Source organism: Mytilus edulis, chromosome 8 (assembly GCF_963676685.1).
Source record: "Mytilus edulis chromosome 8, xbMytEdul2.2, whole genome shotgun sequence".
In the NCBI taxonomy this organism is placed as follows: Eukaryota; Metazoa; Mollusca; class Bivalvia; order Mytilida; family Mytilidae; genus Mytilus; species Mytilus edulis.
The window spans coordinates 18,926,142-19,036,068 of NC_092351.1; the positions used below are offsets into that span (position 1 = coordinate 18,926,142).

At 32.6% G+C, this 109,927-nt stretch overlaps 3 protein-coding genes across 3 annotated transcripts in view; all 3 read right to left on the minus strand.

The window, feature by feature from the left end:
- The window catches only part of LOC139485003 (uncharacterized), a 7,155-nt gene extending 565 nt beyond the window's left edge, over positions 1–6,590 (minus strand). The window contains exons 1-5 of the mRNA XM_071269089.1: positions 6,477–6,590; positions 4,922–5,134; positions 2,453–2,599; positions 1,561–1,651; positions 1–31 (exon numbers count right to left, since the gene is read on the minus strand). The exon at positions 1–31 is cut by the window's left edge and continues 565 nt beyond it. Coding sequence (XP_071125190.1) covers positions 1–31; positions 1,561–1,651; positions 2,453–2,599; positions 4,922–5,134; positions 6,477–6,522 — 528 coding nt within the window. The 5' untranslated portion in view covers positions 6,523–6,590. The remainder of the gene's footprint in view (positions 32–1,560; positions 1,652–2,452; positions 2,600–4,921; positions 5,135–6,476) is intronic.
- Positions 6,591–32,847: 26,257 nt separating this feature from the next.
- LOC139485004 (uncharacterized) lies at positions 32,848–52,908 on the minus strand. The gene is made up of 9 exons (XM_071269090.1): positions 52,772–52,908; positions 49,999–50,160; positions 49,164–49,291; positions 48,775–48,964; positions 46,133–46,252; positions 38,051–38,263; positions 35,977–36,129; positions 34,830–34,918; positions 32,848–33,485 (listed from the first exon to the last, which is right to left on the minus strand). Exons 1-9 carry the CDS (start codon positions 52,818–52,820, stop codon positions 33,459–33,461), a joined length of 1,131 nt encoding a protein of 376 aa, XP_071125191.1. The 5' UTR covers positions 52,821–52,908; the 3' UTR covers positions 32,848–33,458.
- Positions 52,909–61,432: 8,524 nt separating this feature from the next.
- Positions 61,433–91,724, minus strand: LOC139486924 (uncharacterized). Its single transcript, XM_071271971.1, has 9 exons — positions 91,582–91,724; positions 83,797–83,927; positions 83,153–83,348; positions 79,256–79,372; positions 68,231–68,428; positions 67,507–67,643; positions 66,059–66,236; positions 63,710–63,806; positions 61,433–63,359 (listed from the first exon to the last, which is right to left on the minus strand). Exons 1-9 carry the CDS (start codon positions 91,712–91,714, stop codon positions 63,284–63,286), a joined length of 1,263 nt encoding a protein of 420 aa, XP_071128072.1. The 5' UTR covers positions 91,715–91,724; the 3' UTR covers positions 61,433–63,283.
- Between the last annotated feature and the right edge of the window lie 18,203 nt (positions 91,725–109,927).

The following is a 109,927-nucleotide window of genomic DNA, read 5'->3' on the forward strand; positions in this document are numbered from 1 at the left end:
GTCGTTCTCTGCTTTCATCCCTTTTCGTCGCCTGAAAATTATTGTGATGCATTACTCATTTTATTCATGCGTAACAAATATTTTAGTTACGGAAGTATTGGCAAACATGATAAATGAAGCATTGTCAATACCAAAGGTGGTTTCGGTGGATGATTGATCTAAGTAGTTCAACTACAGTATCGTTAGTATGTCAACACACAGTTTGATAGCTGTGCTGCACCTCTAATCGAAGTTGTATGGCCGAATTTTAAAGGTACTTTTCGGGTACTTCGCCAATAAAAACTAACTGAAACGAGATTAGTGCCGACCGTGGCTTTGAACAACAGTCAATTAATGAATGTCAATATTATGTTGACTATCATTTTAATAGCTATGAATCGAAACAACATGTAAAAAGTAAAATTATAAAAATACTGAACTTTAAGGAAAATTCAAAACGGAAAGCCCTTTATCAAAAGCTCAAACACATCAAAGGAATGGATAACAACTTACGTATACCTAACATGGTACAGGCATTTTCTTATGTTGAAAATGACGGATTAAACCTGGTTTTATAGCTAGCTAAACCTTTCACGTGTATGGCAGTCGCATCCAATTACACTATATTGACAACGATGTGTGAACAAAACAAACAGACATAATACGTAAAAATGTCAAAAATAGTGGTCAGGATCGTGTAATAATCTTAATCACTGTAAAACAAACAAATATGTTACAAAAATGCACTAAAATGCATAGAGACAAAGCACATTAAAAAAAATAAAGACAAGAATACAAACTTACCATAGAACAATAACACAATGCCGGGATGTATAAGTATTTATTTTACCTACTATACATTTCTAGGAATGTGATTGGTTATAAGCGCCCTTGTGGAGACCGTGTATATTTGATATTAGGTTAGTAGGGAGGCGGGGCTTATCTCATACACGGTTAGTAGTAGTGTTACGTCCCTTTATATTCCATATAAGGTAGTAAGCAGGCGGGGCTTATTTCATTCACGGATAGTAGTGGTGTTACGTCCCTTTATTAAACCAAAACTGCACTGATTATTAAGATTTAAATAAATTAAAAAAACAATAAAAACATTTCAACCTAACAAGTTGTTATTGTTTGTTGGTATCTGATTTTGTAAGATCAATGGAGTAGTTTCTTAATGCTAACAGTATTGAAGACTTGCTCATTTAGATAGGTCTAAATTTCACACGCTAAGATAGTCGGTAAGATAAATTCGTTACATAGTGTGATAGTGACCTACTACGGTATATATGGGATCAGTAAATTCCATATGGATTTTACTGATCCCATATACACCGTATTAGGTCACTAGCACACTATGTAACAAATAATATTCTTCGTTCCTCTATTAAAATTGATTTGTTTTATTTTACATTTTCCTAATGTTTATTGGTTGTAGTTTTTGGGGATTTTTTGTTGTTTTTTATTGGGGGAGGGGTGTATGTGACTGACCAAAATGTGTATAGAATAGTTGAAACATATTCATCACGAGTTTTATCATTGACGTAAATTAATGAATTGCTAGAAGGATACACATAATACCTGATGTAGCATACTGCTAACGTTACCAAGCTTATGACAATAAAACATCCGATTAGAGGAAGGATAATTTCTATGGTGTTAGTCTTGGTATCTAAAAATAATATAGAAATTGTAAATAAACATTAATATATTGTGCAGTAGATACACAATTATTCGTTAATCGTTGTCCTTAAATGTAAATGATAAACACATACTAGAATGTCAGTTACTACCAGTTTAAAAAGCGATTTATATTCAAATTCATAAATTATTGTTTTAGCTTGTCGTTCGACATACAAACTTAGGTTCGATCGGATATCAAAATGTTGTTTGAAAACGTGTATAGTGACTTGAATTCAGAAGTTAACTCATATCCAAAGCTAAATTGTAAGACACAGACGTGTATTACTCTGTAAAATACCTGCTGTTTTCATTGTTGTTGTTCTTCGGTTTGCATGTTTTGTCGACTTTTATATTACATTTGTATTTGTTTGTGCGTTCCGTTTGTGTTTTTGTTGTATTGCTGTCATGTAGTGTAATCATATAAACGATTGTTTTTAACATTGTCATAAAAGCGGGAGGTTTGACTACATAAAACCAGTTTCATCTCATCATTTTTTTTTCTAAAAATGTCCTTTTTCAAGACAGGAATATAGCAGTTGTTACCAAAAAGATCGATTCTATATATGTTGGCGTTTGTTTTTGTGGCAGTTAAGTCTTCCTGTTATTCCTTTGTTTTCGTCTTTTAATTGATGTGTTTCTCTGGGTTTTAGTTTGTGACCCGGATTCGTTTACTCCCAAATCGATTAATGACTTTTGAACAGCGGTATACTTTATTTATGCATCTGGTTCTAGCAACCTTCCTTAAAGTAGCATACGTTTCTATACAACAAGGGTTTGTAAACACTCCTACCATCTTTGGTGGGTTTTGGTTGACGCTGATCACTGCTACATACAGCCAATAGTTGTTCATTCTGATTATCACAATCAGACGTAAAATAACAACGTGACCCGTGACACTTCTTACACTGAATTACCGACTTGGTGGCAATAGATATTCCTGTCACAGATTGAAAAGAATAATCATGTAATTCGTCTGGGTATTTTTCAATATTGTGAAAATGAACAAAAAGTACATGCATATTTGTATCAAAAATTTGACTAAAGGTTAGCCTTATGAAATGATGAGTTAAACTTTCTTGTTTTTTGTTTTTTGTTTTTGTTTTTTTATTGTTATTATTTTATGCTTAAATCACCTTAGTACCAGTCACCTTGAATATGATTAGATAATATGTCTACAATCATTTGACAAAGAGCAAGGCCCATACCGCATAGTCAGCTATAAAAGGCCCCGATAAGACAATGTAAAACAATTCAAACGAGAAAAATAACGGCCTTATTTATATGAAAAAATGAACGAAAAACAAATATGTAACACATAAACAAACGACAACCACTGAACTACAAGCTCCAGACTGACTTGGGACAGGCACATACATAAATAATTTGGCGGGGTTAAACATGTTAGCGGAATCCCAACCCACCCCTAACCTGGGACAGTGGTATAACAGTACAACACAAGTTTTTATTTGGATTTTGATAAATTTTCCCTCTCTCCATCCCGTTTTTTACATTTTTTCTTAAATAAGTAATTTTATTATGTTATTTTTAATATACTGGGTGATTTGTTTTGACTAACAAGGGTATTTTGTGCTTAGCTTAGTTGACTCCTTTTCTAGGCCAAGCTATTGTATTATGTTATATGTTATGTAATATGGTATTATAGTGTTTATGTATTTCATTCATTATTATCGTGTTGTACAGATGTATAATATATATTGTGTATTTTGAAATGAAAGATTTTGTAAAAATAAGTAAAAATTCTGAAATTTACTTTCTAGGTTCTCCGTTCATATATACATTGCACATACGATATAAAAAAGAACTACCAGTTGGATTCTGACACTTACAACATATCAGATGGTTTGTTACGGTTGTAGGAAGATTGCATAAATATTTATATTTCAATTGTTATTCAATAGATCTATTTATTATGACAGAAGTGCCATCATCAGGGGTCCAACCATCAATTTTATGTTAAAGTCTTTAACATGTTTAACTTTGATCTATTAAGCATTCTAGTATCTTCAATACTCTTATGTTGGCTATACGCAGATATTAGTTCTGTATTGAATATTTTGAAAATGGACGTCGTACTAAATGTCAAATCATATAATTAAACTAAAGAGTTGATATCACACACAAAAAATTAGAACTAGGATTGGTCGTAAGTCATGAACAATTCAGTATACTTAGTAAGTTTTTTTGTGAAACCGACTCCAGTTCGTTTACATAGTTTTTTTTTAAATCGTGTCAATATATTCCGATAAGATTGTAAAAGGATAGTCTTACTTTTTGTTTTGCAACTGAAAAATAGGCCTAAAAAATACGACTGCAACGACTATTTGAAATGATATCAATACATAACCCATTAAGGTGAAGCATTAAACTTCTTAATGTACTGTTTATTAAAACTATCAATCATATCCTTAATTGGACAGGCATATTGTCTACAAAATAAGTTTTCAGCATGCCACATTTGGTATGAAAAAGCTTATTTCAGACTTTATTTTGTTCTCGTCTTGAATTTGTATGAAATATTCATCACTAGACGTACCATCATACGAATCATTCAAAAAACAATTCCAATGGTCCATCATGCAATTCCAAAACCATTAACTGGTATTCAATGAAAATAGTAACGATAATAGAGGCGGTAATTAGCAAAACAGAATTTGTAGCGAAAAGGTCGATTTAAGTGCCATATAAAAAAGGTAAAAATAAACGACGGAAATTCCAAAACTGACAGATGGCAAATTCATATCTCACACACATTCGACAGATTGAAAACAACAGTCATATTTCTGACTTGGTACCAGCATTTCCTTATGAAGACAATGGTGGATGGAAATTGTAGTTTGTAAATTATTGGTTTATATAGGGGGCATGTTATGGCATCTACCTTAACTAAAGCTCCAGTTGTGGTAAGCAACCATCTGTCGCAGTAAATCAAGTCGTACGGTAACCTATAGTTGTTTATTTCTGTGTCATTTGGTCTCTTGTGGAGAGTTGTCTCATAGGCAATCATACCACATCTTCTTGTTTTACATTTGTCAGATAGCTATTCTTCTGCATTTAATAATCCTATCAATTGCTATTTTGTTTTATTGTTATTCGTTTAAAATCAACTTTTAATTGTTTGATATGTTATTGAAAAACCAAAGATTTAAAGGTGCAACCACGCAAATAAGTAAACTCTCAGTAAAGCAAATTTTCATCGGTATTTTAAGGTACCTGTAACTGATTGTAAATAAATTAATACCTGTGTCTGATGATAGATAAATTTGTCTTGCTATACCAATCCAATGCCAGAGGCCGGTTTTCCCTTCAAATGCAGATCTATTGATCATTTCCTTGGCTTCTATTAAAGTAGAAATGTTTCCATACAGGTAAGAGTCTATATCTTTTTTGCAACTATCCAGTGAATCCCTCCATGTGCCATATTCTTTTAATTTGAAGAATTGATTCTTGTCTTCTTAAAAAAGATAAACATTCTTTATCATTATACTAATTATAAGTTTTAGCGTTCTTGCCTACTAATATTCTAATTAGTATAAATGTAATCATAGTTCAGTATAATGTCAAAAGTGTTTCACCTATTTAAAATTTCTCCAATATTTTTAAATAAAAACAAAACACTCACGTTTTGTCCAAATGTTGCATTGGAAAAAAAGGTGCAATCAAAGCAGGAATGTATGTGGACTTCGTGCAATCCTATCGAGTACGTGCATGAATCTGTTGGATCTTTTATATTTTAAAATTAAGAATTTGTAAATACAAATTGGAGCAGTCGATTGTAATATAACAAAATTTTATTATTTCGAGTTCTTGAAAAACAAATGTCGTTAGAAATTATCGTCAATAGTACAGCTTCTGTACGGTATCTAATTAGTTATCAAAGGTACCATAATTATAATTCAGTACGCCAGACGCGCGTTTCAAGAAATACAATTACAAAGTTGAAGAGCATTGAGGATCCAAAGTTGTGCCAGATACGGCTAAGGTAATCTATACCTGTGATAAGAAAATCCTGAGTTTTTCGAAAAATTCAAAGTTTTTTAAACAGGAAATTTATAAAAATGACCACAATATTAATATTCATGGAGTGCTGAATACTTGGCTGGTAATATCCTCGGGGACGAAACGTCCATCAGCAGTGGCATCGACCCAGTAATGTAAATAGTCAAAGGTACCAGGATTATAATTTAATTATAAAATGACTTAGTGCATGTGGTATGTATGGCGTATTTTCTTTGTTCTTACTTTCCATTTGATAAAAAGATATTTGTCAGTCCTAATATCTGCAATGAAACTTATGAACAACTGCTGACTTGTCTGTACAATGTATTTCATTTCTCATAATTAGTTACTCTACCATGACTTCCTCGGTCTGCGATGCACCCAATCCAGGTGATCTGAATTGTACTACCACTAATAAATTGTGAAACATGTTAAACATATTATTTGTAAACCAATTTATCACCCAGCAATGTTATCGAAATTGAAAAAGAGTTTTACTATTTACACTTAATACACACACTCCAATATACTCCCAAATAAGGATAAAATGAAATTAAATACACGGTGTTGTGTTCAAAATGAACAATCTTCATGGAATGAATTATTCATAAACATTTTTTGGCGACGATATGTAAGCTTGTATAATGATATGATAGGAATATATGTTATCGATAAAGAAATTAAGGCAACAGTAGTTAATGATCTATCCTTGTGTAGATATATTCACAATCGATTTGGCGAAAACGAATGCGAGTAAGAAAACAAAAAACGAGGGAAACATATCATAGAATACATACTTTTCTCTTGACAAAATCCTCCAGCTACAACTTGATCACAATTCATAGGAATAAATTCGTATTTGTCAGGAGAATCGGTAGTGCATAGGAAAACACATAATTTACTTGTATTGTAGTTACCTAAAACAGTAAGGTGTTCGTCAATAATAAATTCAAGGCTGACACACAGCTCAAATTTTCAGTTTGTAACACAATATAACAAGATAAGAAGCGTAAATGTATGCTATTCGTTAAATCTAACTTTAAGAATTAATTTTAACATGTAAATCACCTTTTACATTAAAACCAATAAGTTCTCTTCTAATCTGAAGTCATACAATGCAATGAGTATTTCCAAGACAGTATCGATTATATTGGACATACATCGCAAAAATATATCGTTCCTTGTATTTCAAAGTCAATGGTCAATATTATGAAAACAATAACTTATCGTATTATATGGTGAAATATAATTTCTTTTTGGTGAAGACATGGCAACAATCTGCATTTATTTAATACACGATATTTCATTAAGTGGGTAAAAATGTCAAACAGTTTCGTCCAATTGAGAATTTCAAGTCATTAAAGTGATAAAATTTCTGACACCTTAGACATGTATCTATTGAGAGGTCCAAACGAATCATACATTTCTGCTCCTTTTTTCATCAAATTGAATTGAAAAAATCGAGGGCTAAATCTTTTTGAAAAACACTACAAGAATTTCTGGACCCATGGACTTGAACATGTGGACAGTCAAATAGAAAAATGTCATATACAACACGAACAAAACCATATTGATGTCGATATAACCCACTTGGAAGGCTATATTATTCTTTCACTATCAAGAATTAAAATCATATGAAACCTCAAATTAAAAAAACAATATACATATGGGTTTTTTTTTATAACAAAATGGATAGTTTTCATTATTAAACGTATGTACATATACATTTTCTGAAGAAAATTCGTTAATTTGTCCACATTTAGAAGAAGTTTACTTTTTTGTAATTTCTTGCTTCCAGGAAGCAATTCGTCGACATATTTTCCGTATGCAAAGTGACCTTAGCGTGAACCTTCTCGTAAAAATGCGGTGATCGCAATACGCATGGGTCTGTAACTGAAATAAACTATTATCTGATCGTACATGTTAAACACGTGCTAACTATCCATACTTTTTTGTTGATTGTTTACTTTAAGGTGACAACCGGTAAACCTCGGAATCAAAACACGGCATTTAATGAGCTGCCATATTTGTTAAAACATAACAGACAGAGAGAAAAAAATTGACGATTATATGATATATTTGCGTAAAAATGATAAAATCGTGCACAGAAGACCAATTTTATTATATATACATGCATAGGTTCAAGAATTGGATAAATATTATTTTCCAATAGTCACTCATTTCATATGACCTTAAAATGTATTGGACAAAGACTTTCATATTTAAAAAATCTTTTTAATAAATTTCTGTGTTCTAGCTGGAATGAGCAAATTGGCCTGCTAATTTTGAAAATTTGTTCATAATAAACATTTTATGAAAGGTTCATCAGTAAGATATAAAATTATTCTTTTCTTGACATGTGGTATTGAAACTGAATTTATAATCTTGCTCGTTATACAAATTATCACGAATCAATGCGCTGGAAACTGTTTTCAATATTGATGTTTGGAAGGAGGAATACATTTCTTAAAACTGTAATAGTCCTAGGCCTGCACTGAAGACTGAATCACTGGAAACAAATGATGGTAGGTACCAATTCTATTTTTTTCATAAAAGCTCTCAGAGGAAACTTTCCTTAACCCTCTTATCCAAAACTTTACAGAGCAAATCTCTTACATACCCCTTTACCAACCCTTGTTGGGGTCTATAATAGTGATAGTAAGTTTTTTGCCCGGGGGATCTCAAATGACGACTTACGAGGATTCGTGCTTGCATGTGTAGTCACTTCAATAACCATGCATGCGTTTTTTTGTTTAAATTGAGGCTCTCATTTACAAAAAAAAACTGTATATAATTCGTCTTGATATCAGCGCAACAATGTTAGATCTGTAAATTCTACCATTTTGTACTTCCCTGGCCTGGACTCGAACTCGTGCTACTGATATATCGTGGCACCAAATCGCTATGCACTATGGCCGACTCGCCAATTACAATAAAAATACGTGTATAATTCGACGTGATATCAGCCCAACAATGTTAAGGGACCAGTTGAACGACGCCTCCGGGTGCGGGAATTTCTCGCTACATTGAAGACCTGTTGGTGACCTTCTGCTGTTGTTTTTTCTATGGTCGGGTTGTTGTCTCTTTGGCACATTCCTCATTTTCATTCTCAATTTTATTAATCTGTAAATGTGCAGAAGCAAATTGTTTTGTTCTTGTGTGGCCGAGACTCGCACTGATGCTAATGATATATCGTGGCATCAAATCCTCTGCACTTTGCCCGACGCGGGCGAAAACCAAGGTTATACAATAATAAAGCTTTCAATGCCCGGGTGGTACCTTTCCTCGTCAGGTATAATCTAGCGTCGTTACACAATATATGATATGTTTAATATATATATAAATTAAACAGCTTAAAGGGAAACCACACTATTGTTTATACGCATCGCTCTCGGCGCGGCCATATTGTCGTAACTATATTATGACGTCACCTTTTTCGATTCCGCTGTAAAGGTTGCTAATTTATGAAAAAGCGAACGCTCGAAGGGATGTTCCACTAAAGCAGGAGAAATGATAATGGACATATCATATTTTTTACAACTGATATGTTGTACTAGCGAGTTTCTAGATTGTATTGGGGTTTAATTGCGGAATACAAAATAATGGGCAAATACTTCAGAATAAAAGGCAGAAAAAAAAAAAGATTAAATGATGAGGTGCTTAAATATAAAGAATAAAATGTATTGGAAACACAAAATAAACATTTATAAATGAATGACCCACTATCCAGACCATTATGATAAAAAGGATCTACAAAACACATAATCACCATGCATAATCAACACTAAGAACGTTGGAATTTCATCCTCTCCGACCATTTTCTCGATAAAAAGTCGGTGACATATAATCGTTTTTTAAATTTTCTGATGTATATGTTCAATATCTAGTTGAATTCTAAATTTCCAAAAAATTATGGACTCATCTTGACCTTAAGTGCTAAAATGAAAATGCTACTCGAAATGGACAAAATGTATGGCAAAAAAATAGCCGAAAGTGGTCATGAAATCGCCGCGATTCGGTATGTAGGGTTCAGCGTATATTTTCGGGGGGGGGGGGGGGGGGTGTACATATAGACCAAGAGTACCAACATGTTAGCGTATAGCTATCGGAATCTGTAGTTTTCTGTTCAAAAGAGGATTGTAAATAAGAACAATGAGTTTCAACTTACAGTTTTCTCATATCACATGCATGCAACGTCATAACTATTATACATGTTATAGTCTTCTATACTACATGTATAAATAATTCATCAAACATCTCATTTCATATAAGTATTTATCCGGCTCATCCTGTCGGGTATTTACAAAGCAGAGTCAAATTCATATGTTCTAGTTCTGAATATGCATTAAACTTGCCACTGGACGTAAATGTGTGAAGTCCTATTTGAAATCGTTATTTATTTCACACGTGACGACAGAAATGATGATCTAAGTGTCGTCCATCTTTCCCAAATGTTCCTTTGATATCTAACGCCTCTGAACCCTGAACAGTTTGGATACAATATTAAAGCTTGATACGGTCTAAATTTGGATTGTGATAAAAATTTTGACATAATATAGGTTTCTGACACAAAATAAATGTGGTCAAAGGTATTAAAAATCTATTGTGCAATACTGTGCAATTGGAGATTTCTTTTTGAGATATTTCGAAAACTTTTCAAAAAAATATATGAAACGCCACCCCTCCCCTCTTGGAGTAATTACCACCAAACTCAATCCCAGCCTTCCCTGTGTGGTATGGAACCTTGTAGTACAATTTTAGATAGATCCATAACACAAATGATTGTAAAATAGTAATTTTAGTAAAATGCTTGTTTGTGGCCCCTAATTTCTGAACGTTTTGAGCAATTACATGTACCCCTTAAATCAATTTCAGCCTTTCATTTGTGATATGAAACCTTGTGGTACAATTTCAGAAAGATTCATTACTTCTCAATGTCATATTAGAAATTTATGAAAATCAAAAGGGTATTTACATCAACAGATATAAACAATTTATCAAAGTTGTATGAAAATTGACGAAAGCGATATTGAGTTATAATTGTCCGAAAACTGGAAAATCCCCCTTTTTTAATGGATAACTCGGAAACGTAAAATCAAAATTTATAAAAAAAAGAAAGGGAGCTCACGTCAATAGATATAAACAATTCTTAAAGTTTTATGCCAATTGGTTAAAGCGTTTTTGAGTTAATGTCCGACATGTTGACGACGGACGGACGGACAGATGTATACCATAATACGTCCCGTAACCGGGCGTATAATAATTCAACACGTTTGGCTGTACCAGTCTCCAACAAGAGAAATATTTAACACACACACATGTATTTATGTAGAGATATACACATGTCTCACAGAGTACTGCTAAACTGTAACAAACACATTAATGGTCCGTCTGGTGAAAGAATATTCCACTCATATAGACAAATGTTTAGTGCTGATGTTCATGTAATATTTGCCACTAAAAGTTTTGCAAAAAGCAAGAAAACAATGGTAAAAAAATTAATAAATAGTAATAAAAGTTCAGATGTAGGTTCGAGTTTAGATCATTCAATGTGATCACTGTCGACAGTGATAAAGGGATATTGTCGGAGACCGTGACTGAAAAGGACATCCAGTTTTTTTACTCTTTATTCTTTGGTTCTTTAAACAAAAATAGCCAACATGATATATCAGAGAGTGCTTAAATATTGGCACACAAATTAAATTAATTATTTTCAAATTAACTATCATTAATGGGGGGGGGGGGGGGGGGTCTAGATATCTTACTGGAAAAAATATTCGAAATCAAAATAAAACTGAAACTCGAACTTAACTTGTGTCGATTATGGAGCGTTGTGTAATAACAGAAATGTTAGCCAATTTTAAATTTCTTCCGAAAACGGTGTCATTGAGGGTTTTTTTTTTTTTTTTAAAGTGCCGAGTTTGTGGCTTTTTAAACACGGCATTTCGGGTTTTATCTTCCCGGTGCAATGGACAAGTTAGTGAATTTATTCTGTTTGTAGTCTAAATTGAACGTGTTACTTTTCAGCCCAGATACCCTCAATCTTCCGAATTGGAAGATTCTAAATCTGCAAGCCGTAAATTAATTCTTTAATACGGCATGAGGCACACTCCAACTTTGACAATTACTTTTTAATGAACTGTTACTGTATGTTTAAAAATGAATAATCAAAATACCTTAACAAAAAATTATAATATAAAAAAAAAGATATATATAGTTTTAACCAAATAGTTCCAAGCATTGCAATAAATGCTGCTATGCTAGCGAACGTCTATAACGTTAAGAGAAAAAGTTAAAATTCCCGCCAAAAATTGATAATAAGATTATTTCCACTGTAGCGGATTAAAAACATCGGTGACCCCCCTTTTTTATTAGTGCTTTTAAACTCTCCCCTGAAGCTGCAACAAATGCAGAAGTTTGAAGGAAAAAACATTAGTAGATTTTTTTTTATTTCAAGAAAAATCTTTTATAAACGGCAATCAAAAATGGCGGGAAATGTAAAAAATCCTTAAAAAATAAGGAAACTGAGAAAAATAAATGTGTATAAGATAAAAGTTACAATTGACTGTTTTAGTTAAACCAGTTAAACATCGTTTTTCAATAATTTTGCCTTCTTTTAGCATTTTTGAGCGCTATTTTTATATTACGGTATAACGCAATTCTTTACTTTTTGATGACGTCATATCTCGAAAACAACATCGGTGACCCCAATTTTTTTTTCGCCTTAAATATTGAAATAAGTATGATCTGTCTAAATGCAAAATTTCAATGAATTATTTTTAGTAGTTTAAATAGTGTGATTTCCCTTTAATGCCAACTGCTAGAAAAAAAAATAACATCTGAATTATCTGTACGTACCATTTTCATTTTCTATTCTAATTGGCGATGTGGCATACACATTGAAAATATTTGTATGTTTGGTACTTCCACAATCATTTGGGAACGAATCGATATCATGCCGTTTTATTTTTCGACATTTTCCATCACATTGCTTTGGTGACAAACCAATTTTTCCCGGAATTTTACCCAAACACAAACACATATTATTCTACAATAAGAGAGGATAAATATAATGTGGGTCATTATTATATTTTTTTAGTTATTAAGTTACGACTATACATTTCGATAGAACAATTTGTTTATTGTCGTCATTGACACGAAGTATAAAACTTTTTTTTTTTTTTTAAAAACATGCAAATATTGGCATTCATTTAATAGTAATTAACAGTTCTGTTATGAAAAACATTTATGTAGTGACAATTACCTGGATGGAAAATGCAAACACATGGACTGGTAAACAAATTTCTTGGCATAATCCTAATGAAGGCGTCGACAAAGGAAGCCTACGCCGTATGTCTGAATTATTCTTCAAGTAATTAAAACTGTAACATCCTTTAAAAAACAATTCATGAAATGAAAAAAAATAATTGTTTGCTGTTGTCGTAAGAGATAAATATTTCATGCAACTTCCGTATGAAAAGTCTTCACAATCCGATGGTAAACCTTATTTAAATTGTTACGGTTCTTGAGAAACAAACTAAAGAAAGGCATATCAAACTCATTTGTGCTAACAATAGTGTTCTTTTCCGAAGCTTGTCTTAATGAATATTTACTGTTTAATATATTTATTGTTATGTCAATTTGACGTGGCTCGATACTTCTCTTCCCGTCATTGAGTTGTTTTGCTATAGTGAATTTTCGTAATCTTGTATTTTGTTTTTGCTGGTGTGATGTGCCTTTTATGGGTTTCTTTGTTGACATATTTGATGGGTTTTTTTTATTAAGATTATAACACAATGTAGACTACTGTACCCCATTGTTTACATTTTTACCTTTTATGTCTGTAGGTTTTCTTCATACAACTAACAGGTTTAGCTAGCTTAAAAACCAGGTTTTATCCACCGTTTTCTACATTAGAAAATTTTTATACCTAGTCAGGAGTATGATAGTTGTTAGCCATTCTTTTGATGTGTTTTAGATTTAGATTTTGTCATTTGATTAGAAATATGGTGGACTTTCCGGTTTGAATTTTCCTTAAAGTTCGGTATTTTTATTTTTTTACTTTTCAAATATTTTGATCGTTAATGTATATAAAAAGAATATAACATGACCTATAATATGTATCCAGGGAGACAACCTCTGATATTCTCCTGTCCAGTACTTCCCGCGAACATATTGTGATTGTCCTTGAATTAGGGAACTGTTTCTTTCACTGCAAAACAATTGTGCGTCCATCCATGTCAGCTTAGATTCTGATGTAAATTCACTTACTCCTAATAGTAGAAAATAATAAGCAATGTTAATAACCTTTTGTCATCCATTGTTAACTATTTAGACATGTTGTGTTGACTTCGACAGACATGATTCATTCAAAGACATTGATAATCCATGAATAAGACAGACGTGTGTATCAATTGTTAATTGGTGTGGTTTTTATTTATTTTAAGTAGATTTGTTACAATAATCTCTTCAAAACACAATTTTTGTATACAGTAAAAGCAGGTTTAATGGAATTTTGTTAGATGATGTTAATACATGTAGCACTGATTTTAGTCTTATCGTATGCAGAAATACTTGATTACAGAACTTTAAATTAAATGTACGAGGTGTTTTATCTATTATTACATTTTCAATTCGTTGCTGTTTCCATTGGAACGTCGTCCGTTTCATGGATTTTCTCTACAACACGATTGTTTGCCGACCCATATAAAATGGGAGTCAAATGTTAAATCACTTAAATATACTTTTTTGTAAAGACCATAAAGTTGTACTCAACAATTGTCATCACCTGATGGCATCATCTTACTATTCTTGTATTCCCTTTCTATGTTCAGAAAGTAAATAAATGTATTCATATGTCAAAAATGCACTAGAGATGCAAATACTATGATGACCTTTAATTCCGTAGACTTAAAGTTCAGACTTTAAAGATTATCGTATGTGAATCAAAGAAGCAGGCAAACCAGTGAGTGACGGTACTGATATTTGTTTTGTATTCATAATCACTGTAACATAATACTAAAGGGCACATAAAATTACTAAATATATGTCTTTCTTTTTAACATTTTTAAAAGACTTGGAGATATTAGGAGACAAGCCGAATTGATTATTTACAATAAACATAAACTTTGAATTCCTATGTTTTTAAGATGATAAGTAATAGACAAATAGTGATTGTTTTGCTTTTTTAAAACCTGGATAATATTACCATAAACACAAATTTTAATGTTTCTTTGAAAATCAAGACACGTAATCAAATCATTGTTTTTAGCATGATAAAGTTTTAATCAATGTGAGTACTCACCTTCTTTAGCAATTAAAAGTATACAAATGCATATTTGAAAACTTCCCATTGTTTAGAAATACATGTCGTCTTTATATACAGCAAAACTTCCAATTGTATTTTGATAAAGTGCGGATAATAATAGTCAAATGAATGACATATCAAATTTAAGAGTTAACTGTGCACATGATGAGTGCTCTCTTGATAACCAAAATTGTTTTCTCATTTTATCTAAATGATTTAACGTATCACCAATTAACCTAGTATCCATATGGTGCATAAAAAGTACAATGCAATAACCGGAAACCAATTCACTGACAGGAAATTAATTCGACACCAAAATAACCTTTGCAACTAGAATTCTACCCAATCGAAAAATAAATTCTTCGATCATTTACTAATAAACTGTGGTATTATTGCATAATTTATAAACTTATATGAACATACAGCTTAGTGTTGTTTAAATAATGATAGGAAACAATACAAGGTATTAAACATGTTCAATGTTGGATATCAACAGACTTCGTGTTCACCTTTTGGTCATTTTGTAATATTTGTTTTTCCGTAGTGATACTAGATTTCCGTTAATTGTAGGATTGGTGTTACATAAAAGTTCAGTTTTTATTTTCATCTGGTTTTAAGTCACTGCGTTATTTTGGCTTCAACTTATCTTATGCTCTTGACTATCTTTTTTAACAACAATATAAACAAAAGAAATATTCGTTTGCCAAATAAGTCAAATTTTCGAAATTTTTCCAAACAGGTAGAACATTTGACCTACTCAAAATTTTCCATCGAGATAGAACATTTGTCCGTTGCAAAACATTCAAATTATAAGTTACACCCCTCAATTCAAGAATCGACTAAGTTCTCCATCAGGATATTTATACTTGGCGGAAACCTGGTGACGAGGGAAGTTTAACAGAAAGATTATATGCTTCACAAAAAAAAGTAAGGCGGATGGTAGTAGGAACTACCCCATGTTCACCCTGAAATTACAAGGGCGGGAACCAGACGAAGGGGATAGGAAACAAGCGATAGTTGACCCAAATTTCATAATTTTATTGATAGTAGTACTTTTAACTCTCAACCAAACATCGCACAAACTATTATTGAGTATATTGCATGATTAAAGATTTCAGCTATATACATTGTATACGCCAGTGTTTTAAGACGGATCAAATTATGGTATACTGTTGTCTGATCGTCTGTCTGACATCATGAGGTGGTACACTAACTACATCCTGCTGTCACCATTTCACAAGAAACTTTGATGAACATTTTATAAATAAATTGTTTATCAATATCTATTGATGTAAGCTCCCTCTCGATTTTGAGGAATTTTGGGTTTAATGTATTGGATAAAAAAAAGGTAGTGTTGCAGTTTTCAGACTATAGCTCAAAAACACTTTCATCAATACCTATGAAACTTTGGTGAAAGTGTTTAAGGTTCATCATAACAAATGGACAAATATGGCCGTATTTTTACCTCAAAAACTACTCTGTGTACAGACGTACCTGTACTGTTTGGAAAGTTTAACTGCCTATCATCCACTACATATATAAAAGTTAAATGCATTTTGTGTTTAAGAAAGATAAAATCTTTCTTGGTTTTTGCTGGGCATTTTTTTTCCTTTCTGCAGAAGGTGTAAAATAAACAAACATCTGAACTACTTTGATACTGTCCACTCACTGACTCAGATAAACTCTTTAACTCACATATAGTTGTGAAGATACCTCTTGTCCATGTCAATTAAGGACAATCAAAACAATACAAACCGGTTTTTTACCTGAGGTATCATCTCATAGTTGTACCACAACTTAGTTAATTTTTACATCTTTTGCATAAAGGAAAAAAATGCCTATCAAAATCCAAAAGAGATTTTATCTTTCTGAAACACAAAATGCATTTAACTCAATTATATCTAGTGGATGCCAGGCATTAAAACTTTTCCAACTTCACAGGTAAGTCTGTACTGAGAGTAGTTTTTGGCTTGTAAATACAGCCATACTTGTCCGCTTGTTATGATGAACCTTAAGTCTGCTGGTGTAAGGTCCCTTCTTATTTATTTTAACTTCAAATTGTACGTGTGGATAATTTATTGGACTTTATATAGATTCACAAAAAAGGGGTGATTTTACCAATTTGACATAAAGCTCAGTTCCTTTTTAACCTTACTATGATTTTCTGTTTCCTACCATATGTCCCTTTCAAATGTATAAGTTGAAATCATCCCTTCGTAAATTTTACGAACGCCATCACGAGTTGGTTGACCGTTGTACGGTCTTTTGTTAAGTCAAGTACAAAAGTAACTTAGTTTGGATCAACGAAATTTATACTATATATTTGGTTTACAGTTTGATTCAGAAGAAACACCGACAAAGCAAGATAACGAATTAATTATCTAATTGCTACCACAATTTGATATTAATAAGTATTGTAATTTTCATTGTTATAAAATAAATGTTTTATCAGTCTTACAAATATAATCTTGAATTCTATCCTAAGTCTATCTTTTTTTGGGGAAAATCTTTTTAGAAATTCAAATGTGACGTCACCAAGTGCGTTGATGGCTTTGGCTAATTGGGCTGTGTATTTTTAATGTGCTGAGTTAAGTTGTTTTATGTGATGTATTCGTTTTTATTCTGTATATCAATTATATAGTCATTTCATAAAAGTTTTCAAAAGTATGAATTATTCTTAATAATAAGGATGTTCTTATCCCAGGCAGAAAGCCTTAGCCGTATTGATCACAGCTTTTTGGAAATTTTGGTCTCCAGTGCACTTCAAATTTGTACTTGTTTTGGCCTTTGAACTTTTTTCATCTGAGAGTCACTGCTAAGTCTTGTTTTGATGAAACGCACGTCTAGCGTATTAACTTTTAAACCTGATACCTTTTGTTAGCTATTATTCGTGCGTTTCTCTGTCCTATGTTTTCTTCCATTTATTTGTATTGTAGTCCTGTCATGTAATGTTGTCATTTTAATTTTATATTTAACATTGTCATTAAAGCGGGAGGTTTGTCATGCCACAAAACTAGGTTCTACCCACCATTTTTTTCTTAAAATGTCCTGTAACAAGTCAGGGAAATGGCCATTGTTATATTATATATAAAAGGAAGATGTGGTATGATTGCCAATGAAACAATTGTCCACAAGAGACCAAGGTGACACAGAAATTAACAACTATAGGTCACGATACGGCCTTCAACAATGAGCAAAGCCCATACCGCATAGTCAGCTATAAAAGTCTCCGAAATGGCAATGTAAAACAATTCAAACGAGAAAACTAACGGCCGCATTTATATATAAAAATATAAAAAAAAAATGAACGAAAATTATAGTTCGTTTCTGGGTGTGTTACATTTTAATGTTGTGTTTTTGTTGTGTCGTAGTTTTCCTCTTGTCAATGTTCCTGATTAGGAAGTAAAAGGTGTGTTTGATTCAACAACAGTAAAGAAAGAGACAAGCCAGCATAGTCTACACTTGGGGTGAAGTCCCTTTGCTTACAATGTTTCCACATGCTGAAGATGTTATTAAAATAATAAAATAATGACAATGTTCATTTTGATATGAGTTCATTGCCTTAACACAACTTTTAAAAGTCTGTATATGGTCAATTTCATGAGAATTTAGTGATTTATGAAACTATTTATAAAGAACTGTGTACATGTATCTTGAAATGTTTAGTAGTGTTGTAAAGTAATTAAGGAATACTATTTAATTAAACAGATATTTTTGTTTTGAGTATTGGGAATACTATTCCTTAAGGGAAAGCCTTGCTAGTGGTGTAATTTGAGATTGGCCTGCAAATATGCTGTATTGACTATAGAGTTTTCTATGCCCATAACTTAACATGAACTGGATGCAAGATTATATCAATCACTGAGGATATGTGTATAACCTCATTGGTTGATATCTTTGGCGGAAGTACATGTGATACATCCTTATTCTTTCAATATCCAAGTGGCGGTTGGTTTAAGGGCTATGTTTGGTCAGACAATACATATTGCCTGTTTGGGTTGATGAGGTTCTTGATAAGTTCCCCCCTCTCCCACCTATAAGTACCAAAATGTGGATATGTTTTTATATTAATATTTAAATATTGGTATTACATGTATGCATTTTGGGTTGATGAGCACGAGACAACATTAGAAAAACATAAGGATTACCATGAGATCATGTTGACTAAACAAACCTTCCCTTTATCGATTTTCAAGGGAAAGGTCAATTAGGGCAAGTGTATTCGTATGTTTGTGCTTGCTATTTCATTACAATGATAAAAATAAGATTATATATCTCGGATGACAATAGTGTTGATTATAATTAATGATTCATTCTATGAGCTCTAGAGTAGTTATATATAAGAAACAACTGCGCACTATATCCAGTCAGCTCTAGTTTATTGCATTGTGCAAAGTAGTCCACATTTTGGTTTCTGAAACGTATAGATATTATCTTGTATTCGGTTCTTTCCTCTAGAGTTTTCTATGCCCATAAATTAACATGAACTGGATGCAAGATTATATCAATCACTGAGGATATGTGTATGACCGAAGTACATGTTGTATGAAGCGCAGAAGCGCTTCATTCTAAAAATGTGTGCACGGTCAACGCTTTTACAAACCTATGAAGTTAAAAAAAAAGGAAAATATTAACACAAGTGTCTATAACCCAACATAAAATAGTGGGTGGTCCCAGGTAACTTCAGATGGTAACCAGACCCGGGGCAACATGTGGTACCCGTTATCTTGTTCATTTAAGTACTAACTCGTTGATAAGTCTAGTTGGTGCTGTCATAGTCGGGTGTATTGTTTTGGTAATAAGGTTTTCCCTAATTAATTGTATTAATTGTATTGGGTAGAATAGGGAAAACCTTATTACAAAAACTATCTCCCCCTCCATAGGAATAGTGGTTTTGGCAATATAAACATATCGTTAAGTATATTATATGGGATTTTATATTTTGAACATTTAAATCCGAGGTGACGATGTTTGACGATGCAACATCATATATTATGTGCATCACTTTAATAGCAATATACGCGTACGTACACACACTTTGAAACATATTAAAAGCTTATTTACATTTCTTATAAAAATTTACACTTTAATTGTTCAGTTTTTGTACAATGTGATATATGTGTATGTAATCATCATACTTGTTAAGCACAATACTTCAGTAGTGTATTCTGTATCAACATGATGTTTCGACGTTACTTTAGGAAGAACTTATGTGAGGTTTTGGAATAAATGCTAAATGTTCGGACTCCTTGGTGTTTTCCATACGATACAAGGTAAAATATTTTGCCCCATAACACCTATCTATCTTTTAACATAAGACTTAATAGCTTATAAAAGGCCATTTGACAAAATTTAAGGAGAATCTTGATTTTCTTTTTTTTTAATTTGAGACCAAAATAATACCAATGCAAATATAAGGTAAAAGTCCGAGTCAGCCAAATATCTCGAAAAGAAGACCCATGACCTATCAATATTTTAGCTTATTTTGATCCTTAACTAATACTCTTCCAGCTTTAAGTATAAATTTTGGTTTCTTGATTTATTTAATTTTACCTTAGATCACCTAAGTACATCCTTAATAACTTTACATTGAATGTTACCAGTGTAATAGTTATAAATAAGATACAAAATATTAACTTAAATCGGATGTTGGTCGCACTCCAGACCTCAATTAAACTGATATATATATTAGACAAAAAACATCAATAATATTTTGAAAAAAAAATATTTTAATATTTATTTCTGTTCTATACATATTTTGATTACGACTTAAGTACAAATTAAAATACACAATAAAAATAACAACAATATTAATCTAAAGCTACATTTTGTACAAGGTAAACTGTACATTCAAAACACGTTCAAAACATGATAGAGTTGTTAATTTGTTCAACCTCAAAGTGACATTGTATGAGCGGATATGAAAGGAACTGTTTACTTACTTTATCCTTGTTTCGTTTATATAACCTTTTTATTGATAAAACATCGCTTATATTGGTTCTTTTATTGTAGGAGAAGAACAAAGAAAAACACAGAGACAGGAAGGAGTGTCAAAGATATCTTCTCTTGAACTGAATTTTAATGTGCGTATTGTTATGCGTTTACTTTTCTACATTGGCTAATGATATAGGGGAGGGTTGATATCTCGTAAACATGTTTAACCCCGCTGCAAATTTGCGCCTGTCCCAAGTAAGGAGCACCTGGCCCATGTTAGTCTTGTATGATTTTTAATTATAGTTTCTTGTGTATAATTCGGAGTTAAGTATGACGTCCATTATCACTGTACTAGTATGCATATTTTGTATGGGGCCAGCTGAAGGACGCCTACGGGTGCGGGAGTTTCTCGCTACATTGAAGACCCATTGGTGGCCTTCGGCTGATGTCTGCTCTATGATTGGGTTGTTGTCGCTTTGACACATTCCCCATTTCCTTTCTCAATTTTAATTTTAGTATAATCAAATTACCTGAAACAACATGCTGCTAACGGTATTATAATAATTGCACATCCACAGAGAGAAGGCGGGATAACCTTTAAGAGTAATGCATTTGTAGATTTTTAATTAGTTCATAAAAACCTTTCATTTGTTTCTACAATTTCAAAGCAAAAAACATTGATAAACTTTTATGTTAAGTAAAAAATGAGGTATATCAGAAATCGTCAATAATAATGCAAAGTATGACAAAACACATTTAAAACCATCATTCAAATCCTGCGGGAAATATAACAAATAAACAAGAACGAACAACGTATGGTACCTATAGCCTGTCTTTGAGAGGTAGAGTATGTTATGAGATTAAACCAGATATATGTGTACTCCATCCCTTTCCTCTTTTGATTTTGTGGCCCCATATGTCAGAAAACTAACACAAGCAATAACAAAGCACTTCAGTATAACGATCAAATTAATGCCTACTAACTTCAGCACGATCATCACAATTCGGCACAGAATTCTAAAATCGGTGCCCATATCAGCTCGCAACAACAATTTTTGCTTGGAAAGATAGCTACAGTTATTGATTTGAAAAAATAGATACAAAATCAACGAGTCCATAACGCTAGCTGCAGTCCCTGCCGTTCAAATAGTTTCATAGTTTCCCTAAATCAATTAAAGTTAAGTAGCAGATACTATGAAAGTTGACAAAAACATAGTTTTTTATTTAAAAAATTATTCAAATAAATTTATCATAGATATCAGGATTAACATTTTATATTTACGCCAGACGCGCTTTTTGTACACAAAAGACTCATCAGTGATGCTCGATTAAAAAAAGGTTGAAAAGGCCAAATAAAGTACGAAGGTCGAGTAGGATCGAGGACCAAAAATAACTCTCTTAGAGTTTTCTTTTAATTATCAATAGACTTTTTCATATTGCCGACTTTTGACTTCCGATTATATGATCGACAGGCTACATTTATGTTGTAGAACATCTTGGTACTCAGTAACCCAAGCATATAATCAGTGTATTTTAAGGGGAAAGTGATTTTTTCCTGTGAATTTGTCGTGTAAAGATTATTAAACGCAATTATTTTTCCCAAAAAATTGTACCGATTTAAAGCTTCAATTTACTTCTTTACGTTGCTCGTACGTGACATGGTACCATAATGTCTTATTGCAGAGTTGGTAACTTGTCGAAGTCGAAAGTCGCTTATATGAAAAAAGTATAATGTGAGTTTATCAGATATCAAAATGCCATAGTAATACTTTTTAATTGTTTTCGTAGGTCCAGCAAGCTTGAGCGATTCAAATATTAATAACATTCTCTAAGTTATTGTCCAGATTCGACTATACCTAAAGTCCATTTTGTGTTATTTACATTGAATATTTTATTAAAACATATTTTTCTCATCATGCTCATTATAATATTCAAAATCTCTGAAAAGAAAAAATATCTGGTGTTTATAAAAAAGTTTTAAATTCTGATTATCTTTTTTTTAATGTTATGTCAAAATCATGTTTCTATATTTCATGTTTGAAGAATTATGTTTTAAATTATTAATGTCATTGGCTTTATTTATATCATACCATTAGAATGTGTTTGAGGTGCTGGATTGCTAGATAAAATGTTGTTGTGGATCTTATTGGTAGTCATTGTTTTTGTAGAAATTGGTTTTTGTGGGGAAATGAAAGCCTGAGTGTATTGTCCTGTCCGGATTGTAGTTGTGTAGAAACTGGTTGACGTCTGGTTTTGTGAATGCACACTGTTTAACAATGGCTTGATTGTATTAATTTATTCAACTGAACTTAAACAGTTTTATTGTATTTTATAAAAAGAAATAAATCTTCGCTTAATGATTCAGTACAAGCGTTAACGTTATTTGTTATAATTTATTCGGCGGATTTTTAAACATTTTGATACATATCCGTATAGTTATCTAATAAATATATATACAAGTTTTGTCCTGTTTTCTCCCGTGACTTTTTGACATTATCTATATGAAATAACAGGATGAGGTTGTAATGTCGAATCGGTTTCGATTCGTTTGGTGTTTTTGCTTGTTCCTAATTTCAGAATTGATTTAAGAGATTTTGATGTCGGTAAAACTATATGCCTCTTATAAAGTCAGCTATACATATTTTGTTTTATTACACTTCAATCCAATGACTTTCTAAACTTTGATTTTAACTTCATTCAACTGCAATGCTGATAAGCTGTTCCTTTGACATCAATTACCTCTATTTGTGAACACTCTGACTTTTATCAATAGAAACACATGAATGTTTTCATAGTACACGGATGCTCCACTCGCACTATCATTTTCCATGTTCAGTGGCCCATGAAATTGGGGTCATAACTTCAATTTGGAATTAAAATTAGAAAGATCATATCACAGGGAAAATGTGTACTAAGTCTCAAATTGATGTGACTTCAACTTTATTAAAAACTACCTTGAACAAAAACTTAAACCAAAACTTCAACATGAACTTCGCACTATCATTTGCTATGTTCAGTGGACCTTAAAATTGGGGTCAAAAAAAAATTCATGTCCTGATTATGTTATATCAGAAAACTTTGAATTGGTTTTCGTACTAACCTCATATCCTGAAACTTTAAATACAAAAGAATAATCTCTTTCAAAGAATACATTTAATTTTACTATTCATTCTACTCGACAAAGAATAATAACATAACACAGTATATTTTCTAATTCTAAGAAAAAGACCTAAATTATTCAGTTACGGTAATATATGTATGGATTCTCAATAAAAGAGGGACGAAAGATACCAAAGGGACAGCCAAACTCATAAATCTAAAACAAACTGACAACGCCATGGTTAAAAATGAAAAAAAAAAAAACAAACAACAGCACACACGACACAACATAGAAAACTAAAGAATAAACAACACGAACCCCACCAAAAAACTAGGGGTGATCTCAGGTGCTCCGGAAGGGTAAGCAGATCCTGCTCCACATGCGGCACCCGTCGTGTTGCTTATGCGATAACAAATCCGGTAAATAGTCTAATTCGGTAGGTCACATTCAGGAAAGAGAAGGGGATTGTAGTTACGACGTAAGGAACATATCCGATATCATTTGTGATACGGTTATTCCATAACGGTCAACCAACTCGTGATGGCGTCCGTAAAATTTACGAAGGGATGATTTCAACTTCACCATTTGGAACTCTTGGTTTAATAGCTTCCTTGTGAGCAGCAACCCTCTATCAAGAAAATCATGATAGGAAATGCAAGCACGGGAATATCGTATCAATTGGGAGATATATACCCCGTATGCAGGTGCTGCTGGAATGTTGCTACTTAGAAATGGAAAGTTCACAATTGGAAAGCTGAAATCATATCTTTTGTCGTAAAGTTTTGTTTTCAACCGACCCTCATTGTCAATTTCTAGATGTAAGTCAAGATATGAGGCCGACTTAACTGTATCTGTAGTATCCTTTATCTCTAGCTCGATTGGATAGATGCGTTCCACATAGTCACCAAATTTTGAATTATTTAGTGAAAGAACATCATCTATATAGCGAAAAGTAGAGTTAAAGGATAGTGCTAACTTCCTATCTTTCTATCTAAGAAGTTCCTGCATGAAGTCAGCCTCATAATAATAAAGAAACAAGTCGGCAAATAGAGGGGTACAATTTGTTCCCATTGGAATGCCGACAGTCTGTTGAAAAACACGTCTTCCGAACGTAACAAATATGTTGTCAATCAAGAAATCAAGCATCTTGATAATATCAGTTTCAGAGAATTTTTTGTTCGAATCAGAGTGATCCTTTACAAAGTAGGATTTATCCCTCCCTACGACAAGATACTTGTATCTACGTTGGCCATTCTTTTTTACGAAGCAAATCAATACCAACTCTTTCAATTTGTCTTTTAGTTTGGAATGTGGAATACTAGTGTACAGAGAAGAAAAGTCAAATGTTTTAATACTGTTACAAGATGAAAGAGAGTTAGATTGTATGTACTCTAAAAGATCTTTGGAATTTTTAAGTATCCACATCTGATTCACGCCCCCTCTAGAATAGGCAGTTTCACAATAACTTTGAAACCCGTCTTTGATTGCTGATAAAATAGATGTTAATAATTTAGAAAGAGGTTTCGTGGAGCACTTGGAAGACCCAGCAATATACCGTTGTTTGTAAGGACACTTATGTAGTTTAGGTATCCAATACAGTGATGGCAGATCCAGTTCTTCATCTTTGGTTGAAATTCCAAAGGAACACAGAACAGACCTATGATTATCCAGGATTTCCTCTTTGGTAAGTGTCGTGAGGGTATATGTTGAGTTTCCAAGTGAATTGTCAATACCTAATTCGTTTATCAAGCAGTTAATGTAATGAGTTTTATATACAAAAACGAAGTTGTTTGGGGCTTTATCTGCGGGGACAACAACATATTTGTCATGAAGGTAGGATAGGTGTTTTGCAACATTTTGGTCTTTAAAGATTGACGTAGCATGGGCATTGACAGACCCATTCAGTTTCTTAATTCTGATTTGTATCAACGACCTCACTGCCTTAATCCATTCGGAAAGAGTGTCTACGTCTTCCTTCTTGCGCTTAGCCCATTGCCTGGCATAATCCTCAACTGAATCCATCAAAATTTTAAAGTTGAATTTCCAATTGATGGATTTAGGCTCACGATATTTCGGACCTTTAGATAACACATTTCGTAGAGAAGTGTTATTAACAATGTTGAGGTCACCGGTAATAACGTGGCCAGCGGGATTATATGTGAATTGGGAACTAGCACAAGTGCAATCGGGAGGTTTAGACTAGAAGTCGTCAATATCGAGATCCTGTAAAACGTGTTTGCAATTGAAAATTTTAGTTGCAATAGGTTTGGTATAGGTATACGAAATGATTGGTACAGACTGGTCTTTGAAATAAGGAGGTATTTTCGATTGAACTAATTTATGATGAAGGATATTGCCTAAGTTGACGCCATCGATACCTTTGTTGGCAAAGGAAAGATTAAGGTAAGATCTTTTCTCTTTTTCATCTTTGCCAATGCGGACTGACTTGAAAAGTCTGTGACTTGCAATATGCGAAATTATAGCTGTAATTTTGTATATGTTTGAATGAGGGTTTGTAACAGTGGATTCCAAACATAAATTGAACAGAGAATGAAGTTTTGAAAGGGGTAATGAATAAAGTTTCGTGCGAATGTGATGAATACCTAACGGCTTTTGTATAAATGGCAGCAAGTCATTAATAGATACATCATGCAGAGAAGGTGTTGTATAATGACGATGACCATGACTGCGTCTACGTCGAGGAGTCGAGTTGAAAATATTCATCACGTTCACCGAGTTACACGAAGGACTAGATAGAATACATATACCATCAATTTTGTCATTGCAACCATAAGGTGTCGCAGTTCCCAATTGTCTAATCCAGTAGTCCTCTTTTTGTCTACGGAGAGTTGTTGAAATTAGGATTGTTAGAACTATGGTATATCTTTTCGATAATGCGAACTGTCATGGAAACGATGGAATGATCGGGCTGATTGAAATGCTGGTATAGAATATCGTTAGCATTGAGGTTAATGTCTGATCTATGACCGCACATACGTTTCTTAAGCCTTCCTGTCGTTTCACCGACGTATACCAATCCGCAAATCCGTCAGGGAAATGGTCATTATTATATTATAGTTCGTTTCTGTGTGTGTTACGTTTTAATGTTGTGTTTCTGTTGTATCGTAGTTCTCTTATATTTGATGCGTTACCCTCAGTTTTAGTTTGTAACCCGGATTTGTTTTGTCGCTGTCGATTTATGAATTTCGAACAGCGGTATACTACTGCTGCCCATTCAAGTGAAATAAATGAAGTAATAGCTGTTTTTATAATGCCCGCGTCACACTGTCCCGATTTTTATATACGATGGACACCCGAATGTGAAAATTGTAAGTTCGTGCGAAGTTGGTCCCGATCTCGTTAAAATACCAAAAAGTGACCAAAGCAAGTACGATGAATAACGAAGTCTATACGATGGTGCCAAAATTATATACGATAGTAAAAGATGGACATACGAAGGTTAACCGAAGACGGGTATTTTAGCTTCATATATCAGCCGAAGCCTACACGATGGATCACAAAGGCTACACGATGGATTACGAAGGCTACACGATGGATTACGATGATGGCGCGTTGGCCATACGATGTCTAAAAGACGTCTTGTACAGCTTACGTTGCATTTAAATTATCTACCTGTTTTGAACTTTTTTATGATACGAACAGAATTTCGACAACATATTGTTTCTGTACAAGTCTGCCATGCATGGCGGGAAATCGATTTGTTTGTCTAATTCTTATAAAACTTAGTTTATTATCCCCTCGCCTACTGCATGTAAGTTGCGTGTAGATAAAATTGTTATGGACACTCTAGAACCAAAATGCTCAAAACTTGGTATGGTGTTACTCGTTAAGAATATCTTAAGCGCAATTGACTTTTAAGTTCAAAGGTCAAGGTCACAGTGGCAGTTGTAATACAAGGCAATATCACCTTTGTGGACACTCTTAAACCAATATGCTTTAAAAGATTTTAACCACATTTGGTATATTGTTCCTCCTTGTAATGATCTGACAATTTTCAAGGTCAAAGGTCAAGGTCATGCAGATGGACTTTTTTTTCTCCTTGAAATAGCATAATACACAGGAAATTGGTTGCTCATTTTTTAACCTGCTGGTTCTAAAGACAATAATAAAGGTATTTCCAGTTACTGAATGTTTTGGTTGATTTCTAAAAAAACAGTTTCAGGGGTTAAAAAATCCACTAGCCCGACGCCCGGGACTAGATCATATATGCCTCGGGCAATTAAAATGTGTAACCCGATATGCCCGACGGACTAGTAACAAAAATATCTTGACGTTTCCAAAAGTGGAAAATTCCTTCATTACTATTCCATGTTAGCCAATCCGATTCAATTAATAAGTCATCAGGGATTCCAAGAATTTGAACTGGTTTGTACAGGTCCTGTTGTACATATTTTAAAAACAGAACAAATATAAACTCTGGTTGGCCCAGTATCATGTGTTGATTGCAATTCTCGTACTTTAAATATCGATTTCTCATACCATGGCCTGGGGTATTGTACATTGCTTATGCCGAGATTTTCAATTAACGGTATTTGGGGATATGATGTATTGATCGGTACTGACCTGTCTTGTCGCAAAGCTCTTGAGCACGAAACCATGCAACAAATTATTTCTTAATATTTTAGTACGGGAACCCCAGGAACTTCGTCAGTTTCAAAACGAAAAACGGTAGATGAAGGGAGTAACGAGGCTGAAAATTCATCCCCAAAAAATGCTAAATACGATAGGGAAAAGACGCGGGAAAACATAGAGTGTCCAGGACAGCAGGGCTGCCAAGTCGCACACACCCTATGAACTTCATCAGTTTCAAAACAAAAAATGGTAGATGGAGGCCTAGGGGGTAACGAGACTGAAAATTCATCCCCCCAAAATGCAAAATACGACCGGGAAAAGTGGGAAAAAAAATTATAGTGTCCAAGACAGCAAACCTGCCAAGTCTTTAGGGCGAGACTCACACATTTTCATGCTTATTTGGCGGCTTTTTCCTTTGTTTTTTCTCTTTGATCTTTACAATTTGGCCAAAAAATCACGCATTTACTTCCTGAGAATCTGGCAGAACTGGGATACAATGATTCCCCTCGAAGGTTGGCTGTTGCTGATGGAAAAAAACAGACGATGCTCTGTGAATATTACCGTTAGTTGCCCAAAGCATGCCAATAAAAAGTCTGCTTTGAATGTGGAAACAACTAATTTAGGTTAAGCACCAACAATAAATAGCAATTCAACAAAAAATATTAAATACAGTGTATAATGTCTCCTTCAAAACAAAGGACACCCACTTTGTATTATGCAGCAAACTCTTGATTTTTAAGGCATACTAGGGCTAGCAGGTCAGTTTTGATGGACTAGCAGTTCTTCCAACAGGGCTAGTAAAAACCTGCTGACATAAGTCCTGGGCTAGTTAGCTGTAACAATTTTTTTTAACCCCTGAGTTTATGTATCAAATATACATATTCAATTTACCATTTTCTGCATGTGTCATATACAAATATAGTGTCCATATTTGTCCCCAATATGTTACATACGAGGGGATGCCACGCTCGGCATTGCCTTTTTTGAACTCTAAAATGTGTGCACTAGTTTGAATAATCACCCATAATTATGCCCATGTTTACTGATCTATCTTAAAGGTAAGGTAATGGGTTCGTTGATCCCTTTTATTCAAAAAGAGCTCTTTCCTGGAGAATATCATAATAATATAGACAAAAGGAAGGATGTGGGGAAAGCAACAAATGCGGCAAAATATGACATATAGAAAACAAAATGGTTATGGAGTAAACATTCGTGTGACAACAACTCAGACGATACATAAAAAATCAGAATAATGAAGAAAAAGTTGGTTTCCCTATATACGTGTACCTGCAGTGTTGGTGTACGAGGCGCGTTTATGATTTTCATTATGTTACTTGAAATGAAAAATTGACAAAAAATAATATTTTACTTGTAAAAGTAAACCTGAGATTGTAATAGCTGCTCTTCTTGTTCCATTTGAATGACCAGTGCAAATCGCGCATGGCACTTTAAATGTATTTTAGCTCGAAAATTAACTTACATTTAGCTGGAGGTATTGCCGTCGTAATTCCCTCTTGTCGCCTTCGTAGTTTTATTCGATGGTAACACGACGGGATTACGAGGTCTTCACAAAGTCGTGTTACCATCGTAAGAACTTCGGGTAGCTTCGTGATTAATTCTTGTAGACATCGTAATGTCAAAACTGCCCGATGGAATCGATGGAAACACGAATGCAATATGATGCTCAAAGATGCATTCCCGGTGACATTACGATGGTGAGGATGGTGATACGAACTCAATACAAACCCTCAACATCGGATGCACCTTCGGGGACTGTTTAACATGTTAAAAAATTTAGAACTCTTCCCGAAGTTGTCCCCGAAGGCTAGAAAAAGTGGCCGATGGTTCTACGATGGTTAAAGATGGCACTATGAATAGCCCGATCTGGATACGATCAGTCCCGATTCAGAAAATTTCCATAATCGTGTTGCCATCGGCGTAAAAATCGGGACAGTGTGACGCGGGCATAAAGTACTTCTTAAATCTTTGAAATGATATTGTCATACAAATTATGTAGTTTAATTAAGAGAAATTATATGAAAAAACATAAACATTTACCAATCAACGGTTTTATTTCCAATTCGCTGTAATAATGCCGACGTGTTCGCAATTTCATCCTGTTCATACACTATACACAAATCAGACAAAACAACCGTGTTTACATCTATGCATTTTGCATACACAAAATCGACATAGCTCTGGAATCTTGTTACACAGTATGATATGCTAATGTTTTCCCTCCGAGTAATGTGAGAGAAAAAATCACATAGTTTACCTACTTTAAATTACCTTTTTTTCACATTCTAGTAACCAACGTTCATTTTGAGACAATCACATAACATTTTAGCTTTTACATGAAAACATTCATCATAAATAGAATTGATAGAATAATAGTTCAAAACTTGTTTTGTAGGTCAATATTTTATAGCTTTGTTTTCTAAGATGACGTATTAAAGTATCTGTGATTTGGATAAAATTTTCTATAAGACTTACTGATCTGCTGGAATTAAGTGGGAATACTTTTTATTGAGTCCTTGTATATCAACAAAATAATGAATATATACAGGCGTATGATTTTGCTTTCAAAAGATTCATCAAAACGACTTGAATAAAACAAAATGAACTGCAAATTAGTACAAAGTTTTACAGCATTGAGAACAAAAAAAAATAAGAAAGGTTTTGCCAAATAATGCTTTTACTTGTTAAATAATTCTGGGTAGTAGAAACTCATAAGGAGTAAATTGAATAATTCAAAGTTTTGCAAAACAGTTAGTCTATAATTTTACCATACCAATAAAATTACATGTCAATATAGAATTTGTGACTTTAGGCAGAACAATACATACTTAATTATTTAAGAAGGAATTTCAAAGATTCATAGAACTTTTAATGTGTTCCACAAAATAATTTAAGCAGTTTTGTTTTCCAAATTTTAACCATGTAAACAACAAATTATAGTGTTATTTTATGAAGTTGAAATCATCCCTTCGTTAATTTTACGGACGCCATCACGAGTTGGTTGACCGTTATGGAATAACCGTTTCACAAATGATATCGGATATGTTCCTTACGTCGTAACTACAATCCCCTTCCCTTTCATGAATATGACCTACCGAATTAGACTATTTACCGGATTTGTAACACATAAGCAACACGACGGGTGCCACATGTGGAGCAGGATCTGCTTACCCTTCCGGAGCACCTGAGATCACCCCTAGTTTTTGGTGGGGTTCGTGTTGTTAATTCTTTAGTTTTCTATGTTGTGTCGTGTGTACTATTGTTTTTCTGTTCGTCTTTTTTCATTTTTAGCCATGGCGTTGTCAGTTTGTTTTAGATTTATGAGTTTGACTGTCCCTTTGGTATCTTTCGTCCCTCTTTTAAGAACAAAGGATAATAGCTAGTTTAATAATCAGGGAAATAATGTAACAAACAAATTACTTATAAAATGACAAAAGTTGATATTTGTTAGATAGAACAATATTTTGCTGATTAAATGGTAATTTGAATTGTTCCCCTTTATTAGTAGCATATTTAAAATAAAATGCTTTTAAAAAAATGTTCAAATGACAATTACGCAAAACTTGCTGTTGGAAACGGAGCTATAAATTATAGACTTACAAAACAACGTTTAAACTAATTATCTATTTGATCTATTTATGATAGAAGTTTACATGTCACAGTTAGACCTTCTAAATCAGCGACTCATATTATGGTAAGTCATCATTTGGTTTGAAATTCATGACAAAGACATCATCTAACTTGATCTGGATGCTAAGTATTAGTTCTTATTTCATAGCACTCACTTCATACTAACAACCTTTAACTTGAGCAATCTGCTAAAATAATTTACCAGTTGATTAGTTAGTTGGAGAAGAAATCTAACTGCAATTTGGTAAACTGTTTTAGACATTGCTATTGAGATACCACAAAGGTTACTGAATAAGCTCTTTAACTTGTTTGTTTTTTTGTTGTTTACCGTAATTAGTGATGTGGTTAGTTTCTACTGTTAGCTTCGAATGGTCCTTAGGTAATCTATGTTACGTTTTTTTCTACCTATTTGTACAAATCATTTTCATAACATATGTCGCCAATTGAATCAATCAAACTCAACGAAGACAATAATGTTGGCATACAGGTATATTAACGAATTACTAACGTTTGAAAACACTTAAATTTGTAATTGTAAAATCATTTTTTATTTAATACTTACAAAGCAAATAACTATAATGACAAGTATGCGGCACCAAAGGAAATAATTGAAATTTTTAATATAGTTATTTGTCAATGTTTATTATCACACTTTGTACAATTGTATATGTTTAGATCTGATAGATAGATATTTATAATGACGCACTCAAACTATTTAAATATCAATTGACTGAATGTGATTGATATTATCAGTCTACAACAAGAAAACATTTTGCAAAGTCAATCCATAAGCAAAAAATCATCGGTAAATGTTATAATCGAATCATATTTACAATTACATTGCAACCTGGCTTATCCGACACCTGAGTATTCCAACATCCTACTTTAACCGACACATTTTCATAGTCCCAAAATATGTATATTCTTACAGAAAAAAACCGATTATCCGACATTTTTTTTCTGGTCCCCCAGTGTGTCGGATAAGACAAGTTACATCGTATTTACATTCCTTTTCAATAAGATCTATTTTTGAACAAATTTACGACTGTTACAACAGACGATACATCTGAGAAATTATCTTGACAGTTTGGTGTACCATTCCAAAAGCTGAGTTTGCTGGTGATAATTGCCTTTAGACTGTGAATGTTTCTAGGACTATTTGTATATTGTGAGGCATGGCTGGTACTGACGCTGTCTTTATCTGTTTTCATCCCTTTTCGTCGCCTGAAAATTATTGTGATGCATTACTCATTTTATTCATGCGTAACAAATATTTTAGTTTCGGAAGTATTGGCAAATATGATAAATGGGCCATTGTCAATACCAAAGGTGGTTTCGTTGGACGATTGAGTAGTTCAACTACAGTATCGTTAGTATGTCAACACAGAGTTTGATAGATGTGCTGCACCTCTAATCGTAGTTGTATGGCCGAATTTAAAAGGTACTTTTCGGGTACTTCGCCAATAAAAACTAACTGAAACGCGATTAGTGCCGACCGTGGCTTTGAACAAGTCAATTAATGAATAATTTAATCAATTGTCAATATCATGTTGATTATCATTTTAATAGCTATGAATCGAAACGACATATAAAAAGTAAAATTATAAAGATACTGAACTTTAAGGAAAATTCAAAACGGAAAGCCCTTTATCAAAAGATCGAACACATCAAAGGAATGGATAACAACTTTTGTATACCTGACATGGTACAGGCATATGTTGAAAATAACGGATTAAACCTGGTTTGATAGCTAGCTAAACCTTTCACGTGTATGACAGTCGCATCCAATTACACTATATTGACAACGATGTGTGGACAAAACAAACAGACATAATACGTAAAAATGTCAATAATAGTGTTTTACATCCTATACATTCTAGGAATGTGATTACTTAAAAGCGCCCTTGTGGAGACCGTGTATATTTGATATTAGGATAGTAGGGAGGCGAGGCTTATCTCATACACGGTTAGTAGTGGTGTTACGTCCCTTTATATTCCATATAAGGTAGTAAGCAGGCGGGGCTTATTTCATTCACGGTTAGTAGTGGTGCTACGTCCCTTTATTAAAACAAAACTGTACTGATGATTAAGATTGAAATAAATCCTTTAAAAACATTTAAACCTAAGAAGTTGTTATTGTTTGTTGGTATCTAATTTTGTAAGATTAATGGAAGTAGTTTCTTAATGCTAACAGTATTGAAGAATTGCTCAATTAGATAGGTCTAAATTTCACACGCTAAGATAGTCGGTAAGATAAATTCGTTACATAGTGTGCTAGTGACCTACTACGGTATATATGGGATCAGTAAATTCCATATGATCCCCTATACACCGCATTTGGTCACTAGCACACTATGTAGCTAATAATATTCTTCGTTCCTCTATTAAAATTGATTTGTTTTATTTTACATTTTCCTAATGTTTATTAGTTGGTTTGGTGTTTTTTTGGAAAAAGGGGGGGGGGGGTATGTGACTGACCAAAATGTGTATAGAATAGTTGAAACATATTCATCACGAGTTTTATCATTGACCGAAATTAATTAATTGCTAGAAGGATACACATAATACCTGATACCATACTGCTAACGTTACCAAGCTTATGACAATAAAACATCCGATTAGAGGAAGGATAATTACTATGGTGTTATTCTTGGTATCTGAAAATAATATAGAAATTGTAAATAAACAAGAACATATTGTGCAGTAGAAATCTATATCAATACACAATAAGTCGTTAATCGTTGTCCTTAAATGTAAATGATAAACACATACAAGAATGTCAGTAACTACCATTTTAAAAAGCGATTTATATTCAAATTCATAAATTATTGTTTTAGCTTGTCGTTCGACAAGGTTCGATCGGATATCAAAATATTGTTTGAAAACGTGTATAGTGACTTGAATTCAGAAGTTAACTCATTCAGACGTTAACTCATATCCAAAGCTAAATTGTAAGACACAGACGTGTATTAATCTGTAAAATACCTGCTGTTTTCATTGTTGTTGTTCTTCGGTTTGCTTGTTTTGTCGACTTTTATATTATTTGTTTGTGCGTTCCGTTTGTGTTTTTGTTGTATTGCTGTCATGTATTGTAATCATATAAGCGATTGTTTTTAACATTGTCATAAAAGCGGGAGGTTTGACTACATAAAAACAGTTTCAACTCATCATTTTTTTTTCTAAAAATGTCCTTTTTCAAGTCAAGAATATAGCAGTTGTTACCAAAAAGATCGATTCTATGTATGTTGACGTTTGTTTTTGTGGCAGCTTAGTCTTCCTGTTATTCCCTTGTTTTCGTCTTTAAATTAATGTGTTTCTCTGGGTTTTAGTTTGTAACCCGGATTTGTTTACTCCCAAATCAATTAATGAACAGCGGTATACTTTATTTATGCATCTAGTTCTAGCAACCTTTCTTAAAGTAGCATACGTTTCTATACAACAAGGGTTTGTAAACACTCCTACCATCAGTTGTTACCAAAAAGATCGATTCTATGTATGTTGACGTTTGTTTTTGTGGCAGCTTAGTCTTCCTGTTATTCCCTTGTTTTCGTCTTTAAATTAATGTGTTTCTCTGGGTTTTAGTTTGTAACCCGGATTTGTTTACTCCCAAATCAATTAATGAACAGCGGTATACTTTATTTATGCATCTAGTTCTAGCAACCTTTCTTAAAGTAGCATACGTTTCTATACAACAAGGGTTTGTAAACACTCCTACCATCTTTGGTGGGTTTTGGTTGACGCTGATCATGATCACTGCTACATACAGCCAATAGTTGTTCATTCTGATTATCACAATCAGACGTCAAATAACAACGTGACCCGTGACACTTCTTACACTGAATTACCGACTTGCTGTCAATAGATATTCCTGTCACAGATTGAAAAGAATAATCATGTTATTCGTCTTGGTTTTTTTCAATATTGTGAAAATGAACAAAAGGTACATGCATATTTGTATAAAAAATTTGAATCATCCAAATTATATATAATTATACGACTAAAGGTTAGCCTTATGAAATGATGAGTTAAACTTTCTTGTTTTTTGTTTTTGTTTTTTTATTACTATTATTTTATGCTTCAATCACCTTAGTACTAGTCACCTTGAATATGATTAGATAATATTTCTACAATCATTTGACAAAGAGCAAAGCCCATCCCGCATAGTCAGCTATAAAAGGCTCCGATAAGACAATGTAAAACAATTCAAATTATTTGAAATTTGATCGATTTTCCCTCTCTCCATCCCGTTTTTTCAAATATTTTCTTTAATATACTGGGTGATTTGTTTTGACTAACAATGCTATTTTGTGCTTAGCTTAGTTGACCCCTTTTCTAGGCCAAGCTATTGTATTATGTTATATGTTATGTAATATGTTATTATAGTGTTTATGTATTTCATTCATTATTATCGTGTTGTACAGATGTATATATATTGTGTATTTTGATATGAAAGATTTTGTAACAAATAAGTAAAAATTCTGAAATTTACTTTCTAGGTTCTCCGTTCATATATACATTGCACATACGATATAAAAAAAAGAACTACTAGTTGGATTCCGACACTTACAACATATCAGATGGTTTGTTACGGTTGTAGGAATATTGCATACATATTTATATTTCAATTGTTCTTCAATGAATCTACTTATTATGACAGAAGTGCCATCATCAGGGGTCCAACCGTCAATTTTATGTTAAAGTCTTTAACTTTGATCTATTAAGCATTCTAGTATCTTCGATACTGTTATGTTGGCTATACGCAACTATTAGTTCTGTATTGAATATTTTGAAAATGGAAAAAAAAAAGAGTTGATATCACACAAAAAAATTAGAACTAGGATTGGTCGTAAGTCATGAACAATTCAGTATACTTAGTAAGTTTTTTTGTGAAACCGACTCCGGTTCGTTTACATAGTTGTTTTTTTTTAAATCGTGTCAATATATTCCGATAAGATTGTAAGAGGATAGTCTTATTTGTCTACAAAATAAGTTTTTAGCATGCCACATTTGGTATGAAAAAGCTTATTTCAGACTTTATTTTGTTCTCGTCTTGAATTTGTATGAAATATTCCTCACTAGACGTACCATCATACGAATAATTCAAAAAACAATTCCAATGGTCCATCATGCAATTCAAAAACCATTAACTGGTATTCAATGCAAATATTAACGATAATAGAGGCGGTAATTAGCAAAACAGAATTTGTAGCGGAAAGGCCGATTTAAGTGCCATATAAAAAAAAGTATAATAAACAACGGAAATTCCAAAACTGACAGATGGCAAAGTCAAAATCTCACACACATTTGACAGATGGAAAATAGCAGTCATATTTCTGACTTGGTACCAGCATTTCCTTATGAAGACAATGGTGTATGGAAATTGTAGTTTGTAAATTATTGGTTTATATAGGGGCATGCTATGGCATCTACCTAAAAATAAAGCTCCAGTTGTGGTAAGCAACCATCTGTCTCAGTAAATCAAGTCGTACGGTAACCTATAGTTGTTTATTTCTGTGTCATTTGGTCTCTTGTGGAGAGTTCTCATAGGCAATCATACCACATCTTCTTTTTTTACATTTGTCAGATAGCTATTCTTCTGCATTTATTAATCCTACCAATTGCTATTTTGTTTTATTGTTATTCGTCTGAAATCAACTTTTAATTGTTTGATAAGTTATTGAAAAACCAAAGATTTAAATGTGCAACCACGCAAATAAGTAAACTCGCAGTAAAGCAAATTTTCATCGGTATTTTAAGGTACCTGTAACTGATTGTAAATAAATTAATACCTGTGTCTGATGATAGATAAATTTGTCTTGCTACACCAATCCAATGCCAGGGGCTGGTTTTCCCTTCAAATGTAGATCTATTGATCATTTTCTCGGCTTCTATTATAGTAGAAATGTTTCCATACAGGTAAGAGTCCATATCTCTTTTGCATCTATCAAGTGAATCCCTCCATGTGCCATATTCTTTTAATTTGACGAATTCATTCTTGTCTTCTTAAAAAAGATAAACATTCTTTATCATTATACTAATTATAAGTTTTAGCGTTCTTGCTTACTAAAATTCTAATTAGTATAAATGTAATCATAGTTCAGTATAATGTCAAAAGTGTTTCACCTATTTAAAATTTCTCCAATATTTTTAAATAAAAACAAAACACTCACGTTTTGTCCAAATGTTGCATTGGAAAAAAAGGCGCAATCAAAGCAGGAATGTATGTGGACTTCGTGCAATCCTATCGAGTACGTGCATGAATCTGTTGGATCTTTTATATTTTAAAATTAAGAATTTGTAAATACAAATTTCCGTATTACGGAAGCCCTGGAGTGCCATGCAAAAAAATGTTTTCAACTTGTGCGCACAAGTTACCAACTTGCGCGCACAAGTTACTAACTTGCGCGCACAAGTTATTATCTTGTGCGCACAAGTTACACAACTTGTGCGCACGAGTTATTAACTTGTGCGCACGAGTTGTACAACTTGTGCGCACAAGTTACACGTGATCTTATAGACATGCGCTGTTTTGCTAAAGAGACTACTTTAAGGAACGCCGTAGCTGCCGAATACAAACATATGTTTAAATACATGAATGCACATACTTTTCAATATCTGCACATGTTTTTTTCTATGTATACACATACTTTTCATACATATGAACATAGTTTACTTTATATGATCTTACTTTTTATATATATATGCACATACTTTTCCTACATATGCACATCGTTTACCTTATATGCACATACTTTTCTATATATGCACATATATGCGCAATTGTTTTTATCTATCTGCACATAGTTAACCTCATATGCATATACTTTTTTTCTATATATGCAGAGACTTATTCTACATATGAATGTACAAATGTAGTTCTGCATGTGAATACTTTTCTCAGTATAGTTTTTCAACGTGAGAATTACAATTCATATTATGCTTTTCTGTTGTTTTTTTCAAACTGAACTAAGGGTTCCAATATCATAAAAGGAATGTTTATTAAGAATTTCTTAATGATGTATGTTGTTCAATTAGACAGCAACCATTTGACTTTCGGGGGGGGGGGGGGGGGGGGGGGGGCTATGGTTTTTTTTTCTGGACAAGTCGAAAACAATTTTTTTCTTTCAATTTTAGCATTACATATAGTGGCAGCTGAGGGTAAAACAAACAATTTTTTTTTCTGAGAATCAAAAACAAATTATTTTTTTCTCCAAAAACTGGAAACAAACTTTTTTTTCCAAAAAAAACCATAGCCCCCCCACCCCAGAAAATCACATGGTTGCTGCCTTATGCAACTGTTGGAATCATTTTTTATATGAATGCAATATTATGTTGGTATGTATGATGGTATGGCGCTGTTGTCTTCATCTATAGTCACTTGGTTTTCATGTCAAAACGTTAAAGGAGTCGATTTGTTTGTATTAAATTTTAACACAAGGATTATTACCACTAACGGGTCAAAAGTTGTAAAAATGCATTCTTATAAAACTTAATTTAAATTGCCATTTTCTTTACCAATTTTAATGTGTTTTCAAAGTATTTAGTATAGTCTAAGATCTCAAAATGTGAATTGTTTTCTATTATTATGATGTTATAGAAAGGACCAAAGACGGTGGAATTTATTGTATGCTCTGCCGATAGGCGTATGGGGCATTATACATGTATTACCCTTGATCGTCCGTTTTACCGTCTGTCCTTCCATCTTTCCATTTTATTTTGCTGCACTCTAATTCAACTTTGCCTCTACTTAATTTGATAAAGCTCATACACAAAGGTAAAAAAAAACTATAAAACGCAAAAAGTCACCTGCTGTACTACAGTACTGCTCCTTTATAACTAAGAAAATTTCATTTCTTTTTTTGTTTGTTTTTGCACTCTCATCTTAATCCCAAAATGATGAAAATGTAGACGCAAAACAAGAAATGCAGAGTAAATCAGACAAATCATAATTTAGAACTGCAGCGCGTCATATCATATTTGATATTCACACCTTTTAAAAGCTTTTCAATACGTATACATTTTATTTTTACGGCGTCAGCGTTGGCTTCGCAATGTATTAGTTTGTGATTAGGTCTAGTTTATGTTGAACCACAAGTGGTGGTTCAATGATATGTTTTATGCAGTTGTATAAGTATTGGAACATCTCATTTCCATAGATTATATTTGGCCCTGTCCCCTCAGTAATTGTCTATTGACTTTGAAAATTTATTGGCCTTTGCAAGTCATATTTCTATGGAGGTTATAAAGCCCACCCCCTCATCATGGTTTATTGACATTGAAACTTTTACATAGTTTACAAGTTTATGTTTGTTTAAAGGGAACGACTTATGATAAGTCCATGGTATTTTGTATGTAGTTGTATATTGGCACATTTCCATGGATATTCTTCAGCCATGTTCTTTCAGTCGTGGTTTATCAACTTTGAATATTTCCATAACTTACATGTTAAGGTATTGCTATTTTGGTTTCAACATTTGCATTGTCAAAACTACAAAAAGGCGTTACATAACCATTTCTGTGAAAACAGTTTATTTTTTTAATATTTTAACGAAGTTATATATATATAATTACTTTCGTATACAAAGAGAAAAATTCAAGAGAGATACATTACTCCCACCTGACTCCCAATTTTCAAAAGCTTACAACTTGAAAATGAATACATGATTCTATCAATATTTTTGTCTCTATAAGATATAATATAAAATTACTTATCAAATTGATAAAATGGCCCAAGGGCCCAGCTTGATATTACTGCAAATGTAACTTGAACCCTGGATAGTTCGAGCAAGTATGGCCCTTTTAAATACGTTTGACATAACTACATTTTGATTGTGATTAACATTTTGATAATAGGCATCTTTTTAAAGACATCAAGAAATTCAGTGGGCCATTCTTATACACTCTTTATAGAAAAAAATTAACATTGACCAAAGAATTATGAATCATGAAAATGTGCCACATATAGTTGACCTACTGCGTTATTACATCTGAGCAACATACATAATAACTTAATTTTAACATTGATCACTCATAAAAAGGGAGACATTCACATGACAAAAAAACTATAATTTTGTTCAACCAGTCGCTGTACCATTTATAATAGGTCAAGAACATATGACAGACGGAAACTTCGAAACATAAGGCTATTACAAACAAAGTATGAAGCATCCAGGTATTCTATCTTAATGACGAAAATATACAGCTCTGTGGAAATAGTTTTCGCCATCGCTGGACAGTAATACCTTTGTCTCACTCTATGACATTTTACATTCACTGTTTATAGATTATTCCCACACCGACAAAGTGCATTCGGCTCTTACTAATGTTTTTACTAATAAAACTTAAAACCTGTATAAAGAAAAGTCTGAAAACACGAATGCCCCCGCTTAAAATTTTCAATTTTCCAAGTTATAAAGGGGCATAATTGTCCAAAAAATTACTGCCCAAATTCTAACTCGGCCTAACTTTGTGTGATTATTAACATTGTGTGTGATTTTCAATAGTTTTGGATAAGGCAAATTAACGACACAGTGCGGAAACCAAACTAAATTCATTAATATAACTTGTGACCGTTATCACTGAATTGTAAGGACAAAAACCACTAAATTCAACACGCCATTAGTGATAATAATCCTTGTGTTAAAATGTAATACAAACGACTCATACAAAATACAAAGTTGTGGCATTAAAACAAGTGACTATAGATGAAGACAACAGCGCCATACCATCATACATGCCAAAAAAGTATTGCATTCATATGAAAATGATTTCAAAAGTTGCTTAATTGAACAACATGCATACATCATTAAGAAATTCTTTTTTTTTTTTTTTTTTTTTTTTTTTTTAATATTAAACATATTTTATTAACAATCACCTGTTACATCAACCCTCAGTTGCCCAGGGAAGCAACTAAGGGGGCCCCAATTTTTACAGTCTCATTTGTCGGGGAAAAGCAAATGAGAAAAAAAACTCCCACTATAAATTATTAACATCAACCTTTATAAATATTATCTATCCTTGTACAAATGTACATGTACCTGCAATCAATATCGATCTATATATCTATACATCTCACCATATATAATTATTTGAATAAACAAGTTTGTTTTTTATCTTCATTTATTTCTCACAAAAGCTACCTGTATTAATTAAACAGTTTCAATTTTATCGTACATCAAGTCTTTTGTTATGTTAATTTCGATTACATTAAATTTCTGGTCGAGTGATCATTTACCACGTGCTATTTGTTAAAGGGATGTGTAGTTCATTCATAAAAAAAAATGGATTAATGATTTTGATTCCCAATAAGGATTAATATCAAAGATATGGTGAGTAAATATTTGTTTATAATATGAACCTGTTGATACAACATGTCTTGTTACAATTAGATGATATACATGAATATATACACAACAGAAATTACATGTAGGGAGTTGCGAGCAGTGTACATATTATTATTCAATCAGTATCAAAGAGGTCATTGAACTGACCTGACCATGCAAAATATATATTTATATACAAAAAATGTCACACATAGTAGAATAGGCTTCGATTTTCGTATTCGGTTTAAAATATTTGAGCAGAAATTGCATTTCATGTTTTATCATATTTAAAATCACCAATTTACTTATCCCTTTCTTTTGATATTTTGCGATATTTCTAGTTTTCCAGATAACCCATTTCGTGATTAAAAGAACCGTATCTAAAATTTGGGTATAAGATGCATCTGCATTAATGACCCCAAAAATTATACTTGTTTCCGATTTTTGTAATTTTTGGATATTTAATTTTGAACAAAATTCCCTTATTTTCTCAAAAATTTCCCGCCAAACGTCTTCCACCAGTTTACAATAAATAAAAAGATGAAATAGTGATTCTTTTTCATTGCAAAAGTGACACTTCCCGTTTGAGCGATTCATTTTTTGTAACTTTTCTTCAGTGTAAATTATATTATGTAGTAACTTCCATTGAAATTGTTTAATTTTCCTGTTAGCTAAATTCTTATTCAAAGTTTCCCAAATGTAATCCCATGGTAGTTCATTCCCAAAATGTAAATTCCACTTCAACTGACTATTTGGAGCTGTTTTATTCTCATAAAAGTATCTAATATCTTTAAGGCATAATTTTTTGGCATCAACGACAACTCCATTTTTTATAAATTGACAAGAATTTATTATTTTTATAGGTCCATCAGAATGACTATGTATACTAGAGTCTGTTTTTAAAACGTCAATTTGTTGAGGTGTTAACGAAGATTTAATGCGGCTATATTGTGCAATCCAATTCCTCTTATCTTTAAGACTGTTAAAAATATCAAGGGATGTTTTAAAGGATTTATTGTTTAAGTCCCATATATCTTTAATTTTTTTTATTCCACTGGAGGCAAAATTTGCATAATATAATGCATGTCCCTTGAACTTCAATTTACAATTGCCGAAAATATTTTCTTCTAAAAGGTCCTCTTTCGTGACCGATTTTTGGATTTTCTGTAAGTCAGTCCAGGAAATTAAAAGTTCTTTATAATATTTGGACATTTGTATTTGCTTAAAACATGTAGTGTCCGAACAAGAACATATAAAAAAGTCTGTATCATATTTTTCGTCTAGTGACGTTAACCAGTATTTTCCTATTGCATTCCATTTTTGTGTTTTTGAGTTGACAATACTGTACATACTTTTCACTTGTTTTGATTTAATAAAGTCCCTTAAGTTTATCATTCCTATCCCCCCTTTTTCTTTCGGTAAACAGCACACTGTTCTAGCGACTTGGTTTGTTTTCCCATCCCATATAAAGGACCATATAATATTATTTATTTGTTTTTCGTATATATCCGGGATACCTCTCATTTCAATTTCGTATCCAATGACGGACAGTACAAAGGATTTAATAATTAAGACTTTTCCCGTAAATGTGAGATCTCTTGATTTCCAAACTTCCATACAGCTTTTTATTTTATTTATTTTTTCTAACCAAATTTGATCTAAGTCCACCCCGTATCCATGTAGTACCCCTAATGCTTTCACAGGACGCTTAGACCATTTAATTTTGTTAAATTTTGGTTTTTTATTTCGCCACTTGCCTAAATACATGCCAACAGTCTTAAGAAATTCTTAATAAACATTCTTTTTATGATATTTGAACCCTTAGTTCAGTTTGAAAAAAACCAACAGAAAAGCATAATATGAATTGTAATTCTCACGTTGAAAAACTATGTTCATATATACTGAGAAAAGTATTCACATGCAGAACTACATTTGTACATTCATATGTAGAATAAGTATGTGCATATATAGAAAAAAAAGTATATGCATATGAGGTTAACTTTGTTCAAATAGATATATAGAAAAGTATGTGCATATAAGGTAAACGATGTGCATATGCAGGAAAAGTATGTGCATATATATATAAAAAGTAAGATCATATAAAGTCAACTATGAAAAGTATGTGTATACATAGAAAAAAACATGTGCTGTTATTGAAAAGTATGTGCATTCATGTATATAAACATATGTTTGTATTCGGCAGCTACGGCGTTCCTTAAAGTAGTCTCTTTAGCAAAACAGCGAATGTCTATAAGATCACGTGTAACTTGTGCGCACAAGTTGTACAACTCGTGCGCACAAGTTAATAACTCGTGCGCACAAGTTGTGTAACTTGTGCGCACAAGATAGTAACTTGTGCGCGCAAGATAGTAACTTATGCGCGCAAGTTAGTAACTTGTGCGCGCAAGTTAGTAACTTGTGCGCACAAGTTGAAAAAAAAATTTTGCATGGCACGCAGGGCTTCCGTACAAATTGGAGTAGTCGTTTGTAATATAATAAAATTTTATTATTTTGAGTTCTTAAAAAACAAATGTCGTTAGAAATTATCGTCAATAGTACAGCTTCTGTACGGTATCTAGTTAGTTATCAAAGGTACCCGGATTATAATTCAGTACGTCAGACGAGCGTTTTAAGCAATACAATAACAAAGTTGAAGAGCATTGAGGATCCAAAATTCCAAAAAGTTGTGCCAGATACGGCTAAGGTTATCTATGCCTGTGATAAGAAAATCCTGAGTTTTTCGAAAAATTCAAAGTTTTGTAAACAGGATATTTATAAAAATGACCACAGTATTAATATTCATGGAGTGTTGAATACTTGGCTGGTAATATCCTCGGGGACGAAACGTCCATCAGCAGTGGCATCGACCCAGTAATGTAAATAGTCAAAGGTACCAGGATTATAATTTAATTATAAAATGACTTAGTGCACGTGGTATGTATGGCGTATTTTCTTTGTTGATAATTTTCATTCAATGTTCTTACTTTCCATTTGATAAAAAGATATTTGTCAGTCCTAATAACTGCAATGAACCTTATGAACAACTGCAGACTTGTCTGTACAATGTATTTCATTTCTATAATCAATTACTATACCACGACTTCCTCGGTCTGCGATGCACGCAATCAAGGTGATCTGAATTGTACTACCACTAATAAATTGTGAAACATGTTAAACATATTATTTGTAAACTGATCAACAATTTATCACCCAGCAATGTTATCGAAATTGAAAAAGAGTTTTACTATTTACACTTAGTACACACACTCCAATATACTCCCGAATAAAGATAAAATGAAATTAAATACAAAGTGTTGTGTTCAAAATGAACAATCTTCATGGAATGAATTATTCATAAACATTTTTTGGCGACAAAATATAAGCTTGTATAATGATATGATAGGAATATATGTTATCGATAAAGAAATTAAGGCAACTGTAGTTAATGATCTATCCTTGTGTAGATACATTCACAATCGTTTAGGCGAAAACGAATCCGAGTATAATAAGAAAACCAAAACCGAGGGAAACATATCATAGAATACATACTTTTCTCTTGACACATTCCTCCATGTAAAATGTTATCACAATTCATAGGAATAAATTCGTATTTGTCAGGAGAGTCGGTAGTCCATAGGAAAACACATAATTTACTTGTAATGTAGTTACCTAAAACAGTAAGGTGTTCATCAATAATAAATTTAAGGCTGACACACAGCTCAAATTTTCAGTTTGTAACACAATATAACAAGATAAGAAGCGTTGATGTATGCTATTCGTTAAATCTAACTTTGAAAATTAAGTTTAACATGTAAATAACCTTTTACATTAAAACCAATAAGTTCTCTTCTAATCTGAAGTCATACAATGCAATGAGTATTTCCAAAACAAGGTCGATTATATTGGAAATACATAGCAACAATATATCGTTCCTTGTATTTCAAAGTCAATGGTCAATATTATGAAAACAATAACTTATCGTAGATTTGATAATAAGGGACAGTATTTAGGTAGCAATACACAGTTAAGAAAAAGTACCTAAAATTGACACACCCTTTTCACCACCCTATTTGCTTGCAAATAGATAAGGCTTTATATTTGTGTTATGCATGTCTTATATATATGGAAAAAGCATCTTCCATACATTTTGATTTCCAATAGATAAAATGGTGAAATATAATTTCTTTTTGGTGTAGACATGGCAACAATCTGAATTTATTCAATACACGATAGTGCATAAAGTGGGTAAAAATGTCAAATAGTTTCGTCCAATTGAGAATTTCAAGTCATTAGAGTGATAAAATTCCTGACACCTTAGACATGTATCTATTGAGAGACCCAAACGAATCATACATTGCTGCTCCCTTTTGCATCAAATTGAATTGAAAAAATCGAGGGCTAAATCTTTTTGAAAAACACTACAAGAATTTCTGGACCTTTGGACATGAACATGATGTGGACAATCAAATAGAAAAATGTCATAATCAACACGAACAAACAATATTGATGTTCGTGTAAACTCACTTGGAAGGCTATATTATTCTTCAACTATCAAGAATTAAAGTCATATGAAACCTCAAAAAAAAAATATGCATATGGTTTTTTTTTATAACAAAATGAATAGTTGTCATTATTAAACATATGAACATATACTTTTTTCTGAAGAAAATTCTTTAATTTGTCCACATTTAGAAGAAGTTTACTTTTTTTAATTGCTTGCTTCCAGGAAGCAATTCGTCGACATATTTTCCGTATGCAAAGTGACCTTAGCGTGAACCTTCTCGTAAAAGTCCGGTGATCGCAGTACGCATGGGTCTGTCATTTCAATAAACTATTATCTGATTGTACATGTTAAACATGTGCTCACTATTCATACTTTTTTGTTGATTGTTTACTATAAGGTGACAACCGGTAAACCTCGGAATCAAAACAAGGCATTTAATGAGCTGCCATATTTGTTAAACCATAACAGACAGAGATAATAAAATTGACGATTATACGATATATTAGATAAATTATAAAATCGTGCACAGAGGACCAAGTTTATGATAAATGCATGCATTGGTTCAAGAATTGGATAAACATAATTTTCCAATAGTCACTTGTTTCATATGACCATAAATTTTATTGGACAAAGACTTTCATATTTAAAAAATCTTTTTAATAAATTTCTGTGTTCTAGCTGGAATGAGAAAATTGGCCTACTAGTTTTGAAAATTTGTTCATAATAAACATTGTATGAAAGGTTTATCAGTAAGATATAAAATTAATCTTTATTTGACATGTGGTAGTGAAACTGAATTTATAATCTTGCTCGTTATACAAATTATCACGAATCAATGCGCTGGTAACTTTTTTCAATATTGATGTTTGGAAGGAGGAATACATTTCCTAAAACTGTAAAAGTCCTGTACTGAAGACTGAGTCAATGGAAACAAATGATAGTAGGTACCCACTCTATTTTTTTCATAAAAGCTCTCAGGGGAAACTTTCCTTAACCCTCTTATCCAAAACTTTACAGAGCAAATCTCTTACATACCCCTTTACCAACCCTTGTTGTGGTCTATGATAGTGATAGTAAGTTTTTTTGTCCAGGTGATCTCAATTGACGAATAACGAGGATTCAGGCTTGCATGCGTAGTCACTTCCATAACCATGCATGCGATTTTTAGTTTAAATTGAGACCATCATTTACAAAAGAAACTATATATAATTCGTCTTGATATCGTCGCAACAGTGTTAGATCTGTAAATTCTACAATTTTGTACCTCCCTGGCCAGGACTCGAACTCATGTTACTGATATATCGTGGCACCAAATCGCCTTGCACTATGGCCGACTCGCCAATCACAATAAAAAAAAACACATGTATAATTCGACTTGATATCAGCCCAACAATGTTTAATCTGTAAATTTGCAGAAGCAAATTGTTTTGTTCTTCCGTGGCCGGGACTCGCACTGATGCTAATGAGATATCGTGGCATCAAATCCTCTGCACTATGCCCGACGCGCTCGACCACCAAGGTTCTACAATAATAAAGATTTCAATGCCTGGGTGGTACCTTTCCTCGTCAGGTATAATCTAGCATCGTAACACAATAATACATGATATGTTAAATATATATATAAATTAAACAGCTTAATGCCAACTGCTAGAAAATAAAACATAACACCTGAATTATCTGTACGTACCATTGTCATTTTTCATTCTAATTGGCGATGTGGCATACACATTGAAAATATTTGTATGTTTTGTACTTCCACAATCATTTGGGAACGAATCGATATCATGCTGTTTTATTTCTCGACATTTTCCATCACATTTCTTTGGTGACAAACCATTTTTTTCCGGGATTTTACCCAAACACAAACACATATTATTCTACAATAAGAGAGGATTAATATAATGTGTGTCATTATTATATTAGTTATTAAGTTACGACTATACATTTCGATAGAACAATTTGTTTATTGTCGTCATTGACACGAAGTAGAAAACTTTTATTATTTTTTAAACTTGCAAATATGGGCAATAATTTAAAAGTAATTATTATGAAAAACATTCGTGTAGTGACAATTACCTGGATGGAAAAAGCAAACACATTGACCGGCAAACAACTTTCTTGGCATAATCCTAAAGAAGGCGCCGGCAAAGGGAGTCTACGCCGTATGTCTGTATTACCCTCCAAGTAGTTCAAACTGTAACATCCTATGAAAAAACGATTCGAAAAAAATATTTGTTTGCTGTTGTCGTAAGAGATAAAGATTTCATGCAATGTCCGTATGAAAAGTCTACACAATCCGATGTTAAACCTTATTCAATTTGTTACGATTCTTGGAAAACAGACTAAAGAATGGCATATCAAACTCATTTGTGCGAACAATAGTGTTCTTTTCCTTGTCTTAATGAATATTACTTTAGTGTTTAATATATTTTGTGTTTTGTTATAGTGAATTTTCGTATTCTTGTCTTTCGTTTTTGCTGGTGTGATGTGCCTTTTTGGGGTTTCTTTGTTGACATATTTGGGTTTTTTTTCATTAAGATTATAACACAATGTAGACTACTGTACCCCATTTTTTTACATTTTTACCTTTTATGTCTGTAGTTTTTGTTCACACATTGTTGTACATATAATGACATTTCATGCGCCTGGTATACAACTAAGAGGTTTAGCTAGCTTAAAAACCAGGTTTTATCCACCGTTGTTTACATTAGAAAATTTCTATACCTAGTCAGAAGTATGACAGTTGTTATTCCTTCATTCGTTTGATGTGTTTTAGATTTTGATTTTGCCATTTGATAAGGAACATGATGGACTTTTCGTTTTGAATTTTCCTTTGAGTTCGGTATTTTTGTTTTTTTTACTTTTTCAAATATTATGATCGTTAATGTATTTAAAAATATATAACATGTACCTATAATATGCATCCAGCGAGACAACCTCTCATATTCTCCTGTCCAGTACTTCCCGCGAACATATTGCGATTGACCTCGTATAAGGAAACTGTTTCTTTTACGACAAAATAATTGTGCGTCCATCCATGTCAGCTTAGATTCTGATGTAAATTCACTAAGTCCTAATAGTAGAAAATAATAAGCAATGTTAATAACCATTTGTAATTCATTGTTAACTATTTAGACATGTTGTGTTGACTTCGACAGAAATGATTCATTTTATTCAAAGACATAAATAATCCATGAATTAGACAGACGTGTGTATCAATTGTTAATTGGTATAGTTTTTATTTATTTTAAGTAGATTTGTTACGATAAGGTTTAATTTAATTACGAGAATTGACATGAAGCGATATCAAATTCTAACAATTTGTTCAACCTATTTATCTAATGGTCAACATTTCTATTGTGCTGAATAAGAAATCCCGCGAATCGTTGATCTAGTCTTTTGACATACCGGTATGACGTCATATTTTTTTCCGGCGTCAAACTATAACATTAGGCATTTTGAAACATTTCGTAGGCTTCAAAGTGTAATAAAATTTGACAAAATGATAACTTTAAGGTGAAAAGTGTAAGGGTTGTGAATTATTGAAGAAATCACATTCGCTCGTTTCAAAGGACGAAATGTAAATCATCATAACCTATGAAAGCTATCAGTGACCTATTGAATATCCAATGGAAATGTCGAAATATCGTCTCATGACGATGATTAAGCCAATCAAATTTTCATATCACTTTTTCGTATAATACTCCGTACAGTATGATCCAATAAATATATGTGCATGCAAGAAATAGATAACAGACCACAACCATAAGAGAAAACACTTTTAACCTTAAACAAATTGAGGTTTGAAGGGTTATTTTTTTTATCTTATTGGACTATTTCCTTTGTCACGGTGACTATTTTAAAAAATTTAATGACTAGTTATATTTGTTGAAAATTTCATTGCCACCATCTCGAAAATGTCAAACCTCTAATGCACATCTCCACAGGGTCGTGCACATTATGGTGAGTGTTATTAAATGTTTTTCAAGTCATCTTCGAGAACTAAGTTGGACAAAAAGGTTCAAAATGTATAATCGAAGAATATACCTCCCCTTACCAAGAATATGCAAAATATATTGCTTCTATCGTGTGTTACCTCCAAACACAATATAATGGTCATTTACCGCCAAGAACATGCAAAATATATTGCTTCTATCGTGTGTTACCTCCAAACACAATATAATGGTCATTTACCGCCAAGAACATGCAAAATATATTGCTTCTATCGTGTGTTACCTCCAAACACAATATAATGGTCATTTACCGCCAAGAACATGCAAAATATATTGCTTCTATCGTGTGTTACCTTCAAATACAATATAATGGTCATTTACCGCCAAGAACATGCAAAATATATTGCTTCTATCATGTGTTACTCCAAACACAATATAATGGTCATTTACCGCCAAGAACATGCAAAATATATTGCTTCTATCGTGTGTTACCTTCAAATACAATATAATGGTCATTTACCGCCAAGAACATGCAAAATATATTGCTTCTATCATGTGTTACCTCCAAACACAATATAATGGTCAGTTACAGCCAAAACATGAAAAATATATTGCTTCTATCATGTGTTACCTCCAAACACAATATAATGGTCAGTTACCGCCAAGAACATGCAAAATATATTGCTTCTATCATGAGTTACCTCCAAACACAATATAATGGTCAGTTACCGCCAAGAACATGCAAAATATATTGCTTCTATCATGTGTTACCTCCAAACACAATATAATGGTCAGTTACCGCCAAGGACTTAAAAAGGTGATAAAAGTCAATTAGAAATAATTGATATTTATGGGGGTTTTCAAAGTGGATATTAACACGTTTAACGTTTTATGTTATGGGAATTAAATGTATTTGCTTTCTTAAATATAATGTCACTGATGAGTCTTATGTAGACAAAACGCACGTCTGGCGTCTTAAATTATAATCCTGGTACCTTTGATTACTATTTTATAATGAGTACGACCAGGTTGAATTGCTCACATATTCCATATTTTTAAATAATCGGTCATCAATTAGCTAAGTATCTCTACAACACGATTTTTTGCCGACCCATATAAAATGAGAGTCAAATGTTAAGTCACTTTAATATGCTTTTTTGTAAAGACCATAAAGTTGTACCCAGCAATTGTCATCACCTGATGGCATCATCTTACTATTCCTGTATTCCCTTTCTATTTTCAGAAAGTAAATAAACTTACTCATATTTCAAAAATGCACTAGAGATGCAAATACTATGATGACCTTTAATTCCGTAGACTTAAAGTTGAGACTTAAAAGATTAACGTATGCGAATCAAAGAGGCAAGCAAACCAGTGAGTGACGGTACTGATATTTGCTTTGTGTTCATAATCACTGTAACAAAATGATTACTCGTTAAGGGCACACAAAATTGCTAATATATGTCTTCCTTTTAACGTTTTTAAAAGACTTGGAGATATTAGGAGACAAGCCGAATTGATTTTTTACAATAAACATAAACCTTAAATTCCTATAATTTCTATGTTTTTAAGATGACAAGTAATAGACAAATAGTGATTGTTTTTTTTTTCAAAAAAAACCTGGATAATTTTACCATAAACACAAACTTTATGGTTTCTTTGATAATCAACACACGTAATCAAATCATTGTTCTTTGGCATGATAAAGTTTTAATCAATGTGAGTACTCACCTTCTTTAGCAATTAAAAGTATACAAATGCATATTTGAAAACGTCCCATTGTTTAGAAATGAAAGTCGTCTTTATATACAGCAAAATTCCAACTGTATTTTGAAAAGGTGCGGATTATTATAGTCAAATGAATGTCATATCAAGTTTAAGAATTAACTGTGCCCATGATAAGTGTTCTCTTCAAAACCAAAATTGTTTTTATCTAAATGATGGAATGTAACACCAATTAACCTGGTATCCATATGGTGCATAACAAAGTACAAGGCAACAACAGGAAACCAATTTACTGTCAGGAAATTAATTCGAACCAAAATACCCTTTGAAACAAGAATTCTGTCCAATCGAAAAATAAATTGTTGAATCATATACTAATAAACTGTGGTATTATTGTATAATTAATAACTAGTATGAGCATACAGCTTAGTGTTGTTTAAATAATGATAGGAAACAATACAAAGTATTAAACATGTTCAATATTGGAAATTAACAGACTTCGTTTTCACCTTCTGGTCATTTGTTAATAATTGTTGTTTCCGTAGTGATACTAAATTTATGTTAATGTTAAGATTGGTGTTACATAAAAGTTCAGTTTTTATTTTCATCAGGTTTTTAAATCACTGCATTATTTTAGCTTCAAATTATCTTATGCTCTTGAATATCTTATTATTTATAAAAACATATATATATACTTTTATTATTTATTGTTTCACAGACGTTTTTTGTTGTTGATAAGCTTCCAAAATTCGGTACCTGGACCTCTACAATTGAATGACACATAATTATTTGATTGGCACTATTTTCCTGTATCTTTAATTTTTTTTTAGATGTAATAGAATCGGTAAGGGATGTTGTTTTATATTAAACTATATATTTCTTGTTCCTTGACCAACCATTTTTGTGATATTGCTTTCATTTCACAACAATTAATTAAAGTCATTTTGGAAAATATGGATCAGATACAGAATAATATTATTAATACTTCGTTAATTTTATACATGTTGCATTTTATCTTTATTTAAAACATATTGAATTCGTTACATTTTAAAACCGATTAATCGATAAACGAAATCGTTTTAACATTTTATTGCGGTTCACATGTTTTAACTATTTAGTGCTATTTACGTGATACAAATAAAATTATGCACAAAAAAGGGTACATTTACAAAAAATATTCACCCATACTCTAGTAAAAAGTAAAATCACAAAAATACTGAAGTTACAGAAAAATCAATTCGGAAAGTCAATAATCTCATGGCAAAATCAAATAACAAAACGCATCAAAAACGAATTAACAAGAGCTGTCATATTCCCGACTTGGTACAGGCATTTTCAAATGTAGAAAATGGTGGATTAAACCTGGTTTTATAACGCTAACCCCCTCATTGATGACGGTCTCATCAATTTCCGTTATATTTACATTGATGCGTTAACAATAAATAAAATAGTCAGAATATGGGTACATCAGTCATCATCGTATAACAATTTTAAAAGGAACAATTTAACAGAACACGAAAACATCTATCTACAAACACATTCATTGATTTGTATGTCTGACGTCAGAAAATTTTATACGTCACATAGATTTGTCGTTCAATGTGCATACCAACAATTTTAAAATTTACCTAGGCAATGTTAGCATGCAGGGTTAAAAAATTATGTAAGAATAAATTTCAGAAATAGACCGAGATTTAAACTAGCCCAAAAGTTATATGTAGAGTTTATAAGAATCCACAAATAGTTAATTCCATTACGCGATTGAATGATTTTGACGTTTGTGGTTCGACGTATATTGTCATTCATAATATAACAATATTATACTGACGGGATCTTTTAAAATACAGTCACGTTATAAGAACCAAAAAAATACAAAAAGTCGCAAATACAAAACACACCACCAAAAAATGAAAGACGATACAAACACATTGACGAGATGTATAAGTACCGAGCCACGTCAACCGAATATCACATAAAACCATTACATTTTGTAACAGTAAAAGTAATATTAATACTGGAACAAAGACAAATGAAAGAACTATAAAACACGTTGTTAAGATGATAAACAACATCAGTACGCAGAATCTATACATCAAGACCATCGTGTATTATTTGAATTGTGAAGTTGATACGGAATATTTATTAACAAGGTCTTGGTACCTTCCGATGAACTTTTTTAGAAAAAGGACGAGACGTTCTTTGACATACCCCTGGTTCATCAACTTTCTACTCAGACACGGATGACGTTTTACAAAGTCTAAGTAGGAGCTGCAAGTAATTGATAGCTTACAAATTTTTCAAATGAGAAATTAATTTACATCTTAAAAATCTGTGATTCCTTGCTTAGATTTGGCTATATTTGAAAAACTTTTTGGTTCTATCAGCTCCGTATTGTTTGTATTATGCTTGATGTTTGAAAATGTCAGGACCGCAGGCGTCACTGGAGGAACAACAATAGTCGAATGTGCATCTGGAGCAGTTAAAAAATACTTTTGTTTCAATGATATCGGATGAATAAACATAATCAATATTAACTGAAACTGCTTAAGAACAAGGGTGTAGGTAAAACCATTGACAAAGTCTATTTGAAACAACTCCAAAGTACAAGAAAGATAAGGGGAGAAATTTCTGATTGTAATTTATTCAGAGTGAAACGATTTTTAAACAAAAACAACATGGAAATCCACCAACTTTAAATTTGTACTGTACCGCTTTCTTATCTTTTAGAAAAATTATCGTTTGTATTAAGATTAAGATTTTAATTCCTTTAATTTGTATGTTTTTTAGAATACAAGAATTGGTAAAATATTGATGTTATTTTTTTAATTAACCCTCGCCATTATCACAATAAACAAAGATGAATAGTTCAAAAGCATACATACGCTAAATTGAATTAAAATGTCATAGTCGGACTGCAATTTGCTGTCGGAAATGGATTCGTAACCAAAATACCCTTTGCAATTCGAAAATTTTTCTTCAATCCTTTCCCAGGAAATTGTGGTGTTATTTTTAAACTAATATGAGCATACGGCTTAGTGTTGTTTTAATAATGATAGGAAACAATACAAATTATTAAACATGTTCAATATTAGATGTCCACTAATTTCAATTTCACCTTCTGGTCATGTGTTTATATTTGTTATTTCCGAAGTGATACTGAATTTTCGTTAATTGTAAGATTCATGTTATGTAATTAGCTAAAGTTCAGTTTAACTGTTTCTCTGATTTTCAACCACTGCGTTATTTATCCTTAAACCTTTTCAATTGATCCTGAATATTTTTTATTTTGGTATATGAATCAAATTGATGACCAGATGATGCGTATCTCGACAACCAATGTCTCTTCAGTGATGCTTGAGGCCCAAATTTTTGTAATACTAAACTTTTTTTAACAGATGTGGAGCGTCTCAAAAGAAAAGGACAAAAATATAGCAAAAGTCGGGCAAAGAAATTCGAGATTTGCACGAGGGAGATACATTCCTCAATTTGAAATAATTTCAAACACTTTGTTATAGCAAATTTGATTTTCATACCAGTACCGCAGTACTAGTGCTGGCTATTGAGGTAGTGATACCCTCGAGGACTATTAGTAAACCAGCAGAAGCATCGACCCAGTAGTAGTACTTTCATCAACGGTACTAGTTTTTCTGCACCAGACGCCCATTTAGACAATTAATCAATTCTAATAGGTGCTCGATGCAAAAGTATGTGCAAGTTTAATGAAAGTTATCTTTAAACAAGCTGGTCTATCTCGTGAATTTACAAATCACTCCATAAAGTCAACAGGCCAATCATACCACATCTTCTTTTTTAATACTGTCCAAGATGTGAACTAATTTTCTGATCGTGACATTATAAGGGTGTCATGACACAGATCAGAAACTTCAAATACAATTATACAGGAAAGGTCATTACTAAAAGAAATAAGTCGTGCGCTATGCATATCTGTTATAAATACATGTACTGAAGATATTGTTGAAATTACCCTATCACAGTAACAAATTGAAGCTAACTTGATGAAGATATATGAAACCATTGCCACCGTTCGAACATTAGAAACAACTTCTGTCAGCGTCTAAATTCATGTTCTTGCAGATCATGAATTACATACCAACTCCTTTGTTCTACCAGGGGTGATCTGAGCCGTACCAGATCACCCCAGTTTGAGTTTCTCTGTTTTGCATGCTTTCCTTTGTTTTGTAACATTTTAACGGGAATGGCTTATTTACAATAAAAATTAAAATTAGTAATTCAAAATATACACACTTTCAAAATTTAGGTAGAAAAAATCCATTGTCTATGCTGGGAGCTTTAGCATATCAACCCACGACACATACCCCTACACGAGGACGACTGGGTACCAACTCTCATGTAATTGAATATATTTAAAGGAAGCAAGATATTTTCATAATTGGAATTTTAACACTTTCCATAATTAAGGCGAGTCGTAAGACTGATTGTTCAATGGTATTCTATACCCTTTTTATAAGAGGGGCGAGTTGATAAACAAAAGTGGAGCGATTATTTTAGAAAGTGGCGTTTAAGTGTGGGCCGATTAGCCAGTTGGGCGAGTTGACATGGTTTCATAAATACACATCGTGTTCGGGGGTCATAAAGGGTATATATTATATAGTAATATATAAAGTATGTTATAATGGTTGTGTTGTGTTCTAAACTAGATTCTATGAATTGTAAATGTTTTTTCGTCTAATATAAAACAGCTTGGATGTAAAATAGTAATCCCATTCGGACTTGGTGTGTCAGTGTCAGATCACCCCGATGGCCGGAGGCCACAGGGTGATCTGCCACACCAAGTCCGAATGGGATAGCTATTACGAATAACCTGTCGGTATGTCAAACTTGTGCAAACTGTCGACAAATAACTTCATTGATAATGGGGTCAAACAACTAGATAACGTACCATTTACACCCATGACACCTAATACAATGAAGCATTCATGGCATGGAAATAGTGAAACATTATTATAGTTGCTTTCGTCTTGGGCAGTTTGTTTGAATTTGATTAATTTTGAATAATAGCTAGTTAAATAAATACTACTTTCAAAAAAGTCTCCCTTTAACTAGTAGTGTGTCAAATAAAACACAATGTGTAATAACACTGAAACAGATATTCATCAAGTGCAAATACCGTTTGTTCGCTGAAATAAACAATTGTGACTCTTTTAGCGGGGAATATAAAAAAGGTCAATCCAAGAATAATTTCTTCGCCCTCAGAGAAAACAAAATTTAAAGGTTGTCAATTTTGTATATTCACCTTCCTCAGGACCATATTTTAAAATATCTACAAATCCGCAAAGCAAAAACATTTGCAATTGTGATATAAATACCGACACTGTCTTTGACGTCTTTATCTTAAGTAATAAACAATAATAATATATATTGAATCAGTATAAGACGATCAACTATTGACACTCACAAGAAATATTAAAAAAAGTGTTCCAAATGTTGAAGTTGAAATCATCCCTTCGTAAATTTTACGGACGCCATCACGAGTTTGTTGACCGTTGGAACAACGGTTTTACAGATGATATTTGATATGTTCCTTGTGTCGTAACAACAATTCACTTCCCTTTCACCACGAAAGTGACCTACCGAATTATACTATTTACCGGGTTTGTGATAACATAAGCAACACGACGGATGCTTCATGTTGATGTTCGTGTTGCTTAGTCTTTAGTTTTCTATGTTTAGTTTTTTGTACTATTATTTGTCTGTTGTCTTTTCCATTTTTAGCCATGCTGTTGTCAGTTTTTTTTTTCGATATATGAGTATGACTGTCCCTCTGGTTCTTTCGCTTCTCTTTTATAACGATTTTTCCGATGTCGTTTGCTGCTGTCTGCCAAGGTAATTTATAGTTTATTTTTATATAAATTAAGCCGATAGAATTTTTTTTACAAAAGTCTCACATTTACAAATTCATGAGTCTTTTGTACATAACTATACAATATGTTCCAATAACTATTTGTGTCCGAATTTTTGTGTAGTGCAAGAAGCATTTGACTGATATATTACTATAAGGTTGTTTGTAAAAAAGTAAAACCGATATGGTTGCAGTGTTCTAATAGAAAATTGTATCTAATATAAAAAAAAACAAGAAAGATGTCTTATGATTGTCAATGAAACAACTCTCCACAGAAGACTAAAATGACACAGAAATTAACAGTTATAGGTCACTGTATGGTCTTCAAAAATGAACAAAGCCCATCCCTGCATAGTCAGCTATAAAAGGCCCCGAAATGACAATGTAAAACAATTCAAACGAGAAAACTAACGGCCTTATGTACGTTCAATAAACGAACGAAAAACAAATATGTTACACATTAACAAACGACAACCACTGAATTACAGGCTCCTGACTTGGGACAGGCACATACATACAGAATGTGTCGGGGTTAAACATGCTAGTGGGATCCGAACTCTCCCCTAAGCAGGGACAGTGTTAAAACAGTACAACTTAAGAACGAACTATATAAAACATTTGAAAAAGTCTTAACTCATCAGATGGACAATGATACATGAGGACGTGGCCGGGTACTTGTACATCTCAACAATAAAAAGACAATAGGTACATATCTGTGAGTACTCGCAGTTTACTGACAGCTTGTTCAAAGCCATTAACAACTAATACAAATATCAAGCATATCAGAATAAATTATTTTACCTTTGTTCCAAGTTTTTGGATTCAAAAAGATGTGGTATGAGTACTAGTGTCAATGAGACAAATCTCCATTCAGGTCATAATTTGTATAAGAAAAACCTGTATATGTCGTAGAACGGTCTTTTGTTAAGTCTAGTACACAAAAAAACTTAGTTTGGATCAACGAAACTTATACTAAATTTTTTGTGTACAGTTTGATTCAAAAGAAATACCGACATAGCTAGATTATGTAATTAATTATCTAATTACTACCACAATTTGATATTAATGAGTATTTTAATTTTCATTGCTATGAATAAATGTTTGATCAGTCTTACAAATCTAATCTTGAATTCTATGTGACGTCAACAAGTGCGTTGATTGCTTAAACTTACTCGGCTGTGTATTTGTATGTGCTGGTTTAAGTTGTTGTATGAAATGTAACCGTTTTTATTCAGTAGTTAGTCACCACTTCGGTTTTATCATATTATATACTAATTTTATAAATGTTACTGTCGGCAAAGGTATGAATTATTCTCAATAATAAGGATGTTCTTATCCCAGGCAGAAAAGGTCACAACTTTTTGGAACTTTTGGTCTTCAGTGCTCTTCAACTTTGTACTCGTTTTGGCTTTCGAACTTTTTTCATCTGAGCGTCACTGGCTAGTCTTGTGTGGACGAAACGCACGTCTAGCGTATTAACTTTTAGTAAACCTAATACCTTTTGTTAGCTACTATTAGTGCGTTTCTCTGTCCTATATGTTCTCTCATTTATTTGTATTGTAGTCCTATCAAGTAATGTTGTCATTTTATTGTTATATTTTACATTGCCATAAAAGCGGGAGGTTTGGGATGCCACAAAACCAGGTTCAACCCACCATTTTTTCTTAAAATATCCTGTACCAAGTTAGGGAAATGGCCATTGTTATATTATAGTTCGTTTCTGTATGTGTTACATTTTAATGTTGTGTTTTTGTTGTGTCGTAGATCCCCTCTTATGATTGATGCGTTTCCCTCAGTTTTAGTTTGTAACCCGGATTTGTTTGTTTTTTCTTAATTGATTTATGAATTTCGAACAGCTATATACCATTGTTGCCTTTATTTTTGTATTACAGCAAATGCCTTTGCAGATGAATAAAGAATAAAAACTTCATAGAACTCTTCAAGTAAATTTATTCTACGCCAAACAATGTACACAACAGTTTTCAGTATCAAAATGACTGTAATCGTTGGAATGAATACAAAGAGGGGAAATGATTAAACTTCAACTTTACATTGAAAATAAATTATGTTGACGTTATTCTGTACTGTTGAGACTTCTATAAAGTATTGATATCAGCAAGAGACATTTTGATAAAAAGATGTATCTTGATTATCTTTTATATAATTTGTCCTTAATGCTCTTCAACTTCGTACTTTATTTGGCTTTTTAAACATTTTTTTATTCGAGCGTCTCTGATGAGTCTTTTGTAGACGAAACGCGCGTCTGACGTACTATAAAATTATAATCCTGGCATCTATGACGAGTTTATTTGTTTCTTGATGATAAGGTTGAATATAATCTATATTAATGGTTCTTAAATATTGTCATGAACGATACTTCAACTACAGCGTACTATGATGTATACTGCAACTAGCTGTGTTCATTTCCTCAATATAGTTACATAGCTATATTTTGTATAATGTCAATTTCATCATGGAACACTTTCTCCACAATTAGGGGTCCATTCAGGAATGAAAATAAGTTTGACATTTGTGTTACGATTTAAAAAGCTATCAATGTATTAGTTTAAGTTGTAGTATAAAAACAATATTAGGTCAATGTCATAAAAAATTTATACTTTTTTATACTCGGCGCAAAACTGGGGAAGGGCTCGGTAAAACCTCGCCCTTCCCCAGTTTCTCAGCGTCATACAAAAAAAATATTTTCTGACATTGACCTAATATTGTTTTTATACTGCAACTAAAATTAATACATTGAAAGCTTTTCGTATATTTCTATAATTGTTGGTAAAAAATATTCAGTCATTATAAAATGTTATATATAATGTTGATTGCAAACCTTTGAACCTGTTTTCGGCCTTTTTGTTTTTCTCAATGAAGTACACTCTAAATCTTCGTCTGTTCTCTTTATTTGCCATACACAACTTAACATTGCCAAGGTTTTATTTATAGAAATGAAGGTTCAACAGTGTGTGATCTTATTTTAAAATGCATTATATTTTCATTACAATCTAAATTATTTAAAAGAGACATATTTTGACAAAACTGTTGTCATAACTTTCAAGATGATCAGATTTATAAGTTTGCTTTCATTTTTTGACGCACAGAATGTTTGCACTTGATAAAAAGAAAAATCCCACTTAAAACAGAGGCAAATATACCAAAGGATATTCAAACATATAAGTCGATAACAAAATTAAAACATGTAAACCATAGTTGCAAAAAACGAAAAACCGACCAAAAATTAACACCAGAACACAAAACACAACCTATAGAATAAAGAATAAACACCACTATAGATGTCAGAAGATGTGATATCAGTGCCAATGAGACTCTCCTTCCAAGTCACAATTTGTAAAAGTTAACCCTTATAGGTCAATGTACGGTCTTCAACATAGAGCCTTAGCTCACAACAGCAACATATAAAGGGCCACAAACATGACTAGTGTAACACCATTCAAACGGGAAAACCAACAGTCTGATCACTATAAAAAGCGAAAAATAAAAAATCACTTACTACATGTAGTATGAAATACATCAACAAACGACAACTACTGAACATCAGAGTCCTACATTAGGTGCAAACAAATACCACGGGTTTAAACGTTTAAATATGTACCATCCGTTGACCCTTACCTCAAACAATAGTGTAACATTAAAACATAGACAGACACACATAAAATATCTATTGAAATGGCTTAACTCAATCAAAAGACATACTAACACAAGTAACTATTACCCCACGTAAAATAGTGGGTGGTCCCAGGTGCCATGAGATGGTAACCAGACCCTGGGTAACATGTGTTACCGTTATCTTGTTCATTCTAGTACAAACTCGGTTATACGTCTAGTCGGTACTGTCATAGTCGAAGAAAAAAGGGCGGAATAGTGGGTTTGACAATATGAACATATTGTAGAGTATATAATATGAAATTTTATATTTTGAACATTTAAATCCGTGGAGACAATGTTTGACGATGCATCATTATAATTATGTACTTCGCTTTAATAGCAATCTACGTACACACACTTTGAAAAATATTAAGTTGGTACATTTACCTAACACTACAGGGAGATAACTCTGTGAAATCAGCTAAATGTTTTGTTAATGATGTATTGTTAAGGAAATATTAAGCTTCTCAATGATCGAAATCAGTGTATGTCAAACTGCTATATATCCAACCAATTTTTCCCAAGAAAGTGATTGGTTCAAGTGTTTTTATTTTTTTTTATTTTTTTAAAGTAAATATTTTGTCCAAATTTGAAGAAAATTAAATGATCCAAATTAATTTTAGTCAAGGTGTTGGGTACCACCTTAAAAGCTAATTCAGATTTCTAATAAAAATTTACACTAAAATTGTTCAGTTATTGTACGAGGTGATATATGTGTATGTATTCATCATACTATTATGCAAAATACTCCAGTAGTTTATTCTGTATCAACATGATGCTTCGACGTTACTTAATAACTTCACATTGAATGTTACCAGTGTTGTCAAATTATACTTAAGATACTAAATATTAACTTAAATCGGATCTATTTTGTCGCATTTGAAGACTGCTACATGAGATTATACATCGGAGAAATTATTCCTTTACTTTGAGTATATGGAAATATGTGGTATATCGTCACATGTTTACAAATGACTACTAGAACATGGTGATGAATCCTTAACACTGCTTCCAGTCTCTTTGTTTTCCTTTTTTCTTCTACTACAAAAAAAGAACCATTATAAGCGATGTTTTATCAATAAAAATCTTATATAAACGAAACAAAGATAAAATAAGTAAACAATTCCTTTCATATACGTTAAACTTCAGACTATGTAACTGTGAGGTTAAAAAAATAGCACCTCTATAATGTTTTGAATCGGGTTTTTTTAATGTACAGTTTACCTTGTAGCTATAGATTAATTTGTTGTTATTTGTATTGTGTATTTTAAGTTGTACTTCAGTTAAGTCGTCATCAAAATATGTTTAGAACAGAAATAAATATTAAAATATCTGTTTTCAAAGATTTATTGTTGTTTATTTGTCTAAAGTATACAATATAATCAAATTACCTGACACACCAGACTGTTAACACAATTATAATAATTGCACATTCGAAGAGAGAAGGGAGAATAACTTCTAAGAGTAATGCATTGTCAATTGCACTTCCTGAAATATCATTTGAAGATTTTCAATTAGTTAATTAAAACCTTTCATTTGTTACAATTATACCATTTCAAACAAAAAAACGTTTATAAACTTTCATGTTAAGTAAAACATGAGGGATATCAGAAATCCTCAATAATAATACAAAGTATTACAAAACAAATTTAAAGCCAACATTCAAATCCTCCGGGGAAAATGACAAACAAGATCGAACAACATATGGTACCGATAACCTGTCTTTGAGAGGTAAAATATGTTTTGAGGTTAAACCAGATATACGTGTACTCCAGCCTTTTCCTCTTTTGATTTTTTTTACCCATATGTCATAAAACTTACACAAGCAATAACAAAGCACTTCAGTATAACGATCAACATAATGCCTACTAACTTCAGCACGATCTTCACAAATCGGCACATAATTATAAAATCAGTGCCCATATCAGCTCGCAACAACAATTAGCTCTTTGTAAATCAACGTGTCAATCACGCTAACTGCAGTCCCTACTGTTCAAAAGTTTCGTAAATTTAGCTAAGTCAATTTAAGTCAAGTAGAAGTACAATAAAATGTGACAGAAAACTTAGTTTTGTATTTAAAAATTCAAATAAACTCATCATAGATACCAGGATTGAATTTATACATTTACGCCAGGCACGCGTTTTGTCTACAAAAGACTCATCAGTGACGCTCGAATTAAATAATGTTAAAAAGGCCAAATTAAGTACGAAGTTGAAGAGGATTGAGGATCAAAAATATCCCCTTTTTAGCGTTTTCTTTTAACTACCAACAGACTATTACCGACTTTTGACTTCGGATTATATTATCGACATTTACATTTTATGTGGTAGGACACCTTGGTACTGAGCCATTACAATAAGTAAAACCAAGCATATTTATTAGTGTATTTTGAGGGGAAAGTTAATTTTTTCCTGTTAATTTAATTTGTCGTGTAAAGATAATAGAAAGCGATTAATTTACCACAAAATTGGTATCGATTGAAAGCTTGAATTTGCTTTTTTACATTGCTCTTACGTGGCATGGTACCAGAATGTCTTATCGCCGAGTAGAAGTCAAATGTCGCTTGTATGAAAAAAGTTGAATGTGCATTTATCAGATATCAAAATAACATAGTAATACGTTTTAGTTGTTTTCGTAGGTCCAGCAAGCTTATGCGCTCAAATATTAATAATATTCTTCGAAATATTGAGCATTTCATATCATTTTATTAAATAAAGCAATTTTACGTCAAGATTTTGTTATGTCACAGTATTTCATTAAAACAGGTCGGATGGTCGAAACGTCCGCAATCTGAACAGCGTTTTATAATTAATTAATACATAAATTAGGCATTCCAATAACTTATACATACTTTAGATGATGCTCGAGTCAAAATATGTTTAAATAAAACTTTCAATGTCAATAACACAAACAGGACGAAAAGCATAGTCGAATCTGGACAATTACTTAGATCTTTGCATGCTAAAGATAGATATAGGAAGATGTGGTGTGAGTACCAATGAGACACTCTCCATCCAAATAACAATTTATAAAAGTATACCATTATAGGTTAATGCACGGCCTTCAACACGGAGCCTTGGCTCACCCGAACAACAAGCTATAAAGGGCCCCAAAATCACTAGTGTAAAATCATTCAAACGGGAAAACAAACGGTCTAATCTATATAAAAAACGAGAAACGAGAAACACTTATAAATTACATAAACAAACGACAACTACTGTACATCAGATTCTTGACTTAGGACCGGTGCAAACATTTGCAGCGGGATTTAACGTTTTAATGGTACCAAACCTCCCTTTTTCTGAAACAATAGAATAACATCACATCATAGAAAAACACACGATAAAATATCAATTGGAAGGATAGATGCATATCTGACTATATTTAAATTTTCCAATTTGTTTTAACTTTAACTAGGATTCAAACAAGATCAGTATTTTCATTTTAGTACCGACGCGTTGTTAACTTGTACATCACGTTCGTCAAATAGAAAGGTAAAACTGAAATTAAAACAATATCTGTATAAATTACTTCTCTGATAGTTACCTGTGTTGCAGTAACACATTAAAATAAAAAATTATTTGCAAAAATTAATTACTTTATTATATTCAAAATTTCTGAAAAGAAAATTAAATGTTTCAAATAAGTTTGAATTTGATGGTAGTTTTCCTATAAGGGTCTATATATGTGTTGAATCTAATTTAACATATTAAAGTCATAGAAGTTGTTCATATCATACCTTTAGGTTGTGTTTGATGTATTTGTTTTCTAGACATAGTCTTGTTGTGAACCTCACGGGTAGTCATTTTCTTTGTAGAATTAGGTTTTTCTATGGAAATTGAAGCTGGAGTATACAGTTTTGTGGTTTGGTAAAAACTGTTTGATGTTTGATATGTCGATAGCGAGTTCTCTTTTACCTAAAATAAAAAAATGCATGTACACATTTAAATTAAAGTTAATCCTGAAAAAAACATTATATGTTGCAATAGCGTAATCTTTCAAATTTTGTCGACAGAAAATCTGTCTATAAATGAGTATTGTTGTATTTCATGAGAAGTTACATTCCCTCAATGCATGATAAAGTGAAAATGTTCGCGTTATATAAAAAAGAGAATGTGATAACAGTACCAATGAGACACCTGTCCATCAAGGTCACAATGTGTAAAAAGTGCTTACTTAAAGGTCAAAGTACGGTTTTCAACATGGAGCCTTGTCTCACACCATACAGCAAGCTTTACAGGACCCTAAAGCTACAAGTGAGAAAAAAATTCAAACAGGAAAACCAATGGTCTAATCTTTGGATAACATGAAACGAGAAACCACTATAAAGGCTAATGACTTAGTAGAGGTTCATACAAATGCAGCCGATTTAAACGTTTGATTGATTTCATTTTAGGCGTTTCAGTGTTGGACTAGTACATACTATTTAGCTTAACGTCGTTTGGAATCAATATTTCAAAGTAATCTAAATAGTAATATAATATATAAATATACACATTTTTACAACATCAATATTAATTACCCCAGGAACTCATTTTCGCTAAAATTCACCTGATATGATTTCTTTTTAAAAGTACGCAATTCAAATTCCAGCAGCACCTGCATACGGGGTATATATCTCCCAATTGATACGATATTCCCGTGCTTGCATTTCCTATCATGATTTTCTTGATAGAGGGTTGCTGCTCACAAGGAAGCTATTAAACCAAGAGTTCCAAATGGTGAAGTTGAAATCATCCCTTCGTAAATTTTACGGACGCCATCACGAGTTGGTTGACCGTTATGGAATAACCGTATCACAAATGATATCGGATATGTTCCTTACGTCGTAACAACAATCCCCTTCCCTTTCCTGAATGTGACCTACCGAATTAGACTATTTACCGGATTTGTTATCACATAAGCAAAATGACGGGTGCCGCATGTGGAGCAGGATCTGCTCACCCTTCCGGAGCACCTGAGATCACCCCTAGTTTTTTGGTGGGGTTCGTGTTGTTTATTCTTTAGTTTTCTATGTTGTGTCGTGTGTGCTGTTGTTTGTTTGTCTGTTTCATTTTTTGCCATGGTGTTGTCAGTTTGTTATAGATTTATGAGTTTGACTGTCCCTTTGGTATCTTTCGTCCCTCTTTTAATTGTATACATAGAGTTTAAAGAAATGGTTAAATATTTAAACAGCTTCTTAATCACCTGAAAATTATCCTTATTTTCCTTGCAAACGGCAAACGCAATACTTTTCCGATCATCACATCCAATAGTATAATCACATGTAGAATCTTTACTACAGAGATTGCATTGCACAATCTCACTTGGATTAACGTCTTGGCCTATATAAAAATAAGCAGATATGAATAATGAGATATTAATTTATTTGTTAATTGTGTACGGATAAATAAAACATCGTCATCATTACAAGAAGTAACAGAAAACAATGTTTCGACACAACATGATTGTATAAAAATGTACCATTCAGGCCTTTTTAAAACGAGTGATAGGATTAATGAAACTATGATATTCAAAGGACTGAACAAAACACAATGAACTTTGTTGCAATTCATTTAAAAGGGGGTAAAAGAAAGAAAAAATTCAACAGAATTGGAATTTAAAACTTCGAATGACATTTTGACCGTTTCTTATTTATATTTTACACTCGGTGACTCTCAGAAAAAACGTGAAGTTTGTTATGAGAAAAAAAGAAATCATACTTTTGATTAATACTAAATTCGGAATACATTGATTACTCATGATATATATAGCGCATGCTGAAAATTAATCATGAACAATTCGGCGATAACTGGACATTAATGAAATCATCGTATTTTTCCCATGTATAGCAGTGAATTCTTTTGTTAGAAATAGTAATTTTAAACTAATAGGCAAATGAAAATTGCAAATTCTGTTATTTTAAAGTTACCCCTATCCACTGTCAGAAAGAATTGACGGGCTGCACCTAACCACTTCATTTCTTTCCAATCAATAACATCATACCGCTTCCTTATCTGTTTAGCCTGATTAGTTGATGTTATATTGCCGTACAGATAACTTTCTCTGTTTCTACCAATTTCAACAGTGGCTTCCCAGGAAGTCTTGCAATGAGAAGTATACATGTTTCCTGTTGATAAATGTTATTTTTTTATAGAAACGTTGAAACAAAATGACAACTTTTAAATTCAATCAATAAAAGTAAAACCACATATTTTCGTGGCGAGTAAAGTTCGCCATTCTCATATTTTAGATGTAGTTCTATAAGGAAATTTCCAAGTATTTTAAATTCGCAACGACTTGTATTCGCGGTTTTTATTCTCGCAAAAATCACAAAAATTAGTCGATCGCCCCAAAAAATACTTGTTTTACAGTAAACTATGAAACGACATTTCAAATACGGTAAAACCCAAACCAAACACATCAAGTATAATCCGGATACAAATGAACCGGATTGTTGACGAGTTTGAGGCAAACATTATGACAGCATTTTGTATTATAATAAATGTGTATGCCTCTCTAGCACTTATATAAGTATATAACAATACTTATATAAGTATATATCAATATGAACACGAACTTGGGAGTTCTAATCAATCACAAAGTTGTAGCAAGTTTTCGATTTTAAATAAACGTTTGGTAAAACTGCTAACTGCAAAACAAGATTTGTCAACGTTTTATAAGCAGTTTTGACAATTAACTTGAAGTTGGCAATTATTTAAGCACTAATAAATAATTTTATGTTCAACTTTCACGTGTCTTCAAATGTTCACTGAAACTCAGAATACAAATGATCATATATTACAGCCAATAAGACTGCACTATCTTTTACTTTCTCAACTGTGGGTCTTCTAACTGTCGGTCTAAGTTCACCGTAGCGTATGTCCTTTTGCATACAGTTAAAAGACTTAAAACATGTTTAAAACTCACTGGGGTAAAGCTGATGACCGTAACTGCATTCACGGTCATCCCAAGATGTCGGATGAAAAATTAGGTCAGTTTCTGTATTGTCTGCTAAAGTGTTTCTATATCATTTTCTTTACAAATCATACGTTGAAACGATGTGAATTTATAAAAGAATCACTCGGAAATCACTAATTACTTCCGAGAAATGTGCATGAAACGGGAAATTCGATTTGAAAAAATCGCTCAGATGACCGTAAATCAAAATCGAGATGACCGTAACAGAATCAGCGATTCATAACAAGGGTGACCGTAATTGCTTTTAAGATGAACGTAATTTGTAAATGATGACCGTAACTTTTAGAGGATGACCCTCAATTTTAAGAAATATCCGTGTTTATATAACTACCTTTTTGTATCAAATGATTAATCGTGTTGGTATAAACATATTAATATGAGAGTATTATCCTATAGGTAGAAGAAAATAAGACGTGCTTCAAATGCAAAGATTAAATGTATCTTTTTTACAGTAGAGGGTTTAATTTTTTTTAAATGAATTTGCAAAAAGACATGCAAATGAACAGATAGGGAAAACATGCTACAAAAGCGCGATAAAATGACACTTTACAAGTATAATGAAAAAGTGCAGTGCACAGCCTCCATGCAACTGCTCGACAAAAGATTTTTTTTATTTCTGGGATTCCTTTTTTATGACATATAAAATAAATACACATTTTTAAAAATGCCAATGCATGTACATCAATTGATATAATATCGTCATCCATTTTGTCGTGCAAATAAAATAACAGAAATATTTTGAAAATATCATACGACTAAACTAGTGAAGGTGAGCTCCAGCAAAGTAGATCCTTAAAATAGTCTTGTACGAAAAGCGTATCACAAGGGGGAACGTTGTTGGTTATTTGTATATATACAGAAATGTTATTCATATAGTCAGGATTCTACTTCTTCAAAATTATCTCCCTATTACGCCAGTTCATGCTCACAATCGTAGAAATGGAAGCCACTGTAGGGATGTCTCTCTGCCAATTTTGCTCTTGAAAACTGATAAATTTATCCACATAGCACCATTACAATCGATCGTTATATGTCAGTTATATTTTAAAAGACAAATGTATCTACTAGCTAATGAGCATCAGTTAATGATCTTGTCTGCATTGATTAAACTTTAAAAATATTGTCTGTTTGGATGTCAGGTGGAATTTTCGAAAATTCTTAAGCATTTAAAAAAAATCTAATTAAATATTTCGTGGAAGGGCAGACTAAACATTTTCAGTGGTTGAAGATTATAAACCCTAGTTATCACACACAAGAAAATCATATTTTTTCGAAGATATCCATTTTCATCATCCAAATTAAAAGACTGTCGTCAAGTACTTTTAGAAAAAAATAGCAATTCGAACACATCTACTCTGTTTTTGTGATTCATTAGATAGGTATTTCACTTGACCCATATATTTCATCTTTTCGTACTGTCATTTTTTTACGTTATAAAGTCAACCTGTAGCTTTGATATATAAAAATGATAGAATCTGAAGCCAGATGCTATATCAAATACTCTTGCTTTGTACGTTTTAAAGACAAAATATACACCCCAAACATGCCCTAACATAAAAAGGTGCACTCGATTTTCTCTTTTCGATACAATCGTTACCTATTTTGGGGAATTTTTTCTTGATTCACATAATGGAAGGGCAGACACGAATATTTCTGAACTAAAAGATTGATATGTTCTCCGTCCGTGGTAAAAAAAAAATCGGAGATTATGCATTTTCTACATCCAACTTATACCCATGTCGTCGACTAGATATCTTATTGTTTTGCATTATTATGTAATAGATACATTGAAAACTTATGCAAATGGTGTTTTTAAAGTAAAACACTTCGTAATTGAGTAGAAAATTGTCGTTTTATTTGTTTCTATTAACTTTTTAAAATTTTGTTACTATATCAAACATTACAGTAAACATTTATCGCTTTCTCGATAAAAGTTATCAAAGGTACCAGGTTTATAATTTAGTACGCCAGACGCGCGTTTCGTCTACATAAGACTCATCAGTGACGCTCATGTCAAAATATTTATAAAGCCGAACAAGTAAAAAGTTAAAGAGCATTGAGAATCCAAAGCTTTGGTTCTTTTGTTCTATTTCAAAAGTGTTTCCGCCTGCATATATCAAGACAAATTAAGATTTTAATCTGACCTCTGGAACCATACACAGACTCGATTACCAAATATTCGTATGTATTATTAATGTGTTTAATGCTCCGTTTATTGGCATTATGTTTTTCTGGTTTGTGCGTACGTTCGTCTGTTCGTCTGTCTGTTTGTCCGTTTGTCCAGCTTCAAGTTAAATAAAATTGAAACTTAGTACACATTTTCCCTATGGTATGATCTTTTTAATTCTAATGCCAAATTACAGTTTTATCCCATTTTCACAGTCCAATAAACAGAGAAAATGATAGTGTAGATGAGGCATCCGTGTACAAGGGACACATTCATGTTTCTTCAAATTTTCGTCGTATCGCTGTCAATTTGTGTTAAAATTTTAACGTCGTTATCAATAAATATTTCATTATTTACGAGAAATATGCAATTTACTTTCATTGTCATAAATCCAAAATACGGCCAATTATATTATAGTTTAAAAAAAAATTTATGAAACATATTTATATCCGCTAACCGATTCCCTATTGATATCGACAAACTCAACACAAAGCTTTGAATACAATACGGATATTTCTTAGAATTGATGGTCATCCTATAAAATTAAGGTACGGTCGTCCTATATAAATTACAGTCATCCTTTACAAGTTACGGTCATCTTTTTACCAATCACGGTCATCCTTGTTTTATGTTACGGTCATCTTGAAAATATTTTGATTATGATTTACGGTCATCTGAACGATTTTTTTAAATCGAATTTCCCGTTTCATGCACATTTCTCGGAAGTAATTAGTGATTTCCGAGTGATTCTTTTATAAATTTACATCGTTTCAATGTATGATTTGTAAAGAAAATGATATAGAAACACTTTAACAGACAATACAGAAACTGACCTAATTTTTCATCCGACATCTTGGGATGACCGTGAATGCAGTTACGGTCATCAGCTTTACCCCAGTGAAACTGTTAACTTCCAGTTTAAAACATTTTATGGAGCCTGTTATTCAGTGGTTGTCGTTGGTTTATGTGTTACAAATTTGTTTTTCGTTAATTTTTTGTACATAAATTAGGCCGTTTGTTTTCTTGTTCGAATTGTTTTACATTTTCATTTCGGGGCCTTTTATAGCTGACAATGCGGTATGGGTTTTGCTCATTGTTGAAGATCGTACGGTGAATTACAATTGTAAATTTCTGTGTCATTTGGTTTCTGGTGGAGAATTTTTCATTGGCAATCATACCACATCTTCTTTTTATATTTACACATATCGTGCTGACAATTCGTGCTGGCAATTCTAAGAATTGTAGATATTTCGAAAGTCAAACTGTTTTATGTTTTTAAATGCTTACACATATTACAGTTGTTGTCGTTGGTTATGTTGATTTTCTTAATTCGCCAGATTAAAGACACACACTTTAACCTTAAGTAATAGATAACTCGGGCTTATCAATTCCAACTTATAAAAAAATGAAGAAACAGTCGATTAACGTTTTTTTTTTTAAGAAATGGGATCAAAGACAAAAGAAATCAAAAGATGATTTAAGTCATGAGCCTATAATTCATTTCTTGTTTTGGAACAAATAAGGCCTCCTAATTTATAAATAAGTTCTTGTTTCTTCGTCTCTTTCAGTATGAAATTTTCTCATTGCTGAATGGCGTACGGTAACTATAAAAATGCTATCAAATTCTAGTAGGTAGTCGTACGCGCCTATCTGTATCATATCTGAAATTTGTCGAGCGATTGTATTTTCTAACCAATTTACACTTTAAAATAGTGAAACTTCTTCCATGTACACAACAACACCTCGATGTGTACTTCCACTTTACAATGGAAATTATATGTTGGCTAATGGTAGTTAATAGTTATAAAAACTACCAGTATTATTATTTTTAAAAAAACGCCAGACGCGCGTTTCGTCTACATAATGCCGGCGTCACACAGTGAAAATTGACAAATCCGTATACTTTAGTTGCCAGAGGAACGCTAAGAAATCGTTAAACGCGCGTTGCATTAGTTTGAAGTACGTCGAAATACAAGGATACACGCTTGGTGAACGCTATAACTTCAAGTAATTTTTACGCTTCAAGACCATTCGACATTAACTTAAACATACGAGGGTATGTTTGTAACAAACACCCCATAATTAAACGTCCTAGACACGCCGAAAGCACGGATTTTTGTCCCAGATACGACCGGGACGCGTCTCAAATACGTCCAAGAGACATTTTTTTTCCTTCGTAACGTGCATTCCATCTACGTTAGACAAACGCCAACATACGTTACTTGAACACCCGATAAACGCTTAGGTACGCTTCTCGTACTTCAAATACATCCTTCCTAAAGCTCGTCGTGCACATGATACAGATATGATTGACAAGTTGAATGCATCCAAAATTACTAGCATATTGGCAGCGTACAAGATTTATATACCACGCCCAGCGTACGTCGGAGCTATACGCTAATGTGTGACGCCGGTATAAGACTCATCAGTGAAACTCAGATCAAAATAGTTATAACGCCAAGCAAGTACAAAGTTGAAGAACATTGAGTACCCAAAACTCTAAAAAAAAAAATTGTGCAAAATACGGCCAAGGTTATCTATTCCTGGGATAAGAAAATCCTCAGTTTTTCGAAAAATTTAAACGCTTTGTAACAGGAAATTTATACAAATGACCATATAATTGATTTTCATGTCAACACCGAAGTGCTGACTACTGGGCTGGTGATACCCTCGGGGACGAAACGTCCACCAGCAGTGTAAATAGTTATAAAAGGTACCAGGATTATAATCTAATACATTGTACGCCAGACGCACGTTTCGTCTACATAAGATTTATCAGTGACGCTCAGATCAAAATAGTTAAAATGGTTTTCCATCTGATGAGTTAATAAAATTGAGAATGGAAATTATGAATGTGTCAAAGAGACAACAACCCGACAAAATAAAAAACAACAGCAGAGGGTCACCAACAGGTCTTCAATGTAGCGAGAAATTCCCGCACCCGGAGGCATCCTTCAGCTGGCCCCTAAACAAATATATACTAGTCCAGTGATAATGAACGCCATATTAATTTCCAAATTGTACACAAGAAACTAAAATTAAAATAAAAGACTAACAAAGGCCAGAGGCTCCTGACTTGGGACAGACGCAAAAATGCGGCGGGGTTAAACATGTTTGTGAGATCTCAACCCTCCCCCTATACCTCTAACCAATGTAGAAAAGTAAACGCAAGCCTTTTTCAACGGATTTTTATAGCTCGTTCTTATGTTGAACTGTTATACCACTGTCCCAGGTTAGGGGGAGGGTTGGGATCCCGCTAACATGTTTAACCCCGCCACATTATTTATGTATTTGCCTGTCCCATGTCAGGAGCCAGCAATTCAGTGGTTGTCGTTTGTTTATGTGTTACATATTTGTTTTTCGTTCATTTTTTTTATATAAATAAGGCCGTTAGTTTTCTCGTTTGAATTGTTTTACATTGTCTTATCGGGCCTTTTATATCTGACTATGCGGTATGGGCTTTGCTCATTGTTGAAGGCCGTACGGTGACCTATAGTTGTTAATGTATGTGTCATTTTGGTTTCTTGTGGACAGTTGTCTCATTGGCAATCATACCACATCTCCGTTTTTATATTTTAACATGTTTTGTTATATCAGTTTTAGTTTGTATCCCAAATTTGTTTTTTTTCTAAATCGATTTATGAATTTCGAACAGCGGTATACTACTGTTGCCTTTATTTATTGATACCAAAATACACAACACTTTTTTTAATACAATCTGTTCTCACCATTATAAATTATTTGAAAAACACATAAACTTTAAACCATTATTAATTTGTTATGTTTAAACGATGATATTTTTTACACAAAAGTGTATGTTTTAAAAAAAAACATAATAATTTATAATTATCTAAAAAGGTAAGCATACTTTTATCAGTGGCAAGATCGTGCGTTATTAATATTTGACTTTGAAAATATGAAGTATTAAGTTATTAATGACTTTTACTGCAAAGAAGAAAAAAATATTGGTCTGTCCTTGAAAGTGTAAATAAACCCATCATAGATACCAGGACTAAATTTTGTATATACGCCAGACGCGCGTTTCGTCTACAAAAGACTCATCAGTGACGCTCGAATCCAAAAAAGTTAAAAAAAAAAAAAAAGGCCAAATAAAGTACTAAGTTGAAGAGCATTCAGATCCTAAATTCCTAAAAGTGTTGCCAAATACAGTTAAGGTAATCTATGCCTGAGGTAGAAAAGCCTTATTATGTCAAGAAAATCTAAATTTTGTAAACAGTAATATAAATATAACAATATCAATGATAATTCATGTCAGCACAAAAAGTTCTGACTACTGGGCTTGTGATACCCTCGGGAAAATAAATCTCCACCAGCAGTAGTGGCATCGACCCAGTGGTTGTAAATAAACTCATCATAGATACCAGGACTAAATGTAATATATACGCCAGACGCGCGTTTCGTCTACAAAAGACTTATCAGTGACGTAAATTATCCTCTGTCTGAATTTAGTTGAACACTGTGTGTTCGATTTGATCGCCTCATCGTCTGGAATCATTTGTATCAGGGTTGAACGAAGTGAAACATGTCAATTGCAACTAACGGTATTTAATGAGTGACAGGTGTTTTAGTTATTTGTAAGGAACTGAATCACCATTTGTATACGACAAACATAATAAACAAGCAATGTGAAGTACATTTTTGTAACGTATTTCTAGATTTTCAGTTTTTGCGAAGACTCATTTATGTTGTTTCGCTGATTTCAATCAATAGAATAATAAAGTTGAAAAAAAGTTTACTATCAATATAAAACAGTTTTAGCTCTTTTGCCACAGCAGTGCAAAACACCTGTAGAGTATTTCCATAGATCTTTCCGTTTGTTGACAATAATGTTTCTCTTTCAATATTAAAGTGCTTCACAAATGTTAATTGCTCGCTATATCTTTTGGATATCATTCATATCTTTAAAAACCACGACATTGAACGTGAAAATAATTCAAAATGACATGACATTTGGATACTTGTCATTATTCTCATTTTTTTATTCAGTCGCGTTTGAAACAGATATACCGTTTGATAAATTACAAAAAGAAGTATAAAGCTTTTAATAAGAATTTTTGAAAGATTGAAATAAGAATAATAGAGGGAAATCAGATATAGTTTTATACAATTATATTTTATACTTGAACGTTAAAACAAGCTTAAGTTACCACAGACGTTTTGAGATCAAAATAATATTAAAGATCGACTAAGCCTTGAATTGTGGTCAAACACACCTACCACGACATTCAAATTTGGTTATAATATTTTTCATTTCATGTCATGTAAACTAATCATATACATCTACATGTGAAATAAAATAATCCTGGTGTGTAATTCGCCGACTGCAACAGTAATGCGACTTTGTTTGGGTGTAGGGTTTGATGAATATATTTAGTTAAGCATAAGAGTTATTTGATCTAATGTTGGTTAATGATTACAGAATACCCAAGATCGCCCATTTGACGTTATTACTTGTGAATGTGGACAATACTTTAGATATAACCAGATAATAGTTGTTGGTATAAGTATAAGGACTTTTGTTTCTTTGCAACAACACATCTTATACAATTTTGAACATTTGGCTGTTTAAATTTTTTTCAATATTGATATTTCGTCCCAAACTTTTATGAAGAATCAACATGAAATCAAAATAACGATGTAACCTCTTCGAAGATAAGGCAACCACTTTGTCCTTACTAAACTTTTTCAACAATTGTCTAACCTACATTTGAGAACAACTACGACAGCTGAGATGTGAGGGTTCATCTCAAAAATAAAATTTAAAAATAGTAATGATCGCATATAATTATTTTGATTGGCAATGTCACTACTATCCACCAACACTCACTTGTATAAAAGCAATTGTTGTGTTCCGTAATCGCTTTTGAGTATTAAATAATGTTTACCAAAATTAAACTTATGTGTCAACTGACTAAGAAGAAAAGGAACTATATCATATTTCATTTCTTTCAGACGTCAAGTTGAAAATTAACTACTTATTGAAAAAAGCCCAGTTTTTTGTAACTGATGTTTGATTAATCAATGTTTTATATCTGTTGAATATATAGGAGGATACATGGTTTAACAATGTTTGGGTTTTTTACTTTTGTCTTACAAAAACACACAATGCATCATATAAACCAACCATTCATAAATACCGCAAAGTCTGCATTTTGGTTAAAACCTCAACAAAAGGAAACAAATTTACCATTTTCAATCCAAAAAAGAAATAAATATCAAATCAAAGCATACCGTCAAAATATGAAATTGTAAACTAAAAGTTATCTGGTGACAAAAGCTTACCAATTGCAATGACCAACGTGTTCAAGAATTGTTTAAGGCGCATAGACCATGTAGATCTAAAACCTACCCTATGTATAGTCAGAGATGAAATTTAAAAACCATTTTGCATGCATGGAAAAACAGAAAACGGTAGAAAACCAAAACTATGTCCTGAAGACGAGAAGGGTAAGCAGTTCTCGCTTCTTGAAAGACAGTCGAAGGTACTTTGTCAGGAACAGAAAAGTAATCTACGACAAAGGGGAAATTGTGTTGTATTTTGAGCCACGGGTAACCTTTACCGGTTGATCAGTATCGACACTGTCCAAAAGGACACCGTATGATAACAAGCTCTAATGAGATATACCATACGCACCCCTGAAGAGACATAAATTATAAAAATGAGCATGTGGCGCAGAACAAAGGGGGCTGTTATCTCAGTTTTTACATGGTATCTTCAAGCGTGAAAACATGGTAAACTAAATTATCGATGTGGTCTTTTCTTTTGACCTTTAAACAAATAAGCTTTAAGCGGTCCCTTAATGTTAATATATGTACAACAAGTGACGCGAATGTCGGTTGATAAACACAAACTCTATCGGACCGACGGCAGTCCTGTTAAAATATTCCTTCCGTAATTTCATAAATAGCATTACACAAACCAATTATTTGCTATTAACATGTAGAGCAATCGGCGTTGACTTACTTGGTTATCTAAATACTCCCATAATCATCAAATGTAAGAAGAAGAAAAAAAGGTAAATTACGAAGTGAATTGATTGAAGTACATGTTAATTCATTACTTGATTGTTTGATAAAATCAAAAGAAAAATGTCGTATAAATGTAAGAAGAATTTTATACAATAGAGAGATATATAATTCATATTTGTTTGAAATATGTTCTTTTGACAAAATAAGGTAAAACGATAAATCGGACGTGAAAACATAAAACTTCTTCATGAATGATTTTCAATTTTGAGACAGCCCCTTCATTTTACCTGTTACACAGGCAAATTTCACTCACAACAATTTCACGTGAAATTTAATTCATGTGAATCTCACGTGAAATTCACATGAATTTCACCTCAAACGAGCTAATACGTGAAACTCATGTGAATCTCATGTGAAATTCATGTGAATTTCACATGAAAATCACGTATATTTTTTCATGTGAAATTCACATGAATTTTTAAAATAGAGTATTTCAAATAACATCTAAATTTTTTAATTTAATCAAAATCATGAAAAATATTAAAAAAATTTGTTGTAAATTTCACGTGAAATTCATGTGAAAAATTTCACATCAGATTCATGTGAATCTCAATTCACGTGAAATTCACATGAAAATTTTCACGTGAGTTTCATGTATAAGCTCGATTGAGGTGAATCTCGCGTGAAATTTTTCATGTGAATTTCATGTGAAATTTATGTGAAATTCATGTGAGTAAATTTTGCCTGTGTAACTGTAGGTGTCATTGACCGGTGTCAAGAATTGTTGAAAAAGTCTATTCCAAGATGAATTATGTATACCTTTAGTTTTAAACAATCCGTGCAGAGTAAAATCACAGCCGCATGCAACTAAACTGCAAACATCCCACTCATCAAAACACCATATTGCCAGGCATAACTCACTAGTGTCGTATACATCTACAAAAACACTATAACTTTAAACAATGATTTTATCAACAATAACAAAAAAGAATTAAACAGTTATCAAATATGTTTTCTGTTAAGAAATCATGAACGTGCCAATTTTTAAGTAGTATGTTTATAACTAAATTGAAATGAAGTTATGAATAAATACTTCTCAACCACATCAAAAGAACTTTTATAAGACATAACTAGGCTCTGTGTTGAAGACCGTACCTTGACCTATAATGGTTTACTTTTATAAATTGTGACTTGTCTGGAGATTGTCTCATTTACACTCATACCACATCTTCCTATATCTATGTACGCTGTTTTTGCTTGTTTAAAATATTGAATTTAATTCTGCACACTTTATAACTGAATTGAAATGAGTAAACATGTGAGGTGAAGAAAGTATGGAAAGTGGCGAAAAAAAATCGGAGAGAGGCATTTAGCTATTTTTTTTATTTTAAATTGTGACTAAATCAATTTATGTCAATAGTTTCAATAACTGCATAAACTTTCAACTTAAAGAGGTATAGTCAAACATGACTTATGTCCTTGAGAGCATTAAATGTCCCGTTAATATCTTAATAAAACTTCATTTATATATATATATATATATATTGGGAAATGTACGATTTGAAATAACATTCTTGTACATAGGAATAAACTAAAACACTCTCCCAAAACGTTTTTGAAGGAACGTTTGAAATATGGATAAAAGAAAATCATTAATTGAATAAAATATAGATATCTTGTAAAGAAGCGGCCAGAGACATAAAAGGGACAAAGTTTAACATTTCCGTAGAAATATTGATCACGAATTTTCAAAGTAGTTTTAAGATGAAGATTTGAAAGCGTTTTCTGTTTCAAATATTGAAGAATATATATATTAAGTAGTTTAGCAAATAGATTAGAAATATTGCGAGGATATATAACAAGTCTTCTAATGCATACTGCAAGAAAATCCCTTGTTGCTACCAAGGTAGTGTTATGTTTCTAAATTATCATAAGTGGTAATTACTACACACATTTAACAGATACCAAATACATTTTCTTAAACAAGTTTTTTTAACATTGGATAAGACACATTTTTTTCTCCAGATTTGATTGATGTGTAAACAGGAACAATTAAGGGGGTAGGCCTTGGTAACACCAAAATGTTCCTCTCGTTTAATTTTTCTTATATATTTACATCATTGAAAAGGTAGGGGTCCATGCATCATCTGCCAAAGTATTAATGAAATTCATAGTTTCATTTTATGTTTAGGTTATATTGACCAGTTTTGGGGTACCCTAAAAAACTGTAGAAAACACTAGTAGGTAAAAATCATTGAGTGTTTTTGCACATTTTGTCATTAGAAATACCCCTGACTGTTAAATTGCATAGAAGAAACATACTTTAAAGTAAATCTGTAACATCATGGTAATACAAATAGCCTGAATGTAAAAAAAAAAACGGTTTTTAATAATTGATGCAGCGAAAAGTCTGGTCAGCTCAGATAACACTTTTTTTTTTAAATTTAGCCCAAAAAAATTTTTGTCGTTTAATTCCTGCAAATAATTGTTTAAATATTTATTGGTTATTAATTTTGGAAATCAAAAACTTTTATCGAATTTGACCGTTTGAAATTTTCAAAATCTTTAATTAAAATTGCTAACAAGGCACACGAAAAAAGTAGAATTTTGGGACAAAATTCATTTCTCCCTTACAAAACCTCCTACAGGCTGTCTTTGCATTCTTTTTTATGTGTAAATGTCAAAGGTGTACTGTCCCAATAATAATTGTAATAAATTATATAAGGAAAAACAGTAATATTCAGTATGGGACGAGTTCCTTGGGGCGAGTTGACATAATTGTTTATCACAACTATTTATTGGTTTCTCTCCCCAGACTTCAAAATGCCCCTGCCATCAATAAAAGACGTTATCAGAATTCCTTGTTTTGACAGTCTGTCACTATATAAGTACTATCTTTGTGTTAATGTAGATTATCTATTTGCAAAAGCTTGTACTGGGATTGATGTTCAGACCATATCTTCTAGAATAGTGCCTTTTACATTTGAAAAAAAAACAAACTCAAACAGTAAGTACAAAGTCTGTATCGATTACTTCATTGTTTAATCCATTTGTTCAAATCGAATTTCCCAAAACCTCCAAGATGTTTTTCTAAATGATGCCACAGGATACTTTAGTCAGTAAAGTTGCCCCAGAACTCCTCAGACACAGTTCATTGGTGTTTTTGTAAGCATTTCATGTATGAATGGTAAGTGTTTACCTTTTCTTCCACGTCATTAAAAAAAGATGTTCTTTAGTTTAATGTTTATGGTGTCAAATATGTACAGCTTACTGGATCTGTTTGCATCAATCTCACAGCCAAATGTAAACAACATAAATGATTGATCACTGTTAAATTTACTGCGTTATGTTAAAACGCACTAATGACTTTTACTACATGTGTAAGAGTTGTCTCCCATATACCAGGTCTACCCACTTAACCCACAAACTTCGAACGTTTATGTAAAGTTTTTTTACTTAGCGACCTTAGAACCAATAACCTCCAGAAAATTTGACATGCCGTAACTAAGCAGTGTGCCACCATATTGACTGTCTGAAGTCTATTAAATTCAATTAATGCAATAAATCTTAAAATGAGAGACCACGTACTTCAAACATATTATCCGAAGATGAAGCGTACAAGTAACGAAATAAACTTCAGTTTTAGAGTTTACATTTGTATGACGTCATGTTTTGTCATAGAGATAATGCGTTCATTAACATTTTAGTCATATTATTTTTATTATATATTTTTACATTTTCCATGCTCCAATGTACATGATGCATTAGATTACTTTTCTGTAGGGCTTTAGTTTCAATATTTCATATGTTTTTAAACCCCATGATATCATTCATATGTATCACCCGTGAATAGGTTGCTAAAGAAATTTCGGCAACATTGTCTGTAAAAGGGTAAACCAAAGAACAATATTTTAATGAATCAATTAATTCCTTTTGAGTATATTTTTTTGTTAATTATCTACATGTAGACAGCACTGCAGTTTTGTATGCTAGCTACTAGCACAATAAATTTACTATGCCCACTGCTATGAAAGCAATATATGAAAAGCATTTTCTAATTCCCTTGATGTTGCGTCTGTATGTGTGTCTGTATTTAACCGAGGCCTATATATACATTTTACATCTGGTGCAAAAACAATGCTACCTTTCATGTTATTAACATATACATGTGTCATAAATTCTCAATAAGTTTGAGGAAAACAATAGAAACTTAAAGATTGTGAACTGACAGATGTATTTATGAAAAATAATTCTATTTTCACAGTTGTCTAAGATATTTCAAAAAAATTAAAGTCACAAAAATACTGAACTCCGAGGAAAATTCAAAACGGAAAGTCCCTAATCAAATGGCAAATTGAAATGTTAAAATAATTCGAAGGAATGGAAACCGACTGTCATATTCCTGACTTATAGCTAAACATCAAATTCCATTATATTGACAACGATACGTGAACAAAATGTCATAAATAGGGGTCTTACAACAAAAACATTGTTTTACTCAAAAAGTCAAAACACTGGCAAAACCATAGTCTTTTTAATATGATACTGACATCAATGTTTAGCATATTGTTTTTCAAAAGCCACGTCTAATGAATATCATTATCATTAACTATAATTATGATTGTATCCATTGCATTTTTTCCTTATCATTTAATAAGGGACTTTCCGAATTGAATTTTTCTTGATGTTCGGTATAATGGTTATCTTAATTTTTACCTTGTGCGGAAACATTTGTATCTCTAGGCGACGATGTATATACATTGAAAATACTTGAGTCAAATAAACTGCCGCATTCGTTTGGCAAAGAATGCTGTAGTACTCCTGGTTGATGTGATTCACATCTTCCATTGCAAAACTGTGACGATATACCACCATCTAATGGAATTTTACTCAGACAAACACATTCATTTTTCTACAAAGTAATAGAAAACAATTGTGAACACGATAATAAAAGAAATGTGTTTGTTTGTTTTAGACTGATTGCATTTCCGAAACAATTATCTGGTGACTAGTGGAAAACCAATGTGAGAAAACAAATTGGTCACATACCGTTTAAAACTTTAAAGAATAAAATGTGTAAAAATACATATCAAGGTTTTCAGTTTTAGAAGTTAAATTTGATCACTGCTGAGTCAAATAATTATCTTTTTCGTAATTCAATGGTATTCAAAAACTATTAAAGGTTAAAACAAAACAGCAGATTATGTCTTTTTTTTCGGATGCATACTGGTAATGAAACAGCTGTTTTTATTCTTTAATCTCGTTCAACAAGTGTCTTTTTTGCAACAAACTCCTACTTTTCTATAAAAATATCAATAAAAAAATGTTATAATTAATTGGTTTAGAACTATAAAACTTACCTTTACCGAAAACGCAAAGGTTGATAAAGGCTTACAAAGTTCTTGACACAGTCCTAGAGACGGCCAAGGTAAAATCATCGAAGTATTACTGGGATCAGTATGGTAGCTCAAGTAACTCCAGTTATAACAGCCTTTATATATAAGATACAATGCTAATATGTAACGGAATGAGATATAAAATCATAAGTCATGGTTATTTATGTCCGTTGAGTTAATCCTGTTCATGTTCTTAATCATTTTATTGACATATTTTGAACAGATTATAAATACTACAGTCCTTAAAGGAGTTAGGAGCCATAACATTTTAATTATATCTCCTTGTACGCATTTAATCAACGTAAAAATATCAAACTGGATCAAACCTTTCATTTCATTATGACAAGTTATATATAAATAAAGACAACAGTAGTATACCACTGTTCAATTACCAATCGGGGCTACAAAACATTTAAAATGTGTATCTAAAAACTCACTTCAACCCTACCGAAGTACTGGCCTAACAATACTTGTACTATATGAAATGTGTATCTAAATAGAAAATTTAAACCTGACGAGGTACTGGCCTAACAATACTTGTACTTACTTGTGGCTAGGTTATATATTTTATACAAACAAGATTGTTTTTCATATTATTGTATAGTTTTGACTCTAATTTGACGACAAATATAGCGTCAAACAGAATAATCACAGTATATGTACTATTTGCGCAACCACATAAGCCCAAATTGGTTGTTTTGCGTTAATAATAACTCATTTCGCGACAGTAACACAAACGTTTCCGTTGGAAAAGCTTCAAATTTAAAATGGTTATCTGTATTATAATACAAACTAAACAAATCAAAATGTTGGCTTCTCTGAGCTACAGACTGCTCGAAAGTAGTCTTTACGCTTGATATCCAAATCGGAGCCATTGATACACCTCATTCATGTATTTAAACTTTCATGTATATTTGATGGTATAGTTCATGTATTATCACTACAAGTTCATGTATTATAAGGTTTGATACATTACTTCCACAGAGTATTTCTATGAATATATTCCAACAAGTTAACATTTGTGTTTGTTGCACGCCAACAGGACCCTCAATACACAATATCTAGTGAGGTCAAATGAGTTTATCTATTTGAGACGAATTTTTCACACTCAAATAAAAAATTCATGCACAAAATAACGAATATTCTGTTTCTCGGGAAATATCAGAACATCCAAAACAGTATCATAGGTATGGGGCTTAACCTATATTATGTGTCCTATAGCCATCGAAATAATTCATGGCGTTGATTTGTTTTGGTATTCATGGGGTTTGGCTTTCATATTTGTATGCTACCGATTGCTATTGTGAGACAGTGAAGTTTTGTAAAAGTAGGGACCCTATTTTTTATTGTATTATTATAGTTACAAATTCAATACAGTTGTTAAGTTGATTTACGGTATCATGTGTATCCTGCGAGATGCATCGGGTTTTATCATTATATTGCTGATAAGCCGACATACCACATGTAAAATAAATATTATGAAAATGTATTTATAATTCTTTATTCTTTCCCAGGTACCAACCAGACCCGGGTAACATTTTCTGGGGGCTCGTCCGGGATATGTTGGCTGCAAATATGACAACAAACTGAAAGATCAAACAAAAGTCAAGCATGGTTAAAGAAACAGAGAAGGAGGAGGAATTTAGATTGGAGGTGACAGGAAAGATTTACATTCAACCGTTGGTTGTTTTGAAGACCCTGATTACCGAACTAGAAATACCTTCAGAGGATGTTTCGATATAAGGCAGAGAGTGATGTTTGCATCCAATGAAACTGAGGATGAACATCAATATCATCCAGATCTAGTTCAAGCTATGTTTCTGCACAGTCTGACGACAGGCATTCAAAGCGACAACATCAGACAGGAAATGAGACCGGTTCTAAGCGATAAGAATGTGCGGGACGAAACTTTGATATCATCATTAAACCAAATGGTGTTACGAGAGAATGAAAGATTAGCAAAAAGTAAAGTGTCCAGGGGAAAAGTGAATAAAATAGAAGCGACAGAAGAGAGCGATGTTTTCGGAGAATTCAAGAATGAAGTTAAAAGGGAATTGGCAGAAATCAGACAGCTAGTCACAAATGCCTATAAACCACCACCACCACAACAACAACAACAACAACATACGGCAAACAAGACCACACGAGAGAGAAAGCCAGGATGTCGGCAATGTCAACAATCAGGAAATGGAGGACAATGTTCGCATTGTTGGATTTGTGGAAGTTCCGAACATTTTAAAGCTGGACGCAAAAATAGGTTCAGAGCCAGAGATAAACAAGACAGACAGGATCCGAGTGTACGGAAAGTGTCTGTAAGTGAATTGAAAGGAACTGTATTCCAGCTTTCGTCAAAACAAAAAAGAAATTTAGTGAGACTAGTTGGATCGAAATGCGAGGTTGACTGCTCCTTGAACGGGAAAGACTTTCGACTGCTATGGGACACGGGAGCACAGATATCAATCATCCCAGTTCAGTGGCTGAAAGAAAAGATGAATGAAACTCAAATCAGACCATTGAGTGAATTGATGGATGGCGAACTAATAGTCCGTTTGGCAAATGGCAGCGAAATTCCATATGAGGGATGGGTACAAGTTAACTTCAAATTGAAAAGCAAAGAGAAAAAAATAGAAAATAGTCTAGAGGTTCCATTCCTACTTAGCTCACATCCGGACATGAATGAACCGATTATAGGATATAACGTAATCGAACATTACATGGAAAAACATATAGATGCCGCTGAAATTCTTAAATCTTCGATGGGAATACAAGTCAATCGAATTAACACAGTAATGAACATCATTAAATCTAGTAATGGGGACATTTGCTCAGTTAGAAACGGGAAAAGGGATATCATTATTGCAGGACACTCACAGTCTGTTATTAAGGGAATTGCGCACGTGAGGGATACCAGCAATAATACATCAGCTGTTTTCATGCCAGAAGGACATTTTGATATACCAGAAGAACTAAGCATCCAAGAAAGTCTTGTAAGATGTGGAAATGGAAGCACTTCGAAAATTAATGTCGTTGTGGAGAACACCTCAGCTCATGATGTTATTTTACCGAAGAAAGTTAATATGGGAATGCTTCAGAACGTTAAAGCCGTTTTTAGTATACCGGATAAGGACGATAAAACTAAAGACACATACAAACAAGATATATCTAAAGAGGATAACAATTTTGGGATCCACCAATCGATCTAGGTCAAAACTTGGAGCTAAGCGAGAAAAATAGAATACAGCAACTACTTAGGGAAGAGTGTGGAGCTTTTTCAAAGGATAAGGAAGTCGGTTGGGCACCGGTATTGAAAATGAAGATAGAATTAGCTGACAAAACTCCCGTAAATAGGTCATATACTTCAATACCAAAACCATTGTACCAAGAGATAAAAGATTATCTTGCCGATCTTATACATAGAAATTGGGTTCGACGAAGCAACTCGCCCTATTCAAGTGGTATGGTCTGTGTGAGAAAGAAAGATGGTAGTCTACGTCTCTGTATCGATTACAGAGAGCTCAACAAGAAAACTATAGCCGATAGACAACCGATCCCTAGAATTCAGGATGTATTAGACTCTCTAGGTGGGAAGCAATGGTTCACCGTGCTAGATCAGGGTAAAGCGTATCATCAAGGATTTATGGATGAAGCTTGTCAAAAATTAACGGCGTTTTGTACACCTTGGGGTTTGTACGAATGGATAAGAATTCCTTTTGGATTGACTGGAGCACCAGCAGCATTTCAATCGTTCATGGAAAGAACGCTATCTGATATCAGAGATAACATTTGCATACCATATCTAGACGATGTATTAATATTCAGTAGTAGTTTTGATGAACACCTTATGAATGTTAGAACTGTATTACGAAGGCTTAAAGAAAAGGATATCAAATTAAATCCTTCAAAGTGTGAACTGTTCAAAAGAGAAGTTCGATATTTAGGACATTTGATATCTGAGACAGGATATCAAATGGACCCAGCAGACAAGGAAGCAGTGATTGCTCTAAAAGAAAGAAAACCAAAGACTATAGGAGAACTACGTAAAATTTGGGGATTTATAGGATATTATAGGAAATACATCCTTAATTTTTCAAAACGACTTAAACCAATTTACAACTTGCTCAAAGTCAATGATAAGTCACAGAAGAAGAGTAAAATTAAAGGCAAATCGACGAATCAGGCTTCGTCAGGCACGAAAATAAAATGGTTAGAAGAACATACAATGATATTATCAGAAGTGATAGATTGTTTAGTTCAGCCGAACATAATGGTTTATCCACAATACGAAAAACCTTATATTGTACATACAGACGCATCACAAGAAGGGTTAGGTGCAGTGTTATACCAGACACAGGCAGACGGACATTTAGGGGTAGTTGCATATGGATCGAGAACGTTAACACCGGCAGAACAAAATTATCACCTGCATTCTGGAAAGTTAGCACTTAAATGGGCAATCTGTGACCGTTGTCGGGATTATCTTTACTACACAAATGAATTCGACGTTTATACTGACAACAATCCTTTAACATATATATTAACTACCGCAAAATTAGATGCGACAAGACACAGATGGGTGGCCGAACTTGTCGACTTTAATTTTAAGATTCATTACAAACCAGGAATTCAAAATGGGGATGCTGACGGATTGTCAAGAATGCCATTCTGCTTTAAAGGTTATATGAATAGTTGCTCTAACACGGTTGAAAACAATAGTATCACGACAACACTACAAACTGCTGACGCACAAGCCAAGGGTGAAATTGATTGGACTGTAACACTATCAAAATGCACCGTGGAAATGACCGACGATGAAGTTGAAAAATTATCAAGTCCGTTTGGAAGTATGTCAGAGAAAGTGGAACAAACAAATGATAAAACGAAGTGTTTCACAAATCCGGGAAACAAATTAGAAACTAATTAGTAATTTGCAGACAAGTGGTACAATACCATTAAGACATATTATCGAAGCACAGAGTCAAGATCTCGATTTAGGGCCGATAATAAATTTGAAGATTCACAATAGATCTCCATCAGATTACGAGAAACGGCAATTCAATCATGCACAGAAAATTCTTGTAAGGGATTGGAATAAGCTACTGGTAAATGAAAAGGGGATTTTACAAAGAATTGTAACCATCGATGGAAAAATTAAAGAACAGTTAGTCGTACCTAAGCACTATCGTAAACTAGTCTTAAAACAACTACATAACGATATGGGACATCTTGGAAAGGAAAGAGTATGGGCTCTCACTAGAGAAAGATTATATTGGCCTAATATGTTCAAAGACATAGAACAATATATCAACTTTGAGTGTTCCTGCGTGAAAGATAGGATACCAAGAAAAAAAGAAATTGCACCAATGCAGTCCATCAAAACTACATCACCGTTTGAACTAGTATCAATTGATTTTTTACATCTAGAAAGTTATGAAGTTATGGCTATGAATATATGCTAGTGGTTATGGATCACTTTACAAGATTTGCGCAAGTTTATCCGACACGCAATAAATAAGCTAGGACAGTCGCCGAGAAAATCTTTAATGATTTTATATTAAAGTTTGGTTTTCCTCAAAGAATTCATCATGACCAAGGAGGGGAATTTGAGAACAAACTATTTAAGCATTTACATCAACTAGCAGGTGTAGCAGCTAGTAGGACTACTCCGTACCATCCACAAGGCAATGGACAGGTTGAGCGATTTAATAGAACTTTACTCTCCATGCTAAGAACGTTACCTAAAGATTTTAAAAGTCAATGGAAATATCACTGTCATAAAGTAGTTCATGCATATAACTGCACACGTCATGACACAACAGGATTTTCACCATTTTACTTATTATTTGGACGAAATCCAAGATTACCAATCGATTTGACTTTTGGATTTGAAGATAAAGTAAACAATTCAAGCGATACATCGATGTATGCTAAGGAATGGAAATCAAACATGCAGAAAGCTTATAAGTTGGCTTCTGAAAACGCCTGTAAGTCTGCAACTAAAGGAAAACGTCTATATGACTCAAAAGTGCGAAGTAGCTGTCTACAAGAAGGTGACCGCGTTTTAGTTAAAAATTTTCTCGAACGAGGAGGACCAGGGAAATTGCGATCATATTGGGAAGAAAACATATATGTAGTATTAAGACGTCTAAATGACGAAAGTCCTGTTTATTAGGTTAAGAAGGAAAACGGAACCGGAAGAAATAGGGTACTACATAGAAATCTTCTCATGCAATGCGACAGTTTACCATTAGAAAGTACAACAAGTGCTAACGGAAGTGACAATAAGAAAACCGATTACCGGAAAACACAAAAATCTAAGATCACAGATAATGATGTCGTAAAAAATGATAGAGACAATTCAAATGGCTTAACGTACAATGTCCGATCTACTGATAGATATTCAAAACTATCGATCGATGGAATTCACGTTGATAATGAAGCTGACAATGTTCCTAATGTTGTATCAGACGACGAATCTGAAATTATTATACCGAATAACATCGAGAATGTAACAAGTTAAGACAAACCAGCAAGGTTACGGCATCCTTCCGCAAGGTTTACATACGATACACTCGGAAAGCCAAGCATACAAACTATGAATGTGAATAGTAATCATGTACGTCAATATCCAACAACATTCACACCTAATCAGTTGGAGAGCAATTTGAATCCAAATTCGGGTCCATGGTTTCCGCAACATCAACAACCGTATCAACATCCTTATGTCCGTTTCCTACAGCCACAATATATGTTCCAAACATATTAAATTTTAGCAACTGTTTGTTTTTGTTACACCAGAACAGCCGTGTTTAAGTGAAAAGACGTGTGACGAAATCTTGAATTAAAACCAAGTGACAGAAACAAAAAGCATATAGTGAAAGTTCTGTTAAGTTGCGTTTCTGAACTGTTGAGTACCAATTGAATGAAACTTCAGTATGACTGTGGTCATCAAAATAAGGCTTAAATGTCAAATGACTTTTTGGAAAATGGCCATTTCTAAGATGACATTATTAGGTATTTAATTACATTATGGTGATATCCATAAAGACTAAATAGACAGTTAACAGTCCTAAGATGAAATTGATGTGAAGTATTAAATTGTTAAGCATATCAGTTAAGAAAGAGGTTGTTAATTGTGTCATAGAATCTGCTTTTATTTCTTATGTCGGGACGACATTTTTTTCAGTGGGGAAGGATGTGAGACAGTGAAGTTTTGTAAAAAGTAGGGACCCTATTTTTTATTGTATTATTATAGTTACAATTTCAATACAGTTGTTTAGGTGATTTACGGTATCATGTGTATCCTGCGAGATGCATCGGGTTTTATCATTATATTGCTGATAAGCCGACATACCACATGTAAAATAAATATTATGAAAATGTATTTATAATTCTTTATTCTTTCCCAGGTACCAACCAGACCCGGGTAACACTATCACTCTGGATAAAATAGTCGAATATAATTGCCTAACTCATGGTTAAATAAAAACAATAATTACCTAAGTTATTTAGGGCTTAACAATTATTAGATGTGAATGTATATTGAACATAGTCTAAGAAATGTATGTAATATTTATATGAAAATAACGATTTCTCATAATGAATTTACTGAAGACAAAGTGTAACTCTAATCTTGTATGAACATGCTAAAGTCCTTTGAAAATACTTTCTGTTTTATTGTTCTCGAAAACTAAATCAATCTTTAAATATAAAATGAAGATGTATGTTTTAAAAAAAACATGTTTTTGTCACCTATGGTGTGTATCCAATCCGATAATCTGATGTATTCCCCTCTCCAATAGTCACTGGTCACGTTGTCAATTTTATGTTGTAACATGGTGCTGTTTTTATTCTTGCAATAGTGATTTGCTTCTATCCAAGTCATTTTATATTCAGATTTCTTAAAGTAGAAAAAACGCATAACTATTCAAGGAGATGTTTGATTTTAAACTTGTAGTTTATTTTATTACAGCGACCTTTCTTCAGGTGAATTTGTCATGTTTGGTTTATAATTTAGTATTTATATGTTGATATAAGATGAACATAGTTTTCAAATTTCTTTCTTTTGAAGAGACATGACATATGTTTACTTAATCTGCACTGGTGAGCTACACAGACATGTGACAAGAGTTGTAAACAGTTAGGTAACATTTTGTTTATTTTTTAAACAAATTTTAAATTTAAAATTTACAGGTATATTGTATTTAATTAACTCATTTATGCATCTTTGTAAATATAAACATCATACCGCAATATTTGTTGATGTAGGCCTATCGCCACGACATACAGCGAAAAGTTTCGAATCCTCACTATTACAATCAGTTGTAAACCAACATACTAAACCATCGCACATCTTACACTGAACTACCACCCTCATGTCAATAGGCATTCCTTTGAAAGAGAACAAAAATAAAGTTAGTTATTAAAAGATTGATATTCATATACTTTATTGCCTATGACCTTCATAATCAAAGTATAATAACATACACTAGATATTGTCTAAAGTCACAAAGTCAATTCACTCGTACTCAAGGAATCCGTCATCGTAGCAAATTGCCTTCATGTTAACCTCTCGAATATATATAGTTAAACGTAATCGGTTTCTTAACTTTACTCGAATGTATATCCAAAATGTCAGACATTGTCCTTCTTATGATGTTACCAGTTTCAATAGGTTTATTGCATTAAGTACTCATTTCCTACTTAATTATGAATGCTGAATTTTATATTGGATGATAAATGAAAAGTATTATTTCTTCATTTTTTTTTTGTCACCTTGTGAAGAGTCAGTTTGACGTCATCCTTGTGAGTGTTTTTAATACTAAGTCTTATATTAGCGATATGAAAACTGATATAAGCCAAAACCATAGCAAACATACCGTGGCGTTGTATTTATTTTTTGTTTGTTTTTTTTTTTTCTTACGAATTTTCAGTTTCTACCTTGGTATTTAACATGTTGTTAGTGAGATGAGACGTACATATGCTTCATCTGTCAACCAATTCGTGCTAGTGACCATAATTTTTGTGTAGTGTACATGTATCACAACTCAATAGTGGTGGTGATTGTAACACCGACTAAACGTTGAAGGACCAGACAAATGGCATAATCATACTTTCTCTCTAAGGTAACTTGTTGTTTTTGGTTAATCTGAAGGTACTATTCCTGATGAACTGCATTACATTTGTAATGCTTATTGAAGCATTGCCACCAATACTTACAAGATAGCTTGTCAAAGAAATATACATGCTGTTAAAAAAAACAATGTTATGAATGTGAAATCGTCATCCGTATACGATAATGATTATATTGGTGTATACAAACGAATTACCTGTGTCAGTTGTAAGATAAATTTGTCTTGCTATTCCAAGCCAATACTTAAACCTTGTTGTCACGCCCAACTTAGATTTCCTGATCTTCTCCATGAGTTCTGCTTCAGTTGCAACGTTTCCCAACAAGTACGAATCCTTATTCTTGCAACTGTCAAGTGAACCTTTCCAATTATTGTATACGTTCATTACAAATAATTCATCTTTGTTATCTAAATATACGAATGATAATACATTATGAATATAAATTGTATCATGTTTATAATTTTAGTTCTATGTTTTATTATTTACTACTTATATAAACTGAATTTCCAAACTAAAGTGGCAAATGAATGAACAATGAAATAAGAAGATGTTGTATGGTTATAAATTAGATAACTCTTCATCTGAACACAAATAGCATATAACTTTCCACTAAAGGTCACCGTATGGCCTTCATCAATGAGCAAAAACCTTACAGCATAGTCATCTATACAAGACCCCGAACTACCAGAGTCAAACGAGAAAACTGACGGTCTGTTTATAGTAAAAGATTATTTATACCAATATACATGTAGTTTGGTGTTAAAAAGTTAGTTCCAGTGATAAAGGAAACGATGAAATATTGCACAGTATACATACCACCGCTTTCGCATATTCGATACATTTCTGTTAAACATGAAAAAGGTCTAAATATGTTACTGTCATAAGTGTTGGTGGAATCCAGGATTAAGCATAACTTAGTAATATCGTAATTGTCTAAAACAAAAAAACAAAAAAATAGAATTATATCACAAAAAAACATTTCGTCGAATAGTTACAAACTTGGAAAGAATTGCTTCCTCTGCCTCATTTTAAGTCTTAAAAAATTCATATTAAAAGACCTTGTTGATAAATGCTTCATATCAGCTCTACAAATAATACATGGAGTATAAATCTAGGTATTGACGTGTTTTTTTTTGTTTTTTTTTTTTATCTTTAATACGTTTTCTGTTTATTTGTCTTCGTGTGTGTTTTTGACCTTTATTGTTTGTCCACTTTTTGCAATATGCTTTTGACATGACTCGGTATTTATACATCTAGCCATTGTATTATTATAATATGGTCTTTTTGTATTCATGTCATCATTTTTATTTATAGCATGTCTACATATCATTTTGTTTTTCTTAAATCAACTAGTTTTTGTTTTATTACCGATTCCGATTATTACACAGTAACATGTTTAGACATTTTTACCTATTATATACCTTTTTTGTTTTGTTCACACAGTGTTGTCAATATAATGGAAATGTATGCGACTGTCATGCAAGTCAAAGATCAATCAAGCTATAAAAAAATAATTTGAAACATCATTTTCTACATAAAAAAATGCCTATACCAAGTCACGAATATCATTGTTGTTTTCCATTCGTTACATGTGTTTCGTCTTTTGATTTTGCCATTTGATAAAGATCTTTGTTTTTGACTTTTAATTTGAGTTCTGTTCTTTGGTTATTTTACTTTTTATAAATTTCCTGTAAATGACAAATATAGAAGGAATTTGCTCAGCCTTCGACCCTCGATCTCCAACCGAAAAAAAACAACAGAACAGAACATCCCTGCCATGGACCAAACGTACCCAATCAATTTATAACTCTTTCAACGGCTAAAATAGTTCCACTTTTACTATCAAGTTTTGAACAAAATTATATCTTGAATGGAATGTTCATATGCATGCACTATAATTTTTGTCAAAGGTCAAAATGTAGGGCTGTGGAGCATATTTTCAACGCTTATTTGACCCGAACTTCTAAATTTAAACGTTTACAAAAAAAAAATTCTACTCCTTCCTTGACTTTAGGGTTCCCACAGATTTCGATTGACCAAAATGCATATGCATAAAAACTGGTAACATTCCCAAGTTATGTTTCTACGAGATGAACTATAGAGATCATATTTGGGACCCAGTGCGTAAACAGAATTACTTATAAATAAACATTATGTATCTCCTTAAAAGAGGCGTGGTTTGAGAAACAGCTGTATTTACAAAGTGCAACCTATAATGAAAATTAAATCAAATAGGGTAAAACCGTCATAAATCGTAACAAATCTCCAGAAAAAGTTGAAAGTTGTAGAAAGTGGTATCGTACTATTATTAGTGCCGGCTGCTTAAAATAGTAATTGCCTTATATACAGGTCTATGTAAAATTAATTGAATGTATGCTTGAACTCTAAAACAACAGATTAATAAGTATTAACAAAAGACCAATGTGAGTTTAATTAATGATTTCAAGCGATCCCATCATATATACTGCTATCCAACGTAAGTTTGTTATCTGTTTCATTTAACTGAATTTATATTTAAGGTGGATCGGGACTATTCGAGTGCGCATAATTTCACGCATGAATTACAATTCACACGAAAAGTATTTGTCGTAAATTCGATATTATTTGTTTAAATATTTTTATTGATGAGAAATGTTAAATCATTGTAATTATGTCACTAAAAGAATATTTTTTTATATGTGTATTTGTTAAAGGATCAAAATGACATTTCACCTGTTTTTCTCCCGCCAAAATTTGTGTTTTCAGGCACAATATTTTTTTTCCTTTTTCGGTGACCTGTGTTTTTTATTCCCTCATTCTTTGAAGCTATACTTCAACTTTTTATATTACAGTTTTGGACCAAGTGTCCTTGAACGTTTTTTTTTTTTATATTCCGATAACAATATGTCAACCCCCCTATCATTTCATTGAAAAATGGTTCCTTTTATATACCAGTCAAACTTTGAATTTAAATGGTCCGTGACCCCCTATTTTTTCGACCAATTTGATTCACTTTCTGTAAAGAATAAAATAGCAAAACATACGACACTTCTGATTGAAACCTTGAATAGGCCCGAGTCACCTTAATTGACGTACAGTGTTGTTTTGTTTCTAAATTAAGAAATAAGTAGTATTTTACCGTTTTCCTATGCGATTAGAATATTTGAAAATAGAAAATATGGTGGTGAGCTTAAGCGGGTAGGTTAACAAATGCCTATTACACATATTGAAGTAAAAGAGTAAGAAGGAATCAGAAAAATGACGCGATCTTTCGTCATTAAGTCCCATGTTATGCATAATCGTTAATGGGATAAAACTCCTCAGCCATAAAGGGTGTAACACCTACATCGTTCATACCTACCACCTAATGTCGTCATCTTCGTAGATGTGGCATACACATTGAAAATAGTTGGATTACGACTACTTCCACAGTCGTTAATGAACGAGTCAACTTCTTCATCTATTGACTCCTGACATTTACCATCACACATCTTTGGTGATAGACCATTTTTTTGTGGGATACTTCCCAAACACAAGCACGTATTATTCTACAATAACACAAGATGATCTGCATAGATATTTACTGATTAATTATTTTTTTTAATTTTTTTTTAAAGGTTTTTTAGTTACTGGCATACCAAATTAAATTGATAAGGGTTGTATAGTTTGTGCGTAATTTATAAGGTAAGTAAAAGGGGCACTAGCTGCCAAATTCATATTCACCGATTTGACTCAAATTCTCATATTTTATTTTTAACAATATAAAACATGTTTCCAAACTATCAAAAGTATAAAATAAACCATTGACAGGTCATGGTCTCAATAAAATGTAGCTTCGTTTCGTGTTGATTTTAGCCAAGACGCCATCTATTAACTATCGAGTTGACCTTTTATGACCATATAAGCGATGTAAACATAAACATAGATATAAATAGATTAAGCAACTAACGGAATTAGAGTTTTATAGGTCTGTTAAGTTTTTTATTGTAGATTTATGTTTATTTTCGTTTCGATCTTTATAAGAATGATTTTGTGTGGATCGAATCAGTTAATCAAATTATTTACCTAGTTTCACTTTCAATGTTGACATTCTTTTCCTTTAAATACCCATACACGGACAATGCATGCGTTATTCTATCTCTTTCTACGGAGTTAAATAGGGGTTAACATGAATACGGATTTAATGAGGTCGAGTTATTCACTTGCAAGTGAATAATTCAGTATCATTTTTTTTTAGCTTAATTTGACAAAATTGAACCATTTTAGCTGATAAAAGTAAATTATTATTTCATTATTTCACTTTCATTAATGATTGAACAAAAAAAATCATACTTTTGATTTTTTTTATATATTATTTCATATATATATGAAGGCAACATAAATCCCATGAAATCCATAGCGAATGGGGCGGTTTGCTGATAAGCAGTGTCGACTCTAGTTGTCTGTTGGAGCATTATTTTTGAAAGGAGCCCATCCCTGCTAATTAAGTACGTATAGTGTAAAAATGCACGAGCATATTGTATCAACTGAAAAGTGTAAACGCCATTCGATTCGGCAAACAGTTTTTCACTATTGAGAAACGGGAAGCTGACAATTGAAAAGTTGATATTATCACGTTTGTCAGGAGAGAAAATTAATAGTTTCTAAATGAAAATAAAATTTACCTTTATGGAAAACGCAAAAACGTTGACTGGTAAACAACGCTCTTGGCATATCCCTAAAGAAGACGCGAATAAATAGAGTGTACGACGTATGTGTGTATTCTTCTTCAAGTAGTCCAAACTGTAACATCCTTTAATGATAAAAAAAAAAAAAACTAGAGGCTCTAGAAAGCCTGTGTCGCTCACCTTCGTATATGTGAATATTAAACAAAGAATGCAGATAGATTCATGACAAAATAGTGTTTTGGTGATGGTGATGTGTTTGTACATCTTACTTTACTGAACATTCTTGCTGCTTACAATTATCTCTATATATAATGAACTTGGTCAAGTAGTTTCAGTAGAAAATGTTAGTAAAAAGTTACAAATTTTATGAAAATTTAAAAAAATTGACTATAAAGGACAATGACTCCTTATTGACCATTTTAGTCATGTTGACTTATTTGTAAATCTTACTTTTCTGAACATTATTGCTGTTTACAGGTTATCTCTATCTATAATAATATTCAAGATAATAACCAAAAACAGCAAAATTTCCTTAAAATTACCAATTTAGGGGCAGCAACCTAACAACCAGTTGTCCAATTCATCTGAAAATTTTAGAGCAGATAGATCTGGACTTAATAAACAATTTCTTCCACTGTTAGATTAGCTCTAAATGATTTGGTTTTTAAGTTATAAGCCAAAAACTGCATTTTACCCCTATGTTCTATTTTTAGCCATGGCGGCCATCTTGGTTGGTTGGCCGGGTCACCGGACACAATTTTCAAACAAGATACCCTAATTATGATTGTGGCCAAGTTTGATTTTATTTGGCCCAGTAGAAGATTTTTGTAAAAGATAACTAAGATTTACGAAAAATTGTTAAAAATTTACTATAAAGGGCAATAACTCCTAAAGGGGTCAACTGACCATTTTGGACCTGTTGACTTATTTGTAAATCTTACTTTGTTGAACATTTTTTCTATATACAGTTTATCTCTATCTATAATAATATTCAACAAAATAACCAAAAATAGCAAAAATTTCCTTAAAATTACCAATTCAGGGGCAGCAACCTAACAACGGGTTGTCCGATTCATCTGAAAATTTCAGGGCAGTTAGATCTTGACCTGATAAACAATTTTATCCCCATGTCAGATTTACTCTAATTGCTTTGTTTTTTGAGTTAAAAGCCAAAAACTGCATTTTACCCCTATGTTCTATTTTTAGCCATGGCGGCCATCTTGGTTGGTTGGCCGGGTCACCAGACACAATTTTCAAACTAGATACCCTTATTATGATTTTGGCCATATTTGGTTAAATATGGCCCAGTAGTTTCAGAGGAGAAGATTTTTGTAAAAGATAACTTAGATTTACGAAAAATGGTTAAAAATTGACTATAAAGGGCAATAACTCCTAAAGGAGTCAACTGACCATTTTGGACCTGTTGACTTATTTGTAAATCTTACTTTTCTGAATATTTTTTCTATTTACAGTTGATCTCTATCGATAATAATATTCAAGATAATAACCAAAAATAGCAAAAATTTCCTTAAAATTACCAATTCAGGGGCAGCAACCTAACAACGGGTTGTCCGATTCATCTGAAAATTTCAGGGCAGTTAGATCTTGACCTGATAAACAATTTTATCCCTGTCAGATTTGCTCTAAATGCTATGGTTTTTGAGTTATAAGCCAAAACCTGCGCATTTTACCCCCTATGTTCTATTTTTAGCCATAGCGGTCATCTTGGTTGATTGGCCGGGTCACCGGACACAATTTTTAAACTAGATACCCTAATTATGATTTTGGCCATATTTGGTTAAATTTGGCCCAGTAGTTTCAGAGGAGAAGATTTTTGTAAATGTTAACGACGACGGACGACGGACGCCAAGTGATGAGAAAAGCTCACTTGGCCCTTCGGGCCAGGCGAGCTAAAAAGGAATGGTCACTTTTATTTCGTTTCTATTAATTATATAAACATGTATGATTATCTCAATAGACTCAGATTTCGAACAGACTTTTCAATCAAGAAGAGAGTATTTTTTCTTTAAATGTATTAGTCTCGTTGGTCTCTTATCAAATGTTTCTTCAAGTATGTATATTTTTTAAATTGATATGGACAACTGCTACCATTACCTATTATATGCATCCAGGAAGACAACCTGAAATATTCGCCTGTCCAATAACTTCCTTGTTCATGTTGAGAATAGCCTTGTATCAGGGAACTGTTTCTATCGCTACAATACGTCTGAGCTTGCATCCATGTTAGCTCAGACTCTGATGTCCATTCACTAATCACTTTAAAAAAAAAAGAATGTGTTAATCATTGTTTCTAAAATGATTCAAAGAAACCATATATTCCACACCGAAACATTTTTCAATCATTGTAAGGTGATAGTTACATTCATAGGAATCCGTATTCTTATGCTATGTTATATGTTATGTTTTGTAAAATACAGATGTGTTGGATGTTTTTTATTGGTTGCTTTTTATGGTATTTATATAAGGCGTTATTGAAGTGTATATGAAAGATGAAATCATTTTTAAGCTGAATTTGTTGATGGTTTCAACTATTTGTTTCTTGTGAATGTTGCCTCAGTATGATTCATCCACTTATCCCGTAGCCTTTGTACAGACTATTTAACTATATAATGAAAATTTCACATAGACACAACCTTAAGTTAGTAATTTTTTGAATAATTGGCAGTTATCCAAGAACATACATTCGCACGGAAACGTCATTCGGTTACAAGTTATGATTTCATTCTCTTAATTTAATGATTTCCTTCTCATAACCACCCTAATAAAAGAGGGACGAAAGATACCAGAGGGACAGTCAAACCCATAGATTGAAAATAAACTGACAACGCCATGGCTTTGTGATAGTTTTACAGACTTTCTTTACTGTACTGTAACATTTAATTTAAATCTCCCACTTAGCTTTTAGCAATTTTTGGTCCTCAATGTTCTTCAACTTATTTGGTTTTTTAACTTTGTTTGTTCTAGTGTCACTGATGGGTCTCTTGTAGACGAAACAAGCGTCTGGCACTAATATAAAATTTCAGTCCTAGTATCTATGATGAGTTTATTTTCACAATCTTCTAGATCATGTAAAGTACTGTTTATTGTGTAGATGCTTACTCTCTACCATCAAGTCTTTTAAATGTAATTAACAGCTATAATTTTACGTATAATAATTTTTGTATTAACATTTATAAAAAACAATATACAAAATATATGACACTAATTTGACGAACATTACATTTATGCACTTCAATTCTTCCAAAACGATTAAAAATCAATTATTATTTATTAACATTCAAATATTTCTAAATATCTAATTTGCCAATAGAAATGCATGCTCACCTTTTTCGGTGATAAACAGTATATTTACGCATATTGCGAGCAATTTCATTGTTTGGAATATGCCTCTTCTCTGCTTTTAATACAGCAGATCATCAACTAAATTAAGAAAACCTGGAATGAAATTGTCAAATAATTCACAAATAAACTTAAGTTGTCACATTTTTTACCAGGAAAAATATGTTAAAGTAAACCGACAGTGTTTATTAAATTTTAACATAATACCAACATATGCATACTTCATATGCAGAAATAGAACATAACAGTTCGATCTAAACTAAGAAATTATTTCCAAGGGAAAATTATTTTGCTTCTTTCAATTCAGCACAATGGACTGACTTTGCATAATTTACAAATAAATATTGTATGGATAAACGGGGGGAAGAAAAGTTTAAATTAAAATTGAAAAAAGTATATTATTAATTATTTTAGGTATTTTTTTTTAAACCTGATGAATGATGGTGAAGTTTTGTGAACGATTGATTATTTCTTTATTTTAATAAAGTGTAACAGGACATCAACCCTACATGAACATCAAATGACATCTTCATGAAAATGCCGTCTTCAACAATAAACGACGTCTATAAACGTTACGAAATATAATATAATGTTGCATGCTGAGTTAAATGGGACTTGAAAATTATTTTTATATCATTGCATAATATAGTTATCATATCGGCACAAATGATCACTCTGATTGATATCATCTGATTCCTATTGTTGCCCAGCTATATGAATCTGGTCATAACAGTTTGGCCAGATATCAGTGAATATGTATTACCAGACCTGCTCATCTCTCCAAATAATGTCTTAATGATTGGCATTCGTCTGGCGACAAGGATCGTACAAAAAGACGATGGCAAAACTTTCAACTTTTTGTACATTATTCAGATATCTTAAAATGATCTTGTGAAATACGTCACACGCGTACGTTTACTAAAATATTTCGCGAATATCTCATTTATATTTTTATGGTATAAGTAAAAGAACAAGTTCTATTTTTCCATCGTTGAAGTTCTGGTGGTGTTATATTTTTTTTATTCAAAAACGCCAATAGATTTATCTTTTCTTCTTTCTCTTTTTCGAATCATTGCATACATTTTTGTACAACAAACTATTTCATTTTTGTAAAAAGTACACGCATTCTCAATTTGAGAATCATATTTTGCTTTTCAAAACACTTTACATATTTCATACAGTGTACTTACCTCCGGGATTAATGAAGTCTCAATGAACCAACAAAAAACGTACTTGTCTTTTGGTGGTTAGTTACAAAACAACTGCAATGTATAGCTGAATCGCGTTGTCGTGAGCAATATTTTAACATTGATGTTCACAAATAAAAGTTTTTCATTATTTAAATACAAGGGTGATCAGGAAATTATCATATAAAGTTGCTATACTAAAGTCAAGTTAATTACCGAATATCGAACCTTGGTTTAATGATTGGATAAAGAATAGAAGTAATATCCTGTTAATTCGGGAAACAAATCTTGAAATTAAACTGTGTTATTTACACATATCTCAAAGGATCACTGCAAGCATATGGGTTAGCAATTCAATTTATTTTTTGACTTCCTCTACATAGCTAACAAGGAATATATAACTGTTCATCAATCCAAGAACATTCATTTGTACATGCCGGTTGATTTTGGAATCTCGATAATCTGTTATAATATCATGTCAAACATTTCGCGCTGTACTATTAAGTTAAACGATTCAAGCAGATTTCCACTTCGCTTCAAAATTTAGAATAGATAATGATAAATATTGCAGAGATGACGCATTGTAAAGACAGCTTTTGAAAATCGTTAATGGTATTCAACCTTAATCCTGAAGATACCTTAATTAAAGTAGTATTTTCAAAAATGTATGCTATAAATATTTGTAATGTAGTTGATATCAAAAAAATAGTATACTAATATAGACAAAATGTACTACATAATTATTGCAAATAATGGCATGACTTGATAACGATATCGCAGTTTTATAAGTTGAAATTGCACATGCCATCTACCAATGTATATTTGAGTTTCTTTTATTTAAAGTAGTAGTGACTTTTATCCTGTCGATCTGTGTTTTTTCATGGATCTTTATAATAAACATTTGCATTTTCCGTCTTTTGCTACAATTAATTTATTTGGCCGAAACAACAGAAACACGGAAACAAACGACAATGTAACACATTAAGAAACGGACTAGAAGATAACAAATGCCACTTTCCTGTCTTGTTACAGAACATTTTTAGAAGACAAAAAATGGTGGGTTGGTCCTGGTATTGTGGCTAGCCAAACCTCGCGCATTTATGGCAATGTTAAACTTTGATTTCGAGTACTGTTCAGTGTGAAACATTAGACAAGAATGTATTTTGCATGTGTAAATGAAAAAAATATGCTCATTTCATTATTTGAGCTATAAGATTTTATTATATTGTACAGGGGCATCGGTGGCAAAATTGTCTAAGTATTTAATACTCCAGAATCGGCAAGCGTCGGTATAATAGTTGAAAATTTAATTGTCTAAAGAGGGAAAATATCATATCATACTTGAAACAGTATAAAAATATTTATATTGAACAATCCAGTGCCATAAATAATCAGGAGACATATGTTCAATGGTATACGAATAAATTGATTTTGTTTAAATCCTTTAGATTATTGATATGTCTATTTAGTAGCTATAGAAAAAAAAATCATTAATCAAAGCAGAACTTCATGGCCTTTTTTCTTCCAAATTTCTACTCTAGTGGCGGTCAGTCTCGGTATACTTAAAAGTTCCAAAAGCTATGTCAGAGTACAGACATTCAAAGTCCTTAGTTTCCTCTTGTAATAGTTTAAACAAAAATGATTTCTCTTAATTTACACTAGTATTCCCCTTTATAACATTAAGATAGAATGAAACAATTGTTTCAACCTTGATCCATAAAAGAAATCTCAACATAGATACATATATCTATGATTCAAGCAAACGATTCTCTAAATTTGATACCTGATTTCTTTAATGACAACATATTTGATACGTTTGATGGACGAGTTTTTCAGGAATTAATCGATAATCTTGAGGAGCCAACTCTGCTCCAATTCAATTAGGCTTGTTCTTTATTTATATGAGCTAGCTTCATAGGGAAGCATATCAGCAAGAATGATAACAAGCTAGCCTTATCATACTATGGAACGCCACAGCTGTCTTATGTGGAACTCTGATATTACTTTACGTTGTTTTATTATTACTTAATGCTATTTTGTCTTGACTTAATATGGTTTTGACATTACGTTACGTAATGATGTTTTAATATAACTCAATATGGAATAGTCATACCTTAATGATAATTCGATATTACACGATTTGGTTTCGTATTGACTTGATATAGTTTTGTCATTACTCAATATGGTTTTGTCATTACTCGATGTGGTTTTCCCATTATTTAATATGGTTGTGTCATTAGTCAATGTGGTTTAACATTACTTGATGTGTATGTGACAAAACGTAATGTAGTTGTTTCTTTACATGATGTGGTTTTGTTATTCCAAAATGATGATTTGTCTACTCTTTAAATGGTTTTAAAATAACGTAACGATGTTTAAAAAATTGACGATTTTACACTACTTTATGTGTTTGTTTCATTATTTGATGTGGTCTTCTCATTCTTTGATGTGGTCCTGTCATTCTTTGATGTGGTTATCCCATTACTTGATGTGGTTATCCCATTACTTGATGAGGTAAAACCACGTGACCAATTCGGAAAGACCTGCTCTATTTTTAGATAGATTTCCATGTTGTATGTGCCTTGAATGCGTGTGGCCATCCATATAATTAGTGTTTAAATTAAAGTTCGGGTTACTGTCTGAGTTTAACTTTGAGTTACTTTTCGAATTCAAGCCATGCTTAGAATTAAAGTTCTAGTTAGCATTGAATTTCGAGTTGGACTTCGAGTTTGAGTCACATTTAAAAGGCAGAGTTCTAGTTACAACTTTGAATTTGAGTCATTTCTTGAGGTAGAGTTTGATTAAGATTCGAATTTAAGTCTCATTTAGATTAATTAAGATTTCGAGTTGAAAATTGAGCTATTTTATATGTATTTTTCAGTTCGTTATTAAATTTTCTATCGCGGAACAAGAGCTTTTGCTCGGGCTTCCGAAATTAGTGCTCCGGGATATGTGCACTAAATAAACAATGTTGCAGTATACAAAACGCAACATAGGAGTTGAAATAAAGTTAGATGTAGTGTGATTGCCAATAAGACAACTATCCACCAGAGTTTAAATGCAGTGGATGTAAGAAATCATACATAGGCAACCGTACAGTCTTCAACACTTCGTATAATCAGCTACAAAAGGCCACCATGCACCATGCACTATGTGAAAAAAAAAAAAACGAAAAAACTAACGGTTTATTTTACAAAAATACAAATATGACACATATGTGTAAGACTCTAAAGTGCGATGGTCTACATGTATGTGACAGTAACAGTAGTGTAACAGCACAACACGAGAAAAAAAAAACCGTAAACTAGACAGTGATGCCCCCGCACTCCACTCATTTAGCCGCTTTTACCCCAAAAAGGACAAAGTTAAATTTTTCTCCCAAAAGAGAAAAAATAATAAAAAGAAAAAAACCCTGAACACATGCACACCTTCAATACATGTACAAACAGCTAGCAGAGTGATAAATTCCTAGCATTCAAAATATAGGATGAGTTATCTGGAAACGCCCTACTTATGCAAGTAAATTTCCCGAAAATAACAAAGTTCAACTTTCTCTCAAAAGAGCATGACACGGGTTATGTTCTTCTCATATATGTTATGATGGTATGATACTAAACCCCTAACGGGAAGGATTGTGCCTGATGTTCATATGATGAAATCATAATCTTTCAGTCAGTTTAATTGAAGTCTGGAGCTGGCATGTCAGTTAACTGCTAGTAGTCTGTTGTTATTTATGTATTATTGTCATTTTGTTTATTTTCTTTGGTTACATCTTCTGACATCAGACTCGGACTTCTCTTGAACTGAATTTTAATGTGCGTATTGTTGTGCGTTTACTTTTCTACATTGGCTAGAGGTATAGGGGGAGGGTTGAGATCTCACAAACATGTTTAACCCCGCCGCATTTTTGCGCCTGTCCCAAGTCAGGAGCCTCTGGCCTTTGTTAGTCTTGTATTATTTTAATTTTAGTTTCTTGTGTACAATTTGGAAACTAGTATGGCGTTCATTATCACTGAACTAGTATATATTTGTTTAGGGGCCAGTTGAAGGACGCCTCCGGGTTCGGAAATTTCTCGCTTCATTGAAGACCTGTTGGTGACCTTCTGCTGTTGTTTTTTTCTATGGTCGGGTTGTCTCTTTGGCACATTCCCCATTTCCATTCTCAATTTTATATATTAATAAAAAGTAAACCCTGACCACATGCAGCACACCTTCAATATATGTACAATCATACAGTAAAGAGAAAACTTCCTAGGATTCAAACTGTTGGAGGAATTATGCGAAATAACTATATACCCGTAATGGGACGGAAAGACGGACGGACGGACAAAGGTTAAACACTTCGCCCCCAACTTTCAGTTGCGGTAAAGTAGCGGTGGCTTACAAAACAGTTTCAATTGGCTGACTAAATAGATCGGTATGACTGGGTAATTTAAATACATCGGGGTTATCCCGGGTTCCCCAGAAAAGTAAGGAGATTCGGTACGTGAGGCACCCGTCGTGTTATTCGCGAAATTACAAACCGAGTGATTTGGTTTTATTTGGAAGTTCACATTCGAGTAAAAGATGAAGGTATTATGGTTACGACAACTGGAACATGTTCGTCGTCACATTTGAAACAGACATTCCAAAAAGATTATTTTTCAATTTGTGCGAAATAGATCAGAGAGATCAATTGAATAAAAGTAAAAGATTGATATTCGTATGTATGTTCAAATGATCATAACCCCTAAAAAAAATTCGGAGAATTCTTATTTTATAGTATTAATGCTTTGTCGCTAAGCCGAGCCCCCTCCCCCAATTTTATGTGACTTAAGTGTGAGTTGATTTGAAATGTCACTCAAACTCTACCTCAAGGAGTAAATCAAATTCAAAGTGGTAACTATAACTCTGCCTTTAAATGTGACTCAAACTCGAAGTCCAACTCGAAATTCAACGTAACTAGGACTTTAATTCTAAGCATGACTAGAATTCGAAAACTTACTCAAAGTTTAACTCAAACAGTAACCCGAACTTTAATTTGAACACTAATTAGATGGATGGCCACACGCATTCAAGGCACACACAAAATGGAAATCTATCTAAAAATAGAGCAGGTCTTTCCGAATTGGTCACGTGGTTTTACCTCATCAAGTAATGGGATAACCACATCAAAGAATGACAAGACCATATAAAAGAATGACAAGACCAAATCAAATAATGAAACAAACACATAAAGTAGTGTAAAATCGTCAATTTTTTTAAACTCATTACGTAATGTTAAAACCATATAAGGAATAGACAAATCATCATTACTGAATAACAAAACCACATCATGTAAAGAAACAACTACATTACGTTATGTCATATACACATCAAGTAATGTTAAAACCACATTGACTAATGACACAACCATATTTAATAATAGTGAAACCACATCGAGTAATGACAAAACCATATTGAGTAATGACAATAAGAATTGAGAATGGAAATGGGGAATGTGTCAAAGAGACAACAACCCGACCAAATAAAAAACAACAGCAGAAGGTCACCAACAGGTCTTCAATGTAGCGAGAAATTCCCGCACCCGGAGGCGTCCTTCAACTGGCCCCTAAACAAATATATACTAGTTCAGTGATAATGAACGCCATACTAATTTCCAAATTGTACACAAGAAACTAAAATTAAAATAATACAAGACTAACAAAGGCCAGAGGCTCCTGACTTGGGACAGGCGCAAAAATGCGGCGGGGTTAAACATGTTTGTGAGATCTCAACTCTCCCCCTATACCTCTAACCAATGTAAAAAAGTAAACGCATAACAATACGCACATTAAAATTCAGTTCAAGAGAAGTCCGAGTCTGATGTCAGAAGATGTAACCAAAGAAAATGAACAAAATGACAATAATACATAAATAAATAAATAAGACTATATCAAGTCAATACGAAACCATATCGTGTAATATCGAATTATCATTAAGGTATGACTATTCCATATTGAGTTATATTAAAACATCATTACGTAATGTCAAAACCATATTAAGCCAAGAAAAAATAGCATCAAGTAATAATAAAACAACATAAAGTTATATCAGAGTTCCACATAAGACAGCTGTGGCGTTCCATACTTATCCTTTAACTTCATGTCCCACTATGATGATGTTGTCTTCTTATTAAAATTACAGGTGATACATCTATCCCAAAAAAAATTGAATAAAGGATACAACAGATACAGTTAAGTCTGATTACATTAATAAATTGAAATGTAGGTGGGTTTGGAACAAACGTGGACAACAAAAGAAATGATTTAATGTTCTTAAATCCTGAACTTTCGATTGCTATGTACAGTTGCAATCTTCCAGCAGTGCCTTTAACCGAATTATATATATTGCAGAGATGATATGATATTCAACACTTGCATTCAAATTCTTCTTATATTTTTAAGGTTACAATTAACCATTAGATTTTATGGGCGCAGCCATTTTATGAGCATAACATGGTATTCAGAACTAGGAGTATGACTTATCCTGATTGGTCTGTATGTGCGCCCGTTATATTTTATTATTAGAGACTTCGTGCACTCTGCTTTATACAAAAGGCAAAATAAATTGTGTTCCTTGGCCGCTACGGAACTGACATGACTTTTCAACGCTAGGACGAGATCCGTATTTTTAAGGGCAAAATTGATAGGCATGTGAGATAAGTACAAATTACGCAAAGAAAAGCAACGCGAACCTCTATTTTTTTACCACAAATTACTGTCCTAATAACTTTTCTTAAATTCTAGCAAAGTTATGATAAAAAAAATAACTTTCTAAAGTCTGTATCTCGAAAAAGGCTATCATTGTCGCCTAAGGGGAAATTAATTGTTTGTTCAATCTTAAAACAGACATTGTTAATCAATCAAATATTTTCTCGTTCTAAATGTAAAGATAGATTTACAGAGTAAGGCCCTTCTTATATCTCTTCATGTTTAAATCTCTTGTGAATTCGTTTATGTGAAAGATTTTAACTGATTAAGTCATTCAAAACGCTCCGATTCAAGCTTAAATATGCAAATGTTTTTTGTCAAAAATAAAAGTGGCCGCATCCGTGTTCATCTTCAACCTTTCTATATGCTATGTATTGTCATCATATACATCTTACATTTCAATATTATGAATGAACACAAATGCGGCCACTTTCATTTAAGACGGAAACCGTCTAAAATTTAACTAAAATGCTGTATTTGTGAAGATTTTAGTCCTTCAGCATGACTTAATGATAGTAGTACCCGATATATATGCATTGTATTGTCAAAAAACAGCCCATATTTGTCTAACAAAAGTATTCTACTTACCAATAAATAGCTAAAAGATTACATTTTCACAATTTTGTACAAATGCTACTTTTTTAGGCCAAAAAGATGTCTTACTGAACCTACTCCTTTTCAGACGAATCGGAATTATTACCCTTGACATTATAACGTTAATGTATTTTTTAGTTTTTGGTTATTATCTTGAAGAATATTATAAATAAAGAGACATTTTAAACAACAAAAATGTTTTGCAAAGTATAATATATCATTAAGTTGAAAAAGCGTAGTCGTCCGTTGATGCCTTATAGGATTTATTGTCCTTGAAAACCTTTTCAATCTTCTTTTCAGAAACTATGATTGATAGAGAGAAACTTCATTCACTAAAATTGATCAGCAAGTTAGTAAGACCTAGATATAGGTAAAACATAACCTTAACTGTAAAGAATATTACCATAAAAGATCGGATGTGCAACACCTGAACTTACTAGATGCCTGT

Excerpts from the sequence above, each read along its gene's own strand:
- LOC139485004 (XM_071269090.1), bottom strand. The coding sequence starts at position 52,820 with ATGGGACGTTTTCAAATATGCATTTGTATACTTTTAATTGCTAAAGAA. Across the intron at positions 50,161-52,771 it reads ACTTTTAATTGCTAAAGAAG|GACTTAGTGAATTTACATCA; the intron begins GTGAGTACTCAC and ends TTCTACTATTAG. Across the intron at positions 34,919-35,976 it reads ACCAAAACCCACCAAAGATG|ATACCAAGAATAACACCATA; the intron begins GTAGGAGTGTTT and ends TATTATTTTCAG.
- LOC139486924 (XM_071271971.1), bottom strand. The coding sequence starts at position 91,714 with ATGACTTGGATAGAAGCAAATCACTATTGCAAGAATAAAAACAGCACC. Across the intron at positions 83,928-91,581 it reads GGATTGGATACACACCATAG|GCTGTTATAACTGGAGTTAC; the intron begins GTGACAAAAACA and ends TTATATATAAAG. Across the intron at positions 66,237-67,506 it reads AAAATAAGGATAATTTTCAG|GTAAAAGAGAACTCGCTATC; the intron begins GTGATTAAGAAG and ends TTTTTATTTTAG.